This window comes from Phyllobates terribilis, unplaced genomic scaffold, assembly GCF_046119375.1.
Source record: "Phyllobates terribilis strain yellow unplaced genomic scaffold, ASM4611937v1 Scaffold_11__3_contigs__length_659146591, whole genome shotgun sequence".
Lineage (NCBI taxonomy): Eukaryota > Metazoa > Chordata > Amphibia > Anura > Dendrobatidae > Phyllobates > Phyllobates terribilis.
Genome location: NW_027362771.1, coordinates 576,063,702 through 576,203,425, shown reverse-complemented (window position 1 = coordinate 576,203,425; position 139,724 = coordinate 576,063,702). Strand labels below are relative to the sequence as shown.

Below are 139,724 nucleotides of genomic sequence, written 5' to 3'. Positions count from 1 at the left end.
ACCCCCTTTATGTGGTTGGAAATGGGAAATGTCCCTTCTGACACCCATTGACCACGCGTAACATCATTGCAGGGTGCCAATGGCCCAAGGCCTGGTGAAGGTCCCTGTCACCTTCATATCGAGCATAGGAGCATGGCTTTGCTATGAATTGTGAATCAGGGCCATGGAAAGAAGAGTTGACAAGCTGTCCCTTCTATTTGCTCAATGGCCCTCGCTGAGCATAGGGTCTGTGATGCAGCCAAATCCTTTGATGTGGTCAGTATGAATATGAAACAACAGGTTTGTGTGATGACACTTTTCTGACCATTTGTAGTTATACTCTTCCTGACTTCAAAGCAACAGTATGGCCAATGTCCCACACTTTGCGGGGCCACGTTACCAGATATGAATATTGAGTTTTTGGTGACAGGTGTAGCCTAGGTTCCATACATATAGGAGACATATTTCCAGCATCGTGGTGAAGTACATTCACTTGTATTGCTGTGCGGACTGTGCATTAGCCCAGAATTAATATCGGCCAGGTGGATAACTACATATATGCCATGTGTTATATCTATAGAAAGCTAAAATCATGATGGGAAATATGGCATTAATATCTCCCACCTAGGACCTGTGGGGGGGAGGCAGATATCCTTAAGATCAGGGATCTCATAATTTTTGCTCTCTGAAACTGCTTCTTATTTACCGGCCCCCATCTGAGTTCCCCAGGGGAGGTAGGTGGGAGCGGCTGGTACCTTATAAAAGCAGGTTCTGACCTAGAACCCATGTTCAGTGCTGGGAGATGCAGCGTGCTGTAAGGACTGCGCCATTTTCTAAATGAAGTGCTCCCCGTCACAAGATCTGCGCCATTCCTATGACATCAGGTCTAGTAATTTACAAAATGTGAAAAACTAAAATCTCAGTATTGAAATTACAACACCAAGTCGTCTTTTGACAGTATCGAACATGACAAACTGTGGATGTGTCTGGAAGAAATGGGGACATCGCTGCACCTTGTCCGTCTTAGGTCATGTTCACACATTCAGTATTTGGTCATTATTTTACATAAGTATTTATAAGCCAAATCCAGAAGAAGAACAATCAAAGGAAAAGTATAATAGAAACATGTCACCAATTCTGCATTTTTTACCCACTCTTGGTTTTGGCCTTCAAATACTGATGTAAAATACTGACCAAATACTGAACGGCATATGGAGACACGGACTGGTTCGAGATTGGTAAAGGCACCTGACAAGGATGCATTCTGTCAACAGCAGTCTTCAATTTATATGCAGGTGGAGCTCAGGGTTGGATGAGATCAATATCAGAGTGAAGATCGGTGGTAGAAACATCTACAATCTAGGATATGCAGATGACATGACCCTACTTTCAGGGAACAATAAGGATTTGGAGAAATTTATTTTGCGGGTTACGGAAGAGAGTGAGAAATTCGGGTTGGATCTGAATGTCAAAAAAACAAAAATCATGACAACAGCGTAAACTTCTAACATCAAGATCAATGTCGACAGCGAGGAGATCGAAGTGGTCAACGATTACCTATTCCTGGGCTCCATGATCAACTGCGATGGCGACTGCACACCTGCAGTAAAACGACACATAGCACTTGTACGGGATGCAATGGTCGGTATGTACAAGGTCTGGAAGAGCAGAGACATCACCCTCGCTACCAAATGCAGATTGGTCAACGCAATTGACTTACGGAAAGCAACATACGGATTCGATACCTGGACACTCAAGATGGCTGACCGGTAGAAAATTGATGCATTTGAACTTTGGTGCGGGAGGAGACTTCTATGCATTCCATGGACAGCGAGGATCACCAACGGAGTCGTCTTGGACCAAGTCAAGACAAAACTGTCTCTGGTAGCTAAGATAGCCAAACAAATATTTGCTTATTTTGGCCACATTATGCAGTCAGTCGTTGGAGAAAGATGTCATGCTTGGATGGGTCAGTGGCAGAAGAAGAAGAGGATGGCCAAGAATCCGCTGGTTCTACACCATCAAGAGTGACATGGCAATGGCCATTGGCAAAACGAAAGAAGCAACGAGGGATAGAGCTGCCTGGCGAACGATGACCAATAGAATGATCGAGAGTCGTACTTGACTGAGCGGATGAGAGAGATATACAGTATATGTACATATAATGTAGTGTGTGTGTATTAAGTGCTCACCTACCGCCACTCTCCCCGGTGTCCAGCACCGTTCCTCTCCTCTTCTCAGTGACGTCACTGCTCTGTAGACTCTCCAGGTCACACTGCACTCTGCATGATCCTGAAGTGGTTTATACAATGTAAGCCTATAGAGATTCAGAACGAGTCCCGATAGACTTACATTGTAAAAGAGACTTCCGACTCGGAGCGTCTTAAGTGCGGTGATGTCACTGAGAAGAGTAGAAGACCGGCGCTGGATACCGGAGAGAGCAGCCGTAGGTGAGTATATTATTACACTCACACTACATTACATGTACATATGCACACATTTAAGAAAAAATATATAGATGGGATTATTCGGGCATTATTGACAGACAGAAAACAAGGGAGCAAAGTTTTCGTATATTACAAAACACTTTCCTTTCCATTCTGAAGACTGTGCTTGCTATCAGTGAATGCAAACAATTTTGCTTATATTCAGAGGCTGAAAACACACCGTAGCCTCGCCCCGATCAAGGCTAGAAACATAAAGCATGATGGAGGGCGGCAGAGCAATCAGCCTCATGGACACAATACAGGACAGAACACACGGAAGGTGAGAGATTCCGCATTCAAGATGTTGCCATGACAACCAGGCAGATCCGAGAAATGTCACCTCTAACAAGAGGCCGGGGCCGGTGTGGGGGGCGACATTTCCACTTTTCCATTGTACTTGTTTTTATGTCTATGGATGTATCAGGCAGCACCCCGAGTCCCTTCCACCAGTTCAGGACAGAACCTTTTATTCACCAAGCACACTTATCAAATAATCATAGTTTGCCATTTGATCCTCTAGTTTTTTTTTTCATGCTTTTTGCTGAAATTCAATATGACATTTTAAAAATAAAGCTATACTTTTTTTTACTTTTTATTTTATTTAACTATTTTATTACAACTCTATCCCTAACCCTAGCGCTACACCTATAATAACCCTATCCTTACACCTAACCTAACCCTAATCTTAGCCCCAACCCTAAATCTAGTTCTAACCTAAACCTTCTCCTCAGACCTAACCCTATGACTAGCCTTAACCCTATCCTCACACCTAACCCTATCCCTAACCTTAGTCCTAAACCTATGCGTAAATTTAACCCTATCCTCATACCTAAACCTATCTCAAAGGCTATGTTCACACATCATGTTTTTTTTAGTGTTCATTTTCTGCAACAAAACCTGATCTCTTGCCAGGAGGTTGTTCAGGATTTTTGTTGCTGTTTTCTTGCTCTTTTTGGTGCATTTTTGGTGAGTTTTTTCAGAGTTTTTTTTTTCACTGTCCTTTTGTCTCTGTTATGCATGTACACAAGGTTCAGTGAAACAAAAAAACTCATTCAGGTATAGGCACAAAAAACGCTTAAAAATGCTGAAAACTTGACACCTGCGTTTGTGTGAACATAGCCTTAATCAAGCATTCCGCATGGTTTATTTGACAGTAATGGCAGGGCAAACTTTTCACCCCCATTGAATTTGGCGCCTTGGGTAAGGGTGTCAGGGCAGAATGGGTGGGGGGATAGTGAATAAGGCCCACCAGTGGGGACTACCCAGGAGATCGCTTCTCTTTACTGCATTCATGTACATAGCATGCCGATACACTTGAACTCTGCGGTAGAGCAGAGAGCAAGAGGAGTAACTACAATAGGGGTCGTGTGAAGACCCGGGATCTTCCGTGGGCGAAAAGCTACTCAGACAACGCAGGGTGAGGGTAAAACAGAGTGGCAATACTTTATTGAACCACAAAGTGGACAATAAACACACAGAACAGTCCCAGCAAATACCCAAGATGATACAACATTACACAGTCTCACCCTTCCTTCTCCGCCCACCTGGAGAACAGATAGAACAGCTGCGACTTTGGAGACTTCCAGGGCCGAATACCTCAACCAGTGGCCTCCCCGCTTCTCAGAGAGAGAGGGTAGCGGCAAACTTAGGAAGCTAGCAGTCCATCGAGGTACAAGGCCAAGAGACCCGAGGGTCCCAACCTGGCCTCTCCGAGAATTTTCATGGAGCCAGATGATGGTCCCAATCTGGCTTCTCCGAATGTCTCCGTGGGTTGCAGGCGACCGGTGGGTCCCTCCTGGCAACCCCAAACAAAATATCCATGGTCTCTCTGATGGTCAAATGGAGCAAATTTGTATCTTTCCAGTAAGGGCCGATACCCTTAGACTAGAATCATGTAGAATACAAATCTGTGTCTCTTTGGGTGCCATGCAATCCATCTACTTTCCTGAAGGATGTCTCTCATTCTCCTTGTAAAGTCTTTCTGATGCTCCTTGATTCTCTGTCCCAAGTCTGACTGCTACAAAAACACATGTCCCTTCTGCTTCTCTGGGCTCAGCCCCCTGAATGGCAGAACTGCTCTTACCCTCCCCCCAAAGCTAAGTGTGCATTAGTGGAGGTATCTTTCTCAGGTGACTTCATCACCTGGGTCTACATGTGAGACTCCCTGTGGTTCTTTCAACACTTACACAATGGGCCTAGATGATTTTGAACAATGGTTAGAGGCTCCTGAGATACTAATGAGATTAGTGGAATGCTGAACACCTTACAAGTTAAATTAGGTACATACAGTGGGTATGGAAAGTATTCAGACCCCTTTAAATTTTTCACTCTTCTTTTCATTGCAGCCATTTGGTAAATTCTAAAAAGTTCATTTTTTTCTCATTAATGTACACTCTGTACCCCATCTTAACTGAAAAAAAACAGAAATGCAGAAATTTTTGCAAATTTATTAAAAAAGAAAAACTGAAATATCACATGGTCATAAGTACTCAGACCCTTTGCTCAGACACTCATATGTAAGTCACATGCTGTCCATTTCCTTGTGATCCTTCTTGAGATGGCTCTACTCCTTCATTGGAGTCCAGCTGTGTTTAATTAAACTGATCGGACTTGATTTGGAAAGGCACACATCTGTCTATATAATACCTCACAGCTCACAGTGCATGTCAGACCAAATGAGAATCATGAGCGCAAAGGAACTGCCCAAGGAGCTCAGAGACAGAATTGTGGCAAGGCACAGATCTGGCCAAGGTTACAAAAGAATTTCTGCAGTACTCAAGGTTCGTTAGAGCACAGTGGCCTCCATAATCCTGAAATGGAAGAAGTTTGGGACCACCAGACGTCTTCCTAGACCTTGCCGTCCAGCCAAACTGAGCAATCATTGGAGAAGAACCTTGGTGAGAGAAGTAAAGAACCCCAAGATCACTGTGGCTGAGCTCCAGAGATGCAGTTGGGAGATGGGAGAAAGTTCCACAAAGTCAACTATCACTGCAGCCCTCCACCAGTCGGGCCTTTATGGCAGAGTGGCCCGACGGAAGCCTCTCCTCAGTGCAAGACATATGAAAGCCCGCATAGAGTTTGCTCAAAAACACATGAAGGACTCTCAGACTCTCAGACTATGAGAAATAAGATTCTCTGGTCTGATGAGATGAAGATAGAACTTTTTGGTGATAATTCTAAGCGGTATGTGTGGAGAAAACCAGGCACTGCTCATCACCTGCCCAATACAATCCCAACAGTGAAACATGGTGGTGGCAGCATCATGCTATGGGGGTGTTTTTCAGCTACAGGAACAGGGCGACTGGTTGCAATTGAAGGAAACATGAATGCGGCCAAGTACAGAGATATCCTGGATTAAAATCTCTTCTAGAGTGCTTCTGGACCTCAGACTTGGCCGCAGGTTCACCCTAAGCACACAGCTAAAATAACAAAGGAGTGGCTTCAGAACAACTCTGTGACCATTCTTGACTGGCCCAACCAGAGCCCAGACCTAAATCCAATTGAGCATCTCTGGAGAGACCTGAAAATGGCAGCCACCAATGTTCACCATCCAACCTGATGGAACTGGAGAGGATCTGCAAGGAAGAATGGCAGAGGATCCCCAAATCCAGGTGTGAAAAACTTGTTGCGTCATTCCCAAGAAGACTCATGGATGCACTAGCTCAAAAGGTGCTTCTCCTCAATACTGAGCAAAGGGTATGAATACTTATGACCATGTGATATTTCAGTTTTTCTTTTTTAATAAATTTGCAAATATTTCAACATTTCTGATTTTTTTTCAGTCAAGATGGGGTGCAGAGTGTACTTTAAGGCTGCGTGCCCACGTAGCATTTTTCAAGCGTATATGCTGCGGAATTTCCGCAGCGTAAACGCTTGAAAAACGCATGTATATCCGCACCCCATGGTCCCCAATGGGATTCCGCAAGTTCTATGCACATGCTGCGTATTTTTCCGCAGCGTTTATGCCGCGTTCAAAAATCCGCAGCATGTCATTTAATTTTGCGTTTCCGCAAGCGGAATTGCCTTTGTCCAATGCATAAAAAACGCAAGGCAATTCCGCATGTGGAAAACGCGTGATAAACGCGCGAAAAATGCGCGATAAATGCGTGCGGAATTCCGCATGCGTTTTTCCGGAAGAGGACTTGCATTTATGCAGCAGAAATTTTCTGCTTCATAAATGCAACGTGGGCACATAGCCTAATGAGAAAAAAAATGAACTTTTTAGAATTTACCAAATGGCTACAATGAAACAAAGAGTGAAAAATGTAAAGGGGTCTGAATACTTTCCGTACCCACTGTAAACTGACAAGCAAGCAGAACATTAATAAAACACAGCCAGCAATCTCTAATAAAACACAATTAGATTTTAAGCTGTATCGTCACAGGTTGCACCAGGGCTCTTTAGCCTAAGGAGCCCCAAAAGTCTATTTGGCCTGTATGAAAAGACCATTACTATTAATGACTTACAATAATTTGGGGACTGTTGGAGCTTTTGCATTGGGGCCCATGAGCTTCAAGTTACGCCACTGCAGAGAGCCCTGGAGTCCCTGTGCTACTGATCTCCATTCTGTAGGCTACAGGTCCCTTTAGCCAGGGACCCCAGGAGGCATTCGTTTGTTGAAGCACTCAAAGCATTATTAATTGGTAAGGGAAAACCCAGGGGACATTATTACTTTTCTAGGGGCAAAATGCGAGCACTTTCAGGGGTAGTCACAGATGTCAGAGGCCATTAATATTTTATTGGGGGTGATTTTTTTTTCATATATAAGGCACAAAGGGGCATTTTACTGTGTAAGGGCTCAATAATGGGCATTATCATGTGGGGCAGTGAGAGGAGCGCTGTTGTGCCATACAGCAGGTTCAGTAATATTGACACATACGGCAGCAGCGGCTCAGCATTGGGGTATCAGCAAGATGAGTTTCTGCAGGTTGGGAATAGATGGGGACAGTGCTGGAAATATGAGAAGTTATGGTATATGTGTCTTTGTTGTAATCTCTGCGGATGAGTCATGGGTGGAGAAGACGTAATGGCAGTCTGGGCCAGATGGATAAGATGGGAAAAGTGAAAGAATGTAAGCTGTGAGTCATTACCTATATTTGTACTGTAATCGACTATTTGAGCGGCATATGGTGGTAATATCGATCTTGGTCTTTGTATAGTGATTTTTTTCAGTAACAGCATGTTCATCTGTTGAGTTTCCCATATACCCACTATGATTAGGGTGTGCCACTGTAGTTGTAAACATGGTCGCCTATGTTTGTTCCATCTGTGCTGAACCTCTATGCCTCTGCACCTGGGGAAACTTTCCACTCCCACATGCTTTAAATGACTGAGTCAGGTGATTGTGAAGGCCACTCCAGAATCTTCCATTGTGTTAGTTCAGTGATGTCTACAGTGAAGCAAGGCAGTGGCTCGGTGATGCCTACAATGAAGCATGGCAGGGCTCGGTCATGCCTGCAATGAAGCATGGCGGTAGCTCGGTCATGCCTACAATGAAGCATGGCGGTGGCTTGGTCATACCAAAAGTGATGCATGGCTGTGGCTTAGTGATGACTTTAGTGAAGCATGGCAATGTCTTGGTGATGTCTACAATGAAGCATGGCGGTGGCTTGGTCATACCTACAATGATGCATGCCGTGGCTTACGGATTACTTTAGTGAAGCATGGTAATGGCTGTAACGGGTCTGGGAGGCGGAACCTCTGAGCTACTATACAAGGGGGCGGTCCTTGTAAGGGAGCGGGTGGCGACCAGGGAAGACGGGCAGGCAGTCACAGCAGGTGACCGGGACAGTCTCTGAGTGAACGGGCTGGAGGTCACGGCAAGTGACCGGGGCAGTCTCTGGATGAACGGGCAGGAGATCACGGCAAGTGACCGGGGCAGTCTCTGGATGAACGGGCAGGAGGTCACGGCAAGTGACCGGGGCAGTCTCTGGATGAACGGGCAGGAGGTCACGGCAAGTGACCGGGGCAGTCTCTGGATGAACGGGCAGATGGTCACGGCAAGTGACCGGGGCAGTCTCTGGGTAAAGGGTTGGTACGACCTGTGGCGGCTGATGGTAGACGTGAGCTCCCAGGTGAGCAGGCGAGAGTCTCTGGATAAACGGGTGGTCACAGCATGTGACGGCGGAGCCTCCAGGAAGACCAACAGACAGGCGGCAGATGAGCGCTCCCAGGTGAGCGGGCAGGAGTCACTGGACAGGCAGGTGGTCACTGCACGTGACGGCGGAGCCTCCAGGTAGGCTAGCAGGCAGGTAGCAGATGTGCGTTCCCAGGTGACCGGGCAAGCTGGTCCATAGACAGACTGTCAGGAGTTGTAAGGCAGACCGTCGGACCTCAGGCAAGCAGGCAGGTAGCTGATGTGCGCTCCCAGGTGAGCGGGCAAGCTGGTCCTTAGACAGACTGACAGGAGTTGTAAGGCAGACCGTCGGACCTCAGGCTAGCAGGCAGGTAGCAGAATATCAGGCAGGAATAAGACAGCAAGCTGGCAGGAATCTGGCAGGTATCTGGCAGGTAACTGGCAACGGGACCTGAGGGCTGAAGCAGAGTAGTGAACAGTGCAACAACATTGCTCGGGCACCTCCATTTTGGAGGAGGTGCCTTATATATGGTGAAGTCCTCCGGCCATTGGCCGGGGACTCCTTAGGACAGCGCGCGCGGCCCCTTTAAGAGGGAGGGAGAGCGCGCGCGCGCGCCCTAAGCACAGTGGCCGGGAAGGAGCGCGCGCTGCCAGCAGAGCGGGAGGAGGACGCCGGGCACGGAGCAGAGCGGTGAGGGGAACAGCGTCCCTGCCTAGCAGAGGGCAGGGACGCCGGCGCTACAGTACCCCCCCCTTTAGGCCCCCCCTTTTTTAGGCCAGACAGAAATTTAGCAAGGATAAGAGGGGCATGGATGTTCTCCCGGGGCTCCCACGTTCTCTCCTCAGGACCAAACCCCTTCCAATCTACTAGAAAAAAGGTCTTTCCTCTTACCCTTTTGGTGGCAAGAATGTTTTCTACCTCAAACTCATCCTCAGCAGAAACCGGAGCAGGAGGCGTACCTGTAGACTTGGAAAAAGAGTTAAGTACCACAGGTTTGAGGAGAGATACATGGAAGGAGTTAGGGATCCGTAAGTTGGCCGGGAGTTTCAATTTATAGGCCACCGGGTTGATCTGACTGATGACCTCCAGAGGACCGATGAACCGAGGCCCTAACTTGTAAGAAGGTATCTTGAGTCGGACATATTTAGATGAGAGCCAGACTTTATCTCCAGGACGAAATTGTGCAGGATCCAGGCGTTTTTTGTCAGCGTGTCTTTTCATCCGTTCGGACGACTGAAGGAGTGCGGATCGGGTACTCTCCCAAATGGAGGAAAATTTGCTAACGAGAGATTCCGCAGCCGGGTTGTCCACAGAGGTGGAGACAGGAAAAGGAATCCGAGGATGCTGACCGAAGACTACAAAAAACGGGGATTTGGAGGAGGATTCGCTCTCGTGATTGTTATAAGAGAACTCGGCCCATGGTAGGAGATCCACCCAGTCTGAATGATGGGCATTAACGAAGTGCCGGAGGTAACTGGTCAGGTTCTGATTGATCCGCTCCACTTGACCATTGGACTGTGGGTGGTAAGCGGAAGAGAAGTCCAGGGTGACGTCTAGCAGTTTACAAGTGGCTCTCCAGAAGCGTGAGGTGAACTGTACCCCACGATCCGACACGATGTGGAGGGGCAGGCCATGAAGACGAAAGATGTGACGAATAAAGTCTTTAGCTAGCTCGGGTGCAGACGGGAGGCCTGGCAGGGAAACGAAATGAGCCATCTTGGAGAAGCGGTCAGCGACCACCCAAATGACCGTACAACCGGCAGAGACTGGGAGGTCAGTTATAAAGTCCATTGCTATATGCTGCCAGGGGGCAGCAGGTACAGAAAGCGGAAGGAGGCGACCGGCTGGCAGATGTCTCGGAACCTTGTTGCGGGCGCAGGACACACAGGCAGAAACAAAGTCTATTACGTCCTTGTGCAGGGTAGGCCACCAGTAGTGCCGGGTAATAAGCTGGAGGGTCTTTTTCTGACCGGCATGGCCAGCCAGTTTAGACGAGTGACCCCAGTGAAGGATCTTCTCCCGATCAGGTACTGATACGAACGTCTTTCCGGGAGGGAGACGATTTAGACTCACGGGAGCCACCTGCATTACTCTGGCGGGATCGATGATGTGTTTCGGATCTTCCTCGAGATCAGACACCAGAAAGGATCGAGACAAGGCGTCCGCCTTGACGTTTTTGTCAGCCGGGCGAAAATGAAGAACAAAATCAAAGCGAGCAAAAAACAAGGACCACCGGGCTTGGCGCGGGTTAAGTCTCTGGGCATGCTGGAGGTAAGCCAAGTTCTTGTGGTCAGTGTAAATTATTACCGGGTGAAGAGCCCCCTCGAGCAGGTAACGCCACTCCTCCAATGCCAGTTTGATGGCCAATAACTCTCGGTCTCCTATGGAATAATTGCGCTCTGAGGAGGAGAAGAGTTTAGAGAAGAAGCCGCAAGTTACCATCCTCCCGGAAGATGATTTTTGAGTAAGTACCGCTCCGGCTCCAGAGGAGGAGGCGTCAACTTCCAGGAAGAACTGCTTGTTGCCGTCCGGGCGATGCAGCACCGGGGTGGAAGAGAAGGCCTGTTTTAAGGAAAGAAAGGCCTCCTCTGCTTCGGGCGGCCACTCTTTGAGATTAGTACCCTTACGGGTGAGCGCGGAAATTGGGGCAGTCCGGGAAGAGAAGTGTGGTATGAAGAGGCGGTAGTAGTTGGCGAAGCCCAGGAACCGCTGAATGGCCTTCAACCCCTCTGGTCGAGGCCATTTCTCGATGGCAGACAGTTTCTCTGGATCCATTTGTAGGCCGGTCTGAGAAATAATGTAGCCCAAAAACGGAAGCGAGGTCTGCTCAAAGAGGCACTTCTCGTATTTAGCGAAGAGGTGATTCTGCCTGAGCCTGAGCAGGACCTGACAAACGTCCCTCCGGTGAGTCTGGAGATCCGGAGAGAAGACCAAGATGTCGTCCAGGTACACCACTACGCAGAAGTAGAGAAGGTCCCGGAAGATGTCATTGACCAACTCTTGAAAGACGGCAGGAGCGTTACAGAGACCAAAGGGCATTACCAGATATTCATAGTGGCCGTCCCGGGTGTTGAATGCCGTCTTCCATTCATCCCCCTGACGGATACGAACCAGGTTGTACGCCCCACGGAGGTCCAGTTTGGTGAAGATTCTAGCCCCCCTCAGACGATCAAATAACTCCGGAATGAGCGGAAGGGGGTACTTATTCTTCACCGTGATCTGGTTAAGGCCTCTATAGTCTATACAGGGACGGAGAGAATCGTCCTTCTTTTTGACGAAAAAGAAGCCTGCTCCCGCCGGGGAGGTAGATTTCCGGATGAATCCCCTGGCCAGATTCTCCTCAATATATTCGGACATCGACCGGGTCTCAGCAGCGGATAATGGATAAATACGCCCACGGGGAGGAGTAGTACCGGGTAACAGGTCGATAGGGCAGTCGTATGGTCTATGAGGGGGTAGTGTCTCTGCCTCCTTTTTATTAAAGACATCAGCATAAGACCAATAAGGAATCGGAAGTCCAGGTAGATTAGCTGGGGTAGGAGAAGGACGGACGGGATGGACGGGAACCAGACAGGTCTTATGGCAGTCCTGTCCCCAGCGAAGGACCTCTCCGGTCTGCCAGTCAAGCACGGGTGCATGTCTCTGGAGCCAAGGTAGACCTAGCAAGAGGGCGTGAGAGAGTCCAGGCAGAACATGAAAGGAGATACTCTCAGAATGCAGCATTCCCACCTGCAGAGTAATGGATTCGGTGATGAGTTGGATGGGGCGTGGTAAGAGACCCCCATCCACGGCAGCAACAGACAAGGGTACAGCCAGAGGTTTGGTGGGGATGCGGTATTTCTCTACCAGGGACTGTGAAATAAGATTCCCGGCTGCTCCAGAGTCAAGTTGGGCTAGTTCGAAATAACGGTTCTCCCCGCAGACGATTGAGACTGACAGCAGCAGAGATGGAGAGGATTTATTCTTGTCTAGGTCGACCTCTCTGAGCGAACCTAGACACAGGCGTTTCCCGACCTCTCCGGGCAGGCACGGATCCGGTGCTCCTTACTGCCACAGTAGAAGCAGCTCCCCTCGGCACGGCGTAAGTCCTGACGGGTTTTGACCATCTTGGTCTGGTCGACCTGCATAGGCTCAGGAGAGTGTACCTGGGGAGAGACGGAGGGAGTGACGGGTTTCTGAAAAGTAGGAGCTAGACGTGGAAACCTCCTCTCACGGGTGACCTCTTTGGCACGCTCCTGGAACCGTAGGTCAATCCGGGTGGCAAGAGTTATTAGGTCATCGAGAGTGGTAGGAATGTCCCGACCGGCAAGTTCATCTTTAATACGGCCTGACAGGCCCTCCCAGAAGACGGATACCAGAGCGTCGTTATCCCAGGCCAGCTCCGAGGCAAGGGTACGGAACCGTATGGCATATTCGCCCACGGTGAGACCTCCCTGACGGAGGCGTAGCAGTGATGATGCGGATGAGGTCTTCCGTCCGGGTTCATCGAAGACTTTCCGGAAAGCCGTGAGAAAGGCAGGCAAGTCGGACACCAGGGGGTCTCCTCTCTCCCATAGAGGATTTAGCCAGGCCAGGGCCTCCCCGGTGAGATGGGACATGATGAAGGCAATTTTGGCCCGGTCGGAGTTAAACTGGTGAGACAGGAGTTCAAAGTGCAGGGTGCACTGATTTATGAAGCCCCGAGCCTGGGCGGAGTCGCCTCCGAAGCGAGGAGGTGCAGAAAGCCGGGGTCCGGGGTAGGATACCATGGTATTAGTGGGCAGTGGAGCTGCCGGATTGCGAGTCATGGCACTGGCGGAGGTTGCTGGCGGAGCAGTTGACGCGCCCCCTGGGCCATGTTGTTAGGGATACCCGGAGCCGGATCAGATGGGGGTTGTAGTCTCCGAGTGGCTGTGACCCGGTCCGTGCCCAGGGTGTCAAACTCAGTGTGCGGCAGTCCTTGCAGATGTTCTCAGTGTCGACTACGCCACCCGTTGATTTGCGGTCAAAAGGCCGCCGCTGCAGGATGGTCCGCTGAGGCTGGTGGTGTGTGTGCAGCTGTGGTAGTATAACCCCCAACGGGAGGGGTATAGCCTCAGGGGGTCAGACGTGGAGGATGGTGGTTGTGAAGGTGCAGCAAGGAGACTCAGAGGCATGAAATGCAGTTTCAGGGTTTTTACTCACTGGTGTTGCTCGGGTCACTCTGTACAGCAGTGACCACCCAAGCCGTGCTGCGTCCACCAGGTGCGGGACTCGGTCAACTCCCGGGCAATTCTGGAGCGTGGTCCTGAGCTCCTTTCTGACTCTCCCTTCCTCTGGCCGTTCCCACCAGGGATCCACTTATGTCCGGCTCCCTCGGGTCTCTTGTTGGTCAAGCCTCCTCTGGGCTCCCTGACCCTATGCTTGGTGTGCCTTTCTAGTGGATTTGGTGAGGGTCGTGGCAGATCCTGCCCACGACCTCCGGTTCCTGGCTAAGGTTTGCTTTGGCCTCCGCCAGCTTGGGATCCGGTACCCTTTTGCCGACCCTTCACCCTTTTGTCCTTATTCTGGGATCTTGGGGTCCCCTCTCGTCCTGCGCCTCTGGGTCCCTCTTCCTTCTCCTCTCCTGGAGTTACTGCTGACTCACAGACTGACTGACTGACTGACCCTGTCCTAAGATGGTGCCCACCTTATATACTCCCTCTATGTGTGAGCTCAGGTGACCAGCACCCAATGAGCTCCTACATTTACCCAGACTACTCCCCCTATCTGCCCCTACACTACTGGGATGTTCCATCCCCCTCCCACTCCAGCCAGGGACAGACGCTGTCGTACCTGCACATATACTGGTGGGAGTACCGTCGTTCTGTCCCCCGGAAATGGGATGTATGTAGTGCATGCAGCCTACTGAGCTCAGTTCCACACTCCATCCTTACCCGGGAGTGGAATACCACACCTCTGGCTTGAGGCGTAATACCCCTGTAGCAGCCGAGTCCTCAGGGTGCTACACAGTCAGAGTGTCCAGGCGAGAATTGACATTCCGCAGGTGACCCAGGATGGACTCCTGTTGGGACCTCTGACGGGACAGTTCATGACACAGGTCCGAGAGCGAGGGAGCTTGGGTGCCACCGGGTTCCATGGCCCGAGCAAACTGTAACTGGTCTGGGAGGCGGAACCTCTGAGCTACTATACAAGGGGGCGGTCCTTGTAAGGGAGAGGGTGGCGACCAGGGAAGACGGGCAGGCAGTCACAGCAGGTGACCGGGACAGTCTCTGAGTGAACGGGCTGGAGGTCACGGCAAGTGACCGGGGCAGTCTCTGGATGAACGGGCAGGAGATCACGGCAAGTGACCGGGGCAGTCTCTGGATGAACGGGCAGGAGGTCACGGCAAGTGACCGGGGCAGTCTCTGGATGAACGGGCAGGAGGTCACGGCAAGTGACCGGGGCAGTCTCTGGATGAACGGGCAGATGGTCACGGCAAGTGACCGGGGCAGTCTCTGGGTAAAGGGTTGGTGGTGAGCAGGCGAGAGTCTCTGGATAAACGGGTGGTCACAGCATGTGACGGCGGAGCCTCCAGGAAGACCAACAGACAGGCGGCAGATGAGCGCTCCCAGGTGAGCGGGCAGAAGTCACTGGACAGGCGGGTGGTCACAGCACGTGACAGCAGAGCCTCCAGGTAGGCTAGCAGACAGGCAGCAGATGAGCGCTCCCAGGTGAGCGGGCAGGAGTCACTGGACAGGCAGGTGGTCACTGCACGTGACGGCGGAGCCTCCAGGTAGGCTAGCAGGCAGGTAGCAGATGTGCGCTCCCAGGTGAGCGGGCAAGCTGGTCCATAGACAGACTGTCAGGAGTTGGAAGGCAGACCGTCGGACCTCAGGCAAGCAGGCAGGTAGCTGATGTGCGCTCCCAGGTGAGCGGGCAAGCTGGTCCTTAGACAGACTGACAGGAGTTGTAAGGCAGACCGTCGGACCTCAGGCTAGCAGGCAGGTAGCAGAATATCAGGCAGGAATAAGACAGCAAGCTGGCAGGAATCTGGCAGGTATCTGGCAGGTAACTGGCAACGGGACCTGAGGGCTGAAGCAGAGTAGTGAACAGTGCAACAACATTGCTCGGGCACCTCCATTTTGGAGGAGGTGCCTTATATATGGTGAAGTCCTCCGGCCATTGGCCGGGGACTCCTTAGGACGGCGCGCGCTGCCCCTTTAAGAGGGAGGGAGAGCGCGCGCGCGCGCCCTAAGCACAGTGGCCGGGAAGGAGCGCGCGCTGCCAGCAGAGCGGGAGGAGGACGCCGGGCACGGAGCAGAGCGGTGAGGGGAACAGCGTCCCTGCCTAGCAGAGGGCAGGGACGCCGGCGCTACAATGGCTCAGTGATGTCTACTGTGAAGCATAGCTGCTAGATCATGCCTACAGTCAGGCATTGCAGTTGGCTCAGTGATGCTTACAGTGAAGCATGGCAATTGCTCTGTGATGTCTACTGGGACTCATGGCAGTGGCTTGATCATGTCTACAGTGAAGCATGGCAGTGGCTCGATGATGCCTACAGTGAAACATGGGAATGGCTCAGTGATGCCTACAATGAAGCATGGTGGTGGCTCGGTCGTGCCTACAGTGATGCATGGCAGTGGCTCAGTCATCCCTACAGTTAAGTATGGCAATGGCTCAGTGATGTCTACAGTAAAGCATGGATGCCTCTTGGTCATGACTACAGTGAAGAATGGTGGTGACTCGGTGATGTTCAGGATCTGCTTTACTTTCTCTGGCACTGGAAACTTGCAGGAGAACAAGATAGATTCAATCAAGTATCAGGAAATCTTAGGAGAAAGCATCATATCTTCTGTGAGGAAGCTTGAGCCTCATTTGACTTTCCAGCAAGACAATGATCTCAAAGTCCACTAAGGCTTCGGTTTCAGATAAAGTCCTGACTTTACCCCCCATAGAGTTTTTTTGTGGGGATCTGCAACTGCAAACCCAAGAATATTAGTGACCTGGAGGCCTTTGTCCATTATGAACGGGCTAAGATTCTTCAGGAACTCTGCCAGAAGTTTTTTACAGTACAGACCAAAAGTTTGGACACACCTTCTCATTTGAAGATTTTTCTGTATTTTCATGACTTTGAAAATTGTACATTCACACTGAAGGCATCAAAACTATGAATTAACACATGTGGAATTATATACTTAACAAAAAAGTGTGAAACAACTGAAAAGATATGTCTTATATTCTAGGTTCTTCAAAGTAGCCACCTTTTGCTTTGATGACTGCTTTGCACACTCTTGGCATTCTCTTGATGAGCTTCAAGAGGTAGTCACCGGAAATTGTTTTCACTTCACAGGTGTGCCCTGTCAGGTTTAACAAGTGGGATTTATTGCCTTATAAATGGGGTTGGGACCATCAGTTGTGTTGTGCAGAAGTCTGGTGTATACACAGCTGATAGTCCTACTGAATAGACTGTTAGAATTTGTATTATGGCAAGAAAAAAGCAGCTAAGTAAAGAAAAACGAGTGGCCATCATTACTTTAAGAAATGAAGGTCAGTCAGTCCGAAAAATTGGGCAAACTTTGAAAGTGTCCCCAAGTGCAGTTGCAAAAACCATCAAGCGCTACAAAGAAACTGGCTCACCTGAGGACCACCCCAGGAAAGGAAGACCAAGAGTCACCTCTGCTTCTGAGGATAAGTTTATCCGAGTCACCAGCCTCAGAAATCGCAGGTTAACAGCAGCTCAGATTAGAGACCAGGTCTATGCCACACAGAGTTCTAGCAGCAGACACATCTCTTCAACAACTGTTAAGAGGAGACTTTGTGCAGCAGGCCTTCATGGTAAAATAGCTGCTAGGAAACCACTGCTAAGGACAGGCAACAAGCAGAAGAGACTTGTTTGGGCTAAAGAACACAAGGAATGGACATTAGACCAGTGGAAATCTGTGCTTTGGTCTGATGAGTCCAAATTTGAGATCTTTGGTTCCAACCACCGTGTCTTTGTGCGACGCAGAAAAGGTGAACGGATGGACTCTACATGCCTGGTTCCCACCGTGAAGCATGGAGGAGGAGGTGTGATAGTGTGGGGGGGCTTTGCTGGTGACACTGATGGGGATTTATTCAAAATTGAAGGCATACTGAACCAGCATGACTACCACAGCATCTTGCAGCGGCATGCTATTCCATCCGGTTTGCGTTTAGTTGGACCATCATTTATTTTTCAACAGGACAATAACCCCAAACACACCTCCAGGCTGTGTAAGGGCTATTTGACCAAGAGGGAGAGTGATGGGGTGCTACGCCAGATGACCTGGCCTCCACAGTCACCAGACCTGAACCCAATCGAGATGGTTTGAGGTGAGCTGGACCGCAGAGTGAAGGCAAAAGGGCCAACAAGTGCTAAGCATCTCTGGGAACTCCTTCAAGATTGTTGGAAGACCATTTCCGGTGACTACCACTTGAAGCTCATCAAGAGAATGCCAAGAGTGTGCAAAGCAGTCATCAAAGCAAAAGGTGGCTACTTTGAAGAACCTAGAATATAAGACATATTTTCAGTTGCTTCACACTTTTTTGTTAAGTATATAATTCCACATGTGTTAATTCATAGTTTTGGTGCCTTCAGTGTGAATGTACAATTTTCAAAGTCATGAAAATACAGAAAAATCTTTAAATGAGGTGTGTCCAAACTTTTGGTCTGTACTGTATATGTCTACGCAATCATATTAACCTCAGGTCATAACAACAAGAGGGGCTTCACTAAGCTCTAAAGGCACAGGTAATAAAGGGGTAAATAATTCTAGAAGTAAGTCAGTAAAAGTGGCACTTTGTGGCGTATTTGTTATATTAGTTGTGTGTTGAGCTATTTACATCGTTCTTTTTGATAGTTTTTTTGCAAACAACAGAAAGTTTACAAATATTCCTACTAAATCTAATTGGCATGGGTGGGGGGGATCATTTTGATCGCAGCAGTGCGGTGGCACTTATGAGGACAACTGCAGTTTATTTAGGAAATTTGGAGCTGGTACATTGTTATTGAGTCATTTCTATGTATCATCCTAAGTGAATAGGTCATCAATATAAATTCAATGGGGGATCAACGTGGGGATCCCCACCTCCCACAATGGTTGGAAGTATACAGTATATATATACTGGGACACCACAGATCTGTACACTGCGTAGTGGCTGTTCCCTTTCCACGGAGGACAATTTTTCATTTTTTTTGTGCTGTCGTTTTGTTCTTCCCTTCTGCTAATAGTCAGAAGATTTGTATGTTTCTGCTGACATCGCCATATGAAGGTATGTTTTTTTCCGTGACATTTTGTCGTTTTGAATGATACTTCTCATTTTATCATATACTATACTGGAAAATGGGAGAAAAAAAAATCCAAGTGCAATGAAACGGTTTTATTTGCAGTAAAAAAAAAATCACATGGAAACGTGAATAATAATAAACTCACATTTTATTTTTTTATTTTTTTTAATTTAAGTCGTTGAAAAAGTTTGGAAATTTGTAAAAAGTAAATAAATTATTGGTTTGTGTCACTATTTTCTGAGACCCGTCACGGGGGCATAACGATCTCGGGTCACAAAGTGTGTGACCGCCACAGAACCTGTGGAGTCAGGGGACCCGGCAACGCCAGTGCTGATTTCAACTGAATGTGCGTCCTTGGAAAAAAAAATGGTGCAGAGAACCAACGGCTCCCTGCACTGCAATAGCTATATAAGCTGCTGGCCAAACATACAGGTGCATCTCACTAAATTAGAATATCATCAAAAAGTTAATTTAGTTCAGTTCTTCAATACAAAAAGTGAAACTCGTATATTATATAGAGTCATTACAGAGTGATCTATTTCAAGTGTTTATTTCTGTTAATGTTGATGATTATGGCTTACAGCCAATGAAAACACAAATGTCATTATCTCAGTAAATTAGAATACTTTATAACAACAGCTTGAAAAATGATTTTAAAATCCGAAATGTCCTACTGAAATGTCTGTTCAGTAAATGCCTCAATACTTGGTCGGGGCTCCTTTTGCATCAATTACTGCATCAATGCGGCAATGTGGCATGGAGGCGATCAGCCTGTGGCACTGCTGAGGTGTTATGGAAGCCCAGGTGGCTTTGATAGCAGCCTTCAGCTCGTCTGCATTGTTGGGTCTGGAGTCTCATCTTCCTCTTGACAATACCCCATAGATTCTCTATAATAGATTCTCTATGGGGTTAAGGTCAGGCGAGTTTGCTGCCGGTCAAGCACAGTGATACTGCTGTGTGTAAACCAGGTATTGGTACTTTTGGCCGTGTGGACAGGGGCCAAGTCCTGCTGGAGAATGACATTTCCATCTCCAAAAAGCTTGTCAGCAGATGGAAGCATGAAGTGCTCCAAAATGTTGTCCTGGTAGACGGCTGTGCTGACTTTGGTCTTGACACAGTGGACCTAGACCAGCAGATGACATGGCTCCCCAGACCATCACTGATTGTGGAAACTGCACACTAGACCTCAAGCAGCTTGGATTGTGGCCTCTCCACTCTTCCTCCAGACTCTGGGACCTTGTGGAGTGTGTCAATGACTGCCTTCTGGACATCTGTCAAGTCAGCAGTCTTCCCCATGATTGTGGAGCCTACTGAAACAGACTAAGGGGCCTTTTAAATGCTTAGAAAGCCTTTGCAGGTGTTTTTTCTTAATTATTCTAATTTACTGAGATAATGACTTTTGTGTTTTCATTGGCTGTAAGCCAATATCATCAACATTAACAGAAATAAACACTTGAAATAGATCACTCTGTAATGACTCTATATAATATATGAGTTTTACTTTTTGTATTGAAGAACTGAAATCAATTAACTTTTTGATGATATTCTAATTTAGTGAGATGCACCTGTATGTTGGGAGCCGCTGCTGCCGTATGTAACCCTATTACTGCAACTACTGTGTGGTACAAAAACAGCGCTCCTCTTACTGCTCCCCATAATAATGCCACCACCGTGTCCCTTACATAATAATACTGTATAACGGGAGTAGTGGAACCACTGTGCTGTGACCCGAGGAGAGTCGGGACGGGTGTGGCTAGGAGCTACACCAAGACTGACATGGCAGCTGACCCCCAAGGAACAGGGGCTGGAACGGCCATGAAGGGAAAGTTCAGCTGGTACAGGGAGGCACGGCAGGAACCCAGGAGTGGCAGGTGCTGGCGGACACAGCTTGTAGACAGGCAGGTACTGGGTGATGCAGGCAGGTGCGGCTGGTATACAGGTGGGCACAGGCAGGTGCAGGCTGGTACTGCTGGTATACAGGAGGGCACAGGCAGCTACAGGTAGGGACGAATGATACAGGCGGGTATGGCTGATATACAGGTGGGCACAGGCAGGTGCAGACAGGTACTGCTGGTATACAGGAGGGCACAGGCAGCTACAGGCAGGGATGACTGATACATGAAGGAATGGCTGGTATGCAGGTGGGCACAGGCAGGAACAGCTGGTATGCAGCTGGGCACAGGCAGGTGCAGGCAGGAACGGCTGGTATACAGGTGGGCACAGGCAGGTGCAGCTGGAAGGCACAAGCAAGGACAGGCAGGAACGAGACAAGGACAAGCATGTATGGGCAAGGAATAACCAAAAGGGGATCTGACGACTAGCAAGCATGCAGGGAGCAGACTAACAACATTGCTTAGGCACGTCCCAACAGGTGGAGGTGCCTAACATAAAAAGTGTCTCCCAGCCATTGGTTGGGGACACTTTAGGAAGGCGCACACTGTCTATATAAGAGGGGAGGAGCATGCGCACGCACCATAAGCACAGTGCCCGGGGATCTGTGAGCCGTGTGCAGACCCCGAGCAGCAGCAGGAGGAGGACGAGCGGGACGGAGGCCGTGGCAGTGAGTAAGTCGGCGTCTCTGCTGGGGACGTGAAGGAACGTGCAGAGACTTGGGCACTACATAATGCCTCCCTTGTGCCCTCTAAATGGTAAATCTAAATACTATTTATACTATATGAAGGCCCTCCACAGTAGCCCCCCCCACTGTACAAGGTCCCCCCACAGTAGCCCCCACACTGTATGAGGGCCCCTTACAGTAAACCCTACAATGTATGAAGGGCCCTCATACTTTATGATGCCCCCACAGTCACACCACATGTTTTAATTAAAATAAGAAAGCATCATATAGTCACATAATCCAGGATCCTGATGAGTCCACTTAAAAATTTTTGTGCATGCTGATACAGTTAAGGGCAGGGGTAGCACTGGGTGGCCCCTCTGTGCACGGCGCCCGGGGCAACGTCCCCTATGTCTCCCTCGGTAGCTTAGCTACTGTGTTCTGGTGATGTATTCATGTACTTGTGGTGGTTCTGGTGCCTTATTCATGTATTGGTTGTTGTGCACATGTTCTGGCTGAGCCAGGCTCCGCTACCAACCTCTATGGCCACATCCCTTTGCTGTTCTCCACGTCGGGTTTTACAAGCTGCCTGGCGTGTCTCATCTCACTAGTCTTCTTATGGCCCAGTTAGACACACATCTGTAGTGGAGAGTGGAAGACACAAGTGGTAGGGACTATCCATATTAAAGGCACATCTTGATGTGATTGGATGGCATTTGCACTTTTTAATCAAAAAATGTTAACTAAATGTCTTACGTTTTTAACGTCTAAAGCAAGATTGGAGTTCATATATTCATTACTTGCAGTGTGCTGACGCATCGTGTATGAGAATTGGCCACATAGCATATTTGTGCATTAACTAAGTACCTTATCTTTTTAACGTTTACAGCAATAGTGGAGTCTATGAATTCATTACTTGCAGTGTACTGACAATATTGTGTATGTATAGACACACACCTGTGTCTTAGTATTGAGACTTATGTGCTCTGTTGCTGTTTAGAGTGCTTGACAATCCGTTCACATTGTGCATTCATCTTTGCAAAACTCTAGTGATCTACTGGTTAACCCCTTGTGTGCAACCTCCTGGTTAAGCCATTGGTTCAACTAAGAATCGCAAACTATTGTTGAACTGTGTTCATACTGTGCATTCATATCTGCAAAACTTCAAGGTTTCTTTACCTTTCTCTGTGAGCTGCTTTGGACTTGCTGTTTCCATTTTCATCTGCTCTCCTGGTTCTATGGCTTCCAGTGTGTCCAGGTGCCTGCTGATCCACGTGACCTCCAGGCTGTTGTGCCAATGCCCTGGGTCCGTGTGTCCCCCTTGACCTGCGGCTTCATGAATCCACCTCACTAGGTGTGCCTAACACTGATGTTGGTTCTGGTATTGCATTTATGCACTGATGATACTTCTTGTTATATATTCTTGTATTGATGATTGTTCTGGTACTTTATTCATGCACTGATTATGGTTCTGGTGATATAATAATGTACTAATGTTGGTTCTGGTATTGTATTTATGTCCTGAGGATAGTTTTGGTAATGTTTTCATGTACTGATGATGGTTCTGGTGGTGTATTCATGTAGTGATGGTGGTTATGATATTATATTCATGTTTTGGTGATGTTTTCATGTACTGATGATGGTTCTGGTGATGTATTAATGTACTCATGTTAGTTCTGGTGTTGTATTTATGTACTGATGCTAGTTCTGGTTATGTATTCATGTACTGATGATTCTTCTGATGCTGTATTCATGTACTGATGATGTACATCATGTATTCATGTACTGACGATGGTTCTGGTGATGTATTCATGTACTACTGTGGTTATGGTATTGTGTTCATTTACTGATCATAGTGCTAGTGATGTATTCATGTACTGATTGTGGTTCTGGTGCTGTATTCATGTGCTGATGATGGTTCTGGTGATGTATTAATGTACTGATAAAACCTAAGATAGAAACAAAATGAACATATACCCCGCTGTAAGTAAGTGAAAAACAATATTGCATATAAATAACATAGGGTACTTAGTAAACACTGTTTTTGATTAAAAAAAAGTGTAAAAGCCTTCCCGCCAGCGCTAAGGTGTACCCAATCGGGACAGTCCTAGCCTCTAGTATTAAAGCCTTACCATGTGTCAAAAATTACCTCACTGTGAATTAGGGCTGTGCAGGACCAGGACCCAACTATGGATACCCAGCAATGGAAAGCTATATAGACGTAATGACCAGCTCAAAAAAGGGAGGCCACACTGAGTGCAAGACCCTAAAGCAAAACCTAAAGCAATGAACTGGAATATAAGGTGATATACATGAAATGTGTAGGAACATGTTCACACTGGCCACCATACAGACAAAATGTAAGATAGAAACAGATTGAACATATACCCTGCTGTAAGTAAGAAAAAGCAATAGTGCATATAAATAACATAGGGTACTTATTAAACACTGTTTAAAAAAAAGTGTAAAACCCATCCCACCAGTGCCAAGGTGTACCCAATGACCTATAGTATTAGTATTAAACATTGGTTCTGGTATTGTATTTATGTACTGATGATAGTTCTGGTTATGTATTTATGCACTAATGATTGTTCTGGTGCTGTATTCATGTACTGATGATGGTTCTGGTCATGTATTCATGTACTGATGATGTGTGACAATGAGTCACTTCTCACAAACAAGCCTTGAGTCGGGATAATTGAGGAGTCCGAGGTCAATAGCCAGGAAGGTATGTCATAAACAGAGGGAAGAGACAAAGTCGTGGTCAGGTAACGGTCCAAGGTCAAAATACCAGGAGGATAGCAGATAAAAGCAAAGGAGTTAAACAGACGGATGGTCAGAATGAGGTCCAGGGTCAGGCAGCGATAAATCAATGAGCAAAATACAAGGCACAGAGTAAACCAACCACACTTAGCTGAAGCTACGGCTGATAGCTATCTGGAACTGCCAGCTCAGTTAAATAGCTGAGCAGTTATGGGAACTCAGAGCACCTGATGAGCGCTCAGCACCTCCCGGTCCCAGATTGGACGACCGAGCTGTCAATCACAACACAGACAGCTCAGCACTCCCTGCACCAAACTGGACAACCAAGCTGTCAATCACTGCACAGAAAGCTCATCACTGAGGGGTGGAATTGTTACAGATGGTTCTGGTGATGTATTCATGTACTGATGTTGGCTATGGTATTGTATTCATGTACTGATGATAGTTCTGATGATGTTTTCATGTATTGATTGTGGTTTTGGTGCTGTATTCATGTAGTGATGAATGTACTTCAGATACAAAAACCTTTGTATTTGAAGGCCCCTGTAACTGCCATTATGGCTTTCATGTGATTCTTAACCACATGAGACTATGGTTTGTCATACATACTGCAATAAAGTGGTGTAGTGATCAGAAAGTTGCAGACTCAAGTTTCATGAAGAAACTAAGAAAATAAAATACAAAATTATGAAACGGGTTTAAAAAAATGAAACAAAAAATGTTGAAAATGTTTATAAAAAGAAAGAAATTAAAAAAATAAACATATTTGGTATGGCCGCATGCGTAAAAGTTCAGACTATCAAAATTATCAATGAATAAAATTATCAAAATATATTTAGTTAATCTGAACAGTAAAGAGAAAAATATCGAAATGCCAGAATTGCGATTTTTTGGCTCCTCACCTCCATAAAAATATGCAACAAAATGTGATGAAAATGTTGTATGTATTACAAAACAGTACTGTTAAAAACGTCAGCTCACCACACAACAAAATAAGCCTCACGGAGCTGCATGGACAGAATAATAAAAATGGGGTGGATCTCAAAATTTCCAACTTAAACCAACAAACCAAATAAAAAAATAATGAAAGTTTGGCATCGCTATAATCGTACTGACCTGGATAATCAGGTTCAGAGGTTGTGAATCCTGTGAAAGTAAAACCCATGAAGGAATTGCTTTTATTCACTGCGGGTTTATATCAAAATCAGCCCTGAATGCTGGATAAAAGTCAAATAATGGACAGAAACGTTGTTATTCCTCATGTGCACACAAGACAGCTTATTCTGAGCACTCACCTGATTCACTTGAAGCCCAGAAATGTCATAGTCTGAAGTTACAGAAAATGCGTTTTTTTTCCTTTCTTTTCTTTTCAGATAAAAGAGTGAAAATTGATCATCCAGACAGCAAGTATCACGATCACTATTGTAAAGGCAATACCAATAATGGCCACAAGATGTCCCTAGAGTCTCTGCAAAGTGACACTGCAAATCTCAGCAAGTGCAGACTGAATTCTTTTAGTTTAGACCAGACATTGACCGGTCACATTGGGGTTTTTACACAATGAAAATCTGCAAAGTGCAGCACCTTAAGGATTAAAAGTTCATAGACCCCCTAAAAATGGCCTCTACTGTATGACCTGTTAGAAGAAGATGAATTTAGGTGGCATTTCCCTTTAAGAAGAAATTCTATTCATGGAATTAAACTTGCATTCTAATGCTTAGTCAGTACTTGTGTCCATTTATGTGGTGGAGGGCCATTTAGCCCCCCATAGGCACCAGAGCAACGTATGACTACTATCTCTGCACCCATACGTTTACACCCCTATATGTACACTCCTCTATGTACACCCCTATATGTACACCCTTTTTGTACACCCATATATGTACACCCCTATATGAACACCCCTATATGTTCACCCTTTATGTACACTCCTATATGTACCCCCTTTATGTACACCCCTATATGTACACTCCTATATGTACCCCCTTTATGTACACTCCTATATGTACCCCCTTTATGTACACTCCTATATGTACCCCCTTTATGTACACTCCTATATGTACACCCCTTTATGTACGCTCCTATATGTACACCCTTTATGTACACCCCTATATGTACACCCCTTTATGTACACCCCTATATGTACAGTACACCCTTTATGTACACTCCTATATGTACCCCCTTTATGTACACCCCTATATGTACACCCCTTTATGTACGCTCCTATATGTACACTCCTATATGTACCCCCTTTATGTACACTCCTATATGTACCCCCTTTATGTACACTCCTATATGTACCCCCTTTATGTACACTCCTATATGTACACCCCTTTATGTACGCTCCTATATGTACACCCTTTATGTACACCCCTATATGTACACCCCTTTATGTACACCCCTATATGTACACCCTTTATGTACACTCCTATATGTACCCCCTTTATGTACACCCCTATATGTACACCCCTTTATGTACGCTCCTATATGTACACCCCTAAATGTACACCCCCATATGTTCACCCTTTATGTACACTCCTATATGTACACCCTTTATGTACAGTCCTATATGTACCCCTATATGTACACCCCTATATGTACACCCATTTATGTACACTCCTATATGTACACCCCTAAATGTACACTCCTATATGTACACCCTATATGTGCACTCCTATATGTACACCCTTTATGTACACCCCTAAATGTACACTCCTATATGTACACCCTATATGTACACCCCTAAATGTACACTCCTATATGTACACCCTATATGTACACCCCTATATGTACACTCCTATATGTACACCCTATATGTACACCCCTAAATGTACACTCCTATATGTACACTCCTATATGTACACCCCTAAATGTACACTCCTATATGTACACCCTATATGTACACCCTTTATGTACACCCCTAAATGTACACCCCTCTATGTACACCCCCTATATGTACACCCCTATATGAACACACTTATATGTACACCCCTAAATGTACACCCCTCTATGTACACCCCCTATATGTACACCCTTTATGTACACACCCTTTATGTACACCCCTATATGTACACCCCTTTATGTACACTCCTTTATGTACACTCCTTTATGTACACTCCTATATGTACCCCCCTATATGTACACCCCTTTATGTGCACTCCTATATATTCACCCTTTATGTACACCCCTATATGTACACCCCTTTATGTACACCCCTATATGTACACCCTTTATGTACACTCCTATATGTACCCCCTTTATGTACACCCCTATATGTACACCCCTTTATGTACGCTCCTATATGTACACCCCTAAATGTACACCCCCATATGTTCACCCTTTATGTACACTCCTATATGTACACTCCTATATGTACACCCTTTATGTACAGTCCTATATGTACCCCTATATGTACACCCCTATATGTACACCTATTTATGTACACTCCTATATGTACACCCCTAAATGTACACTCCTATATGTACACCCTATATGTGCACTCCTATATGTACACCCTTTATGTACACCCCTAAATGTACACTCCTATATGTACACCCTATATGTACACCCCTAAATGTACACTCCTATATGTACACCCTATATGTACACCCCTATATGTACACTCCTATATGTACACCCTATATGTACACCCCTAAATGTACACTCCTATATGTACACTCCTATATGTACACCCTTTATGTACACACCCTTTATGTACACCCCTATATGAACACGCCTATATGTTCACCCTTTATGTACACTCCTATATGTACACCCCTTTATGTACACTCCTTTATGTACACTCCTTTATGTACACTCCTATATGTACCCCCCTATATGTACACCCCTTTATGTACACTCCTATATGTTCACCCTTTATGTACACTCCTATATGTACACCCCTTTATGTACACTCCTATATGTACACTCCTTTATGTACACTCCTTTATGTACACTCCTATATGTACCCCCCTATATGTACACCCCTTTATGTACACTCCTATATGTACACCTCTTTATGTGCACTCCTATATGTACACCCCTTTATGTACACTCCTATATATTCACCCTTTATGTACACCTCTATATGCACACTCCTATATGTACACCCCTATATGTACCCCCTACATGTACACCCCTATATGTACACCCTATATGTGCACTCCTATATGTACACCCTTTATGTACACTCCTATATATTCACCCTTTATGTACACCCCTATATGTACACCCCTTTATGTACACTCCTAAATATTCACCCTTTATGTACACCCCTATATGTTCACCCTTTATGTACACCCCTATATATTCACCCTTTATGTACACCCCTATATGTTCACCCTTTATGTACACTCCTATATGTACACCCCTAAATGTACACCCCTTTATGTACACTCATATATGTACACCCTTTATGTACACTCCTATATATTCACCCTTTATGTACACCCCTATATGTACACCCCTAAATGTACACTCCTATATGTACACCCTATATGTGCACTCCTATATGTACACCCCTTTATGTACACTCCTATATATTCACCCTTTATGTACACTCCTATATGTCCACCCCTAAATGTACACTCCTATATGTACACCCTATATGTGCACTCCTATATGTACACCCTATATGTGCACTCCTATATGTACACCCTATATGTGCACTCCTATATGTACACCCTATATGTGCACTCCTATATGTACACCCCTTTATGTACACTCCTATATGTACACCCTATATGTGCACTCCTATATGTACACCCCTAAATGTACACTCCTATATGTACACCCTATATGTGCACTCCTATATGTACACCCTATATGTGCACTCCTATATGTACACCCCTTTATGTACACTCCTATATGTACACCCTATATGTGCACTCCTATATGTACACCCCTAAATGTACACTCCTATATGTACACCCTATATGTGCACTCCTATATGTACACCCCTTTATGTACATTCCTATGTGTACACCCTTTATGTACACCCCTATATATTCACCCTTTATGTACACCCCTATATATTCACCCTTTATGTACACCCCTATATGTACACCCCTATATATTCACCCTTTATGTACACCCCTATATGTACACCCCTTTATGTACACTCCTATATATTCACCCTTTATGTACACTCCTATATGTACACCCTATATGTGCACTCCTATATGTACACCCTATATGTGCACTCCTATATGTACACCCCTTTATGTACACTCCTATATATTCACCCTTTATGTACACTCCTATATGTCCACCCCTAAATGTACACTCCTATATGTACACCCTATATGTGCACTCCTATATGTACACCCCTTTATGTACACTCCTATATGTACACCCTATATGTGCACTCCTATATGTACAACCCTAAATGTACACTCCTATATGTACACCCTATATATGCACTCCTATATGTACACCCTATATGTGCACTCCTATATGTACACCCCTTTATGTACACTCCTATATGTACACCCTATATGTGCACTCCTATATGTACACCCCTAAATGTACACTCCTATATGTACACCCTATATGTGCACTCCTATATGTACACCCTATATGTGCACTCCTATATGTACACCCCTTTATGTACACTCCTATATGTACACCCTATATGTGCACTCCTATATGTACACCCTTAAATGTACACTCCTATATGTACACCCCTATATGTACACCCCTTTATGTACACTCCTATATGTACACCCTTTATGTACACCCCTATATATTCACCCTTTATGTACACCCCTATATATTCACCCTTTATGTACACCCCTATATGTACACCCCTTTATGTACACTCCTATATATTCACCCTTTATGTACACCCCTATATGTACACCCCTTTATGTACACCCCTATATGTTCACTCCTTTATGTACACTCCTATATGTACACTCCTATATGTTCACTCCTTTATGTACACCCTTTATGTACACCCTTTATGTACACTCCTATATGTACACTACTATATGTACACTCCTATATGTACACCCTTTATGTGCACTCCTATATATTCACCCTTTATGTACACCCCTATATGTACACCCCTTTATGTACACTCCTATATGTACACCCTTTATGTACACCCTTTATGTACAGTCCTATATATTCACCCTTTATGTACACTCCTATATATTCACCCTTTATGTACACTCCTATATGTTCACCCCTAAATGTACACCCCATATGTACACCCTTTATGTGTACTCCTCTATGTACACTACTATATGTACACTCCTATATGTACACCCTTTATGTACACTCCTATATCTTCACCCTTTATGTACACCCCTATATGTACACCCCTTTATGTACACCCCTATATGTTCACTCCTTTATGTACACTCCTATATGTACACTCCTATATGTTCACTCCTTTATGTACACCCCTTTATGTACACTCCGATATGTACACCCTTTATGTACACCCCTATATGTACACTCCTATATGTACACCCATTATGTGCACTCCTATATATTCACCCTTTATGTACACTCCTATATGTACACCCTTTATGTACACTCCTATATATTCACCCTTTATGTACACTCCTATATATTCACCCTTTATGTACACTCCTATATGTACACCCTTTATGTACACTCCTATATATTCACCCTTTATGTACACTCCTATATATTCACCCTTTATGTACACTCCTATATGTTCACCCCTAAATGTACACCCTCATATGTACACCCTTTATGTGTACTCCTCTATGTACACTCCTCTATGTACACTCCTATATGTTCACTCCTTTATGTACACCCCTTTATGTACACTCCTATATGTACACCCTTTATGTACACCCCTATATGTACACTCCTATATGTACACCCATTATGTGCACTCCAATATATTCACCCTTTATGTACACTCCTATATGTACACCCTTTATGTACACTCCTATATATTCACCCTTTATGTACACTCCTATATGTTCACCCCTAAATGTACACCCTCATATGTACACCCTTTATGTGTACTCCTCTATGTACACTCCTCTATGTACACTCCTATATGTTCACTCCTTTATGTACACCCCTTTATGTACACTCCTATATGTACACCCTTTATGTACACCCCTATATGTACACTCCTATATGTACACCCATTATGTGCACTCCAATATATTCACCCTTTATGTACACTCCTATATGTACACCCTTTATGTACACTCCTATATATTCACCCTTTATGTACACTCCTATATATTCACCCTTTATGTACACTCCTATATGTTCACCCTTAAATGTACACCCTTTATGTGTACTCCTCTATGTACACTACTATATGTACACTCCTATATGTACACCCCTATATGTACACCCCTAAATGTACACTCCTATATGTACACCCTTTATGTGCACCCTTTATGTGCACTCCTATATATTCACCCTTTATGTACACCCCTATATGTACACCCCTTTATGTACACTCCTATATGTTCACTCCTTTATGTACACCCCTATATGTACACCCCTTTATGTACACTCCTATATGTACACTCCTTTATGTACACCCCTATATGTACACCCCTTTATGTACACTCCTATATGTACACTCCTTTATGTACACTCCTATATGTACACCCTTTATGTACACCCCTATATGTACACCCATATATGTACACCCATTATGTACACTCCTATATATTCACCCTTTATGTACACTCCTATATATACACCCTTTATGTACACTCCTATATATTAACCCTTTATGTACACTCCTATATATTCACCCTTTATGTACACTCCTATATGTACACCCTTTATGTACACTCCTATATATTCACCCTTTATGTACACTCCTATATGTTCACCCCTAAATGTACACTCCTATATGTACACCCTTTATGTGCACTCCTATATATTCACCCTTTATGTACACTCCTATATGTACACCCTTTATGTACACTCCTATATATTCACCCTTTATGTACACTCCTATATGTACACCCCTAAATGTTCACTCCTTTATGTACATCCCTATATGTACACCCTTTATGTACACTCCTATATGTACCCCCTATATGTACACTCCTATATGTACACCCATGTACAGGACAGTGTCACTGGGGGAATCTTGCCAATGACAGGAGATGTCTCACCATTACCGTCTGCACCTGGCAGGAAGTCGTTAGTATAAAGGAAATGGCACTTACTTATTTCTGTCTCCTTCTAGGCCGATCACACTATGTGCAGTTTCCTACTGAGCCAAGAGGATGTGATATATTTTACGTGACCACATGAAAGTCACAAGCGTGATGGTGTCTACACTTTGGTGTTGAGCACATTATATTTTAGATTTGGGGGTTATTTGTTTTTTTTTTTTTTAGAGAAAAATAAGGGTTGTCTTATCATAAATGAGGCTCCTTCTCCTGAACAAAAAACTCATGAACCAAGAGCACCAAACACCACAAAACAAGAAAGTGACTTCAAAAAAGGCAAATGATGAATCAGGCACCGAGTGTAAATAAAGGACAAGTAGGAGGATCAAGGTAAAACAACTCAAATTCTCTATTCAGTCCCAATGGTTTGTAATGGAACGCCTCTTATAATAATAATCTTTTTATTTATATAGCCTCTTTTCTGCTGAACCCCGCATGCTCCCATCCATATACTTATCTCAGATATAGTGCGTACCACATTGCCCGTATTCAGTACATGTACGCAGAAATTTTGGCACACACTGCACCAATTTTGGTGCTCCATTCTTCTATTTCAAGGAGAAATGTCACCAAGTGAAAAGTGTCCAGTTTTCGCTCTTATCTTACTCCTGCTTTTCTCCTGAGTATTCTGCTTTTTTCTTTTTTTTAAATACGCCACACGGTTCTGGAGATATGGGCCTTTTTATTTACTGCTAGTTTTTATGGTCTTTACAAGAGGGGTGTGGCTGACAGGCTCGTTATGCAGAACAGCCTAAAGACACACCCCCAAGAGAATCCTGTGACCACGCCCTCTTTGTAAAGACCGTAAAAATGAACACTAAATAAAAAAGCCCATATCTCTGGAACCGTATGACGGATTTTAAAAAAGAAAAAAGCGGAATACCCATTGGATCAGCAAGAATAAAACTGAAAACAAAAACTGGACACTTTTGATCTGGTGACAGATCCCCTTTAAGTTACCCTGCATGCATAGCAAATGGCACAGACCCGTCACTCTACTTTCTATGCCCGCTGGCATTCTATACTTTCTTGCTCCATCACAGCCTGATCCCTTCACCTTACCATGGAATATGAGATGATTGATTAACTTACTTTAGTAAGAGTGTTTTTTCACACTAATTGCTAAGCTTATTATGGTATAAGTGTATGCTTATTTAACAGATGTGATGACTTGCTTGACAAGATTACCACATGGTAATTCCTTAGTAGCCCTCTGAGAGGTCTCCACCATAGACTTTCTCTTATTTCAGTAGTTACTTCAAACTTGAGATCAGATCAATTCCTTACACCTCCTTTCTGCTCATTCTCCTGGATTTCATCCTCTTTAGCTCTGGGCTCCTTAATTCGAAGAGGACCTGAGTCAGGATCTAGTAGGGTAAGGAAGAGTCCATCAACTGTTCTGAAGGTGAAGGTTCCCTCGGCCAGAGCTTTTAGGACATCTCTTGTTTGCATGGAGGTCTTTGTGGCAGATTTTACACCTAGTACGTTGGTTTTGTTGTCTTTTAGTTTTTTTGGGGTTTTTTTGTTTATGGTTTTTGAGGGTTTGTTTTAGGGGGGGTCGTATTTCTCTTCCATATTGCTGGGTATATAAGATGCTATCAATGTCTGCTTGGTAGGGGTCTGTGAGTTTTGAGAACGAAGGGGCAACAGTAGCGGGAGAGCTAAAGAGAGCTCACATCAGGATTCATAAAATGTCTATACTCCAATATTGGCTATGGAGGAAGTTGTGCGACTGTGACTTTCACTTCTTGGTTCTATTTGTTGACAGGACACCCTGAAATATGAGCGACTGTGAACCCAATAATGCAGCTGTGACGTCCTCCCATTAAAGTGACTAATACAATTAGCCAATGATATAATAATATAATGCTCCTTCTTAGTTGTTACTGTCCGCAGCAACTTGCTGATGGTTTCCAAGTATATTGTAAAAACAAGGACTTCTTACGGCCTTCTTGCCTCGTGTCTGCTCTCTGCCTTCTGATTGTGTGCTTGTCTTTGGCGGCCACATGGTTTCGCTCTGAGTTTTCATGTCCTCTTTTCCTTACGTCATAGGAGAGTACACAAGTTCGCCTTCCTCCGAATATTCTCCCTCAGGTCATTCCTCTGGAGCTGCTTTCCTGCTAAGACCCCTGTGAGGCAGTGACCGGGCTCGTATACGAGGGACGTTATATATCCCCCAGAATGTGTACAGAGACCTATTAAATCCATTGGAGTGCATTGCAGTCACAGACACAGCTGCGGCTGCAATGCAGGAATGAAGGTGAGCATTGACCTGGTCAGGCTATCTGGCTAAGGCAGATTAAGTAAAACCCGGCAGGGCCTTTATTTCTTGGAGGAGGCTACAGGAAGGCAGTGGGGCGGCCTCCTCCCTCCAACCCGGGTTTTCCAGTGGCTCTTGCCACAGGTCCTTTAAAAACCCTGCACTAAGGATTAGTGTTGGTCAGTGTTGGAACCTGCTAGAAGCATAGCAGGGAAGCTCAGCAGGATTGAGTGTGGCTGAACCCACGCCTGGGAAGACTCTGCACCCGTCAGGCTCTGCACCCGTCAGGCTCTGCACCCGTCAGGCTCTGCGCCACCCGGTGTGGCCATTGCCCATGGCAACCGTTGTTTAAGGACTCACGTTAACCCGGCTGCGAACCGGAGGACTTTTCTGTTTACCCGTGAGTTGCTGAATAAAGCTGTTTATGTTGGACTTGCTTGGGTCACTGCCTCAGTTACTGCACGGTGTGAACACCGCCGCCTTACACCCCCTATACGGTGAAGGCCAGATTCCCTTCCATGGACTCTATTTTAAAGGAAATGTATCTACAGAAAATGACCCATTTTTTAAATCTGTTTTTTATGTTACAAATATTTTTTATTTCATTTTTTTTCTTCAAATTTACAGATTATTTTCCATATGAAAAAAATCAGATACCTTGCAATTTTTAAAGTGGACATTAGGATTTAGAATAGAATATAATAGGAGGAGAGGTCCAGCTCCACAGACATAAAAATCTTCCTTATTGGGACATGTTAAAATTCCAAATAACATCCACATCGGCTTATTGTTCCAAGCCGATCTGGATGTTATTTGGAATGTTAACATTTACCAAAAAAGATTTTTATTTCCGTGGATCTGGATGTCTCCACCTTGCTTTCGTAATTTTTGAAAGGTTTGTTAAAAAGCCATTGCTTCTTCACGTTCCAAAAAAACAAAGCTGTTGCTACTCCTAAAACAATGGAATTATTTGGATGGTTTGTTAAAAGGCATTGCTTCTTCATTTTCCCAAAAAAAAAAAAGTTGTTGCTATTCCCAAAAAAAGGGCATTTTTTGGATTGTTTGTTAAAAAGCCATTGCTTCTTCACTTTTCAAAAAAGAAAGCTGTTGCTACTCCCCAAAAAAGGGCAATTTTTTGGATGGTTTGTTGAAAGGCATTGCTTTTTCATTGGACATACTGTCCTTGTGCAGTGAGCAAAAAAAATTCCATTTTCTGTTTTAAAAGTTATTGCTGCCTCCAAAAAAATGTACAAGTTTGTTCTCACAGCTGAAATAAGCCATGCTTTCTTTATCATCTTGTTTCACCCACCAAAACTGAAACACAAGTTTTCTTTCACATTTTTTAGCAAACCTTAGTGCTGCAAAAAAATTAAAAATTGTCACAAATGCTATCTGTGCCCTGGACTAGAGCTTCATGTTGCTTCTTCATTAGCCGTACTGTCTGGGACATGTTGCTTCCCCATTGCTTATTCACTTTACGAATAAACACCAATAAAAGATGCAAAGCCATTGCTTCTTCCATTTCCAAACCTGTTCTGGCACCGCAAAAAGGGATAATTATTGGACCACCGCTTCTTAAAAAGCCATGGCTTCTTCCAAATACACTGCATGCATGTAAACACTGGCACAGCAGGTATTCTTAGTTTGCAAAATTTAAAAAGTCCAACAGTTACACGTATCATTAAACACGCTGGTGATTACTACTAATTACCATACTTTTAGCCAGAGCTAGATTTGCTGAGATCACTTTGACAATACTAAAGCTGTGTTTGCCTTAAAGAGGTTAAAAAGGTATTAGATACGGTCCTAGGAGACCTCCGAGTGTTACACTCATCTTTTTAGGGCAGTTGGAGGCTTCGGAGTAGTTTTGAGTCCCGTTAAATAGATTCACCAAAAATTCAGTTCCTTCACTGTGATAGTGACCACGTCCCCTCCACTGTGATAGTGACCACGTCCCCCTCCACTGTGATAGTGACCACGTCCCCCTCCACTGTGATAGTGACCACGTCCCCCTCCACTGTGATAGTGACCACGTCCCCCTCCACTGTGATAGTGACCACGTCTCTTATAGAAGGAAAGGATGACACTATTGTGAATTACATGGAGGTGACCCCCCCCCCCCACATTCCAGGACTTAGACCCCTCGCTTATAGCTTCTGTCTTCATTACGATGACCATCCCCCAGGCCTGCACCTTTCCCCCTTTGGTTTTGGGGTGACTGAGGATTTGTGATTTTGAGCCATGCTCTCCCGTCTTCCATGTGGATGACTTGGCCACTATTGCCCTCACCAAATGTCCTCCCCCTGTACACTATATACAGGCACGGGACGGCACTTAACATCAGCACCCTAGAAAAATGTGAATCTTTGACTTTTTCAGGCGCTTTGTTTCCCTGGCAGATTGAACTTTGATGTGATCTGTGGTCATAAATCAGCTGAGAAGAGATAAAAAAAGACAGAGATACAAGCTTTCCTTGTATGCTGTCAGAATGAGCTCACTGACGGATTCTCGGCTAACTCATTCTACAGTCAGCAATAGACAGCCCGGACCACAGATCAGATGAAGGTGCTTGTGACACGCCCCCTGGGCTGTGTGTGGGGGAATACCCGGAGCCGGGTCTCTGTGTAATGCTAGGGGTTGTAGTCTCCGTGGCGACGACCCGGTCCCGTGGCTCAGGGTGGTCGAACCAGTGGCGGATCTGTTTATTTGTTTTTTAATGTTTAAATGTCCGACTACGCCACCCGTGGATTGCGGTCACTGAGAACCGCCGCTGCGGGGCAGACCACTGAGGCTGATGTTGTGTGCGCAGCAGAGGGTAGTATAACTCCCCATGGGAGGAGTATAGCCTCAGGGCAGTGAGTGCAGATGGTGGGGGTGATGGTGCGCGGGAGCAACAGTAATGACTCAGAGTCCAGTGATGCAGTCCAGGGTCTTTACTCACAAGCCACTTCTGCAGGTAATGGCTGCCCATATCGTACTGTGCTCACCAGATGAGGGACTCGGCCAACTCCCAGGTACCTTTGGAATGCTTTTCAGGACCCCCTTCGTGTGTCCTTTCTCTGGCCTGTCGTACCCCACAATTGACCACATTTCTGTCCAGCTGCCTCGGGCCTTGGCGGGCAAACGTATGTTCCGTTTCCCTGGGCCCTATATGGTGCCTTCCTAACAGGTGTAGTGAGGGGCCGTAACACGTGCAATGCCACGGCCTCCGGTTACTAGCTGAGGGTAGTTGCTCTCCTCCACTAGATGAGGGATCCGGTTCCCTTTCTTGGCCTGACCCCCCTACTCTGGTAGCAGCGGGCGTACAGTGGCGACTGGCCGGTCCGCACCCCTGGGGTCCCTTCACTCCACTCCTGGAGCCTCCTCCGTTCCTCTCCTCTCTGACTGAACTCAGCAGCTCTTCCCTTCTCTAGGCTCAGGCCTTGAGACTTGGCCTCCCTGCGGAGCAGAGCTCGTACAGAGCCCCTGCTCCCAGTCTTCTTCTCTCTCTTTTCTCTCTTCTCTCCGACTCCAAGATGGTGCCCACCTTATATACTCCTCCTTCCAAAGCACCCTGGATCTACTCTCCCCACCCACACACTACCGGGTTCCCCCTTTCTAGGTGTTCCCTCCCCCTACTCCAGCCAGGGACAGGGGCAGTTGTGCTCACACTTGGGAGCATTGTCGCCCTGCCCCCTGGAAATGTGGTGTAGTGCATGCAGGTGTTAGGGTCCTGAGCCACACTCCATCCTTACCTGGAAGTGAGATATCACACCTCTGGGTGAGATGCAATACCTCTGTAGCAACCGAACCCTTGGGGCACTACACTTGGTTTCCTGCTCACCTCTTGGATGGGTCACCTCTATGATAAGTCATATCTGGCACCGCTGATCTCTTGTGAATCCTTGGATGGCCGAGAAGAGAGAATGATTATTTATGTGACCATGATCCCCCGAAGCCGTGGCCTTGTATACACCAGTCATGGAGATGAGCGGTGTCAGGCAGCTGCTTATCTCTGACAGTGAGGAACGTACAGGATCACACAGAGGGCGGCTGAGCGAAAATTTACATTGCAAATATCTGCAATTTTATCTGCTGCAAATATGGAGAAATATGAGCGAAACTGCAAACGTGCGAGTCCAGTGATCTGACAGGACCAGACATGACAGAAATGGGAAATATGTGACGGGGGCGACAAGGAGAGGAGGAGAGCAGAGTCAGGGAGGAGCGCGCGTCACAGCATGGAGGACGGCTACATGTCACAAAGGGCAGATCTACCATATATACTGCGGAGAGGAGCTCTGTGACCTGGGGTCTGAGAGTCAGGAGGGAGGAGCTCTGTGACATTGGGTCTGAGTGTCAGGAGGGAGGAACTCTGTGACATGGGGTCTGAGAGTCAGGAAGGAGGAGCTGTGTGACATGAGGTCTGAGAGTCAGGAGGGAGGAGCTGTGTGACATGGTCTGAGAGTCAGGAGGGAGGAGCTCTGTGACATGAGGTCTGAGAGTCAGGAGGGAGGAGCTCTGTGACCTGGGGTCTGAGTGTCAGTAGGGAGGAGCTCTGTGACATGGGGTCTGAGTGTCAGGAGGGAGGAACTCTGTGACATGGGGTCTGAGAGTCAGGAGGGAGGAGCTGTGTGACATGAGGTCTGAGAGTCAGGAGGGAGGAGCTGTGTGACATGAGGTCTGAGAGTCAGGAGGGAGGAGCTGTGTGACATGAGATCTGAGAGTCAGGAGGGAGGAGCTGTGTGACATGGGGTCTGAGAGTCAGGAGGGAGGAGCTCTGTGACATGGGGTCTGAGTGTCAGGAGGGAGGAACTCTGTGAGATGGGGTCTGAGAGTCAGGAGGGAGGAGCTGTGTGACATGAGGTCTGAGAGTCAGGAGGGAGGAGCTGTGTGACATGAGGTCTGAGAGTCAGGAGGGAGGAGCTGTGTGACATGAGATCTGAGAGTCAGGAGGGAGGAGCTGTGTGACATGGGGTCTGAGAGTCAGGAGGGAGGAGCTCTGTGACATGAGGTCTGAGAGTCAGGAGGGAGGAGCTCTGTGACCTAGGGTCTGAGAGTCAGGAGGGAGGATCTGTGTGACATGAGGTCTGAGAGTCAGGAGGGAGGAGCTGTGTGACATGAGGTCTGAGAGACAGGAGGGAGGAGCTATGTTACATGGGGTCTAAGAGTCAGGAGGGAGGAGCTCTGTGACCTGGGGTCTGAGAGTCAGGAGGGAGGAGCTCTGTGACATGGGGTCTGAGAGTCAGGAGGGAGGAGCTGTGTGACCTGGGGTCTGAGAGTCAGGAGGGAGGAGCTCTGTGACCTGGGGTCTGAGAGTCAGGAGGGAGGAGCTGTGTGACATGGGGTCTGAGAGTAAGGAGGGAGGAGCTCTATGATCTAGGGTCTGAGAGTCAGGAGGGGGGAGCTAATCGACATGGGGTCTGAGAGTCAGGAGGGAGGAGCTATGTGACATGGGGTCTGAGAGTAAGGAGGGAGGAGCTCTATGATCTAGGGTCTGAGAGTCAGGAGGGGGGAGCTAATCGACATGGGGTCTGAGAGTCAGGAGGGAGGAGCTATGTGACCTGGGGTCTGAGAGTCAGGAGGGGGGAAGCTAATCGACATGGGGTCTGAGAGTCAGGAGGGAGGAGCTATGTGACATGAGGTCTGAGAGTCAGGAGGGAGGAGCTCTGTGACATGAGGTCTGAGTTAGGAGGGAGGAGCTATGTGAAATGAGGTCTGAGAGTCAGGGGGGAGGAGCTCTGTGACCTGTGGTCTGAGAGTCAGGAGGGAGGAGCTATGTTACATGGGGTCTGTGAGTCAGGAGGGAGGAGCTATGTGACCTGGGGTCTGAGAGTCAGGAGGGGGGGAGCTAATCGACATGGGGTCTGAGAGTCAGGAGGGAGGAGCTATGTGGCATGGGGTCTGAGAGTCAGGAGGGAGGAGCTATGTGACATGAGGTCTGAGTTAGGAGGGAGGAGCTATGTGACATGAGGTCTGAGAGTCAGGGGGGAGGAGCTCTGTGACCTGTGGTCTGAGAGTCAGGAGGGAGGAGCTATGTTACATGGGGTCTGAGAGTCAGGAGGGAGGACCTATGTGACATGGGGTCTGAGAGTCCGGAGGGAGGAGCTGTGTGACATAGGGTCTGAGAGTCAGGAGGGAGGAGCTATGTTACGCGGTCTGGGAGTCAGGAGGGAGGAGCTGTGTGACATGAGGTCTGAGAGTCAGGAGGGAGGAGCTGTGTGACATGAGGTCTGAGTCAGGAGGGAGGAGCTCTATGACATGGGGTCTGAGAGTCAGGAGGGAGGAGCTCTGTGACATGAGGTCTGAGAGTCAGGAGGGAGGAGCTCTGTGACCTAGGCTCTGAGAGTCAGGAGGGAGGAGCTATGTGACCTGGGGTCTGAGAGTCAGGAGGGGGGAGCTAATCGACATGGGGTCTGAGAGTGAGGAGGGAGGAGCTCTGTGACCTGGGGTCTGAGAGTCAGGAGGGAGGAGCTCTGTGACCTGGGGTTTGAGAGTCAGGAGGGAGGAGCTCTATGATCTGGCGTCTGAGAGTCAGGAGGGGGGAGCTAATCGACATGGGGTCTGAGAGTCAGGAGGGAGGACCTATGTGACATGGGGTCTGAGAGTCCGGAGGGAGGAACTGTGTGACATAGGGTCTGAGAGTCAGGAGGGAGGAGCTATGTGACGGGGTCTGGGAGTCAGGAGGGAGGAGCTATGTAACATGGGGTCTGAGAGTCAGGAGGGAGGAGCTGTGTGACATGGGGTCTGAGAGTCAGGAGGGAGGAGCTCTGTGACATGAGGTCTGAGAGTCAGGAGGGAGGAGCTCTGTGACCTGGGGTCTGAGAGTCAGGAGGGAGGAGCTCTGTGACATGGGGTCTGAGTGTCAGGAGGGAGGAACTCTGTGACATGGGGTCTGAGAGTCAGGAGGGAGGAGCTCTGTGACCTGGGGTCTGAGAGTCAGGAGGGAGGAGCTGTGTGACATGAGGTCTGAGAGTCAGGAGGGAGGAGCTGTGTGACATGAGGTCTGAGAGTCAGGAGGGAGGAACTCTGTGACATGGGGTCTGAGAGTCAGGAGGGAGGAGCTCTGTGACATGAGGTCTGAGAGTCAGGAGGGAGGAGCTCTGTGACCTAGGGTCTGAGAGTCAGGAGGGAGGAGCTGTGTGACATTAGGTCTGAGAGTCAGGAGGGGGGAGCTGTGTGACCTGGGGTCTGAGAGTCAGGAGGGAGGAGCTGTGTGACATGAGGTCTGAGAGTCAGGAGGGAGGAGCTGTGTGACATGAGGTCTGAGAGTCAGGAGGGAGGAGCTGTGTGACATGAGGTCTGAGAGACAGGAGGGAGGAGCTATGTTACATGGGGTCTGAGAGTCAGGAGGGAGGAGCTCTGTGACCTGGGGTCTGAGTGTCAGGAGGGAGGAGCTATGTTACATGGGGTCTGAGAGTCAGGAGGGAGGAGCTCTGTGACATGGGGTCTGAGAGTCAGGAGGGAGGAGCTCTGTGACCTGGGGTCTGAGAGTCAGGAGGGAGGAGCTCTGTGACCTGGGGTCTGAGAGTCAGGAGGGAGGAGCTGTGTGACATGGGGTCTGGGAGTCAGGAGGGAGGAGCTCTGTGACCTGGGGTCTGAGAGTCAGGAGGGAGGAGCTCTATGATCAGGGGTCTGAGAGTCAGGAGGGGGGAGCTAATCGACATGGGGTCTGAGAGTCAGGAGGGAGGAGCTGTGTGACCTGGGTTCTGAGAGTCAGGAGGGAGGAGCTGTGTGACATGGGGTCTGAGAGTCAGGAGGGAGGAGCTGTGTGACATGGGATCTGAGAGTCAGGAGGGAGGAGCTGTATGACATGGGGTCTGAGAGTCAGGAGGGAGGAGCTCTGTGACCTGGGGTCTGAGAGTCAGGAGGGAGGAGCTGTGTGACATGGGGTCTGGGAGTCAGGAGGGAGGAGCTCTGTGACCTGGGGTCTGAGAGTAAGGAGGGAGGAGCTCTGTGATCTAGGGTCTGAGAGTCAGGAGGGGGGAGCTAATCGACATGGGGTCTGAGAGTCAGGAGGGAGGAGCTATGTGACATGGGGTCTGAGAGTAAGGAGGGAGGAGCTCTATGATCTAGGGTCTGAGAGTCAGGAGGGGGGGAGCTAATCGACATGGGGTCTGAGAGTCAGGAGGGAGGAGCTATGTGACCTGGGGTCTGAGAGTCAGGAGGGGGGGAGCTAATCGACATGGGGTCTGAGAGTGAGGAGGGAGGAGCTCTGTGACCTTGGGTCTGAGAGTCAGGAGGGAGGAGCTCTGTGACCTGAGGTCTGAGAGTCAGGAGGGAGGATCTCTATGATCAGGGGTCTGAGAGTCAGGAGGGGGGAGCTAATCGACATTGGGTCTGAGAGTCAGGAGAGAGGAGCTATGTGACCTGGGGTCTGAGAGTCAGGAGGGGGGAGCTAATCGACATGGGGTCTGAGAGTCAGGAGGGAGGAGCTATGTGACATGAGGTCTGAGAGTCAGGAGGGAGGAGCTATGTGACATGGCGTCTGAGAGTCAGGAGGGAGGAGCTGTGTGACATAGGGTCTGAGAGTCAGGAGGGAGGAGCTATGTGACATGGGGTTTGAGAGTCAGGAGGGAGGAGCTGTGTGACATGGGGTCTGAGAGTCAGGAGGGAGGAGCTCTGTGACATGAGGTCTGAGAGTCAGGAGGGAGGAGCTCTGTGACCTGGGGTCTGAGAGTCAGGAGGGAGGAGCTCTGTGACATGGGGTCTGAGTGTCAGGAGGGAGGAACTCTGTGACATGGGGTCTGAGAGTCAGGAGGGAGGAGCTCTGTGACATGAGGTCTGAGAGTCAGGAGGGAGGAGCTCTGTGACCTGGGGTCTGAGAGTCAGGAGGGAGGAGCTCTGTGACATGGGGTCTGAGTGTCAGGAGGGAGGAACTCTGTGACATGAGGTCTGAGTCAGGAGGGAGGAGCTGTGTGACATGGGGTCTGAGAGTCCGGAGGGAGGAGCTCTGTGACCTGGGGTCTGAGAGTCCGGAGGGAGGAGCTGTGTGACATGGGGTCTGAGAGTCAGGAGGGAGGAGCTGTGTGACATGGGGTCTGAGAGTCCGGAGGGAGGAGCTCTGTGACATGGTGTCTGAGAGTCCGGAGGGAGGAGCTATTGTATGTGACAGTTCTATGTGGATGGCTCCTCCCTTCCCCCCATGAGTACAGAGCACATTATTAGGACCTGTGTGTAACCACATAACCCATATACAGGGGTCTTATAATTTCCCACAATGCCCCTGTAGATAAAATCCCTGTGAGAATCCGCGGGGCCGCACCCAGAGGATCGTGTGATCTCCTACACATCCAGCATTAACTATACATGAGGCCGTGACACCGCCTGAGCTCTGCCTGTAATAGTATCCATCCGCCACCCTACCTGTATGTGACCGCTGACTTACCATACATAACTATAAGCCCCATACATGGTGACCAGATAACAGTGCCAGCCCTCCTCTGCCATACACCAGGGGGCATGGTTTATATAGTTATCACATTTCTAATTTCAAGCCCCCTGTATACATCTCCCGCCCCTCTAACCAGCCACCGCTCCAGACAGAGCTCCGCTAACTGTAAGCAAGCGTCAAGATGCTGCACTCACAGGAGGCACCAGTCTCCGCCCCTTCATTCCTATTGGTGAAGGTCTGCAGGGTGTGGTCAGTGTACAGAATGTGGGCGTGGCCGTCTGCAGCAGGACTGACATCTGGAGGAGCAGAGCAGAGGGGCTGAGGGACCCACCAGTGCCGGGAGCAGGGGGTGCAGCTCCTGTATGGGGGCAGGGGGAGACCGAGCACCGACTGCACATACTGATATACGGGGGGATACAGGAGCCCAGACACCAGGATAGCCATGGAGGATGACACGGAGAAGACCCCGCCTGATGGAGCGTATGGTAAGAGGCGAAGGATTACCTCCAACTACACAGCAGGGATGTACGGAGAAGTGATAATGATGGGTATTGTACTCCATATATCTCCTATTACTCCATATATCTCCTATTACTCCATATATCCTCCCTATATCTCCTCCTATTACTCCATATATCCTCCCTATATCTCCCCCTATTACTCCATATATCCTCCCTATATCTCCTTCTATTACTCCATATATCCTCCCTATATCTCCTCCTATTATTCCATATATCCCCCTATATCTCCTCCTATTACTCCATATATCCTCCCTATATCTCCTCCTATTACTCCATATATCCTCCCTATATCTCCCCCTATTATTCCATATATCCTCCTATATCTCCTCCTATTACTCCATATATCCTCCCTATATCTCCTCCTATTACTCCATATATCCTCCCTATATCTCCCCCTATTACTCCATATATCCTCCCTATATCTCCTCCTATTACTCCATATATCCTCCCTATATCTCCTCCTATTATTCCATATATCCCCCTATATCTCCTCCTATTACTCCATATATCCTCCCTATATCTCCTCCTATTACTCCATATATCCTCCCTATATCTCCCCCTATTATTCCATATATCCTCCTATATCTCCTCCTATTACTCCATATATCCTCCCTATATCTCCTCCTATTACTCCATATATCCTCCCTATATCTCCTCCTATTACTCCATATATCCTCCCTATATCTCCTCCTATTACTCCATATATCCTCCCTATATCTCCTCCTATTACTCCATATATCCTCCCTATATCTCCTCCTATTACTCCATATATCCTCCCTATATCTCCCCCTATTATTCCATATATCCTCCCTATATCTCCTCCTATTACTCCATATATCCTCCCTATATCTCCTCCTATTACTCCATATATCCTCCCTATATCTCCTCCTATTACTCCATATATCCTCCCTATATCTCCTCCTATTACTCTGTATATCCTCCATATATCTCCTCCTATTACTCCATATATCCTCCCTATATCTCCTCCTATTACTCCATATATCCTCCCTATATCTCCTCCTATTACTCCATATATCCTCCCTATATCTCCTCCTATTTCTCCATATATCCCCCTATATCTCCTCCTATTACTCCATATATCCCCCTATATCTCCTCCTATTACTCCATATATCCTCCCTATATCTCCCCCTATTACTCCATATATCCTCCCTATATCTCCTCCTATTACTCCATATATCCTCCTATATCTCCTCCTATTACTCCATATATCCTCCCTATATCTCCTCCTATTACTCTGTATATCCTCCATATATCTCCTCCTATTACTCCATATATCCTCCCTATATCTTCTCCTATTACTCCATATATCCTCCCTATATCTCCTCCTATTACTCCATATATCCTCCCTATATCTCCTCCTATTACTCCATATATCATCCCTATATCTCCTCCTATTACTCCATATATCCCCTATATCTCCGCCTATTACTCCATATATCTTCCCTATATGTCCTCCTATTACTCCATATATCCTCCCCTATATCTCCTCCTATTACTCCATATATCTCCTATTACTCCATATATCCTCCCTATATCTCATCCTATAACTCCATATATCTCCTATTACTCCATATATCTCCTATTACTCCATATATCCTCCCTATATCTCCTCCTATTACTCCATATATCCTCCCTATGTCTCCTCCTATTACTCCATATATCCTCCCTATATCTCCTCCTATTACTCCATATATCCTCCCTATATCTCCCCCTATATCTCCTCCTATTACTCCATATATCTCCTATTACTCCATATATCCTCCCTATATCTCCTCCTATAACTCCATATATCTCCTATTACTCCATATATCCTCCCTATATCTCCTCCTATTGCTCCATATATCCTCCCTATATCTCCTCCTATTACTCCATATATCCTCCCTATATCTCCTCCTATTACTCCATATATCCTCCCTATATCTCCCCCTATTACTCCATATATCCTCCCTATATCTCCCCCTATTACTCCATATATCCTCCCTATATCTCCTCCTATTACTCCATATATCCTCCCTATATCTCCCCCTATTACTCCATATATCCTCCCTATATCTCCTCCTATTACTCCATATATCCTCCCTATATCTCCTCCTATTACTCCATATATCCTCCCTATATCTCCTCCTATTACTCCATATATCCTCCCTATATCTCCCCCTATTACTCCATATATCCTCCCTATATCTCCCCCTATTACTCCATATATCCTCCCTATATCTCCTCCTATTACTCCATATATCCTCCCTATATCTCCTCCTATTACTCCATATATCCTCCCTATATCTCCTCCTATTACTCCATATATCCTCCTTATATCTCCCCCTATTACTCCATATATCCTCCCTATATCTCCTCCTATTACTCCATATATCCTCCTATATCTCCTCCTATTACTCCATATATCCCCCTATATCTTCTCCTATTACTCCATATATCCTCCTATATCTCCTCCTATTACTCCATATATCCTCCTATATCTCCTCCTATTACTCCATATATCCTCCTATATCTCCTCCTATTACTCCATATATCCTCCCCTATATCTCCCCCTATTACTCCATATATCCTTCCTATATCTCCTCCTATTACTCCACATATCCTCCCTATATCTCCTCCTATTACTCCATATATCTCCTATTACTCCATATATCCTCCCTATATCTCCTCCTATTACTCCAAATATCCTCCCTATATCTCCTCCTATTACTCCATAAATCTCCTATTACTCCATATATCCTCCCCTATATCTCCCCCTATTACTCCATATATCCTTCCTATATCTCCTCCTATTACTCCATATATCTCCTATTACTCCATATATCCCCCTATATCTCCTCCTATTACTCCATATATCCTCCCTATATCTCCTCCTATTACTCCATAAATCCTCCCTATATCTCCTCCTATTACTCCATATATCTCCTATTACTCCATATATCCTCCCTATATCTCCTCCTATTACTCCATATATCCTCCCTATATCTCCTCCTATTACTCCATATATCCTCCCTATATCTCCTCCTATTACTCCATATATCCTCCCTATATCTCCCCCTATTACTCCATATATCCTCCCTATATCTCCCCCTATTACTCCATATATCCTCCCTATATCTCCTCCTATTACTCCATATATCCTCCCTATATCTCCCCCTATTACTCCATATATCCTCCCTATATCTCCTCCTATTACTCCATATATCCTCCCTATATCTCCTCCTATTACTCCATATATCCTCCCTATATCTCCTCCTATTACTCCATATATCCTCCCTATATCTCCCCCTATTACTCCATATATCCTCCCTATATCTCCCCCTATTACTCCATATATCCTCCCTATATCTCCTCCTATTACTCCATATATCCTCCCTATATCTCCTCCTATTACTCCATATATCCTCCCTATATCTCCTCCTATTACTCCATATATCCTCCTTATATCTCCCCCTATTACTCCATATATCCTCCCTATATCTCCTCCTATTACTCCATATATCCTCCTATATCTCCTCCTATTACTCCATATATCCCCCTATATCTTCTCCTATTACTCCATATATCCTCCTATATCTCCTCCTATTACTCCATATATCCTCCTATATCTCCTCCTATTACTCCATATATCCTCCTATATCTCCTCCTATTACTCCATATATCCTCCCCTATATCTCCCCCTATTACTCCATATATCCTTCCTATATCTCCTCCTATTACTCCACATATCCTCCCTATATCTCCTCCTATTACTCCATATATCTCCTATTACTCCATATATCCTCCCTATATCTCCTCCTATTACTCCAAATATCCTCCCTATATCTCCTCCTATTACTCCATAAATCTCCTATTACTCCATATATCCTCCCCTATATCTCCCCCTATTACTCCATATATCCTTCCTATATCTCCTCCTATTACTCCATATATCTCCTATTACTCCATATATCCCCCTATATCTCCTCCTATTACTCCATATATCCTCCCTATATCTCCTCCTATTACTCCATAAATCCTCCCTATATCTCCTCCTATTACTCCATATATCTCCTATTACTCCATATATCCTCCCTATATCTCCTCCTATTACTCCATATATCCTCCCTATATCTCCTCCTATTACTCCATATATCCTCTCTAATCTCCTCCTATTACTCCATATATCCTCTCTATATCTCCTCCTATTACTCCATATATCCTCCCTATATCTCCTCCTATTACTCCATATATCCTCCCTATATCTCGTCCTATTACTCCATATATCCTCCCCTATATCTCCCCCTATTACTCCATATATCCTTCCTATATCTCCTCCTATTACTCCACATATCCTCCCTATATCTCCTCCTATTACTCCATATATCTCCTATTACTCCATATATCCTCCCTATATCTCCTCCTATTACTCCATATATCCTCCCTATATCTCCTCCTATTACTCCATAAATCTCCTATTACTCCATATATCCTCCCCTATATCTCCCCCTATTACTCCATATATCCTTCCTATATCTCCTCCTATTACTCCATATATCTCCTATTCCCATATATCCTCCTATATCTCTCCTTACTCCATATATCCTCCCTATATCTCCTCCTAATACTCCATATATCTCCTATTACTCCATATATCCTCCCTATATCTCCTCCTATTACTCCATATATCCTCCCCTATATCTCCTCCTATTACTCCATATATCCTCCCTATATCTCCTCCTATTACTCCATATATCCTCCCTATATCTCCTCCTATTACTCCATATATCCTCCCTATATCTCCTCCTATTACTCCATATATCCCCCTATATCTCCTCCTATTACTCCATATATCCTCCCTATATCTCCTCCTATTACTCCATATAATCCTCCCTATATCTCCTCCTATTACTCCATATATCCTCCTAATCTCTTCCTCCTATTACTCCATATATCCTCCCCTATATCTCCTCCTATTACTCCATATATCCTCCCTATATCTCCTCCTATTACTCCATATATCCTCCCTATATCTCCTCCTATTACTCCATATAGCATCCCTATATCTCCTCCTATTACTCCATATATCCTCCCTATATCTCCTCCTATTACTCCATATATCATCCTATATCTCCTCCTATTACTCCATATATCCCCTATATCTGCCTCCTATTACTCCATATATCCTCCCTATACTTCTCCTATTCTCCATAGATCCTCCCCTATGTCTCCTCCTATTACTCCATATATCCTCCCTATTACTCCATATATCCTCCCTATATCTCCTCCTATTACTCCATATATCCTCCCTATATCTCCTCCTATTACTCCATATATCCTCCCTATATCTCCTCCTATTACTCCATATATCCTCCCTATATTCCTCCTATTACTCCATATATCCCCTATATCTCCTCCTATTACTCCATATATCCTCCCTATATCTCCTCCTATTACTCCATATATCCTCCCCTATATCTCCTCCTATTACTCCATATATCCTCCCCTATATCTCCTCCTATTACTCCATATATCCTCCCTATATCTCCTCCTATTACTCCATATATCCTCCCTATATCTCCTCCTATTACTCCATATATCCTCCCTATATCTCCTCCTATTACTCCATATATCCTCCCTATATCTCCTCCTATTACTCCATATATCCTCCCTATATCTCCTCCTATTACTCCATATATCCTCCCTCTATCTCCTCCTATTACTCCATATATCCTCCCTATATCTCCTCCTATTAATCCATATATCCTCCCTATATCTCCCCCTATTACTCCATATATCCTCCTATATCTCCTCCTATTACTCCATAGATCCTGTCCTATATCTCCCCCTATTGCTCCATATATCCTCCCTATATCTCCCCCTATTACTCCATATATCCTCCCTATATCTCCCTCTATTACTCCATATATCCTCCACAATATCTCCTCCTATTACTCCATATATCTTCCCCTATATCTCCTCCTATTACTCCATATATCCTCCCTATATCTCCTCCTATTACTCCATATATCCTCCCTATATCTCCTCCTATTACTCCTTATATCCTCCCTATATCTCCTCCTATTACTCCATATATCTTCCCTATATCTCCTCCTATTACTCCATATATCCTCCTTATATCTCCTCCTATTACTCCATATATCTTCCCCTATATCTCCTCCTATTACTCCATATATCCTCCCCTATATCTCCTCCTATTACTCCATATATCCTCCCTATATCTCCTCCTATTGCTCCATAGATCCTCCCTATATCTCCTCCTATTACTCCATATATCCTCCCTATATCTTGTCCTATTACTCCATATATCTTCCCTATATCTCCTCCTATTACTCTATATATCCTCCCCTATATCTCCTCCTATTGCTCCATAGATCCTCCCCTATATCTCCTCCTATTGCTCCATAGATCCTCCCTATATCTCCTCCTATTGCTCCATATATCCTCCCCTATATCTCCTCCTATTACTCCATATATCCTCCTATAGCTCCTCCTATTACTCCATATATGCTCCCTATATCTCCTCCTATTACTCCATATATCCTCCCCTATATCTCCTCCTATTACTCCATATATCCCCCCTATATCTCCTCCTATTACTCCATATATCCCCCTATATCTCCTCCTATTACTCTGGGAACCTCCACAACTATCTTCATCTGACTAAGGATCCTATTTCTATTTTTTGACTCCCTTATTGAATTCCTCACTTATTCCTCACTTTACAACACTGACTTCTCCAGGACAACCTTTTCTACATCTTCGATCCTGGTTCTTCTAGCTATGGCCATGCAAAATGAAATAAAATGCCGCCTTATGGTGCTGACTCATGACCCACATGTTCCAACCATCCTTAATGGTTCGCCCTATAGAAGAACTGATGTCTCTTTCATCAACCATGGATGTCCATAGTTGTGGGTTCGTTATTTGCACCCAACATCTGCTCCCGATGAGGTCAATGAAGTCTTCACAGGGAGTGTTTCCTCACGTTGGTTGTCTACATCTTCAGGGTCATTATATGTGTAGAGAGACCAGAAGAAAAGGGAACTTGAGGGGATGACAGATGGTGACTGGTTCTTATACTCGAAAATCATGTGCCATTTCCTCAGTCTTTTCTCACAAAATGACAAAATATAGGTGTCCAGACTTGTGGGTTGTAGGCCCTTATGGCTGTCTTCTGTATGTCTGTAGGTCTCACATTAGAGATGTCCAGAGTTGTAGGTTGTGGGCCTATGCGGGCTGACATCTGTAGGCTCACACTATATATGTCCAAAGTTGTGGGCTTTTGGCCCATGCAACAGTTATCTGTAGGTCTCACATAATAGATGTCCAGACTTATGGGCCTGTAAGGGAATGTCATCTGTATGTCTGTAGGTCTCACATTATAGATTTGGGGCCCATACGGTCCAACATTTGTAGGTCTCACACTATAGTTGTCCAGAGTTGTGGGTTCTGGGCTTATACGGTCCGTCATCTGTAGGTCTCATATTTTAGATGTCCCTAATTGTGGGTCCGTACTGGAATGTCTTCTGCAGTGTCTGTAGGTCTCTCACTATACATATCCAAAATTGTTCGTTGAGGGCCCATGCGGGCTGTCATCTATAGGTCTCGCAATACAGATGTCCAGAGTTATGGGTTGTGGGCTCATATGGTCCATCATTTGTAGGTCTCACATTATAGATGTTCAGAGCTGTGGGCCTGTAAGGGCATGTCATCTGTATGTCTAGATCTCACTCTACACCGCGTGCAGAATTATTAGGCAAATGAGTATTTTGATCACATGATCCTTTTTATACATGTTGTCCTACTCCAAGCTGCAGAGGCTTGAGAGCCAACTACCAATTAAGTAAATCTGGTGATGTGCATCTCTGTAATGAGGAGGGGTGTTGACTAATGACATCAACCCCCTATATAAGGTGTGCATAATTATTAGGCAACTTCCTTTCCTTTGGCAAAATGGGTCAGAAGAGAGATTTGACGGGCTCTGAAAAGTCCAAAATTGTGAGATGTCTTGCAGAGGGATGCAGCTGTCTTGAAATTTCCAAACTTTTGAAGTGTGATCACCGAACAATCAAGCGTTTCATGGCAAACGGGGTCGCAAGAAGCGTGTTGGCCAAAAAAGGCGCAAAATAACTGCCCATGAATTGAGGAAAATCAAGCGTGAAGCTGCCAAGATGCCATTCGCCACCAGTTTTGCCATATTTCAGAGCTGCAACGTTACTGAGTATCAAAAAGCACAAGGTGTGCGATACTCAGGGACATGGCCAAGGTAAGGAAGGCTGAAAAATGACCACCTTTGAACAAGAAACATAAAATAAAATGTCAAGAATGGGCCAAGAAATATCTTAAGACTGATTTTTCAAAGGTTTTATGGACTGATGAAATGAGAGTGACTCTTGATGGGCCAGATGGATGGGCCAGAGGCTGGATCAGTAAAGGGCAGAGAGCTCCACTCCGACTCAGACGCCAGCAAGGTGGAGGTGGGGTACTGGTATGGGCTGGTATCATCAAAGATGAACTTGTGGGACCTTTTCTGGTTGAGGATGGAGTGAAGCTCAACTCCCAGACCTACTGCCAGTTTCTGGAAGACAACTTCTTCAAGCAGTGGTACAGGAAGAAGTCGGTATCGTTCAAGAAAAAGATGATTTTCATGCAGAACAATGCTCCATCACATGCATCCAACTACTCCACAGCGTGGCTGGCCAGTAAAGGTCTAAAAGAAGAAAAAATAATGACATGGTCCCCTTGTTCACCTGATCTGAACCCCATAGAGAACCTGTGGTCCATCATAAAATGTGAGATCTACAGGGAGGGAAAACAGTACACCTCTCGGAACAGTGTCTGGGAGGCTGTGGTGGCTGCTGCACGCAATGTTGATCGAAAACAGATCAAGCAACTGACAGAATCTATGGATGGAAGGCTGCTGAGTGTCATCATAAAGAAAGGTGGCTATATTCATCACTAATTTTTTTGGTTTTTGTTTTTTCATGTCAGAAATGTTTATTTCTAAATTTTGTGCACTGATATTGGTTTACCTGGTGAAAATAAACAAGTGAGATGGGATTATATTTGTTTTTTATTAAGTTGCCTAATAATTCGGCACAGTAATAGTTACCTGCACAAACAGATATCCTCCTAAGATAGCCAAATCTAAAAAAAAAAACCCACTCCAACTTCCAAAAATATTAAGCTTGGATATTTATGAGTCTTTTGGGTTGATTGAGAACATAGTTGTTGATCAATAATAAAAATAATCCTCTAAAATACAACTTGGCTAATAATTCTGCACACAGTGTATAGATGTTTAGAATTGTAGGTTGTAGGCCCATACGGACCTTCATCTGTTGGTCTCACACTATGAATGTCCAGAGTTTAGGTTGTGGTCTCTTACAGTCCCCCCTCTGTAGGTCTCACGCAGTCTCACACTATAGATGTCCTGTGTTGTGGGCCAATATGGGCATGTCATCTATACGTCACACAATAGATGTCCAGATTTGTGGGTTGTGGATCCGTACGGGCCGTCGTCTGTAGTTCTCACATTTTACAGCCTTGAACCTACAGGTCTCTGAACTTCTATGATATCCCAGGGGTATATTGAATTCACTCTGTTATTTACCAATATTGGGATCTATAGATCCCTTTCCATGATGTACAGAATCTAAAGGAGCATCCGGGAATATATTACAATATGCCTCATCTCCACCCATATCTATTACACCGTAGTATATGTTTCTCTGCAATGCCAGGGCTCAACGCCCATATGGTCTTCTCTTCCGCTCCCGTGTGTCGATGATGTCTTGATAAAGCATAGACATCCCTTTTCGAAAACAACAAATAAGGCGTCATTAGGGCTAGGCGGTCCTCACTACTACTCCCACCCTCCCAGCTTGTTTGTTCATCGTTCCGCTGGTTACGAGTGCCGCGGTGGCAGGATATGGGTTAACACCTCGGCATGGCACATTATTTACATCGATGATGTCATTCTTGATACAGGAGCCGGGGGCCGGTGCGATTGTGCTGCCACGTAGTGGACGCAGCGGGTAGTGCTCTCCAGCTGTAGTATGAGCATAGTCATCAATGGATATATAAAGACCCATGGGGTCAGCTTACCCAAACTTAATGCTCTTCTCAGCTATTCTCCCCGTAATAAGTTCCGCCACTCGAGAGAGAAGAATAAGCCACTGATTCTGACAGCCGGTTCTTTCCCCATGAACAAATGTCTCATCCTTCTTTCTCCTCCACGTTATTTTCCTTAAAGGGGTTGATCCGAATACTGATCAAATACTGATAGTAGGGCCATGGCCTGACATTCTAAAAGGGTTTACGGAGGATTGGAAAAACATGCTTTCCTCTGTTTGTAGGTTTTGTTCAGTATTACAACGTCGTTGAACTTTTTACTTTGTCAAGAAGGATAAAGCGTTCCGCGCCATTGCTCGTCACAAGTGTCGCCCACTCCTTGGCCAGCTCCTCAAAGAGTTAAACATGGGTCTTTAAGATTTATGTAGAGCGTATTGGAAGAAAACAGCGGGTGGGACAACTTTCCTGTTTCCTTTCAGGAGAAAACTGAACCTTAAGACGACTGAGACTGATCTTGCTCATTCTGTAGGAAACAGATGTCCGCGGATTAAGTTCTAGAATGAAGAGAAAAAAAAAACATTTCCTGTCTGAGCGGAATCTTGTGTCGTCTGAGACATTTTCAGATCACCCACCTGCCCATAGATCTAAACCACCAGAGATGTCAGCTCCTGGGCCCCAGTGCAAAATCTGAGTCACCAACCGTGTGTCTTTTTATTTTATTTTTTTTCCATTTTTTTTAAAACATCAGTGTGTTCTTAAATAGCAAAACTGCCCTTGTGCCCCTCTGGCCGTAGGGGCGGTGCACCTCCGAAACTAACGAGATCCATTGACAATGCCCTGCCTCATCAATGACCCGGCCATGGGACCTTCCACTGGTCTCAATTTCAGGCAGGGTCTGGTGTCTAGAAAAATATATGGGGTGTCCAGATAAAAATAAGTGGGAGGCTCTTATGGTACCCTGTCAGGTTGATGACCCTACCTTGGAGGGTTGGACCGCTAGAGGGTGTGAAAGGCTCTGCCGGCGGTGATGTCCGAGACCTCAGGCGAGGTTAGCAGGCCGACATATGAAGGTCTCACACTATAGTTGTCCAGAGTTGTAGGTTGTGGGCTCATACGGTCCGTCATCCGTAGGTCTCACACTGTAGATGTCTAGAATTGTGGGTTGTGGGCCCACGCTTGCCATAATCTGTAAGACTCACACTATAATTGTCCAGAGTTGTAGGTTGTGGGCCCATACGGCAAATCATCTGTAGGTCTCACACTATAGTTGTCCAGAGTTGTAGGTTGTTGGCCCATACTGTCCATCAACTGTAGGTCTCACACTATAGATGTCTAGAATTGTGGGTTGTGGGCCCACGCGGGCCATAATCTGTAAGTCTCACAGTATAACTGTCCAGAGTTGTAGGTTGTGGGCCCATACGGCAAATCATCTGTAGGTCTCACACTATAGTTGTCCAGAGATGTAGGTTGTTGGCCCATAATGTCCATCAACTGTAGGTCTCACACTATAGATGTCTAGAATTGTGGGTTGTGGGCCCACGCGGGCCATAATCTGTAAATCTCACACTATAATTGTCCAGAGTTGCAGGTTGTGGGCCCATACGGTCCGAAAGCTGTAGGTCTCACTCTCTAGATGTACAGAATAATGGGCCCGTACTGGCATGTCATTTGTATGTCTTTACATCTTGTTACGGATCCGGGTGGTGGAACCTCTGTGCTGAGATGCAAGGAGGGACCAGAGGGGCGTAACTAAGTGCCAACTCCGACCGACTCTGGTCACATGGCGGCTTAGTCTACTCCGTGAACCAGGGAGGGACCAAGCAGGTGGACCTGTTGTCACTCTGGGACTGACCTTGTGTGAGAACAGGCGACTCCCACGGGTCAGATGGCTGAAGCTGACAGGTACAGCGGATGAGCACGGCAGGTAGCCTGAAGGGTGATCCGGGTAGGCAAGCAGGCGGGTATGGCGGGAAGGCAGACAGGTGATCCGGGTAGACAAGCAGGCGGGCACAGCAGGTAGCCAGACAGGTGATCCAGGTAGACAAGTAGGCGGGCCCAGGTAGCCAGACAGGTGATCCGGGTAGGCAAGCAGGCGGGCACAGCAGGTAACCTGACAGGTGGTCCGGGTAGGCAAGCCGGCAGGCAGACAGGCTTGCGGGCACAGCTGATAGACAGGCAGGCGGGCACTGGAACCTGAGGGCTGAGGAGAGTGCTAGCACACAAACAACAACCTTGCACAGGCACCTCCATTTTGGAGGAGGTGCTTTAAATAGGAGTGGTCCTCCGTCCTCTTTAGGACGGCGCGCATGGCCCCAAAGCACAGTGCCCGGGAAGCTGCGCGCAACAGCATTTGGGCAGCTGGAGGACGCCGAACCAGGACCGCGGCGGTGAGGGGAACGGCGTCTCTGCCCGGCAGGAGGCAGAGACGCCGGTGCTACACATCTCACACTATAGATGTCTAGAATGGTGGGTTGTGGGCCCACGTTGGCCTTTATCTGTATGTCTTCGCACTATAGATGTTTATCATCTGTAAGTCTCACACTATAATTGTCCAGAGTTGTAGGTTGTGGTCCCATACGGTCTGACAGCTGTAGGTCTCACCATCTAGATGTCCAGAATAATGGGCCCGTACTGGCATGTCATCTGTATGTCTTTACATCTCACACTTTAGATGTCCAGAACTGTGGGCTGTGAGTCCATGCGGGCCATGATCTGTAGATGTCCCCAGTTGTGGGCTCATATGGTCCATCATCTGTAGGTCTCACATTATCCATGTCCAGAATTGTAGATTGTGGACCATCATCTGTAGGTCTTCGCACTATAGATGTCCATATTTGTGGTCCTATGAGGGCCATCATCTGTAGGTCCTAGCACTATAGATGTCCATATTTGTGGTCCTATGAGGGCCATCATCTGTAGGTCCTAGCACTATAGATGTCCATATTTGTGGTCCTATGAGGGCCATCATCTGTAGGTCCTAGCACTATAGATGTCCATATTTGTGGTCCTATGAGGGCCATCATCTGTAGGTCCTAGCACTATAGATGTCTATATTTGTGGTCCTATGAGGGCCATCATCTGTAGGTCCTAGCACTATAGATGTCCATATTTGTGGTCCTATGAGGGCCATCATCTGTAGGTCCTAGCACTATAGATGTCCATATTTGTGGTCCTATGAGGGCCATCATCTGTAGGTCCTAGCACTATAGATGTCCATATTTGTGGTCCTATGAGGGCCATCATCTGTAGGTCCTAGCACTATAGATGTCCATATTTGTGGTCCTATGAGGACCATCATCTGTAGGTCCTCGCACTATAGATGTCCATATTTGTGGGTTGTGGTCCTATGAGGGCCATCATCTGTAAGTCTCACACTATAGATATCCAGGGTTAAAAGGGTCAGCTGGCGGTAATGTCCAGACCCTGAGGTGGGGGTCCGCTGTCAGTTCCATAGGCTTCAATATACTTTACAGAAGGCATCTTTTTCGATATATTCTAGTCAGGCCTATGTGTCGCCATGGTAACAGTGCAACTAAACCACGTGTAGTCTGACCTCACTGTCATTCGCTCTTTCAACCAACCTCTACTTCTTATATAAATTGAGTTGGTTAACAAGTAGTAGGGATCAGACTACGCAGTGTTTGTGTAGTCTGTTACCATGGAGACACATGGGTCTAGAATGGAACTCATCCCTCTATAGAACCCCATTCCTTCTGTATTTCATTGGTGGTTCTTGATGATCGGCCATCTTCTCCTCATATGTATCTGCCATATATCTGGCTATCATTCTGACTGGACTTCTGCTTCCCCCTTTGTCATGCTTTCATAGGCTCCATCATGCTATTTAAAGGGGTGTTCCACTTAAAGGATATCTGATCTTAAATTGTCCTGCTTCAAAGGGGGGGGGGGACCTGGTAGCAAGTGTTCAGTTCCCTGCAGCGCCTCCATAGGGAAAATGAAGTATTACATGATGCCAATTGAGAACAAGAAGCTGTACAGTACATGGAAACTGCTGGGTCCTCCGGAGGGCGCTCCTCGCTGGCTGCTCTTGCTGAGATCAGTGACTCCAGCTTAATGAGGCTTTTTCCCCCCCATGCTTTATACTGCAGCTCTGCTTGTTCAGGCTGGCTCAGCTCCCCCTAGTGTAGAGCAGCCGTATATAATGTGCAGTGTGCAGTATTCTTCATATGTGACGCATACATATTGGATGTGGTCAGATAGAGCTAGTCATGGCGGAATAAGACGGAGCCTGGGGGCGATGAAATGGGATGCCATGACGGGAGGGGGATGGGTGAGAATAAAGGTAGGGCGAGGCCAAGGGGTAATATCTAGTGTTACCTCCATTCATTCTGCTGCCTTCTCTCACATATCTACATGGTACTGTGTGATACTGTCTGCTGAGATGTGTATCTAAGTCTGTTATGTGTGATACTGTCTGCTGAGATGTGCATCTAAGCCTGTTATGTGTGATACTGCCTGCTGAGATGTGCATCTAAGCCTGTTATGTGTGATACTGTCTGCTGAGATGTGCATCTAAGCCTGTTATGTGTGATACTGTCTGCTGAGATGTGCATCTAAGCCTGTTATGTGTGATACTGTCTGCTGAGATGTGCATCTAAGCCTGTTATGTGTGATACTGCCTGCTGAGATGTGCATCTAAGCCTGTTATGTGTGATACTGCCTTCTGAGATGTGCATCTAAGCCTGTTATGTGTGATACTGTCTGCTGAGATGTGCATCTAAGCCTGTTATGTATGATACTGCCTGCTGAGATGTGCATCTAAGCCTGTTATGTGTGATACTGTCTGCTGAGATGTGTATCTAAGTCTGTTATGTGTGATACTGCCTGCTGAGATGTGTATCTAAGCCTGTTATGTGTGATACTGCCTGCTGAGATGTGTATCTAAGCCTGTTATGTGTGATACTGCCTGCTGAGATGTGTATCTAAGCCTGTTATGTGTGATACTGTCTGCTGAGATGTGCATCTAAGCCTGTTATGTGTGATACTGCCTGCTGAGATGTGCATCTAAGCCTGTTATGTGTTATACGGTTTGCTGAGATATGTATCTAAACCAGTTATGTGTGATACTGTCTGTTCAGAGGTGTATCTAAGTCTGTTATGTGTGATACTGTCTGCTGAGATGTGCATCTAAGCCTGTTATGTGTGATAGATGCACATCTCAGCAGGCAGTATCACACATAACAGGCTTAGATGCACATCTCAGCAGACAGTATCACACATAACAGGCTTAGATGCACATCTCAGCAGGCAGTAAGCCTGTTATGTGTGATACTGCCTGCTGAGATGTGTATCTAAGCCTGTTATGTGTGATACTGCCTGCTGAGATGTGTAGCTAAGCCTGTTATGTGTGATACTGCCTGCTGAGATGTGTATCTAAGCCTGTTATGTGTGATACTGCCTGCTGAGATGTGTATCTAAGTCTGTTATGTGTGATACTGTCTGCTGAGATGTGCATCTAAGCCTGTTATGTGTGATACTGTCTGCTGAGATGTGCATCTAAGCCTGTTATGTGTGATACTGCCTGCTGAGATGTGCATCTAAGCCTGTTATGTGTGATACTGCCTGCTGAGATGTGTATCTAAGCCTGTTATGTGTGATACTGCCTGCTGAGATGTGTATCTAAGCCTGTTATGTGTGATACTGTCTGCTGAGATGTGCATCTAAGCCTGTTATGTGTTATACGGTTTGCTGAGATATGTATCTAAACCAGTTATGTGTGATACTGTCAGTTTAGCGGTGTATCTAAGTCTGTTATGTGTGATACTGTCTGTTTAGCGGTGTATCTAAGTCTGTTATGTGTGATACTGTCTGTTTAGCGGTGTATCTAAGTCTGTTATGTGTGATACTGTCTGCTGAGATGTGTATCTAAGTCTGTTATGTGTGATACTGTCTGTTTAGCGGTGTATCTAAGTCTGTTATGTGTGATACTGTCTGTTTAGCGGTGTATCTAAGTCTGTTATGTGTGATACTGTCTGTTTAGCGGTGTATCTAAGCCTGTTATGTGTGATACTGTCTGCTGAGATGTGCATCTAAGCCTGTTATGTGTGATACTGCCTGCTGAGATGTGTATCTAAGTCTGTTATGTGTGATACTGTCTGCTGAGATGTGCATCTAAGCCTGTTATGTGTGATACTGCCTGCTGAGATGTGTATCTAAGCCTGTTATGTGTGATACTGCCTGCTGAGATGTGCATCTAAGCCTGTTATGTGTTAAACGGTTTGCTGAGATGTGTATCTAAACCAGTTATGTGTGATACTGTCTGCTGAGATGTGCATCTAAGTCTGTTATGTGTGATACTGTCTGTTTAGCGGTGTATCTAAGCCTGTTATGTGTGATACTGTCTGTTTAGCGGTGTATCTAAGCCTGTTATGTGTGATACTGTCTGTTTAGCGGTGTATCTAAGCCTGTTATGTGTGATACTGTCTGTTTAGCGGTGCATCTAAGCCTGTTATGTGTGATACTGTCTGTTTAGCGGTGTATCTAAGTCTGTTATGTGTGATACTGTCTGTTTAGCGGTGTATCTAAGCCTGTTATGTGTGATACTGTCTGTTTAGCGGTGCATCTAAGCCTGTTATGTGTGATACAGTCTGTTTAGCGGTGTATCTAAGTCTGTTATGTGTGATACTGTCTGTTTAGCGGTGTATCTAAGCCTGTTATGTGTGATACTGTCTGTTTAGCGGTGTATCTAAGTCTGTTATGTGTGATACTGTCTGTTTAGCGGTGTATCTAAGCCTGTTATGTGTGATACTGCCTGCTGAGATGTGCATCTAAGCCTGTTATGTGTGATACTGTCTGCTGAGATGTGCATCTAAGCCTGTTATGTGTGATACTGTCTGTTTAGCGGTGTATCTAAGTCTGTTATGTGTGATACTGTCTGTTTAGCGGTGTATCTAAGTCTGTTATGTGTGATACTGTCTGTTTAGCGGTGTATCTAAGTCTGTTATGTGTGATACTGTCTGTTTAGCGGTTTATCTAAGTCTGTTATGTGTGATACTGTCTGTTTAGCGGTGTATCTAAGTCTGTTATGTGTGATACTGTCTGTTTAGCGGTGTATCTAAGTCTGTTATGTGTGATACTGTCTGCTGAGATGTGCATCTAAGCCTGTTATGTGTGATACTGTCTGCTGAGATGTGTATCTAAGTCTGTTATGTGTGATACTGCCTGCTGAGATGTGTATCTAAGCCTGTTATGTGTGATACTGCCTGCTGAGATGTGCATCTAAGCCTGTTATGTGTGATACTGTCTGCTGAGATGTGCATCTAAGCCTGTTATGTGTGATACTGTCTGCTGAGATGTGTATCTAAGCCTGTTATGTGTGATACTGCCTGCTGAGATGTGTATCTAAGCCTGTTATGTGTGATACTGCCTGCTGAGATGTGCATCTAAGCCTGTTATGTGTGATACTGTCTGCTGAGATATGTATCTAAGCCTGTTATGTATGATACTGCCTGCTGAGATGTGTATCTAAGCCTGTTATGTGTGATACTGCCTGCTGAGATGTGCATCTAAGCCTGTTATGTGTGATACTGTCTGCTGAGATGTGCATCTAAGCCTGTTATGTGTGATACTGTCTGCTGAGATGTGTATCTAAGCCTGTTATGTGTGATACTGCCTGCTGAGATGTGTATCTAAGTCTGTTATGTGTGATACTGTCTGCTGAGATGTGCATCTAAGCCTGTTATGTGTGATACTGTCTGCTGAGATATGTATCTAAGCCTGTTATGTATGATACTGCCTGCTGAGATGTGTATCTAAGCCTGTTATGTGTGATACTGCCTGCTGAGATGTGCATCTAAGCCTGTTATGTGTGATACTGCCTGCTGAGATGTGCATCTAAGTCTGTTATGTGTGATACTGTCTGCTGAGATGTGCATCTAAGCCTGTTATGTGTTATACGGTTTGCTGAGATATGTATCTAAGCCTGTTATGTGTGATACTGTCTGCTGAGATGTGTATCTAAGCCTGTTATGTGTGATACTGTCTGCTGAGATGTGCATCTAAGCCTGTTATGTGTTATACGGTTTGCTGAGATATGTATCTAAACCAGTTATGTGTGATACTGTCTGTTTAGCGGTGTATCTAAGTCTGTTATGTGTGATACTGTCTGTTTAGCGGTGTATCTAAGTCTGTTATGTGTGATACTGTCTGTTTAGCGGTGTATCTAAGTCTGTTATGTGTGATACTGTCTGTTTAGCGGTGTATCTAAGCCTGTTATGTGTGATACTGTCTGCTGAGATGTGTATCTAAGTCTGTTATGTGTGATACTGTCTGCTGAGATGTGCATCTAAGCCTGTTATGTGTGATACTGTCTGTTTAGCGGTGTATCTAAGCCTGTTATGTGTGATACTGTCTGTTTAGCGGTGTATCTAAGTCCTTTATGTGTGATACTGTCTGCTGAGATGTGCATCTAAGCCTGTTATGTGTGATACTGTCTGCTGAAATGTGTATCTAAGCCTGTTATGTGTGATACTGTCTGCTGAGATGTGTATCTAAGCCTGTTATGTGTGATACTGCCTGCTGAGATGTGTATCTAAGTCTGTTATGTGTGATACTGTCTGCTGAGATGTGCATCTAATCCTGTTATGTGTGATACTGCCTGCTGAGATGTGCATCTAAGCCTGTTATGTGTGATACTGTCTGCTGAGATGTGCATCTAAGTCTGTTATGTGTGATACTGTCTGCTGAGATGTGCATCTAAGCCTGTTATGTGTGATACTGCCTGCTGAGATGTGTATCTAAGTCTGTTATGTGTGATACTGTCTCCTGAGATGTGCATCTAAGCCTGTTATGTGTGATACTGTCTGTTTAGCGGTGTATCTAAGCCTGTTATGTGTGATACTGTCTGTTTAGCGGTGTATCTAAGTCTGTTATGTGTGATACTGTCTGTTTAGCGGTGTATCTAAGCCTGTTATGTGTGATACTGTCTCCTGAGATGTGCATCTAAGCCTGTTATGTGTGATACTGTCTGTTTAGCGGTGTATCTAAGTCTGTTATGTGTGATACTGTCTGTTTAGCGGTGTATCTAAGCCTGTTATGTGTGATACTGTCTGTTTAGCGGTGTATCTAAGCCTGTTATGTATGATACTGTCTGCTGAGATGTGCATCTAAGCCTGTTATGTGTGATACTGTCTGTTTAGCGGTGTATCTAAGCCTGTTATGTGTGATACTGTCTGTTTAGCGGTGTATCTAAGCCTGTTATGTGTGATACTGTCTGTTTAGCGGTGTATCTAAGCCTGTTATGTGTGATACTGTCTGCTGAGATGTGCATCTAAGCCTGTTATGTGTGATACTGTCTGCTGAAATGTGTATCTAAGCCTGTTATGTGTGATACTGTCTGCTGAGATGTGTATCTAAGTCTGTTATGTGTGATACTGCCTGCTGAGATGTGCATCTAAGCCTGTTATGTGTGATACTGCCTGCTGAGATGTGCATCTAAGTCTGTTATGTGTGATACTGTCTGCTGAGATGTGCATCTAAGCCTGTTATGTGTGATACTGCCTGCTGAGATGTGCATCTAAGCCTGTTATGTGTGATACTGCCTGCTGAGATGTGCATCTAAGCCTGTTATGTGTAATACTGCCTGCTGAGATGTGTATCTAAGCCTGTTATGTATGATACTGCCTGCTGAGATGTGTATCTAAGTCTGTTATGTGTGATACTGCCTGCTGAGATGTGCATCTAAGCCTGTTATGTGTGATACTGTCTGTTTAGCGGTGTATCTAAGCCTGTTATGTGTGATACTGTCTGTTTAGCGGTGTATCTAAGTCTGTTATGTGTGATACTGTCTGTTTAGCGGTGTATCTAAGCCTGTTATGTGTGATACTGTCTGTTTAGCGGTGTATCTAAGCCTGTTATGTGTGATACTGTCTGTTTAGCGGTGTATCTAAGTCTGTTATGTGTGATACTGTCTGTTTAGCGGTGTATCTAAGCCTGTTATGTGTGATACTGTCTGTTTAGCGGTGTATCTAAGCCTGTTATGTGTGATACTGTCTACTGAGATGTGCATCTAAGCCTGTTATGTGTGATACTGTCTGTTTAGCGGTGTATCTAAGTCTGTTATGTGTGATACTGTCTGTTTAGCGGTGTATCTAAGCCTGTTATGTGTGATACTGTCTGCTGAGATGTGCATCTAAGCCTGTTATGTGTGATACTGTCTGTTTAGCGGTGTATCTAAGTCTGTTATGTGTGATACTGTCTGTTTAGCGGTGTATCTAAGTCTGTTATGTGTGATACTGTCTGTTTAGCGGTGTATCTAAGTCTGTTATGTGTGATACTGTCTGTTTAGCGGTGTATCTAAGCCTGTTATGTGTGATACTGTCTGTTTAGCGGTGTATCTAAGCCTGTTATGTATGATACTGTCTGCTGAGATGTGCATCTAAGCCTGTTATGTGTGATACTGTCTGTTTAGCGGTGTATCTAAGTCTGTTATGTGTGATACTGTCTGTTTAGCGGTGTATCTAAGTCTGTTATGTGTGATACTGTCTGTTTAGCGGTGTATCTCAGTCTGTTATGTGTGATACTGTCTGTTTAGCGGTGTATCTAAGTCAGTTATGTGTGATACTGTCTGCGGAGCTATGTATCTCAGCCTATCCTTTGTTATACTCTTTTCTAAGCTGTGTATCTCAGCCTGTTATGTGTGATACTGTCTGCTGAGCTGTGTATCTCAGCCGGTCATGTGTGGTGTAACCTTCAGACGTCCGTACAGATCACTTTCCGAGCACTGACTGGTGGACGGAGCGGCCTCAGCACCAGACCTGCGCCAGTACTCGGAAAGTCATACACGGGTGTCTGAACTCGGCCTTCACTGGTGTATCCAAGCTTTTCCATGTGCTACAGTCACTGCTGTGTATCTAATTCTCTTACATGTGATACTGACTGCAGGGCAGGTGTATCTAAGCCTTTCATGTCTGCATATCCACTGTATTCATGTGTGATACTGTCTGCTGAGCACCTGTATCCAAGCTCATCAAGTGTGATACTGTCTGCTGAGCACCTGTATCCAAGCTCATCATGTGTGATACTGTCTGCTGAGCACCTGTATCCAAGCTCATCAAGTGTGATACTGTCTGCTGAGCACCTGTATCCAAGCTCATCATGTGTGATACTGTCTGCTGAGCACCTGTATCCAAGCTCATCAAGTGTGATACTGTCTGCTGAGCACCTGTATCCAAGCTCATCATGTGTGATACTGTCTGCTGAGCACCTGTATCCAAGCTCATCAAGTGTGATACTGTCTGCTGAGCACCTGTATCCAAGCTCATCATGTGTGATACTGTCTTCTGAGCATCTGTATCCAAGCCCCTTCAGCCAATCCTTTCATGATACTGTCTGTGGAGCCCCCCGTATCTAAGCCTTTCATGAGTAATTCTGTCTGTTGAGCAGCTGTATCTAAGCCAATCATGTGTGCTACTGTCTATTTTTTTATTTTACTCACTTAGGGAATGTAGATTGTGAGCCCCAAGTGAGTAAAATAAAAAAATAGAATGTACCACATATTATAGGCTTAGATACAGCATCAAAGCAGACTGTACCACACATTATAGGCTTAGATACAGCATCAAAGCAGACAAGCAGTTTGTATGGGTTTCCTCCGGGTTCTCCGGATTCCTCTCACGCTCCATAGACTGATGGGACTCACAATCTACATCCCCTATCAGTCTATGGAGTGTGAGAGGAATCCGGAGAACCCGGAGGAAACCCATACAAACTGCTTGTCTGCTTTGATGCTGTATCTAAGCCTATAATGTGTGGTACAGTTTGCTTTGATGCTGTATCTAAGCCTATAATGTGTGGTACAGTCTGCTTTGATGCTGTATCTAAGCCTATAATTTGTGGTACAGTCTGCTGATCTGTATCTAAGCCTTTAATGTGTGGTACAGTCTGCTTTGATGCTGTATCTAAGCCTATAATTTGTGGTACAGTCTGCTGATCTGTATCTAAGCCTTTATAATGTGTGGCACCGTCTGCTGAGCAGTCTACCTAACCCTATCATGTGTGGTACAGTCTGCTGATCCACTGTATCTAAGCTGATAATGTGTGGCACCGTCTGCTGAGCAGTGTATCTAAGCCGGTACATGTCCATAGTGTAGATGGCGTATCCCCTTGCTGTGCGCTCCCTGTTGTTGCCCCCCTGTCAATGCCCCTGATACCACCCAGCAGCTGTGCGCTCCCTATTGTTGCCCCCTGTCAATGCCCCTGATACCACCCAGCAGCTGTGCGCTCCCTATTGTTGCCCCCGTCAATGCCCCCGATACCACCCAGCAGCTGTGCGCTCCCTATTGTTGCCCCCGTCAATGCCCCCGATACCACCCAGCAGCTGTGCGCTCCCTATTGTTGCCCCCGTCAATGCCCCCGATACCACCCAGCAGCTGTGCGCTCCCTATTGTTGCCCCCGATACCACCCAGCTGCTGTGCGCTCCTTATTGTTGCCTCCGTTACTGCCCCTGATACCACACAGCAGCTGTGCTTTTCTTATTGTTGCCCCCTGTCACTGCCCCTGATACCACCCAGCAGCTGTGCGCTCCTTGTTGTTGCCCCCCTGATACCACCCAGCAGCTGTGCGCTCCTTATTGTTGCCCCCCTGATACCACCCAGCAGCTGTGCGCTCCTTATTGTTGCCCCCCTGATACCACCCAGCAGCTGTGCTCTCCTTGTTGTTGTCCCCCTGATACCACCCAGCAGCTGTGCGCGCCTTATTGTTGCCCCCCTGGACCACCCCTGCCTCAGATTTGGGCCCCCGCCTGCCCCCTTCCTCTGCTATGAACCTGACACCAGTTGGACCAGTTTGGAGGAGATTGAGAGGTGTAATTGGGTGACTGGGAGCAGCTGACATGGGTGGGGGAGCCGACAGGCTGAGAACATAGAGGAGGCGGGGGAGGTGAGGGCAGCAGGAGACTCTGCAGCATGGGGGACCAGGAGAACTACTATGGGAAGCACGGTAAGTGATGGCTGCTCTGCCTCATCTGGGGGTGGGCACATGGTGGCTCGGGGTGCTGAGGTGGGGTGGGTGCGTGGCGTACTCACTCGTGCTACAAAAATACCAGCGCTGCCCCCAGCCCCGTCCCTCCTCCTGGGATGTAGGGTGTTCTGCTACCAACTACTGTGTACACATGTAGCAGAGCTGACTATTTGGCACAGCTCCTGGGACTGCTTTATCTTACCTCACAGAGGCATGGCGGGGCACAATGTAAGGGGTAATTACACCCTGACTGTCATGAGCAGGCTATGTACCGAGCCAGTGGTCAGTGTGTGACTAGTAACCTAGGACTGACTAACCTATGTGCTGTAACTAGCGCAGGGGGAGAGAACCTGTCTGCTGTATAACTGGCGCTGGGGGGGGAGAGAACCCACCTGCTGTATAACCGGCGCTAGGGGGGGAGAGAACCCACCTGCTGTATAACCGGCGCTAGGGGGGGAGAGAACCCACCTGTTGTATAACCGGCGCTAGGGGGGGAGAGAACCCACCTGCTGTATAACCGGCGCTAGGGGGGGAGAGAACCCACCTGCTGTATAACCGGCGCTAGGGGGGGAGAGAACCCACCTGCTGTATAACCGGCGCTAGGGGGGGGAGAGAACCCACCTGCTGTATAACCGGCACAGGGGAGGGGGAGAGGGGACCCGCCTGCTGTATAACCGGGGAGGGGGAGAGGGGACCCGCTTGCTGTATAACCGGCGCAGGGGAGAGGGAAGCCGCCTGCTGTATAACCGGCGCAGGGGAGCGGGAGAGGGGACCCGCCTGCTGTATAACCGACGCAGGGGAGAGGGAAGCCGCCTGCTGTATAACCGGGGCTAGGGGGGGAGAGAACCCACCTGCTGTATAACCGGGGCTAGGGGGGGAGAGAACCCACCTGCTGTATAACCGGCGCTAGGGGGGGAGAGAACCCACCTGCTGTATAACCGGCGCTAGGGGGGAGAGAACCTGCCTGCTGTATAACTGGCGCATAGGGCGGAGAGAGAACACGCCTGCTGTATAACCGGCGCTGGGGAGGGGGAGAGAGAACACGCCTGCTGTATAACCGGCGCTGGGGAGGGGGAGAGAGAACACGCCTGCTGTATAACTGGCGCTGGGGAGGGGGAGAGGGGACCCGCCTGCTGTATAACCGGGGAGGGGGAGAGGGGACCCGCCTGCTGTATAACCGGCACAGGGGAGGGGGAGAGGGGACCCGCCTGCTGTATAACCGGCACAGGGGAGGGGGAGAGGGGATCCGCCTGCTGTATAACTGGCACAGGGGAGGGGGAGAGGGGACCCGCCTGCTGTATAACCGGCACAGGGGAGGGGGAGAGGGGACCCGCCTGCTGTATAACCGGGGAGGGGGAGAGGGGACCCGCTTGCTGTATAACCGGCGCAGGGGAGAGGGAAGCCGCCTGCTGTATAACCGGCGCGGGAGAGGGGACCCGCCTGCTGTATAACCGACGCAGGGGAGAGGGAAGCCGCCTGCTGTATAACCGGGGAGGGGGAGAGGGGATCCGCCTGCTGTATAACCGACGCAGGGGAGAGGGAAGCCGCCTGCTGTATAACCGGCGGAGGGGGAGAGGGGACCCGCCTGCTGTATAGCCGGCACTAGGGGGGGAGAGAACCCACCTGCTGTATAACCGGCGCTAGGGGGGAGAGAACCTGCCTGCTGTATAACTGGCGCATAGGGCGGAGAGAGAACACGCCTGCTGTATAACCGGCGCTGGGGAGGGGGAGAGAGAACACGCCTGCTGTATAACCGGCGCTGGGGAGGGGGAGAGAGAACACGCCTGCTGTATAACCGGGGAGGGGGAGAGGGGACCCGCCTGCTGTATAACCGGGGAGGGGGAGAGGGGACCCGCCTGCTGTATAACCGGCACAGGGGAGGGGGAGAGGGGACCCGCCTGCTGTATAACCGGCACAGGGGAGGGGGAGAGGGGACCCGCCTGCTGTATAACCGGCACAGGGGAGGGGGAGAGGGGACCCGCCTGCTGTATAACCGGCACAGGGGAGGGGGAGAGGGGACCCGCCTGCTGTATAACCGGCACAGGGGAGGGGGAGAGGGGACCCGCCTGCTGTATAACCGGCACAGGGGAGGGGGAGAGGGGACCCGCCTGCTGTATAACCGGCACAGGGGAGGGGGAGAGGGGACCCGCCTGCTGTATAACCGGGGAGGGGGAGAGGGGACCCGCCTGCTGTATAACCGGGGAGGGGGAGAGGGGACCCGCTTGCTGTATAACCGGCGCAGGGGAGAGGGAAGCCGCCTGCTGTATAACCGGCGCAGGGGAGCGGAGAGGGGACCCGCCTGCTGTATAACCGACGCAGGGGAGAGGGAAGCCGCCTGCTGTATAACCGGGGAGGGGGAGAGGGGATCCACCTGCTGTATAACCGACGCAGGGGAGAGGGAAGCCGCCTGCTGTATAACCGGGGAGGGGGAGAGGGGATCCGCCTGCTGTATAACCGACGCAGGGGAGAGGGAAGCCGCCTGCTGTATAACCGGCAGAGGGGAGGGGGAGAGGGGACCCGCCTGCTGTATAACCGGCGCAGGGGAGGGGGAGAGGGGACCCGCCTGCTGTATAACTGGGGAGAGGGAAGCCGCCTGCTGTATAACCGGTGCAGGGGAGAGGGAAGCCGCCTGCTGTATAACCGGCGCAGGGGAGAGGGAAGCCGCCTGCTGTATAACCGGCGCAGGGGAGGGGGAGAGGGGACCCGCCTTCTGTATAACCGGCGCAGGGGAGGGGGAGAGGGAAACCGCCTGCTGTATAACCGGGGAGAGGGGACTCGCCTGCTGTATAACCGGCGCAGGGGAGGGGGAGAGGGGACCCGCCTGCTGTATAACCGGCGCAGGGGAGGGGGAGAGGGGACCCGCCTGCTGTATAACCGGCGCAGGGGAGGGGGAGAGGGGACCCGCTAGCTGTATAACCGGCGCAGGGGAGGGGGAGAGGGAAACCGCCTGCTGTATAACCGGGGAGAGGGGACCCGCTTGCTGTATAACCGGCGCAGGGGAGAGGGGACCCGCTTGCTGTATAACCGGCGCAGGGGAGAGGGGACCCGCTTGCTGTATAACCGGCGCAGGGGAGAGGGAAGCCGCCTGCTGTATAACCTGCGCAGGGGAGGGGGAGAGGGGACCCGCTTGCTGTATAACCTGCGCAGGGGAGAGGGAAGCCGCCTGCTGTATAACCGGCGCAGGGGAGGGGGAGAGGGGACCCGCCTGCTGTATAACCGGCGCAGGGGAGGGGGAGAGGGGACCCGCCTGCTGTATAACCGGCGCAGGGGAGGGGGAGAGGGGACCCGCCTGCTGTATAACCGGCGCAGGGGAGGGGGAGAGGGGACCCGCCTCCTGTATAACCGGCGCAGGGGAGGGGGAGAGAACTGCTCCGTTCCCAATCCTTGGGTGACACTCTGATCTTGATGGATCACCCCGAGCCGACCAAAGCCCCTTTTGCTCTCCCAGGGGATAAGCATCTGGCAGGTGAATGCCTGTTACTGCGATGGTTCGGGCAGAACAAGCCAAGCGCAGCAGCCGGAGTAATGAAAGGGGCTCTTCATCAGTAGTAAATAAGGCTAAACCAACAGTGGCCGTCCGGGGCTTCACAACATAAACTGTGCAGGAATTCGGTACCGAAAAGGTGACTCGGGGAGGAGGATCGGTTATATGCCACATCCATAGAGTTACTATATGGACCGTATATAATGATTATAGATGTATAGAGCGTGGCACAGACCTGTGTAAACCAAACAGTGCCCCCTAAAGATCATCTCCTCCAGTACATGTCCAGGTGGTGCACAACAACTCCATTCCCCCAACTTTGCATTTAAAGGGTTTGTCCACATGGAACAAATAGAGTAGAAAATATTCTAACCTTTAATAGTCACCAGTCCAGTACCCTCCTGATGCAGCCCCATATCATAGGCAGGGCAAGTATGCCTGTTATTTCTATAGGAGGAGATAAGTGGCTGTCAGATCCTTCTAATGCCGCTTATCCTTTGGGGAAAAAAATAAGGGTATGTTCACACGTTGCGTTTTTGATGTGTGAATGATGGCAGGAAAACACTGTAAACTTTTGGGAAAGTACAACGCTCAACATGTAGCACCACAGGTTGAAGATGTAAGGTAGAAGCTCTCCTTAAAAGGACCTATCATTGAATTTTTCTTTTCTTAATCAGAGTCCCTCCTCCAGTTGCCGCTGCTCCGCTGAATCTGGATCAGTTTTTCTTTTTCTTCTGTGCCCCTCCGTTCCAAAGTTATTCCCCTTGGAAATAATGGTGCAGATCTTTCCGTCAGCTAACTGGGCGTGTACCACAAATTCTTTGGGGGTGTTTGCTTGTTCTCCTCTATTGTTCCTGACCAATCAAATCACGGCCACGCCCACAGGAGTTCTAAGGTATACGCCTAGTTGGGGGGGGAGGGAAAATTTACACCATTATTACTGGGGGGAATAACTTGGGAACGGAGGGGCACAGAAGAAAAAGAGAAACTGTTCCAGAATCGGCGGAGTAGTGGCAATTAGGGGAAGAATATGGGTTAAATTAAATAATCCTATGAAATGTCCCCTTTAACAGTTTGTTTGACCCATTTATGGCTACTAGCAGGTAGATTATCCTTCATTAATCCACAAACCAGTTCTCACGTAACCCTGAAGTCGGAAGATTATCTTGGCATTATAACTTGTACAAGTCAGGCCATTGCCCTCATAAGAAGATTACTCCTGGCATGGATCTCTGTAAAAAAAAATAAGCCTGTAAAAAGGTGCAGTCCACCAAAAATAACAGGTTGTCTCTGATCCCTAGCAGACAGCTTGAATCTGACATGTTCAATCTCCCCACAGTGCCCCTAAAGGTGAAGTAAAGTATTACATGGTCATAGTCCTCCCAAAATAAGAGATGATATTTGTAGTCGTCTTTTAATCTATGAGGATCCGGGATTCCCAAGCCAGACGTCTTTGATGGAACATTTCTGATCCCTGCCCTAAACAGATTACACAACCACTAATGGAAACTCTAACACTATGTGTGATAGCGAGCCCAACATCCTAGCGCTTGTCTGCTGGCATCTGATAAGAGGGAAGAGGCCGAGACCTCGGAGATTTGCAATTAAGAAGTGTTTCCAGATGTTTTATTGGAAAACTCCTCTGCAGGGAAGGAAGATTGAATATTATGCGGCGCCCGCGATCATTGCCGGAAAGCCGAAAGATCGAGCCAGTGGGCACCTGAATATTTAGGCATACTAAACCCTCCTGATTAATAGGGGGCTTATTGTGCTCCTCTTCTGGGTAGGCTACAGCTGGAGGACTTCTTAATATGCCAGTCATTTGGCCATTAGGAGCATTGTTTTTATGGTAGCACCACATGCTGAAAACTCTATACTTGCCAACCCTCCTGGAAAAAGGGGAGACCTCTTAAATTTCTAGAAAGGAATGGAATTGGCAAATCTACCGGGCACCATTGGATCCTCACAAAAAGTCCCGTCAAGCAGGTTTCAGGAGGTGCCCAAGTGCTTTTTGGAAAAAGGAGTAGTAATAGAAAAAAATATTGGTGACCCCTTTAGCGGGTGTCTATATTTCCCCCCTTTTGAAAGTCATTCTAAAAAGTTTGCAAATATGGGAAAAATCCATCCTGATGTTTGGGGGAAGGGGCAAGGTGTTTAGGACTAGAAAGGTTGTCCGCCATTCTGGCCGGAAGGGGGCTGTCCGCCAGACTGGCCGGAAGGGGGCTGTCCGCCAGACTGGCCGGAAGGGGGCTGTCCACCACTTGGACAACCCCTTCTTAAATAAAACCCAGGGAAAAAACAAAAATGAGTAATATACCTTACACCAAGTAAATCCGTAAATGGCAATGGTACATATAAGTGATACAGGGTACTTAATGCCTTTTTGATAAAAAAAGAGTAAAAGCCATCCCACCATGTCAAGGTGTACCTATTGGGACGGTCGTGGCTTCCCTTTCTGAGCTTAGTATTCCATCTGGATAGCTTCCCATGGATGGGGGTTTCCCTCTGACCCTGTCCTGCTCGGCCCTTATTCACATTGATGTCGTTTGACACATGGTAAGGTTTTAATACTAGAGACAGGTTAGGACCGTCCCGATGGGTACACCTTGTCGCGGTGGGATGGCTTTTATGCTTTTTTTTATCAAAATAGCATTAACTAAGTACCTTATGTTATTTACATGTTTCACAGTGTGAACATGCTCTTACACTCTGCATGTATACCAGCTTATAGTCCAGCTCGGTTTTTTTTTTTTTTTGCTTTTAACCCCTTCTTAAATGCCTGTGTCAAATAAGAAAAGCTTTATATTCTTTCCTTACTTGCGTTGTCAGAACCGATGCTCTTGTGATGTTCTTATGACACGTGTCAGGAGAGCCGACCATAAGCTTTTGGTGTGTTACTCTGGGGACTCGGTAGTGGACAATCCCTTGAAGGAGGACCATTTGTAAAAGGGCTTCCCATAGACGCATACATTTTGGATTAAGGTTTATGCCAAAACTAAAAATTATCCTCTACCCATCAGGAATGTCTTTCCAACCGCTCAGCCTTTTTTTGGTACTGGAGCAGAGAGGAGGGTGTGCCCTCAACATATGCTTCATTCAGACAGGGCTCTGGATCTGTGGGGGTCCCAGCAGTAAGACCCCTATTGCTCAGAAAGTTATCTTCAATCCTATGGATTCGGAATATATTCACACCTTGGTTCAGGTGCTTTAATGAAATCAAAAAAATAAAAACCGGTTGCTTATCGACTGCTTGTCTCCAGGTGTGAGTGACCACCGTTGCTATACATGAACTGATGGGGTCACAGGAAGTTCTATCTGTTCTGCAAAACAGCAGAAGACCCTCAGACTTGACACATACATCTACTGGAGATGCCCTAGTATTTGTGGGAACATCCCAGTAAGATCTGAGCTGGTGTTTCTCTGAATCCAGTAGGTAACGCATGTGAGGGTTGGTTGTTCTGGGGCTCTCCGGCCTTGAGAACAGTGACTCAGACTTGAAGAACGTCAATGAGTCACTTGGAGCAGGTTATATTGGGATTAGGCCTCATTTATCCTGGTATGAAGGCTCTTGATATGTGAACAAGGTTCTACACAGTGACCTGAAATAGATATTTTCATAAAATCAATAGTACATGAAAGCAACTTCTGTAACATATTTTATCAGAGAAATGTGCTTCTTTCTCCTCTTGGACTGATCATTCACTAAATACAAGTATTACCTATGAAGATAACTTCCCATTACTGAGATCAGATATGAGTTGGTGCTTTTAAAATTCTATGGAGGGGGGAGGAGCTATAGGCAGAGGCTGACATGGAGGGGGAGGGAGGCGTTGTATGCGGACATGGGGGGGCTTTGTAGGCGGACATGGGGTGGGGGGGAGGCGTTGCTGGCAGACATAGGGTGGGGGGGAGGCGTTGCAGGAGGACATGGGGTGGGTGGGAGGCGTTGCAGGCGGACATGGGGTGGGTGGGAGGCGTTGCAGGCGGACATGGGGTGGGTGGGAGGCGTTGCAGGCGGACATGGGGTGGGTGGGAGGCGTTGCAGGCGGACATGGGGTGGGTGGGAGGCGTTGCAGGCGGACATGGGGTGGGGGGAGGCGTTGCAGGCGGACATGGGGTGGGGGGGAGGCGTTGCAGGCGAACATGGGGTGGGGGGGAAGCGTTGTAGGCACAGATGTTCTGCTGAAACGACGACAGTTATGTGTTCTACAGAGATCTGTAACTTTCAGGAGAACTTGCAGAAGAATGTCTGTGTCGGCCTCTACCTCCTCCTCTCTCCTCCCCTCTCCATAGAGTTTTAAAAGCACCAACTGTCATCCTCTATCTCAGTTATGGGAAAATCTGTTTTTACTGAATAGATAGTACATGTGAAAGATCAGTCCGGGTGGAAAAAGAAGCAGATTTCTCTGATAAGATAAATTAAAAAGTTGCTTATTTTTTATGGGGAAAACTATTTAAAATGATGGTTACTCTTTAACCTCTTTGCACACATGAACGTCACGATGTCAGAGCTGGGGTGACCGTGTGTGAACAAGGCCCATGAGTCTGCTTCTGTTCTTAGCAGTTAACCATTTACATGTCGCTGTTAGTCTTTGACTGCAACATTTAAATGATATCACAGCATCAGCTGCCAACGGTGCCCCGGGACGCCGATGGGTTACTGTGACAGTCAGAGGCTTGCTGATACCCCACCACCACTGCCACCTTGGTCAGCATCTGAAGCTTGGATAGATGCTGAGCTTCAAAGGAGACCGCAATTTTCACTATATACCGCAATACTATAGGCGATCGGACAAACGTAGGTTCCAGTCCCCTAAGGGCACTAGAAAATAAAGCTTAAAAAAAAAAAAAAAAAAAAAAATCTTGCAGTTTTCACTATGACTACATATGCTGACACCTACTTTTCTGTAGAGATCAGTTATTAGCAGTCAATTTAATCCTGCTTGGAGTAATAGTGAGATGACTGATAACACCTCTATATACAGCTGATAACACAGGATCCACCATTCACAATAGGTGATGTCACAGCTCACCTCCTCCCCCTCCTGTGCAATGTCTGATAACACCTCTATATACAGTAGATAACAGGATCCACCATTCGCAATAGGTGATGTCACAGCTCACCTCCTCCTCCTGTACAATGACTGATAAACCTCTATATACAGTAGATAACAGGATCCACCATTCACAATAGGTGATGTCACAGCTCACCTCCTCCTCCTGTACAATGACTGATAAACCTCTATATACAGTAGATAACAGGATCCACCATTCACAATAGGTGATGTCACAGCTCACCTCCTCCTCCTGTACAATGACTGATAAACCTCTATATACAGTAGATAACAGGATCCACCATTCACAATAGGTGATGTCACAGCTCACCTCCTCCATCCTCTGCACAGGTCACAGAGCATGCCCACAACACTCTCCCATAGAAGTCAATGAACATCTCCAGACTACAGACTTCTACGGTCCATGTGGCTACGATAAAGCAATTTTCTGAATGTTTTTACCATCGCAGACAAGATGGCTGCCCCATATAGGAAAAATGAATCTACAAACGGGTTAGAAAAAATATTGCATCACTATCTCTAAATTTTTATTTTTATATCAAAAGTACAAGGTGATTTGTTTACAAAGAACACTGTGACTCCTGGTTACCCATGGCGACCAATCACTGCACTGCTTTCATTTCTGAAACTGCTGTGGTAAAATAAAAGCTGCACTCTGATTGGTTCTTGCGTCACGCATGGCGTGTTGTGAATCCTTCTGTCTGGATCTTGTCTTTGGGCCGAGCCCAGAGTCGGCGTTGTCCATTATGACTGGTGCCGAATAACTCTCATTGTTCTGAGACATTCCCTGTGGCCGCGTGAAAAAGTGCTGTCAAAGAGGCGTCTAAAATGCCAAATTCCTTATGGGTGGGGGGGAGGGGCTTTTAAATATGGATTAAAGCCTTGAAGGGGTTATCCATCACCTCTCATCTCCACATTTGGAGCTGACGAGGCGTGTCGTGCTGGATCGGCCATGTTTGCACTAATGAGCTTTCTTATCCGCTCCAAAAAAGTGATGGTGTATTACAAGGCCAGAGATCACTTTTGACACCTTAAAGGGTTATTCCTATCTTTATAGATGGATAGTGCTTGTAAGTACAAGTAACTTAGCAATTTACTGTTAGGTAAAATTTTCAGCCGTTCTTGAGATATAGACATTTTTCTTTTTGTTTATCGCTCGTTGCCTTGGAAACCGACCCCTGCTGCTAGATAGCAGAACACGCGCAGCGCTTACAAGCTATTTTCTGTTGAGCTTGTAACCTCTGCTGTTGTTGACCAGGATCGCTGGAGCGCGCCGTAACCGCCTAATCCCGGCCAGCTTCAGAGCGGTGGTTATAAACTAGATAACAGAGGTGGTCGGTCTCCAAGGCAACGAGCTGTAAATAACAGAAAAGTGTTTATATCTCAAGAACTGCTGCAAATTTTAAAATAACGTAAATTACAAAACTGCTTGTTTTTACGAGGGCTATCCGACAATATCCATTGATGAATGAAGTGGGGAATGGCCCTTTAAATGCGAGGACTGGAAGTGTAAAAAGGATTACTGAAGCCGGAGTCTGGTTTGTCACCGGGTAAATATTAGTTTTCTCAGCTGGTTTTTGGGGTTTGTGCTTTTCCTACAGAAAATCTTGTACATGGATTCTGCTCTATAATCTCTTAAGTAAGAGCTGGCATTGGGCAGGTGTTTTATGTTTGTTTTTAATAGTCTGAGATAAGCGGCAAAAAAAAAAAATCACATTTTTGCCGCTTATCTCCTTTTGTAGAAATAACCCTGCCCATTTGGCTATGTTAATTTTGGATGTTTATGTGATGGTGGGTGTTTGGGCAAAAATCACTTTTCACCCAACCATCCTTTAGGCTGACTGCCATCTTTGCATCTGTCTTATTATTATTATTGGTGCCACAGAGTCACTATGGGTTATAGGAGGGGTAAAAACTAGTAAAACTACTCAGATCCTCTTTCGTCAGCTTTCTATGGGCTTTGTCGTCTCTCCTTTTTATGCTGCACGGAGCCGACGAAACTGAGAGAAATAACTACTATAATACTGCTCCCTATGTACAAGAATATAACTACTAGAATACTGCCCCCTATGTACAAGAATATAACTACTAGAATACTGCCCCCTATGTACAAGAATATAACTACTAGAATACTGCCCCCTATGTACAAGAATATAACTACTATAACACTGCCCCTATGTACAAGAATATAACTACTATATTACTGGCTCCTATGTACAAGAATATAACTACTATATTACTGGCTCCTATGTACAAGAATATAACTACTATAATACTGCTCCTATGTACAAGAATATAACTACTATAATACTGCTCCTATGTACAAGAATATAACTACTATAATACTGCTCCTATGTACAAGAATATAACTACTATAACACTGCCCCCTATGTACAAGAATATAACTACTATAACACTGCCCCTATGTACAAGAATATAACTACTATAACACTGCCCCCTATGTACAAGAATATAACTACTATAACACTGCCCCCTATGTACAAGAATATAACTACTATAATACTGCCCCCTATATGCAGGAATATAACTACTATAATACTGCCTCCTATGTACAAGAATATAACTACTATAATACTGCCTCCTATGTACAAGAATATAACTACTATAATACTGCCCCCTATGTACAAGACTATAACTACTATAATACTGCCTCCTATGTACAAGAATATAACTACTATAATACTGCTCCCTATGTACAAGAATATAACTACTATAATACTGCTCCCTATGTACAAGAATATAACTACTATAATACTACCCCTATGTACAAGAATATAACTACTATAATACTGTTCCTATGTACAAGAATATAACTACTATAATACTGCCCCTATGTACAAGAATATAGCTACTATAATACTGCCCCATATGTACAAGAATATAACTACTATAACACTGCCCCCTATGTACAAGAATATAACTACTATAACACTGCCCCTATGTACAAGAATATAACTACTATAACACTGCCCCCTATGTACAAGAATATAACTACTATAATACTGCCCGTATGTACAAGAATATAGCTACTATAATACTGCCCGTATGTACAAGAATATAAATACTATAATACTGCCCCCTATATGCAGGAATATAACTACTATAATACTGCTCCTATGTACAAGAATATAACTACTATAATACTGCCTCCTATGTACAAGAATATAACTACTATAATACTGCTCCTATGTACAAGAATATAACTACTATAATACTGCCCCTATATACAAGAATATAACTACTATAATACTACCCCTATGTACAAGAATATAACTACTATAATATTGCTCCTATGTACAAGAATATAACTACTATAATACTGCCCCCTATGTACAAGAATATAACTACTATAATACTGCTCCTATGTACAAGAATATAACTACTATAATACTGCCCCCTATGTACAAGAATATAACTACTATAATACTGCCCCCTATGTACAAGAATATAACTACTATAATACTGCCCCCTATGTACAAGAATATAACTACTATAATACAGCCCCTATGTACAAGAATATAACAACTATAATACTGCCCCTATGTACAAGAATATAACTACTATAATACTGCCCCTATGTACAAGAATATAACTACTATAATACTGCTCCTATGTACAAGAATATAACTACTATAATACTGCTCCCTATGTACAAGAATATAACTACTATAATACTGCCCCTATGTACAAGAATATAACTACTATAATACTGCCCCCTATGTACAAGAATATAACTACTATAATACTGCCCCCTATGTACAAGAATATAACTACTATAATACTGTCCACTATGTGCAAGAATATAACTACTATAATACTGCTCCCTATGTACAAGAATATAACTACTATAATACTGCCCCCTATGTACAAGAATATAACTACTATAATATTGCTCCTATGTACAAGAATATAACTACTATAATACTGCCCCTATGTACAAGAATATAACTACTATAATACTGCCCCTATGTACAAGAATATAACTACTATAATACTGCCCCTATGTACAAGAATATAACTACTATAATACTGCCCCTATGTACAAGAATATAACTACTATAATACTGCCCCCTATGTACAAGAATATAACTACTATAATACTGTCCACTATGTGCAAGAATATAACTACTATAATACTGCCCCTATGTACAAGAATATAACTACTATAATACTGCTCCCTGTGTACAAGAATATAACTACTATAATACTGCTCCCTATGTACAAGAATATAACTACTATAATACTGCCCCTATGTACAAGAATATAACTACTATAATACTGCCCCTATGTACAAGAATATAACTACTATAATACTGCTCCTATGTACAAGAATATAACTACTATAATACTGCCCCTATGTACAAGAATATAACTACTATAATACTGCTCCTATGTACAAGAATATAACTACTATAATACTGCCCCTATGTACAAGAATATAACTACTATAATACTGCTCCCTATGTACAAGAATATAACTACTATAATACTGCTCCCTGTGTACAAGAATATAACTACTATAATACTGCCCCTATGTACAAGAATATAACTACTATAATACTGCTCCCTATGTACAAGAATATAACTACTATAATACTGCTCCCTGTGTACAAGAATATAACTACTATAATACTGCTCCTATGTACAAGAATATAACTACTATAATACTGCCCCTATGTACAAGAATATAACTACTATAATACTGCTCCTATGTACAAGAATATAACTACTATAATACTGCCCCTATGTACAAGAATATAACTACTATAATACTGCTCCTATGTACAAGAATATAACTACTATAATACTGCCCCTATGTACAAGAATATAACTACTATAATACTGCTCCTATGTACAAGAATATAACTACTATAATACTGCCCCTATGTACAAGAATATAACTACTATAATACTGCTCCTATGTACAAGAATATAACTACTATAATACTGCCCCTATGTACAAGAATATAACTACTATAATACTGCTCCTATGTACAAGAATATAACTACTATAATACTGCCCCCTATGTACAGGAATATAATTACTATAATACATCCCCTATGTACAGGAATATACCTAGTGAATGTGCTGTGGGCAGTGTTGGTCATACTGTGTTGCGGTATGTCTGCAGGCCGCCAGCAGGACCGTGTTCTTCATTTCTCTATAATTATTGTCTTGTACTGACCATAGTGACAATAGTAGAACAAGATTATAGCGTTGTCTTGTACACAGCCGGTTTATATATAGGTGGGCAGCAGCTGGAAAAAATCGCCAATGCAGAAAACCTGTGGAAACCATAAAAAAACAACATGGTATTGACAGGAAAAAATGCCGCTACATTACGCGCATGTGAATGAGATTCTAAAAATGTCATTTATTTTGCTGCTACTGAAAGAAATGCTATTGCTGCTGTCAGCCTCCACTAGAGGGCGCTATCCTCAAATGCCCTTTTTGCTTTTTCTTTTCTGCTCCTATGATACAGTTCAGTGCCGTTTGCATAGGATTTTGGAATATTTAAAGGGTCATCCAGCGGGGGAGGGGGCTTAGTCCTCACATGTCTCTGTGTATTGGGTAATATATAATTTTATGGCTATTCCTGGTGTTTTCCCCCGCCCCCCGGCTCTGCGCTTCCTCATTTAGCCAAAATTATAGAGTAGAGGGAAGAATTCCTGGTCTGGAATATGCAGCCAGCGATCACAGCACATATGTAGCGGGAAGGAGGGACGGACGGACGGAAAATGGGTTCTCTTGGCAAACGCTAAACTATAATACAGTAAATTTAAAGGGCCATACACCCCAAAATGGAAATGAATAGAAGTGTAAATTCTACTGTCATCCATCTTTCCCATACTCCTGAATGGTAATTATGTTGTGATATATGTAATTCTGTCATGCTGCTTCTAGGCACTCTTTTCTGGTGCTTTTGTAAAAAAAAAAAAGTCTTACATTTTTATTTTATTTTTAGGAGAACCAAGGAAATATGATCCAAGTTTCAAAGGCCCCATACATAACAGGTAATTTATTCATACAGATTGCCATGGTCGGTTCATGAGCTTTTAAGTTTGCCTTTAATTAATTAGGACTCACTAAAAGCTCATCTGGTCCAGCTGGGCTGGAGGACGGAGCTGCTGTACAGTCATAGCTACTGGATCCTGACCTCTACCCATATTGCTGCCATAGATCACTAGGGATCCTGATATTGCCCATTTCATTGATCACTGCCCTGGACCACCAGGGATCTAAGCATTTACCCCTTCTCGCTACTCTAGACCACCAGGGATCCTGGCATTTACCCCCTCTCGCTTCCCTAGACCACCAGGGATCCTGGCATTTACCCCCTCTCGCTACCCTAGACCACCAGGGATCCTGGCATTTACCCCCTCTCGCTACCCTAGACCACCAGGGATCCTGGCATTTACCCCCTCTCGCTACCCTAGACCACCAGGGATCCTGGCATTTACCCCCTCTCGCTACCCTAGACCACCAGGGATCCTGGCATTTACCCCCTCTCGCTACCCTAGACCACCAGGGATCCTGGCATTTACCCCCTCTCGCTACCCTAGACCACCAGGGATCCTGGCATTTACCCCCTCTCGCTACCCTAGACCACCAGGGATCCTGGCATTTACCCCCTCTCGTTACCCGAGACTACCAGGGGTCCTGGTATTTACCCCCTTTCGTTACCTGAGACCACCAGGGGTCCTAACATGAAAACTCTGATGATGATGGTGAATGAATGATGATGATCTCCTTCCAGACTAACCCAGAGAAAATAATCCATACTGAGCTTCCTAATGCGGCGGTCCGTTTTCTGCGGCTAGCCGTCATAAGGAGCCTTAAGTGCCTTAAATCTTTGATACTTTCCTAGGAAGCCTTTGTTTGTTTCCATCATCCCCTCCCCCCAATCATTACAATATGCTACTCTGTATCTGCTTCTATGTGCACTGTATGGACAGGATGAGGAGGCAGCCGGCTGTGATTCTGTCCTGTAGCCCAGGCGTGGTGTGTGATGAGCCAGGCGTGGCTCGCTGCGTGTATGGCAGTGATAACGGGGGTGACTCATGGCCTCCTGTCATATAGAAATGTGATCTGCCTCATATCCTCTTCCACACCGCGAAAAGACGAAATATAAGAATCTTCTCCATTCACATCCAAAGCGCCTGGTGAAATTCAGCTGCCGCCTATATACAGGAGAGCAGTGCATTGTGGGAGCTCTGACGCTTTTGCTTTGACTGTGAATGGAGAATTCTACAATCTGATGGGACGGAGCGATTAATATGGGGTTACACTGGGGGGGGGGGGGTGTCCCTCTGTGGTATATTCGGTACATTGGTTTGGTACTTGATCTTTAACCCTTCTCCGTGTGTTGCAGAGGCTGTACGGACATCCTGTGCTGTATACTCATCGTACTCGCTATTATTGCGTATGTGGCGGTGGGGATTGTCGGTGAGTATCCGCACACGTTCAGGCTTATGATGAAAAATCCTACAACTTTTCTAATACACTATTGGTTCTGATTCATGAAGACTAGCATTGTTCACAAGCTGGAGTCACCTATCCATCTTCATATACCTGCAGCGTCGCACGAGTGGTGGCTCCGTTGCAGAATGCGGCGACGGCGGGGCCGTTGCAGAATGCGGCGACGGCGGGGCCGTTGCAGAATGCGGCGACGGCGGGGCCGTTGCAGAATGCGGCGACGGCGGGGCCGTTGCAGAATGCGGCGAGGCGACGGCGGGGCCGTTGCAGAATGCGGCGAGGCGACGGCGGGGCCGTTGCAGAATGCGGCGAGGCGACACCGTGACCGAGGTATTCTCACCTCGCCGCTGGGTGTAAATGGGATTTACAGAAAGTCGGGATCTGGCCTAAAACAATACAACTAAATGTTATCAGCTATTGGCCGATAGGTTGGTGTCAGCACCACAATCTGATGTCGTCTGTGTCTCTTATGGTTGTATCTCTTCCGCAGCCTGGACTTATGGAGATCCACGGAAAGTCATCTACCCAACAGACAGCAAGGGCCAGTTCTGCGGACAAGCCGGGACCCCCTATGAGTAAGAGCTGCCGGCATCTAATATGGACTTCTACTTTCTATACATTGTCTCATAACGTCCGCATAACGTTTTAGAGGGGCCTAGGCTGGTCCCCCCCTCTATGAGCCAAAGTGAAAATTTGCAATGAAAATGTATAGTTGAGCATGTCTCCCCCTTTGATAACAGTTGAGGTGGGGGGGATCACCGGGAAACTAGACCTGGCGTTTTTTGAGGGACAACCCCCTTTAATGGTTATTGATGACCAAAGCTTTGAATCCCCTGGAGAGCTGGAGACTGGCATGATAATAATTGTAGCTGCCCGCATTGACCACTAGGAGCAGCGTACAGGTCGTGGGTTTATCATGGAGTTCAACGGGAGCTATACAAATCCTTCAGAGAGCTCCCCCTACTAGGGACTGCAGGAAGCCAAAGCTCATCACTTAAAGGGGATGTCCAGGACTGAGTTATTGATGAGCTATCCTTGTATCAGATCAGTGGAGATCTGACTCTCGGCATGCCCCGTTATCAGTATCTCGAGTGTCCGTTTATTCTGTTTTGTCAGGAAGAAGCCATTCTTATTCTACTTCAATATCATGAAATGCGCCAGTCCCCTCGTCCTGCTGGAATTCCAGTGTCCGACTACCCAGGTGAGTGAAACGTCAGGGTGTTGTCCTCCGTGGTGGAGGCCATGTTTCTCCTCTTCTGCTGGAACCCTGTAATCTGAGTGGGCGGGCTTAACTGGTGTGCTGTTTGTGCTCTGACCAATCAGATTAGCTGGTTCTCCTCTCCTTTTTCTACTGTTTCATTGAAGCACTGCAGCTGCATCTCCCTCCTCTCCCCTCCTTGTTTTCTCTTTACTGTTTTTTTTTCACTAGACTGATTTTTTGGGGGGATGAGGAGGTTTCTGAACATTCAGCGATTCTGTAAGATTTCTTCTTCAAGGCAATTCTTTGATAATCCAGAAAGTCTGAACATCCGACATACCACCGGAGAACATAGTTACTCGTGCGTTGAAGAGGAGGACTGAGTGTTTTTCTGGAGTTAACTCCTAACCCTTCAGAAAATCTGATAATCTGTCAGATTGATGGTATTGATGCCAGATTAAAGGGATATTACTTTAAATAGGGATATATAGAGAGTTCTGCTCGGTCAGAGTCGGAGGCATAACATTAAGCTCCTTGACCCATTTGGCCCCCTCCAGGCCCCAGTTGCACCCTAGGTGGCAGTACCGCACCCAGCTGTAGGAGGACAAGGTGGCACCTCGGTGCTAATGGCCTGTGTGTTCTCTGACAGATCTGTGTGGAGAAATGTCCGGACAGATTCCTCACGTATCTCAGCGTGGCCACGGCCCAGGAGAACTTTGACTACTACAAGCAGTTCTGCAGAGAAGGCTTCAACAACTTCACCAAGGTAACTTGGGAGCGCCGACCCCAGAAATCACACTGGACCCCCCCATCACCCGTTATGATGCTGAGATTTACCATCATAGACTGAAGGGTCTGGTGCTAGTGGGATCCTACAGCCCCCGCTCTGTGACACCGCTTCTCTGGAGGTGGATTCCTACCCCTAATTCTCACCAATGGTCTCAGGAAAGCAGCCATGTTTTCGAATCCTGTACGACCCCTTTAAGGCCCATGAGCATTGATGTTGCTGGTATGTGGTCTGCTGTAGGACACTAGATTAGATAAAATGGCGGTGGTGAGTAATGTACAGGAATTTATAGGGAGGAGGAAGAAGAGTTATTATATCTCACTAATCGCTGCCCTGTTTTATGTCCCAGAGTCCAGTGGAAGTTCTCAGAGACAGAGACTGTCCGGCTATGATCACACCAAGCAAACCATGTGAGTAGATGGAGGGGCAGCCTCCTTGTCACATAGCTTAGCTCCTCCCTCCTGTCACCCTGTGGTGGGAGGGGCAGCCTCCTTGTCACAGCTCTTCATTCATGACTGTGGTGGGAGGCGCATACTGAGTATCACATAGCTCCTCCTTCATGACTGGTGGGAAGGGCATGCTCCTCCTTCATGACTGTGGTGGGAGGGGAATACGGAGTGCCACATAGCTCCTCCTTCATGACTGTGGTGGGAGGGGAATACGGAGTGCCACATAGCTCCTCCTTCATTACTGTGGTGGGAGGGGAATACGGAGTGCCACATAGCTCCTCCTCCATTACTGTGGTGGGAGGGGAATACGGAGTGCCACATAGCTCCTCCTTCATGACTGTGGTGGGAGGGGAATACGGAGTGCCACATAGCTCCTCCTTCATGACTGTGGTGGGAGGGGAATACGGAGTGCCACATAGCTCCTCCTTCATGACTGTGGTGGGAGGGGAATACGGAGTGCCACATAGCTCCTCCTTCATGACTGTGGTGGTAGGGCATACACCATGTCACATAGCTCCTCCCTCCTGTCATCTTGTGGTAGGAGGGGCATAGTTCATGTCACATAGCTCCTCCTTCGTGACTGGTGGGAGGGACACACTCCATGTCACATAGCTCCTCCTTCATGACTGGTGGGAAGGGCATGCTCCTCCTTCATGACTGTGGTGGTAGGGCATACTCCATGTCACATAGCTCCTCCCTCCTGTCATCTTGTCGTAGGAGGGGTATAGTTCATGTCACATAGCTCCTTCTTTGTGACTAGTGGGAGGGGCATACTCATGTCACATAGCTCCTCCTTTGTGACTGGTGGGAGGGGCATACTCCATGTCACATAGCCCCTCCCTCGTGACTAGTGGGAGGGGCATACTCATGTCACATAGCTCCTCCCTGTTGAAAATCTACTGTAGGAGGGGCAGACATCTGATTTCACAATTTTTGTGATTGTTCAGTTACCAGAAGATGCTTCCCAGCTATTAACATAAAGAAGGGGGTGGTGATGGTCGGAAACTCCACGACCTTCGATGATGGAAGAGATCAAAGACAACGCAATGTGACTGACCTGGTGGAAGGAGCGAAGTGAGTCCTGACCGTGAGCCCTGCACCTGGCAGATCTGTTATGTACAAAGCCCTGACCCTGGTATTCCCCACAGGAAAGCCAACGTGGTGCTGGAGGCGCGGCAGGTGGCCATGAAGATATTCGAGGACTACACCGTGTCCTGGTACTGGATCATCCTGTAAGTCCCTGCAGTACCTTCACTCTGATGGCTCACATCCATGTGCTGAATCTAATCTGTACCCATCACTCGCAGCGGCCTGGTCATTGCCATGCTCATCAGCTTGATTTTCGTCGTCTTGCTGAGGTTTCTAGCTGGGATTATGGTCTGGGTGATGATTGTGTTGGTGATCGCGGTGATGGGATATGGTGAGTAATGACCACGTCTGGTGTCCTACACTCTTCTTGGTTTCCACCCTCACAACCTGCTGCATCTTCTTCTTCTACCACCTGCAGGAATCTTCCATTGTTACATGGAGTATGCCGGACTAAAGGGAACGGCGGGCTCAGACGTCAAGTTGACGGACATTGGATTTCAGAGCGATTTACGTGTCTATCTACACCTGCGGCAGACGTGGCTGGCATTCAGTAAGTCCTAAAATGTATACATTGGGTATGGGAACATTGAAACAAAATAAGCAGTGGGGTATCGGCACTGTAGTGGCTGAGCAGTACTACAACTGACTGATTAGATGCACCTGGGTGACTGCTTTAGACTTAAGCGCATATTTACTTAAAGGGGTTGTCCACCTCTGGAGACTTATCTTTTTTTCTTACCTGAATGCATGTATTTGGGGCTAAAAATCATTTTTGCAATTGGGTTTCATTAAACATTTTTCACCATTTGACTTTTATAGGATCTTTTTTTTCCTTTTCACTTAACTTTATTGATGTGGTTTGTAGTAATAAATCAGCAGAGACGAGCTGTAGAAGGAAAACCGTGCAATATTTTTTTTTATCAAACCCAATTATAAAAATGATTTTTAGTCAAAAATAAGCTCAGTTAAGAAAGAAAAAAAATTGGCCCCAAACCCCTTTTAAGACTGGTGTTACGCTAATTATATGCTGCCATAGGTTCATTCTATAATTACTGCAAGATTGTGGCTTTGTATCTTACATACTATTTACAAATTGCCGTAAGGCAAATAAACCCTAACTGAATATTCCTAAAATGTAACTTTTTATGACTATAGGGCTAAGTGCAATAATTAAAATCGCAGAAGTTTATGGATCATAGAGATCTAATAACTAGTAATGACTGATCTCTGCTGAGAGGATATTCAAACCTATAGATTATCAGTCATTCAAGAAGTCTCGGTCTCAATATACAGTGGATGATGTTCATGTGTTATCATCTTATATCCGTGACACGAAGAACATGGTTTTAAAGTTACGGGACCTCACTGTCTCAAAATCAACTATTCTCATAAGCCTTGATGTTGAGGCCTTACATACTAGCATTGACCACGAATTTCAAAATCACACTTTCTTTTCATCCAAGGCAAACCGTTTAGAGCACATAGTGATTTTCTAATTTCACTTTTGTGGTTTGTTTTGACACACACTTATTTTACCCCCAGCGGTACCTTTTACCATCAATTGAAGGGTACCGCTATGGGTACTTCTTGTCCTCCATATTTTGCTAATTTACGGCAATTTGTAAATGGTGAAAGTAATACCCTACGCTGATTGTCTAGAACAGTTTAGTGGCTTTATATCTTATATACTCACACAGTCTTCTCTCTGCAGTGATCATTCTGTGTATTATGGAAGTCATTATCATCCTGCTACTGATCTTCCTCCGGAAAAGGATCATGATTGCCATTGCTCTCATCAAAGAATCCAGCAGGTGAGGACCAGATTGCTGGGTGGTGTAGTCATATCCAGAAGGGTTAGGTACAATGGGGGAGGGGGGCGACACTATACAGTACTCTGTAGGCTGACGGCCGTATACTAGAGATGGTCATAAACTAATCCCCCTAATGCTGGGGTGGTGATGTCCAACACTCTGCATATCATGGCTCCAAATCTAGGGGCTCCGCTTTGATACAGGATGTAACTCAGAATAGCTGAAGTTTGTATTATACAGCAGAGCTGCACTCACTATTCTGCTGGTGCAGTCACTGTGTACATACATTACATTACTGATCCTGAGTTACATCCTGTATTATACTCCAGAGCTGCACTCACTATTCTGCTGGTGCAGTCACTGTGTACATACATTACATTACTGATCCTGAGTTATATCCTGTATTATACTCCAGAGCTGCACTCACTATTCTGCTGGTGCAGTCACTGTGTACATACATTACATTACTGATCCTGTACTGATCCTGAGTTACATCCTGTATTATACTCCAGAGCTGCACTCACTATTCTGCTGGTGCAGTCACTGTGTACATGTTGCTTATCCTTTTCTCCAGAGCTGCACTCACAATTCTTTTGGGATCTTTTAACAAGTTTATCATCAGACTTGCCTGGAAAATTTGTAGGGGGGGCAGAAAGTGTTTTCTCTACAATGGTATTCCTGTAGAGTGCTTTACACTGAACAAGCAGGGAAAGCTGGGAGATTTCAGCTCTGCAGCCTGCAGAATTAGGATCCATAGCATTCCAAGATTAGGTTAGTTTATCAGCTGGTGATTACTGTGCTATCTGTGGAGTTACATGGGACTGCAGGTAGATTTGCATCTCTGTGCAGTCTCAGTTGCTTGACTGATTCAGCTCTGCTACATCTGTGCGTGTGTCTTTGTACAGTGAGACATTATGGATTGTGTCTTTCTTTCCTCAGGGCGGTCGGACATGTCATGTGCTCCTTGGTGTTCCCCCTCTTCACCTTCTTGCTGGTGTGTCTCTGTATTGCGTATTGGGCCATCACCGCAGTGTATCCTTTTATATTCTCCTTCCACCATTAGGCTTGTTCTTGCCTTGTCCCCATGCTTTTTACTGCTGCTCTGCTTGTACACATTGGCTCCGGTTTCTTAGCACAAGCCCACCAGGACGTCGCTGCACGTGGAGATTAGATGATTGGCACGTTCCTATAGACCCGTATGTTTTGTCCTTGACCCGACCACATAGATTCCTCTCCACCTCTAATGAGGCCATCTATAAGGTGTTCAATGAGACACAATGCGACTACGCCGGCAAAACCTGTAACCCCGAGGTGAGTTTTGCGACCTAAATGATATTTCCAGGCTTTGTAACCCCTTCCTGCTGCTGCTGCCGCCAGTTTTTGTTATTGTGCTCCTTTTCTTTCAGGAGCTATAACTTTTTTCTTTACCCATTGACATAGTAATTTTGAATGACGCCATTAATTTCCAGGTATTGTAAAATATTAATAAATAAAAGTAAAAAAAAAAAAAAAGTTTAAACCGCGTTCATTGTGCAGTAAAAATTACAAAATGACCCGGTGACATAATCCTTCAAGTCAATACGATTATAGTGATACCGAACATGTTTTGATTTGCTTTTTATTGCAATTTTTAGGGAGGCGTGGAGCAATTTTTGTAATTTTTTTTTTATTATTATTTTCTCTTTATACCATTTACCCAACTGGTTAATTAAATGTCTATTTTAATACGACTTTTAGCCTTTTTTTTTTTTTTTTCCTTAGCTACGTTTTGTCTGAAATACTAGATAAATCTGAGCATTTTCCAGCTAGTACATAGGTTGTTAAGCCAGAAATAATCCTAGATCAAACTGAGCATTTTCCAGCTAGTACAAGGGTTGTTCAGCCAGAAATAATCCTAGATCAAACTGAGCATTTTCCAGCTAGTACAAGGGTTGTTCAGCCAGAAATAATCCTAGATCAAACTGAGCATTTTCCAGCTAGTACAAGGGTTGTTCAGCCAGAAATAATCCTAGATCAAACTGAGCATTTTCCAGCTAGTACAAGGGTTGTTCAGCCAGAAATAATCCTAGATCAAACTGAGCATTTTCCAGCTAGTACAAGGGTTGTTCACCCAGAAGTGATCCCAGATTGCAGTGACCATTTTCTAGCTAATACGCAGGCTGTTCATCCAGACGTGATTCTGGTTCACACTGAGCATTTTCCAGCTAGTACACCGGCTGCCTCAAATTCTGTGTCATTTCTTTTTCTCAGACTTTTAATACCACCAACATTTCCCGCATTTGCCCGGATGCCACCTGCCAGTTCGCTTTCTATGGCGGAGAGACCTACTACCACAAGTACCTGATCGTCTTCCAGATCTATAACGCCTTCATGTTCCTCTGGCTGGCGAACTTCGTCATTGCTCTGGGTCAGGTGACTCTGGCCGGGGCCTTTGCTTCTTATTACTGGGCCTTTAAGAAACCAGATGACATGCCCGCTTTCCCCATTTTCGCCTCCTTGGGCCGGGCTCTCAGGTAAGCAAATGGTATCTATTTTCGGCTTGGCACAGAACATTGGAGACCATCAGTTAGCCAAACTACCACACCCAGGATGCCGACACAGGCGAATGTTGCTGGGAGTTGTAGTGTCTATTCACCGGTACCCTCTTACTTCTCCCTTCAGATACCACACGGGTTCCCTGGCCTTCGGGTCTCTTATCCTTGCGATTGTGCAGCTGATCAGGATCCTGTTGGAATATCTGGATCACAAACTGAAAGGTGACTTATTGAGTTGGATTTTTTTCTATATTCTTAGGCCACTAGGTGGCGCCAACAAACCAGTCTGCTTTGACCAGTGCGCTTAACTATTGCTGCAAGATTTTTGTCCTCCCCATATAGTCCCATGTTTGTGATTGTCCGATGCCCCTAACATCTCTGTATATATCTTCAGCAACACCTGAGCTTTTTTTTTTTTTTTTTACCTAAAAGAAAAATTTGTGTTTGGAAACAGTCAACAAGTTGCTGTTGATGGATCTGTTTTTTTCCTTATTTCTTTATGCACGTTTGAAAGGCATAACATTGTGCCCAGGGATTGAATGGGCCACCTGGAGGGCATTTCTCATCCATGCATATAGTTCTATCAGCAACTGCTTGCTGACTGTTTCCACTGCAAAAAAGTAGTAGTTTACAAAAATTATACATTTTTGGCTCAATACGGAGTGCCAGTGTCTCCCACCATGTCTGAATGGTTTATTAATGGTGTTTTGTTTTGTTTTTCTTCCCCCTCTCGTCAGGAGCGGATAATAAGTGCGCCCGTTTCCTCCTTTGCTGCCTCAAGTGCTGTTTCTGGTGCCTCGAAAAATTCATCAAGTTCCTCAATCGAAATGCCTACATCATGGTGAGACAAGAGCGGAGATGATGCACTACTCCCATCATCCCAACTCCCTGTTAGGAGGAGTAGTCCCACCCGCCATATCTGTGCTGAACAGAAGAGCAGATCTGTAAGAATGGGACAGTTGCAATCTAGTGCCCTCTGGTGTCCGTTTCTGGTAGTACATTGTATGGATCTTTGCACCATGGGAGCAGATGATTAGATTTGACTACATTAGAGCATTAGTGTTCACCAAACTACAACTCCCAGCATGTCTGATCCTAACAATCCTCTCTCCTGACAGATCGCCATCTACGGCACCAACTTCTGCACGTCGGCTCGGAACGCCTTCTTCCTGCTCATGAGAAACATAGTCCGGTGAGTGACTTTCCTATCAGTGACCTATAGCACAGCAATCATTTATATACATATAGTGTACGACATGGTGAGCCAATGTCCTCTACTATCAGGATTATATTCACTATATGGAGGAAAATATGTGCCCCCTCCACATTACACAGCAGGAGCTTTCCCGACCTCCCTTTCTACGTTCATAGACATAATATGGAGTCGGCCCCTCTGCAGATTTAACGGCCCCCGCTCTTCTGGGAAGGATTTCTACAAGATTTTGGAGGCGTCGGTGCGCATATGTCAGGTCAGATCCTGATATTTTAGTTCATCCCAAAGCTTTTGGATGGGGCTGAGGTCCAGGCTCTGTGCGGCCGGTCATGTTCTTCCACCTCCATGTTTGTATGGACCTTGAGCACCAGGCACAGTCATGTGGAACCGAAAAGGGTCTTCCCCAAACTGTTCCCACAAAGCCAGAAGCTACAATTGTCCACAATGTCTTGTGCTGAAGAATTAAGATTTCACTTCACTGGAACTAAGGGCCCAATGCCGACCCCTGATAACAGCCCAGAGCATTATCCTCTCCACCCTCTGTACAACGGGCACAATGCATTCACCAAACCCCGACTCCTCCATCAGACACCAGATAAAGAAGTGTGATCACTGCACAGCACAGGTTTTCTCCAGAGTCCAGTGGTGGCAGCTTTACACCACTGCATCCGGCACTCTGCATTGTGCTTGGTGATGTAAGCCCAGAGGTTATATACCAGGGGTCAATTAAGATGTGTGTCCCAATACTTTTCTCATTATAGTGTATGCATGTAGTGAGATTTCGCTGTGCCCCCAAATCCTCGTGAGTCTGATACACCCCACCACTTCTCTTACTTAGTTTCTGATATCTGCCTGAACAATACTGCCCCCTGGTGGCTTAGCAGTGTAACTCCCCTCCTGCTTTTTTTCTCCCTGCAGTGTTGCCGTCCTTGATAAAGTCACCGACTTCCTGCTGTTCCTTGGAAAATTACTGGTGGTGGGCTGTGTGGGTAAGTATAGCAATACAGCGTGAGGTAGACTGCAAGTGACCTCACCACTGGGGGGCGCTGAAACCATGCAAAGGAGAGAAAAGCAAGAAATCTATGATGGATCATTCCATCCTTGAGGGGCAGGCCATAAGGTGGGCCTGTGTACTCCTTTAAGCCATGTTGGCCACTATGGCCCTGACTGTAAAATGAAGACGTTTGTCACTGGATTTGTGTTCTACTTGAGCTCCATTCATAATACTTAAGGCTTCAGAGCTGAAGTCCCACAGGGTTCCCAGCATGTTTTGGTGACTTGAAATCGAAACACCCAGCAATGTACCGTAATCCGATGTAAAGAAAATGAATCTATTGGAATTACAGGTCTTGTTAATTGTTTCCAATATCAACCAGCAGAATTGTGAATACAGCTCTGAAGTATAAAACAGGTTTAACTCAAAATTCTCTCCAAACTGTGCAGACACATCCCGTTGATGCTGCAAAAAGAGATTATTTTAACCAAATCCATTATTCTCTAATAAGAAAATAATTGTCCTATTATTTTGCAGGAATCCTGGCTTTCTTCTTTTTTACTCATCGCATCCAGGTCATACAGGACACGGCCCCCACCCTAAATTACTACTGGGTACCGATTCTGGTGAGTGCCCCCCAAAACCTGAGAGCATGACTGACTCCTGACATGAGCATCCGATGTTATGTCTGCAGTGAGCTCCCCCTAGTGGTGGCTGCCCAAAGTCAGAAGTTTACATGTGTGTCAATGCACGAGATTTGGAGCTGTGTATAAGGAAAAACAATCATTTTGGAACTTGTAGTTCCACAACAGCTGGAGACTCCCCTTCCCCAATATATTGGATGTCTATCGGACCCTAATGATTGCTCTTTCTCTCCGCAGACGGTGGTGATCGGCTCCTACCTTATTGCCCATGGCTTCTTCAGCGTGTACGGGATGTGTGTGGACACCCTGTTCCTATGTTTCTGTAAGTACTGCGGCTCTGATACTCTCCTAGGGATGGTGTGGTGGTGGACCTAAGAGCTTGCACTCTTCTGTTTCTGCCTGTGTCTATGGGTGTCCCCATCAGGACAGTCTTCATCTGTATTAGGGGCCACTGGTGTGTACAGAGACTGAGCGCAGGGGGAGAGCTGGAGGATTAACCCCTTCTTAGAGATGCCCTGATCGGGGCCGCTGATGAGATGACTCTGCTCTGACCAGGAGAGGCCGTCTACGACCAGCGCTGACAGCTCTGCCTCCGTGCAGCCGCCACACTAGGGCCCTGACTATAGCTGGGGGCTGTCCATGGATCCTGCACCCGCTAATGATACAAGGGTCTGTCCTGTACTAATCCGGGTCTCTCTTTTTTTCCATTTTTTTCCCCTTCTATCTAATCCTTCAAACTGCCTCCATTCCTCCACCCTGCACTGCTTGTCTCTGTAAATAATTCTTGTACTCCCTTCTCTGTCCCCTTCTGCTTTGCGCCTCCTCTTTCTGCCTCGCACCTCCCTTGTCTGACGCCTCCTCTTTCCGATTCGCGTCTGCCTCCTCCTCTTTCCTCCTCTTTCTCCTTTTTCTGCCGCCTCCTCCTTTTTCCGCCTCCCTCCTCTTCCTTTTTCCGCCTCCCTCCTCTTCCTTTTTCCGCCTCCCTCCTCTTCCTTTTTCCGTCTCCTCGCGCCTCCCTCGTCTGCCTCCCTTTTGCCTTTCTTCTATCTGTCTTGCTGCCGGGGCTGACGCTTTACAAGGTGAAGATCTGGAGAGGAATGATGGCTCCTTGGAGCGGCCATATTACATGTCTCCGGAACTCAGCCGGATCTTGCTGAAAAAAGATGCAGAGCTCCTAAAATCCAGCGAGAGTCAAAGCTGAGGGCGCGGGCGGTGCTGCCGTCCATCTCCTCTCTGCTGATACCACTAACCCTCCTCCTCCTTCCTCTGTACCTCATGCCTGGGAGCAACCGGGGCACCGGGCAGTGTCAGACGGGCCGTAGCTTTAATGAAGCTGGTGCGGAGGCCCGGGAAGGCCTCTAAGGGTTAATCTGTCTGTACCTTCATGTGTGCGCAAAATACATCATGTATGTGACTTGCCAACACCCAGTGCCTTGTACCCACTGCATGACCCGAGCTCATATCCGACATGTCCCCCCTCCGTGCCGCCATCTTCACGTCTCCATTCCCTCTCGCACAGTGGAAGATCTGGAAAGGAACGACGGCTCCTCGGAGAGACCCTATTACATGTCGAGCAACCTACAGAAACTGCTGAACAAAAAGAACAAAGATCAGGGCGAGAAATGACCATTGTGATGTCACCGCTGCATACAGTGACCTCCCGGGCCGGACACGTGTGCGTCATATCGACTCCATAATACAGAATGTACATACATAATACACGTCACAGAAGTCAACTGCTCCTGTCATATTTACGTCAACATTCTGCCATCTGAGCGCCTCTTTTCTCGCTGATAAATCCCCTGCGTAGCCATAGAATTAACGATAAAATTCCTGCAGCCACCACTAGAGGGAGCTCACTGCAATTTACTACTTTCAGTGTGCAGTAAACTCCTCTGCTCCCTCTAGTGGTGACTGCCGGTAATTAATTTTATGGCTCATTTTATATCTAGGCAGGAATTAATATAAAAATTTTGAAAAATTCCTGCAGCCACCACTAGAGGGAGAACTTAATGCATTTACTTTCCTCAGATTGTAGTGCACTCCCCTGCTCTCTAGTGGGGGCTGCAGGTAAATCATTTTATATCTGGGCAGGAATTTATGGTAAAATTCTGCAAAACTTCTCCAGCCAACACTAGAGGGAGCTCACTGAATTTATTTTACTCAGCTTGCAGTAAGCTCCTCTGCTCCCTCTGGTGGTGGCTGCAGGTAATTAATGTTATTGCTAATTTTATATCTAGGCAGGAAATTTGGAGCGATGTATCAGAAAAGCTGAGCTTTGACCCCCTATAAAGATTTGCTCAGTCCAGACTAATTGGGAAATATATCTTATAGGGTGGGGGAAGGATAATGTTTTGCTTTTTCTTTATGCACCACTCCAAATCCCTGGCATAGATATAAAACTATTTACCTGTGGCCACCACTAGAGGGAGCTCACTGCATTTAGTTCTCTGTCTATAGTAAACTCCTCTGCTTCCTCTAGTGGTGGCTGCAGGTAATTCATTTTATCACTAATTTTATATCTAGGCAGGAATGGTAAAATTCTGCAAAATTTCTGCACCCACCACTAGAGGGAGCTCACTGCATTGTTTCCTCTGTCTGCAGTACGCCTCTAGTGGTGGCTGCAGGTAAATTTTACTTTATCACTAATTTATTTCTAGGCAGGAGATTTGGAGCTGTGTATCTGGAAAACTCAATATTTAACCCCCCTATAAATATAAATGAATTTAAAACTAATTGTCTAATTTATATTTTATAATGGGGGAGGAGGGGATCAAAGTTCTGTTTTTCTTATACCCAACTCCAAATCTCTGACCTAGATATAAAATTATTTACCTGCAGCCACCACTAGAGGGAGCTCACTGCATTTATTTCTTTCAGTCTGCAGTAAACTCCTCTGCTCCCTCTAGTGGTGGCTGCAAATTAAATAGAATTTTATCATTAATTATATGTCCATGCAGGAAATTTTGGTGTGGTGTATCAAAAAAGTTGTTTTGCCCCCCACCCCTCTCCCTCCCCTTTCTATAAATATAGATTCAGTTCAGACTAATTGTCTAATATATCTTTTATAGAGGTGGGGGGAGTAAAGTTTTGCTTTTTGTTTAAATAAGTTGTCCACTACTTTTTCCATTGATGCCCCATCCGTAGGATAGGGCATCAATGTTTGATCCGCTGGGGTCCCGCACCTGGCACCGCCCGCCGATCAGCTGTTATCGGTGCCCAAGGCGGATGTGTAGTACTCCGCGACGCACAAGCACCGCAAGTAAGTACTGCCGGCCACCACTGCTCGCACCGGTACCAGCTGATCGGCAGGGGGGCCAGGTGCGGGACCCTGGACGATCAAACATTGATGCCCTATCCTACGGATGGGGCATCAATGGAAAAGTAGTGGACAACTTCTTTAAGCACCTCTCAAAATCCCTGGCCCGGATATAAAATTGTTTACCTGCAGCCACCACTAGAGGGAGCTCACTGCATTTACTTCCGTCTACAGTAAACTCTGCTCCCTCTAGTGGTGGCTGCAGATGAAATAGATTTCTATCATTAATTATGTGTCCATGCAGGAGATTTGGTGCAGTGTATCAGAAAAATGAAGCCCCGACCCCCTTTAAAGATATATTTAAGAAATGACAATAATCTGCACTGAAATATGGATTGGTTTAGAATTAAAAAAAAAAAAAAAAAGTGTCTTATGGGCACAGCTTTTTGGTGATCGCTTCTGGTAGAGCTGGGTTGGAGCGTCTCCCCAGCTTTTCTAGACTCCTGCATGTAACTGATCTTTGATTCCATATTCAGGAGTCTAGGAAAGATGGATGAGGCGCTGTAATAACCATATTGGTTGTCAGACAGATTTCCCAGAAGCAGATACTTATTACAGGAGGTGCAGCTCCCCCTACAGGCAGAGTCCTCCCTTACACTACTTTGCCCATCAGTCTTGTGGCCACAATTGGCGCCCAGTCACCATGTTTCTTCCTACTGTTAACTGGACTGTCAGTTGTTTTTTTCTTTTCTTTTTTTATAGTTTTTATATATATTTGCATGGAGAGTGTTTTATGTCTTTGTATTTATATAATCATGTCCACCATGGTTACGGAGATACCAAATGTCGTTGCTCCCTGCCGTTTGTATAAACTTGCGCCTTAAAAGCGTGTTCAGAAATGAACTCCGCAGATCGGTAATAATAAAGGTTTTGTATAGATCGTCATCTCCTCTGGTCTTTTATTTCCTAGCTGGGGTGAGACCAGGGTGCCATCATAACCAGCGGGAAGGGTCACGTGATACCCCTCCAAATAGGGGTGTCCATACTTGTCCAGCTTGAAAAAGACTGCAGGTTTCTGAATTCTCACAGCGCATGCACTGCACACTTTTAGGATTCCCCCATGACGGCGGCAAGAGTGGACGGTCATGTGAACGCGAGTATGCGGTTCCGGCCACATTCCAACTAGACGTGTCCGGCCTCGCTCAATTCATTTTCATTGAACGAGACGCATATCTAGTCGGCACGTGACCGCATGTATGTAAATTGCATACTTGTGGTTTGGTGACCTCCCGCTGGCACCAGTGAATCCAGACAGAGTGCAGTGCATGGGCTGTGAGAATTCAGAAGTCTGCAGTCACATAGAGTAACTGCAGACTTTCATCACAAACTTGGACAACCCCTTTAATGCTAATAAGATAAATAAAAACATAGTAATCCTTAACCTGTCAGACGACACAATTTATTAGCATAGACATGTATCACATAATCTTACAAGTTATGGATTGTTATAGGATCAGAACCAATAACCGCACAAGAATACATCACCAGAACCACCATCAGTACAGAAATACATCAGTAGAATCCCCATCAGTACAGAAACACAGCATCACAACCCTCATCAGTAAGGAAATACATCACTAGAACCACCAGCAGTACAGAAATGGATCAATAGAACCCCCATCAGTACATGGATACATCAGGACCACAATTAGTACATGAATTCAGCACCAGAACCACCACCGGTACAGAAATACATCACCAGAACCACCATCATTAAATGATTAAATCGCCTGAGCCATGATCAGTACATGAATGTATCACCAGAACCACCATCAGTTCATGGTACATTAATTTTAATCTCAGGTCAGACCCATATATTTATATCACATGAACATAAAACTCCCAGTATGTCCTTAAAAATGGTAAGGAGATGCTGGGAGTTATTAGTCATCATCAGACTGCGGACCATACAGGAACCACTGTGTTGATGACAATTAGTCAACATCACAAACAAACCTTTACATCTAGGTAACTTCCAGATGATGTCTCTGATTAGAGTCGTTCTTTCTTTTCTTCATCTTGTCCAGACTCCATGATGACTTCTCATCCACAGCTCGTCTCTCCGGTCTTCTGCAGCACATCCCCACATCATGCTCTTAAAAATAGCAGTGAGATTATAATGCTCCTGAATAAAAATATCTGCCCTACGCTGAGCCCCTGAATAAATAATTGCCCCTCACTATATTCCCTGCACAATATGACCCCACACTGTCCCTCTTATGGTACCTGCCCTCCACACTGCCCCCTTCTTTCCATACTTCTTCCCACACTACCTCCTCACCCCACCCCCTCTCTGTTGGAGTCCCTCAAGGCTCTGTCCTAGGACCCCTACTCTTCTCAATCCATACCGTTTTGGCCTGGGACAGCTCATAAAATCCCATGGCTTCCAGTACCATCTGTACGCTGATGACACCCAGATCTACCTCTCTGGCCCAGATGTCCCCTCTCTGCTGTCCAGAATCCCAGAGTGTCTATCAGCCATATCCTCCTTCTTCTCCAGCTACCTCAAGCTCAATGTGGACAAATCTGAACTCGTCCTCTTTCCTCCATCTTGCATATCTTCCCCACCTGATCTTTCTATCACAATAAATGTCATCACACTTTCCCCTGTACCGGCAATCCACTGCCCCGGAGTAACCCTTGACTCTGCCCTGTCTTTCAAACCCCTCATCCAAGCTCTCGCCACCTCCTGTCGCCTCCAGCTCAAAAACATTTCCAGAATCCGTCCCTTCCTCAACCCTCAATCTACTAAACTGCTTGCGCAAGCCCTCATCATCTCCCACCTCGACTACTGCAACATCCTCCTCTGTGGCCTACCTGCTAACACTCTCGCATCCTCTAGAACAGGGTTCCCCAACTCCAGTCCTCAAGGCCCACCAACAGGTCATGTTTTCAGGATTTCCTTAGTATTGCACAGGTGATAATTCCATCATCAGCACAGGCAATAGTTACATCACCTGTGCAATACTAAGGAAATCCTGAAAACATGACCTGTTGGTGGGCCTTGAGGACTGGAGTTGGGGAACCCTGCTCTAGAATTCTGTGCCTCAACACGTCCGATTATCCGCCACACCTGGATCCTTCAGACGGAACCTGAAAACCCATCTCTTCAAGAAAGCTACAGCCTGCCATGACCCCGCTGCCTCCTCATCACCATCGGAGCTACTGAAGTCCCCCAACCTACTGTCTCCTTCCCCACCATCCTGTAAGCCCGCAAGAGCAGGGTCCTCTTCCCTCTGTACCCTTCTATCATTGTTAGTTTACTCTAAGTGATATCTGTATTTAGTATGTAACCTCTTCTCATGTACACAGTATAGAGACTGGGCACAATAGGGGGGGGGGGCGCGTAATGTGAGAGGACAGTGTGAAGAGGGGGCCCAGTATTATTATTTATTTACATAGCACTATAGAATCACACTATGTCCCCCCTATTGTGCCCCTCTCTATACCGCCCCCCACCACACTACCCAGTCTCTATTCTGTGCCTTCACACTTTTCTCCCCTATACAGTCTCCTCACACTATTCCTCTCAATGGTCTCACACAGTTCCCCCATCCCTCAGTGTCTCCTCACATATCTCTCCCACCACTCCCCGCTAACCATATTGTCTCCTCACACATACCACCCTCCTCCCCCTGCACCCGCCCCTAACTTCCCCTAATGTTTTCAACACCCATCTCCCACATACTGCTTCCTCATACATCCCCCCCCCCTGCTCCCCATACTGTGTCCACACCCATTTTCCCCCTCGCTCACAATACTGTGTCTATACTTATTCCCCCCACCCAATATGGTGTTTGTACCCACCCCTCATTCACTCCCAATACTATGTCTGCACCCATCCTCCTCTCACTCCCAATACTGTCTGCACCGCCCCTTCCCTCACTCCCATACTATATCTGCACCCATGCCTTTACTCGCTCCCCATACTTTGTCCTCAAATCCTTCCCCTTCCTCTTAGAAAAAATCTTCGGTGTCTTCAGCTCCACTGGAGCAAAATGCAGCCGCTGGGGAGACGCCTCGGACCACCGCACCAGATGACCTGACAGTGCCCACCTAACAGCTGCGCCCGGAGCAAATGCCCCGCCTAGCCCCCCTCTCCCTCCCCAGATTCGCCCCTGGCTTTCCTTTGTCTTCTGCCCTGGAAATAATGCCCCCGTTAAAACACCAAATTTGGTGAATTTAAGCTCGAGGAATATCCGACAGCAGAACACACACTTTTGGGCGTGGTTATTCTGAGTCGCACTTTTCTGTATTTTTTGGGTGCTGCCTTCTGAGCTCCACAAGAGCCAGGGCCTGTCAGACAGCACTCTGGGGATGACGGCTCTCTATCTCTATAGTGGAGGGGGCAGTCTGGACTTGTTTCCTTGCCCCATCCATAAGGCTATGTGCACACGATGCAGAAATGCTCAGGATTTTTTCCTGAGCGTTTCTGCATCTCCCTGGCAGGAAAAAATGCATGCGGATTGTGCATGCGGATTGTACAGGTGGATTGTGCATGCGGATTGTACATGCGGATTGTACATGAGGATTGTACAGGCGGATTGTACATGAGGATTGTACAGGCGGATTGTACATGAGGATTGTACAGGCGGATTGTACATGTGGATTGTACATGTGTTTTTCCTGCCAGGGACATGCGGATGTGAAGCGTTCTTCACTGGCATTTCCGCATGCGGGTTGTCAAGCGCTTTTCCAAGCGATTTTAGCATCACTTGGAAAGTGCTTGTCAACTTCACACTATATAAATCCATGCAACCGGCAACCGGCATGGATTTATATAGTGTGTGAATGTCAAAAAATAAATATATACTACCCTCCGATGGCCCCCGGTGTCCTGCTTCGCTCGGTCCCGGCTACCGGCAGTGAAGACTGAAGGACCTGCCGACGTCAGCGTCACGTGACTCGTCACATGACTCTGACGTCAGCGAAGGTCCTTCTTCATTCAACCGCGAAGTGCAGGGAACCAAGCAGGAGCGCTGCGCGGGCCGTCAGAAGGTGAGTATATATATATTTTTTATTTTATTCTTTTTTTTTTAATGGTACCTGGGTCTGGATGAGAGTCCTCTCATCCACACCCGGGTACCATCCGCACATTAGACCGCATGAAAAGCGCATCAACATATACAGTGATGCGGATTCCATGTGGTCTAATGGAAGTCAATGGCGGCAAAAGAGCAGCGTTTCCGCAAAATTAATTGACATGCTGCGGAAAAATCCGCATCATGGGCACAGCACATGCGGATTTCCATTGGGGAACATTGCTGCCCTTCTACCATGCGTTTTTAATGCGTTTCCGCAACTGCAAAAACGCCGCGGAAACGCATTAAAAACGCATCGTGTGAACTCAGCCTTACACAGTGATTGGAGTATCATCAAGGCATCAGGAATTCTCTCACCTGTGTAATACTAAGGAGACCCTGAAAACATGACCTGTGGGGGGCCGTGAGGACTTGAGTTTGGGAAACACTGCACTAGATAGTTGTTGGCCGACAGTTTTCCAAACTTTTTTTTATTTTTTTAGCAGATCCTTTTTAAAAATCCTCTCGAAAATTAAAAAAAAGTTTGGAAAACTTTCTAATCATTTCTATGGGAAATCCACTTTACAGTATGTAGAATTATTATTTTTTTGTTCCTTGAGGCGGTTTTGAAAAATGTATGGGGGAAAAAAACTATTTACTAGTTGTTTTTTTTTTTGCAGTATTTGATTGGACAGGGCTTAGTTTGGAGCAGATTCCATCAGGATCGGCATTAAAGTAGTGACCTGCACTTGTTTTATTTTCTTCCTCCCCCATTTGCCTTTTATAATCTGTTGCATTGACTATTGTTGGCTGTAGAATGAGTTAACTGGGGATCCATCAGTGAGCTTATTCTAACTTTGCCTCCTATAGCCTCTGTGGTATAGTATACCGGCTGTAGAATGAGTTAACTGGGGATCCATCAGTGAGCTTATTCTAACTTTGTCTCCTATAGCCTCTGTGGTATAGTATACCGGCTGTAGAATGAGTTAACTGGGGATCCATCAGTGAGCTTATTCTAACTTTGTCTCCTATAGCCTCTGTGGTATAGTATACCGGCTGTAGAATGAGTTAACTGGGGATCCATCAGTGAGCGCATTCTAACTTTGCCTCCTATAGCCTCTGTGGTATAGTATACCGGCTGTAGAATGAGTTAACTGACAATCCATCAGTGAGCGCATTCTAACTTTGCCTTCTATAGCCTCTGTGGTATAGTATACCGGCTGTAGAATGAGTTAACTGACAATCCATCAGTGAGCGCATTCTAACTTTGCCTTCTATAGCCTCTGTGGTATACTATTACGGCTGTAGAATGTGTTAAGTGAGAACCCGGCAGCGAGCACATCGGATAAGGAGTTAGTATCTCTGTTATCTGTCTTTTTCTGAGCTGATTTATGACCGCAGACCACATCAAAGTCGAATGTGTTGGGAAGCAAAGAACCTGTAAAAGACAAACGGTGCAAAATCTTTAATGAAACCCAATTGCAAAAATAGGTTTTAGCCCCAAATACCTGCAATGAAGAGAAAAATAAGGTGGACTGTCCCTTTAAATATTGAGTGTCAGTTATAGGACCGGTGTCCACTCCCAGGACCGAGTACGGCCGCCACGTCTGCGCCCCTTGGCCCTTGCCCCAGTCACACCACTCTGTAGTGCTGTTGGTCTCCAGTAGGGGGCAGTGCTTCACTCATGCAATGTACACATATAGGATGCTAAGCACCATCCAGCAGGGGGCGCCACTCACAAGGGTCCTAATGATAGGACTGTTGTCTTTTGTGGATCATGGACCCCCACCACAGGGATCTTTTTTTTTTTTAAGGGGACATGCACCAAAAACACACAAAAATTTTTTCAGCTATTGATAGGGGTCACGTGACGTCCCCAGAAGTTTCTGGCAGTGGTCCCAACTTGTGGTCGATTTCTACCAACTGCGATGATGAGAAACTTGTCGAATCACATCCTGTACACATCCGTACATTTCTTTCTCAGTTTTACGGTATAAATTTTTTGCATAAAACGAAAGACCTTTATCAGCCACAGTTGAAAAACCTGAAAAGTCAGCCCTGTGCCTCCACCCCTGCCACTGCTCCTCTAATTTAAAGGGACCGCACCCCCTCCTGCTTGTGCCTGCAGCAGGTAAGAGAGGACAGGGGGCGGGCCCTTTAAGGAGTTCACACCTGGCTTGTACCTGAGCTGGTGACGTCAGACAGGTGCACACAGGAAGAGGAAGGTGGCAGCCATTGAGGAGCTGACACAGTGGCAGTCGCTTCTTATCAGCTCTGTCCCCTTCCTTCACATTGCACCCAGCAGTCACCATGTCCGCCTCCGCCGTCTTCATCCTGGACCTGAAGGGAAAGGTAAGTGCCCCGGCCCCAATGTGCCTGCGGAGCGCTCCTGCGGCTCAGGGACTACATTTCCCATGATGCTCTCCAGCCGGGCTAGTGGGTGGGGACGCTGGGAGATGTAGTTCAGCAGCTATAAACTCGGTGAATGTGCAGGGAACTTCTATATCATGAGAGGAAACAAAGTTTCTCCTGCAGCCTCGTGTTATAGACGCACAATGTGCACTGAGCTGTAATAAGACGTACTGAAGGGAACCTCCAATGTAGGAGAGACTAGGGGGTGTTTCAATAACTCGTCTCCTCCCTCATCACACAGGCTGTGTTATGCTGGGGCACTACAGCTGTCAGCATGCCTTATACAGAAAACTTTATTACCTCTTATAGGTGACTTTGGTCTGGCGACATCACTTTTAACCCCTTCCCGCTGTAGTTAATTTCTGTTTTTGCGCTCTTATTTTGTTAATATTTTTTCTCTATATTCATATGTGTGTGTATAATATATAATCCTTTTTTTTTTACAATAAAAATGTTTTATAAAATTTTATTAATGTGTAATATATTTTGTTTTTTTTACATATTAATAAAATATTTTACCTTTTGTATTAAAAAATATGTGTGTGTGTGTATAAAATTATATATATATATATATATATATATATATATATATAAAATATATATTACACTGCTCAAAAAAATAAAGGGAACACTGAAATAACACATCCTAGATCTGAATGAATGAAATATTCTCATTGAATACTTTGTTCTGTACAAAGTTGAATGTGCTGACAACAAAATCACACAAAAATCATCAATGGAAATCACATTTATTAACCAATGGAGGCCTGGATTTGGAGTCACCCCCAAAATTAAAGTGGAAAAACACACTACAGGCTGATCCAACTGTGATGTAATGTCCTTAAAACAAGTCAAACTGAGGCTCAGTATTGTGCGTGGCCTCCACGTGCCTGTATGACCTCCCTACAACGCCTGGGCATGCTCCTGATGAGGCTGAGTATTGTGTGTGGCCTCCACGTGCCTGTATGACCTCCCTACAACGCCTGGGCATGCTCCTGATGAGGCTCAGTATTGTGTGTGACCTCCACGTGCCTGTATGACCTCCCTACAACGCCTGGGCATGCTCCTGATGAGGCTGAGTATTGTGTGTGGCCTCCACGTGCCTGTATGACCTCCCTACAACGCCTGGACATGCTCCTGATGAGGTTGCGGATGGTCTCCTGTGGGATCTCCTCCCAGACCTGGACTAAAGCATCCGCCAACTCCTGGACAGTCTGTGGTGCAACGTGACGTTGGTGGATGGAGCGAGACATGATGTCCCAAATGTGCTCAATCGGATTCAGGTCTGGGGAACGGGCGGGCCAGTCCATAGCTTCAATGCCTTCATCTTGCAGGAGCTGCTGACACACTCCAGCCACATGAGGTCTGGCATTGTCCTGCATTAGGAGGAACCCAGGGCCAACCGCATCATCATATGGTCTCACAAGGGGTCTGAGGATCTCATCTCGGTACCTAATGGCAGTCAGGCTACCTCTGGCGAGCACATGGAGGGCTGTGAGACCCTCCAAAGAAATGCCACCCCACACCATTACTGACCCACTGCCAAACCGGTCATGCTGAAGGATGTTGCAGGCAGCAGATTGCTCTCCACGGCGTCTCCAGACTCTGTCACGTCTGTCACATGTGCTCAGTGTGAACCTGCTTTCATCTGTGAAGAGCACAGGGTGCCAGTGGCGACTTTGCCAATCCTGGTGTTCTGTGGCAAATGCCAAGCGTCCTGCACGGTGTTGGGCTGTGAGCAAAACCCCCATCTGTGGACGTCGGGCCCTCATACCACCCTCATGGAGTCGGTTTCTAACCGTTTGTGCAGACACATGCTCATTTGTGGCCTGCAGGGGTCATTTTGCAGGGCTCTGGCAGTGCTCCTCCTGTTCCTCCTTGCACAAAGGCGGAGGTAGCGGTCCTGCTGCTGGGTTGTTGCCCTCCTATGGCCCCTTCCATGTCTCCTGGTGTACTGGCCTGTCTCCTGGTAGCGCCTCCAGCCTCTGGACACTACGCTGGCAGACACAGCAAACCTTCTTGCCACTGCTCGCATTGATGTGCTATCCTGGATGAGCTGCACTACCTGAGCAACTTCTGTGGGTTGTAGAGTCCGTCTCATGCTACTACGAGTGTGAAAGCACAACCAACACTCAAAAGTGACCAAAAAACATTGGTACTGAGATGTGGTCTGTGGTCCCCACCTGCAGAACCACTCCTTTATTGAGGGTGTCTTGATAATTGCCAATAATTTCCATCTATTGTCTATTCCATTTGCACAACAGCATGTGAAATTGATTGTCAATCAGTGTTGCTTCCTAAGTGGACAGTTTGATTTCACAGTAGTTTGATTTAAGTGTTCCCTTTATTTTTTTGAGCAGTGTATATAATTAAACACTTTTATTAATTTCTAAAATATTATAAAAATATTGCTCATATGTAATTTTATATTTTAGAAATGATTAATACAAATGTGTGTGTACAGTACAGACCAAAAGTTTGGACACACCTTCTCATTTAAAGATTTTTCTGTATTTTCTTGACTATGAAAATTGTACTTTCACACTGAAGGCATCAAAACTATGAATTAACACATGTGGAATTATATACTTAACAAAAAAGTGTGAAACAACTGAAAATATGTCTTATATTCTAGGTTCTTCAAAGTAGCCACCTTTTGCTTTAATGACTGCTTTGCACACTCTTGGCATTCTCTTGATGAGCTTCAAGAGGTAGTCACCAGAAATGGTCTTCCAACAATCTTGCAGGAGTTCCCAGAGATGTTAAGCACTTATTGGCCCTTTTGCCTTCACTCTGCGGTCCAGCTCACCCCAAACCATCTCGATTGGGTTCAGGTCTGGTGACTGTGGAGGCCAGGTCATCTGGCGTAGCACCCCATCACTCTCCTTCTTGGTCAAATAGCCCTTACACAGCCTGGAGGTGTGTTTGGGGTTATTGTCCTGTTGAAAAATAAACGATGGTCCAACTAAACGCAAACCGGATGGAATAGCATGCCGCTGCAAGATGCTGTGGTAGCCATGCTGGTTCAGTATGCCTTCAATTTTGAATAAATCCCCAACAGTGTCACCACAAAGCACCCCCACACCATCACACCTGCTCCTCCATGCTTCACGGTGGGAACCAGGCATGTAGAGTCCATCCGTTCACCTTTTCTGCGTCGCACAAAGACACGGTGGTTGGAACCAAAGATCTCAAATTTGGACTCATCAGACCAAAGCACAGATTTCCACTGGTCTAATGTCCATTTCTTGTGTTCTTTAGCCCAAACAAGTCTCTTCTTCTTGTTGCCTGTCCTTAGCAGTGGTTTCCTAGCAGCTATTTTACCATGAAGGCCTGCTGCACAAAGTCTCCTCTTAACAGTTGTTGTAGAGATGTGTCTGCTGCTAGAACTCTGTGTGGCATTGACCTGGTCTCTAATCTGAGCTGCTATTAACCTGCGACTTCTGAGGCTGGTGACTCGGATAAACTTATCCTCAGAAGCAGAGGTGACTCTTGGTCTTCCTTTCCTGGGGCGGTCCTCATGTGAGCCAGTTTCTTTGCAGCGCTTGATGGTTTTTGCAATTGCACTTGGGGACACTTTCAAAGTTTGCCCAATTTTTCGCACTGACTGACCTTCATTTCTTAAAGTAATAATGGCCACTCGTTTTTCTTTACTTAGTTGCTTTTTTCTTGCCATAATACAAATTCTAACAGTCTATTCAGTAGGACTATCAGCTGTGTATCCACCCGACTTCTGCACAACACAACTGATGGTCCCAACCCCATTTATAAGGAAAGAAATCCCACTTATTAAACCTGACAGGGCACACCTGTGAAGTGAAAACCATTGCCGGTGACTACCTCTTGAAGCTCCTCAAGAGAATGGCAAGAGTGTGCAAAGCAGTCATCAAAGCAAAAGGTGGCTACTTTGAAGAACCTAGAATATAAGACATATTTTCAGTTGTTTCACACTTTTTTGTTAAGTATATAATTCCACATGTGTTAATTCATAGTTTTGATGCCTTCAGTGTGAATGTACAATTTCCATAGTCAAGAAAATACAGAAAAATCTTTAAATGAGAAGGTGTGTCCAAACTTTTGGTCTGTACTGTATATATTATATTATTACACACTTTAATATTTTCTAAAATACTATAAATATTACACCCATGTAATTTTTTTATAATTTAGAAATTACATAAGTTAGTACACAAATAATAAAAATATCATTTATAAAATATTTTTATTATAAGCATATTATGTGATACATTATATTTATATATAATGTATATCACACACGTGTGTGAGTAATATGCTTATAATAAAAATATTTTATAAATGATATATTTATATTTTTTCTAATAACTCTATACATAAAATATTCTAAAAATTACACATGTGTAATATTTTTAGAGTATTTTAGAAATTATTAATAATCTGTGTAATAACGATATATATTTGTGTACACATTAATAAAAAGAAATATTACTTATCAAATTTTCTTTGTATTGAAAAAAACCAATTTATTTTTCAATACAAAGAAAATGGTATGAAAAATATATATTTTTCCCCTCACCCATGACAGCACACCTTGAGAGAGGGATCCGCCCCATCAAGGACAGGAAACCGTCTGAAATAAAAGGGCGGTACCTCTCCCTCGCTTCAGTTGGTTTCCTGTCCTTGATGGGAACCTGTCTGGAAAAAGAAGACTTACCTGGGTCTGTTCCGGTGTGGAAGAGCAGGCACTGGCCTGTGCACCGGGTTCCAGCCTCCAGAAGTGCCAACCGCAGCTCCCCTGGGGTCCTGCGTCCGAGCTGGCGCACGCGGTGAGGCAGGCTCCGGCTTCTCGTAGACCGCTGCGCCGCCCTCCCCCTGCCGCTCCTGTCGGCCACGCTCCGGAGCGGCAGCTTCCGGGTATGACGCGCCTGACGTCACGGCGTGGGGCATGCTGGGAGATGGCGTGACGGGTGACGTTAGGGGGCGGCGCCCCATCCAAGGTCCCCTGAACCGGAAGAGGTTCTGGATGGCCCTATATTAGGGGGGGGGGGGGGTTATCCTGGGAGCATGTAACGCTTCTGAAACATGGCTGGCCAGGATAGCCAAGAGCAGCAGCAACCCCCCCACCCACCCATTCAGCAACGGACGGACGCCTCTTACACGGACAGCCGCTTGAGCAATCGCAGTGGCAGCCGCAGGAGCAAGGTGTCAAACACCTCTGGACCATCCAGAAAGGAATCATCGGTTCCTCTACAACCTCCGAAATGATCGTTCCCTATTTAGACTTTTTGGTAATGGGGAAATCAGAAGTCAGAGGTCCTTCAATGGGCGTTTAGAAAGCAAGTTTTCTCTCTCCCCAGAAGCTGTAGATTCCCTTTCATGGTGGACAGACAGGGGAAATCTGACCTCAGGCGTGCAGTGGTCCAGACCAGTAGATCGGGTGATTACGACCGATGCGAGCAGCTCCGGATGGGGGGGTCATCTAGCAGAGCTCTCAGTACAGGGTCACTGGACATACCACGAGATGGGGGCATCCTCAAACTTAAAAGAACTTTGGGCAGTGGAGAAATCCCTGATAGGCTTCCTTCCTCACATTCAGGGTCACCACGTCCAGGTCAGGTCCGACAACCGGACATCAATAGCCTATGTAAATCACCAGGGGGGAACAAGGTCACGCTCCCTGATGGCTGTGGCAGACAGAATCCTTCATCTGGCAGAGCAACACCTCCCATCCCTCAGTGCCCTTCACATAAGGGGGGTGGAAAACGTAAGGGCAGACTTTCTCAGACGCCACACCCTAAGACAGGGGGAATGGAGCTTAAACCCGGGGGTCTTCCGACAGATTGTCCAGTTATGGGGACAGCCAGACATAGATCTGTTCGCCACAAGAGCAAACAGGAAGGTAGACAGATTCTGTTCCTTAAACCCAGCAGAAAATCCCCATGCCGAGGATGCCCTCCAGATTCCTTGGAAGTTCAGGAAGGCCTATGCCTTTCCCCCGTTAGTAATGGTTCCAGCAGTGGTGAGGAAGATTCGGGAGGAAGGCGCAAGGGTAATTCTTATAGCCCCTTTTTGGCCCAAGAGGCCTTGGTTCTCCCTGCTTCGACTAATGTCGGTTTCAGATCCCTGGGTTCTACCAGAGAGGCCGGACCTTCTCATTCAGGGACCAGTATTCCACTCCCAAGCCAGAGGTTTCCATATTGTGGCGTGGAATTTGAGAGGTCACTACTAAGTAATAAGGGGTTTTCACCAGGGTTAGTCTCTACCTTGCTGGGTAGTAGGAAACCAATAACGACTAAAATTTATAACCGAGTCTGGAGGAAATTTCTAGAATTTATTGATGCCCCGTTATCAGACAAGCCACCAATCAAGGGAATCCTGGAGTTTCTGCAAAAGGGGCGTGACCTGGGTCTAGCCATGGGGACCCTTAAAGTTCAGGTGTCTGCCTTGGGGGCACTCTATAATTGTAACTTGGCTGGGAACAGGTGGGTCTCTAGATTTATCAAGTCCTGTGCCAGAGCCAGACCGGTTCGGTCCCTTAGAGTTCCTTCCTGGGACCTGAATTTGGTCTTGAACGCACTTACCAGTGACCCGTTCGAGCCCTTACAGGATGGCTCTCCAAAGATCCTCACCCTTAAGACCATCCTCTTAGTGGCCTTAACGTCTGCTCGTAGGGTGGGTGACCTGCAGGCCCTTTCGGTTGATCCTCCCTACACACAAATTTATGATGATAGGGTCACCTTGCGACCTGATTCAGCATACCTTCCCAAGGTGGTATCTAGATTTCACTGTAACCAGGAGATTGTACTACCCTCATTTTGCAGCAATCCAAAAAACCCAGGGGAAGTTAGGTTCCACAACCTAGATGTTAGAAGATCCCTACTACAGTACATTAACATGACTAGTGTATGGAGGAAGGACCATTCCTTGTTCCTGGCCTTTCAGGGGAATAGGAAAGGTCACGGGGTGTCCAAGGGTACCACTTCTAGGTGGCTTAGGGAGGCCATTTGTTTAGCATATACATCGACAGGAGTTCCGGCCCCGGACATTGTCAAGGCTCATTCCACCAGAGCCGTCGCAACCTCCTGGGCGGAGAGGGCAGACACCATCCACCTTCTATAAACACTATCGGTTGGATCTGTCCTCCTCTGACCTCACCTTTTGGGAGAAGGGTACTTCAGGCGGTGGTCCCTCCCTAGGGTGCTCATAATTCTCCAAAATTCTCTCAAGGTGTGCTGTCATGGGTGAGGGGACAACACCAAGGTTACTTACCGGTAGCCGGTTTTTCCTGAACCCATGACAGCACCCGTAGTCTCCCCCCCCCCCCCCCCCCTATTTTTCTGTTTCTCACACCCTGGTGTGCACTGTTTTGGGTGTTATATATATATATATATATTGTAGGTGTTGGTTATATGTCTAACCTTTTTGGGAGGTCCTCTCAATGCTCTGTTAACAACTGAAGCGAGGGAGAGGTACCACCCTTTTTATTTCAGATGGTTTCCTGTCCTTGATGGGGCGGATCCCTCTCTCAAGGTGTGCTGTCATGGGTTCAGGAAATTATATTATACAATATATAATTTTATAATAAAAATATATTTTATAAGTTATACTTTTATTATGTTCTATATAACACTCTAATAAAAATATATAATTTATAAGATGTTTTCTTTTTGCGATAGCCCTGAGTGACTTCATCCTGCGATCCTTTGATACTGATATACCATAATATTTCAGTGTATGATAAAACTACCAGTCTCCTATGTAGCGAGACGTCCAGACCAGAGTGTAAGTATGTGAACCCCTTCCTCAGCTTGTAACCCTATATACGTTCCTCTCTTTGTGCAGCCCCTCATCTGCCGGAATTATAAGGGGGACATTAACATGATGGAGATCGATCACTTTATGCCGCTGGTTGTCCAGAGGGAAGAAGAAGGAAACCTGACGCCGCTTCTCGTTCATGGGAAGGTCCACTTCTTGTGGATCAAACACAGCAACCTCTACCGTATCCTCCATGTGTAATGTACAGATTAATGTGAATATAATTGTCTTTCCAGACGCCGGGACGCTTTCTCCAGAGAAGTTATTGCAAAACCACAGCCTTTTGCTGTCACAGCATGCTGGGAGTTATAGTTGTGTAACTGCTGGAGGACTATGGATTGAAATCCATTATTCTACAACTGGGATTTTTTTTTTTTTTTTGTGGGACCTGCCCACTGGAAAAAAAAAATTGTGTACCGGCCCTTTTAAGATTATTGTTGACTGTTATTTAAGCCAATGTGACCAGTACCTAGCACTTATACCGGTAACCTAGCAAAAATAAGAACATCCCCATCCTTCAATTCTGACCTGCCGATGGTACCTGCCAATTTTAGGGGATCCCTAGGTATTTTTTGGGTAGAATCCTCGGTCGTGTTTTTTTTTTTTTATGTTCTGCCCTGGAACCTGTATAAGGAATGAGCCTCCAATATAATACTAGTTTCTAAACAGCTGGAGGGGGGAGTTTACCCAGAGTTGTGTATTACTTAAAGGGGAGTTCTTCCTAAAATTGTTTTCTCCTAGGGAAATCCCTCAGCAGCACTGAAGTGATTTTAGGGATCTACAAAATACCACAGTCCACTCATTTGTGGATTTTGGGGTTCAAAGCTGTTTGTATTCCACCAAAAGTTATTGTTAAATTTAAAAACTAAAAAAAAACATTTCAAGTGGAATTCACCTTTAAGAAGGAATGCTCCAGTAATAAGGGGGGAAAGAGGTTTGGGTATAAAATAATTACTTTTAATCTTTCAGGAATCTCTCCTTAAAATTGCTGTCCCATGAACACTGCGTATTGGCAGGTGATAAATGTATGATCGCTGGGAGTCCGACTCCTGGGACCCAATAATGAAGAATTAGTCCCCTATGTGAATCGAGCCGTAGTGCGCATGCGTGATCTCCGCCGTATACAGAAGTGATGGTCAAACATGTTCATCAACGCTACATTCACTTGGACTCTTTAAAGCAATTAAGATTTATATCCGGGGTGGATTTAAAGTGACCGGTCACCGGATCAAAAGTGTCCAGTTTTTATTTTATTCCCGCTGCTCCCCAGAGTTTTCAGCTTTTTTTTCTTTTTTGAATCCGCCATACGGTTCCAGAGTTATGGGCCTTTTTTTGGTGTTTACCAGGGGGAGTGGCTGATGGGATCCTCAGGGACGTGTCATAGAATCATAGAATGTAGAGTTGGAAGGGACCTCCTGGGTCATCTGGTCCAACCCCCTGCTCAAAGCAGGATTCACTAGATCATCTCAGACAGATGTCTGTCCAGCCTCTGTTTGAAGACGTCCAGTGAAGGGGAACTCACCACCTCTTGTGGCAGCCTGTTCCACTCATTAATCACCCTAACTGTCAAAAAGTTTTTTCTAATATCTAATCTGTGTCTCCTCCCATTTAGTTTCATCCCATTGCTTCTAGTCTTTCCTTGTGCAAATGAGAATAAAGATGATCCTTCTACAATGTGACAGCCCTTGACATATTTGTAGACAGCTATTAAGTCTCCTCTCAGTCTTCTTTTTTGCAAGCTAAACATTCCCAAATCCGGTAACCGTTCCTCATAGGACATGGTTTGCAGACCAGTCACCATTCTGGTCGCTCTTCTCTGAACTTGCTCCAGTTTGTCTATGTCTTTTTTAAAATGTGGTGCCCAAAACTGTACACAGTATTCCAGATGAGGTCTGACCAAAGAGGAGTAAAGACCGATAATGACTTCACGTGATCTAGACTGTATGCTTCTGTTAATACATCCCAGAATTGTATTTGCCTTTTTTGCTGCTGCATCACACTGTTGACTCATGTTCAGTCTATGATCTATTAGTATACCTAAGTCTTTTTCACATGTACTGTTGCTTAGCTCTATTCCTCCCATTCTGTATATGCTTTTTTCATTTTTATTGCCCAGATGTAGTACTTTGCATTTTTCCCTGTTAAAAACCATTCTGTTGGTTGCTGCCCACTGCTCCAGTTTATTTAGGTCTTTTTGAATCCTCTCTCTCTCTTCTCTAGTATTAGATATCCCTCCTAGCTTTGTGTCATCAGCAAATTTAATCAGTTTACCCTCAATTCCTTCATCTAAATCATTGATAAAGATGTTGAACAATACAGGTCCCATGATTACAGTGTCTACATGATTACCCTGTGAGCCACGCCCCCTTGTAAAGACCATTAGAAATCATAACTAAATAAAAAGGCCTGTATCTCTGGAACCGTATTGCAGATTTACAAAAGGCAAAAATCTGAATACTCAGGGGAGCCACGGGAATGTAATAAGGGCAAAAACTGCCCACTTTTGGCCCGGTGACAGGTTCCCCTTTAAGGGGTTTTCCAGCTTTTTAAAATATTAGGAAGCCATTTTTATAAAAGAAGTAAAATAAACTATGCTTCCCCTCCTCACCCCAACAGTCTCTTCTAGACTGGAAGTGATGACCTCACACTCACCAGTCTCTTGACCCTGCAGCAGTCTAGTGACTGCTGGTCGTGACGTCACTTCTAGTCCAGCAGAGACCATTGGGACGGGGAGTGAATTCTCGAGGCAAGTATAGCTTTTTTTTTTTTTTTTTTCCTCTTGGTTCCTGCTGTGAATTTTTTTAAAGAAAGGCCTCTTAACCATTTATTTAAGGAAAATATGGCTGCTTTTTTAAAAAAAAAAAAAAAAAACAGCCCCATACATGTCCTTAGTTTGTGTCTGGTATCACAGCTCAGTTTCTTTTGAAGTGAACTGGCCGAGTTGCAATACCGCACGCAACCTATGGTTGGACGGGGCGCTGTTTCTGGAAGAAAGCAGCCGTGTTTTTCTAACCTCTCTACAAGTTTATGCCGGCTACAGATGATAGATTTGTTGTCCTTAACTCATTGTCTTCAGTGGTCGCCTTAACCAATAAGAATGCAAATGCGGCTCTGGTCTACTCCTTCCTGTACAAAGTAGTGGAGGTAAGTGATCGTGTATAAGCCTCGGGACGGGATGAGGACAGAATAAGTGGTTTAGACCAGGAATTAGCTCCTCGCACACTCTTAGAGCTGCCTCACAACCTGTGTCCGTCCAGGCATACTGGGAGTTGTAGTTCCACAACAGCTATTGCATTATACCACAGGCACCAGTCATGTGGGATGCTCCAAGCAGAGAGCTAGGGTAGAGGTCGATCGTCTTGTACATGTAGCTTTTTTTCCACTAGGTTTTTACGGAGTACTTCAAGGAGTTGGAAGAAGAAAGCATCCGCGACAACTTTGTCATTGTCTATGAGCTGCTGGATGAGGTGATGGATTTTGGGTTCCCTCAGACCACAGAAAGCAAAATCCTGCAAGAGTAAGTGACCGACGTTCCCAGAACATAAAGACGTCTTCATCCACTGACTGAGTGGAAAAACGCAACCTTCTTCAGGTGTTTTTGGCCATGACCATATATTGTCTACTGTATGTGATAGAATTATCCATTGTCCATTATATGGTACATTACATGGCCAAAAGTATCTGACCCCCTTATTAATAATGAGCTCCAGTGTTTCAGCCTTGCTTATTCTAGACTGGGGCATAAAATCAAGCACACAGCCATGTCCTCTCCATAGTCAAATACTGGGAGTTTAGTGATGGTGAGGTGTCTGAACGGAGTTCAAACCTCTTTCAGAAGTGACATCGGCACAAAAATCGTCCACCTCGAGCTTTAAGGCATGGGTTTCCGTGTCCGAGTAGCTGCAGACAAGCCTTTGATCATTAGAGGGCGTCGGGGCTGGAAGGTTTGCGTGGGGCGCGCGTCGAGGCTGGAGGGTTTGCTTGTGGGGGGAGCGCGTCGGGGCTGGAGGGTTCGCGTGGGGCGCGCGTCGAGGCTGGAGGGTTTGCTTGTGGGGCGCGCGTTGGGGCTGGAGGGTTGTTAAACGTATTCTATGAAGTAATTAACAACTACCTGGCAGCCTTCTAGATGCATCTGTGTTTACAGGATGCCCAGATAGCATGACCCACTTGAATACATGGTGCCTAGTGTACAGTTTGGTGGAGGAAGGGTCATGGTCTGGACCTGTTTTCCAATGAAAGGTGATGTTACTATTCCAACTTGCACAGACATTTTACATGATTGACACATTCAGCTTTGTGATAATATTTGATCTTGTATGACTGTGCACACATCAATGTCCATAAAGGCATGCGGTGATGAGTTTGGGGTGGGTAAAACTCGAGTGTCTGCACAGTGCCATGACCACAACCCCTGTCTAACACCAAACCCCAGCATCAGGGTCTGACCTCACAAATAATCTTTAGGGTGAATGGTCACAAACTCCCACAGACACCTCCAAAACCTTATAGAAAGCATTCCCCGGAGAGCTGTCCAACTTCACAATAACAGCTGCTCCCAATGAGGTTATGGGGGTATGATGTCCGTACTTTTGGCCATGTGGGTGGAAGTAGCGGAAGGTGAGGTTCAAGGTGTCAAGGTCATGAAAGTCTTATAGAAGCATCAAGATCTGTGTGTTTTCTCACTCAGAACTATAAAAACCCATTTTGCTAATATCTGAGCCCAAGCTGGAAATGGTATCATTTTGTATTATCTGGTTTGAGGTTTAAAAATGTATCAGATAAAGTTGGGATATATAGGCAGGGGCGTAATGATCATGGTCACAGAAGACAGGGGACATTGTACCAGGACAGGGGACATAATTACAGAAAGGGGCCAGGGACGGGGGACATTATGCAAGGAAGGGGCCAGCACTGGGGACATTATACAAGGAAGGGACCCAGGATGGAGGACATTATTGCATGGAGGGTGAACACATATGTCTTTATAAGATCGAGAACACTACAAGGGCCCATACATCTCACCAACATGCAGGTGAGGGCCCAGGTACAAAATTTGGACTCTAGTTGTGCCACTGTATATAGGTGTGGCATATCCCTGGCAGACACAGTTAGGAGAGGACCCCTATGCAAGAGCACTATATGGGCTCATCATATTGCACAATTCCACCTGCTTCGGAGGTAGAATTGGGCCTCCTAACCTCTTGGGCCCCTGTGCAGCTGTGCCCCGAGGGATATATGTAAGCAGTGTCAGGCTGAAGAACCTTGGGCCCACCAGAGGACTTGGTGGTGGCCCACCTTTCATCTATAAAAAACAAATGCATTATCATTAGTGGTTGTTTTTTTTTTGGACCTAGACTAATTTTTCAGATACTGTTGAAATCCAGATGGTGGCGCTAGGTTCTCCCCCTATCAAGAGCCTCATAGCAGCTGCAAGGTTTGCACTATAAACTCTCCTGAAGGAAAAGCCAGGGCCCACCGGAGGATAACCAGTTCTCTGGTGGGCCAGTCCAACTTTGTATGCAAGGGCTTCACGTGACTGTCATCACAAGGTTGTCATCATCTTCATCCCTCATTTTATTTCTTCTGGTCTAGATACATCACACAACAAGGTAACAAACTGGAAACCGCCAAGTCTCGAGTCCCCACCACTGTGACCAATGCAGTGTCCTGGAGGTCTGAGGGACTCAAGTACAAGAAGAACGAGGTCTTTATTGATGTGATCGAGTCTGTTAACTTGCTGGTGAGCTTTTTCGAGACCTCATGCTATGGCGGGGAACCTAACGAAATGAGAAAAGTTATACGGCTATATTTCAGGTGAACACTAATGGCAGCGTTCTGCTAAGCGAGATTGTGGGAAGCGTGAAACTCAAAGTCTTCCTCTCCGGGATGCCAGAGCTGAGGCTTGGATTGAATGACCGAGTCCTCTTCGAGCTCACAGGACGTGAGTACATGTCTAGGGGCGTAAAGGGAAAGAGCAGGGGTGGGGTTGTCTGGAGCAAGGCGAAAGGAGACCCCCACTGTGGCCGTAGCAAATATATTTACTTTAGGAGATGTCAATATTCAAGTTGTGAAGACCTTCTCACAGGCCTAAAAGGGTATGGACACCTTCTGGGACTTATTCTTTTTTCTTAAATGTCTGTATTTTGGCCTAAAAAATAGTTTTTGCTATTGTGTTTCATTAAAAATTTTGCATGGTTTGGCTTCTATAGGCTCTTTGTTTTTCTGCTGGCTGCAGAATGAGTTAACTGAGAATCCATCAGTGAGCTCATTCTGATAGGGAGTTCATAACTCTTGTATCTGTCCTTTGCTGAACTCCCCTGTGTTGATTTATGACCACAGAAAATATAAAAGTTGACCGGAACTTTGGTGTGGTCATAAATATGCTGAGAATGGTAAAAAAAAAAAAAAGCTACAAACTCCCTATCAAAACGAGCTCACTGATGGGTTCTAAGTTAACTCCTTTTACAGCTAGCTATAGATAATGCAACACAGAGGAAGAAGAAGCCAAACAGGGCAAAATTGGCATTTTAGTAAAAGGAAAAAAAAAAAAAGGGATAGTGAGGACCTTTCATGGTATCTGTTACCAGCAAGAGTATCGAGCAAACCCTCAGAGGAAAGCTGGAGATGAGCAGCCTGACAACCCCATATTGGAAGTTTATCCATAGCAAATAGTCAGCCTCATAGCTGGATTGAGATAAGGGATAACGGGTCGGTAGCAATAAAATGTAAAAAAAAAAAAAATAATGTATGTGGGATCAGTATGTCGATCCTTTATAGTGCGTGTCAAAGCAGGTGCAAATTTACACAAATCTGACCCACAGAATGGTCCCATAGAAAAAAAGAAACTGTCAGCAAGCAGGCTTGTTTTGTTAATTGGAGGTAAATCTTAATGCAGCCGTCATATTTAGATTTTGCCGTGCTTGATGCCTAGGTAATAAGAATAAGACTGTGGAGCTTGAAGATGTGAAATTCCACCAGTGCGTCCGTCTTTCCCGTTTCGAGAATGATCGCACCATCTCGTTTATCCCTCCGGATGGTGATTTTGAGCTGATGTCTTACCGTCTGAATACACAGGTACCTGAGCATCTGTTACCATGAGTCTTCTCTGCTGCTGCTGTCCAGTGTGTAATCCTGCCTATCTAGTCTCCCGCAGGACAATTTTTTTTTTTTTCTTTCAAAAGCTGGTCTTACACATCAGATAGCTATCTCTCCCGACCCCAAGCACATGCACATAGACGTTTTGTCTTATTCCCTGCAGGTCAAACCTTTAATTTGGATTGAATCCGTCATAGAGAAGTTCAGTCACAGTCGGCTGGAAATCATGGTGAAGGTAAAGCTCAAGAAACTTAGAACCACAGTCAGGAGGGAGGAGATATGTGACATGGGGTCTGCCCCCTCCCACTGCAGTCATGAGGGAGGAGCTATGTGACATGGGGGTCTGCCCTTCCCACCGCAGTCATGAGGAGGGAGGAGCTATGTGACATGGGGGTCTGCCCTTCCCACCGCAGTCATGAGGGAGGAGCTATGTGACATGGGGATCTGCCCTTCCCACCGCAGTCATGAGGGAGGAGCTATGTGACATGGGAGGGTCTGCCCTGCTCACCGCAGTCATGAGGGAGGAGCTATGTGACATGGGGGTCTGCCCTGCCCACCGCAGTCATGAGGGAGGAGCTAGTGACATGGGGGTCTGCCCTGCCCACCACAGTCATGAGGGAGGAGCTATGTGACATGGGGTCTGCCCTGCCCACCACAGTCATGAGGAAGGAGCTATGTGACATGGGATCTGCCCTTCCCACCGCAGTCATGAGGGAGGAGCTATATGACATGGGATCTGCCCTTCCCACCGCAGTCATGAGGGAGGAGCTATGTGACATGGGGTATGCCCCCTCCCACCGCAGTCATGAGGGAGGAGCTATGTGACATGGGGTCTGCCCTTCCCACCGCAGTCATGAGGGAGGAGCTATGTGACATGGGGGTCTGCCCTTCCCACCGCAGTCATGAGGGAGGAGCTATGTGACATGGGGGTCTGCCCTTCCCACCGCAGTCATGAGGGAGGAGCTATGTGACATGGGGGTCTGCCCTGCCCACCACAGTCATGAGGGAGGAGCTATGTGACATGGGGTCTGCCCTGCCCACCACAGTCATGAGGAAGGAGCTATGTGACATGGGATCTGCCCTTCCCACCGCAGTCATGAGGAGGGAGGAGCTATGTGACATGGGGGTCTGCCCTTCCCACCGCAGTCATGAGGGAGGAGCTATGTGACATGGGGATCTGCCCTTCCCACTGCAGTCATGAGGGAGGAGCTATGTGACATGGGAGGGTCTGCCCTGCTCACCGCAGTCATGAGGGAGGAGCTATGTGACATGGGGGTCTGCCCTGCCCACCGCAGTCATGAGGGAGGAGCTAGTGACATGGGGGTCTGCCCTGCCCACCGCAGTCATGAGGGAGGAGCTATGTGACATGTCATGTGATATTGCGATAACCTTGCGGTTCCTCCTGTTTCTATTTTTGGGATGCCATGTACAATCGTTAATTTCTCTTCTGTCAGGCAAAGGGTCAGTTTAAGAAACAGTCAGTGGCAAACAACGTGGAGATTTCAGTTCCTGTTCCAAGTGATGCGGATTCTCCGAAATTCAAGACTAGTGTGGGGAGTGCGAAATATGTTCCCGAGAAAAATGTGGTTGTGTGGACGATCAAGTCGTTTCCGGTGAGCGAGACAAAGAAAAGTGACTCATTCTTGTCTGATATTCCGGCTGGTTTATATCTGTGGCATCCTAAAGGGTGAGGCCTACGCTGTCCAGGTCTCTTCTTCTGATCCCTGGTGCACCTTTGTCCAAAGTCCAATATTATTGGATATGATGCTACTCTAGTAGATGTCGCCATGCTGGGGCTGGGGCCACTGTGCCTCCAGGGCTGGGGCCAGAGCCACCAAGCCCGTTTTTTTTGTTTGTTTTTTTTTTTGGTTCATCACGATTAATTCTAACATCTTGTCATTAATCTGCAGGGCGGGAAGGAGTATTTGATGAGGGCGCACTTCGGGCTACCTAGTGTGGAGACAGAAGAGTTAGAAGGAAAACCCCCAATCAGCGTCAAGTTTGAAATTCCTTATTTCACAGTATCTGGAATCCAGGTAAGTGGCGTCTGACAACTTATTGTTGAAATGGAGAGGATAAGTGTTCAGGGACGGGACACGGATCAGATCAGAGGAAGGATGACACCATCACATCAGTCATTGACCCACCAGAGATGTAGCACGGTCCACTGAGCTGCCAGGGCTATATGTGTGTCTGCTATGGTTAGATTAGAGGAGCGTGCCGAGGGTTGAGGTGGACTAGTGTTAAGTCCTCCAGAGGACGTAACTGGGGCCCACCGTCCAGGTGCACGTTCCCCTTAAATTACATGGTAAGGTGAACCTTATGGACAATTGTTTATTCCTGTGGGCCAGTCCAATTGGGGGTCAGCCTTCCACATTCATTGGGGTTGGGGAAAGTCACCTATTATATAAGTGTCTGTATGACAGTAATGAATACAATATTTGTCCTTTTTTAGGTTCGATACATGAAAATTATTGAAAAAAGTGGATACCAAGCGCTTCCATGGGTCAGATACATAACCCAAAGCGGAGGTATGTGAATAATGTGGAAGGACGGTGAAATGACAAGGTCGCTGTATAATGCCACCATAGGCTGCCGTATAATGCCTCCGTATAATGTCGCCTTAGGCTGCGATAGTAACCAAAGAATCGTATCGCCTTGTATACAAACCACTCAAGTGTTACCCAAAACCAAATATTTATACCCTCACAATATCTGACCCTAAGGGTGTCTGTCGACCTCTAGCTCCCCCATCCATAGAATTTTACAATCACCAATTGCCATCTCCTATTAACCTCTTAAATGATGCTGTCATTCACAGTGTATGTCCCAGGGGGCACTCTGTTCTAACCTCTTATCAGTGCCCCCCGTGACGAGATCACTGGGTGCTGATGGTTTATCATGATGTCTGGGGGTCTGCTGTAGACCCCTGTGCCTGTCATGACTGTACTCCTGGGAACGCCGGCTCCTGGCTGGCGTTCATAGGAGACCGTGCTTTGGGCTATATACAGCAGTACTGCATCTGCAAGACAGCGTGGCAAATCAGGGGTGTTCGTAGGCGGAACCGATTTTTTTTTTTTTTGGCCCGAACATGTCGGAACCCTGAACACTAATTTGAAATGCAGAACAAATTCGCTCCACACTAGTATATAATACCGTAAGTCTGGTCACTGAAAATATAAGTGTAAATAACCTGATTGGTAAACGCTGCAAAATGTGGGGGGGGGGGGAGCACTTTGCAGGGTTCTTGTGTTTTTTTTTGGGTCGTCTCAACCCCTCAAAAAAGTCTAAAAGTCGTATCCACCGCAAAGTAGAATCAATAAAAAAAAATAAAAAAAATTTTTTTTTAAATAATTGGGCCGCATGGCAAGAAAAACAAGAGCTCGATCAACTGCAAAATAAAAACTTTACGGTTGTCAAAAAATGACGGCACGTATGAAATTTTTTTTAGTTTTTTCAAGGGGGAGGGATTTTCTTTTTTACCACTTAAAAAAAAAGAAAAATAATAATAAACTAGTGGTGTAATCCTACAAACCTGGAGAATCCTATTTCCAGGTATTTTTTTTTACACCATCAAAATTAAACCTCAAAAAAAAAACTACCGTAATTTGGAATTTTTTTTTTGTTTTTTTTGCATTTTCACCTTACTTGGATTTTTTCCCTACTTTCCAGTATATTATATAGTAATATGAATAGTGTCATGCAAAAATACAACTTTTCTTGAGGAACAAGACAACCAGTTCTAAGAAGCGATGTCTCGTTACTGTTAAATTTATGAGGAATTCAAACATTTTGGAAAAGTAACGGATCTCATTAAAGGAATTGTCCAAAAGCAGGAAACAGCGCCACCTTTGGCCCATCTGGTATTGCAGCTAAGCCCCACTAATGTTTTTTTTCTTTTGTAGATTACCAGCTCCGCACAAACTGATCGTTACCAAGAATCTCCCCTTGTGCGTGTGTGAGGTGCTCCTGTCTACGGCCTGTATTACACTTTTCATTTGAAGAACAGGGAAAAAAACTAAATATTTTTGTAGTCTTTTTTTATTTTGGAAAACAAGCATCGAAAAATAAGATTGTGGCAAGGACGGTCGTGATCTGGTGGGGGCAATAGATTGTATCCCGAGAAATGTTCCCCCGATCGGATCCTCTCTGTAGGAAAAATCCTATCACTGGTCGTAACGGGGGCAAACCTGTGCCCTGCTGAGGATACTAATGACGGTGCCCCCGTCAGGTCTTAAAAGAAAAAAAAAAAAATTCCAAAGTTTCCGTTCATATGTTAATTTTTTTTTTTTTTACTTTTTTTTTTTATTATTAAATCTAAGTTAAAAATAAATATTTGCTCTTTTTAAAGTTAAAATTATATAATTATTTTTAAGAATTATTTAGATTTGGGTAAATGATGGGAAAAGATGTTGTATCTGCAGTGTGGAAAAAGTGTCCTTAGTTTGGGATCCTTGGGAAGGGGACGTGTGAACTAGAGGTAAACATCCCCTGTGTGGTCGTATCGGACCACTCTATACGGGAATGTTGGGATCTGCCGACAGCAATCAGATGGTATTTAAGAAATAAAAATTAATTAAATCCGTTTCCCTGATTCAAATTCAACACTTTCCTTGATGGGATTCCATACTTTAGTGTTTGGACGACCTCCTCCTGTGAGAGAAATCTATGTACATAGTCAAGTTTTATCTATATGATTTCCTACATCTACTATATGACTTCTGTGTAAAAATAAACGGTACTGCTGAGTAAACTGTGTCCAGACTGATTATTAGCTTGTAGCCGTCAGGTCACATGTTACTTACAAAGTGAAAAATTACATTAGCCCCATGAGCCAGAAGTGTAAGTTTTTCATTAAAAAAAAAAATGCAGTACCACTTCTGACCACTGAAATGCCTTACATTTTCCATAGACTCCAATGCAACATCGCCCCCAGTTCCAAACGGACTATGTTGATATTTTTTATGCTTTTAGGCATCTGAAAACTTTAATAATCCATGGTGTGTGTGGGTGGGTTTTGGGAGTATAGACTATTCTAGAAGGATAATTAACAGTGACGCCTATGAGGGAGGGTGAGTCCTTCCTTTTCAGTAGTCAGCAATGTCTTATAAAAACCAGCTCTTGCTTAGAAATGTGCCCCTCCCAAGACCTTAGACCCCCTCACCAGGCTTGACAAAATAAGTCCACCATTTGAGGTTTGCAACCAGTTGGCTTGTTATGGTGCTTCTACGGGGCATGATAGCGCCCAATTCTGTGTTCAATGGTGACCCCCCCCCCCCGCCCCCTAAAACAGTGGTCAGAGACCATTTTCCATCATGGATCTGTATCACTGCTGGTTTATGGTAAATTTTACCCCATCCATGGTGAGTAGAACACGAGTCAAAGATTGATTTGCAGAAGTTTTCATGGTTACACAGCAGAATGTAGGTACAAGTCTTGCTGGTTACACGTCATCATGGAGGCATTGAGCTTGGTGGTTGTAGTATGAGTATCTAATGGAAAAAGCAGACAGTCTCGCTGCTGACAACTTCTTCCCACCGACAGGCGATGATCACGGCACAGCTTGTACGCTCACTGATGAAAAGCAAAACTTGTTTCGAAAGTGCGCTCTCTGAACCAGGTTAAATTTTTTTTTTCCTGAAGTCCCATTTCTTTTCTTTTTTCTTATATTTGTTTGTTTTTGGCAGTAAATTCTTCAAATTTTCAACCGTGGTTTATACTTTTTGCACAAAATCTTTTTTTTTTTTTTTTAACCTTTTCTGGATACTTTTTAGAGAAAAAAAATCACATGTTCTGTTAAACTGTAAAAAAAAAAAAATTAGCTGATCATATAATCACTCTGGAGGACTGGAGTATATTTGTTCTTTTAACTCACAAATAATGAATCAGCTGAAAAAAAAAAAAAAAAAACATCTGGAAATCCCTAATCCCACCACAATAGCGAATAGAACTAAAAAAAGTGCAAAAGAAGAATAGACTGTAAATGAAAAACAAAGGAAAGCCGACAAAAAAACTAAAAAGGCTTAAATGCAATAATGACTCAAGTCCTCGGTCTTTTCTTGTGCTCTCTTGGCTACGGAAAGTTCATTCTTCACACCACAACTCGCTTCAGCTCCCAGACGACATTCCCAGCAGCCCTCCTGTCGCTCTCTCTTTACAGGGGGTCTCGAAGCAGACAGGTTGGTGCAGTCACTTGAGGTCCTCCTAACCCAAGGTTCTCTTTAGGTCAGGGCGCTCCACCAAGCTGTTGCCCACCGGTAAACATCAGAGTGATCTGTGACCAATTTTTTTTTTATCTAGCTATGCCTTCACTACACTCTTCAACCCTCCATGGGCGGCCCAATTATAGCAATGGGAGGGCAAAAACCTGTGCTGACCATCCGACAAGCTGCGCCAAGAATGATGACCTGGGACATCATCCAAGACTGCACACAGTCATATTTCATAGTTATTAGGAGGTTGTTTGGCCCTCAAGCCACAGTTAGACATTTTACCCAAGGTTCTTATATCGGAAAGGGGCAAATGCCCATAATGGGGTTGTAGTAACCAGATGCGCGAAGACCCCATGACGTATTATGGATAGGTTTCCCATCAGTGATGGTGATGCTCCTCGGGACTCCCTGTTACATACCTCCCATCTTCTTTTCAGAGGACCGACCATTTACAAGACTTTATGCTTCACTGTACAAAGACTCTCGTCTTCCAGTCTGCACTGAGCACACTACTGCCTCTAACTGTTTAGAAGCCCTGGTTGGTTTTGACAACTGCATCTAAATGGTTCAACAACCAGGATTGGAGCTGGTTGTCAGCTGTAGGTCACTGTAGGCCCATACCCAGAGCATAAATATAGGATTCAGACTCAAACGTTTATGCTCAAAGCAGAAAGGTGCTGCCTAGGAGTATAAATACATGGCGACCGTCTCGCAGAAAGAGCGCCACCACACCTGACTACAGTTAGTGTCTGGTATTGCAGCTCCATTGACGTGAATGGAGCTAAACTGCAATACTGGACACAACCTGGTGTGGCGCTGTTTTGGGGGGAGAAAGCGGTCATGCTTTGGAGAAATTTAAGGCATAGTGTAAACTACAGGGACAACTCACCCATTAGAACTTTATGGGCTCAATTTGGTTCCCATACCCCAAAGCAGTCATGTGACCACTCAGTCAGCTGATGGCCATATTGTGTAGACAAAAATAAAATCTAGCAAAAGTTTAGTTACCAACTGTGGCAGCCATTGACCTCCCCCTCCTCCCTGCAGGGAGCCGACGGGCTGGCACAGTACTCGGGGGGGGTGGTGGTTTACTGAATGTCCCTAGGTCTAGTAATTTCGCTATATGCAGTATATGCCATGAAAGATCACATAACTAAAAAAAATAATAATTCAAAAATAAATAAAAACGTTAAAATAAAAATTAAATCAACCCCTTTCTTTCAGGATAAAAGAAAATATAAAAATTGAAATATCTGGTATAAATTCAACCTGCAGGATAAATGCTAAAAAGCAATAAAAAAAAAAATATTAAAAAAAAAAATAAAAATTACAAGGCAATCAAAATCTTTTGTAGCCCAAAACAGTAACAATACAACCTACAGCTTTTATTATTTCTGTTAAAAAATTCAGAAAACATTTTTTTTGTGTGTTTTTCTGATATCCAGAATTATTTTTATTTTTCTATGATGTGACTGCTCCGTTCATGGCAAAATAAAATAAAAAAAAATAATGATTTTATTTTGCCATGAACGGAGCCGTCACATCATGGAAAAATAAAAATAATTCTGGATATCAGAAAAACACACAAAAAAAAGTCTGAATTTTTTTAATGGAAATAATAAAAGAATATTTCTTTGGGATCGCTGTTGCCGTAGCGACCTGTACCATGGCGGAATTGCATTTCACCACATTTAGATTTTTGTTACTCTTTCTGTACATAAAATGAATAGGGATAAGTCAAGGGAAAAATAAAATATGACTCCTGGAACAAAGCACAGGCCAGTAGGGAAGGAGAGCGGCCATTGCCAGTGTCCCTCCTGGACTCCTCACCACAGGAGCTGAGGTTACAGGGAGGTGAGCAGCGTCCTGACACCGACCTGACCCTTTACCTCAGCACTAACGCAAAACCCGCCCTCTCTGCGTTTAAAAAACATCACACGCCCCGCCCACATGAAGCTAAATCCTCTGATTGGCGCCTCGCTAACCAGTGATGTCCTCTGTCGCAGTCCTTCCCTAGGTTACTTCATAGCAACGGCGAGCCCTCTCTTCTAACCTCTCCTCATTGGTGGAGTGTGCTGGGGATGGGCGTGGCTAGAGGTGACGGTCCGGTCAGACTCTGCCTTCCTCCCTCTGACTTGCGGATACACAGTTGCAATTTTTAAAAAAAACACTCTCGTACCACGTGGGGCGGTGACGTCAGAGACACAGAACGAAACAGAGCCGGCGGGTGAGCGCTCGGCTGCCGCTGCGTCCGTTGGTCGCCTCCGTTCTGACGGGATCACACGGTGGTCAAGGAGGGAACGCAGACTGTGAGAGGAGGTGAGGCGGCGGCTGTTGTGTGTGCGGAGGCTGGGGGCTACCTGTCACTGTACAGACTTATCCTCTTGTTACACCTATGGGCAGGGTCATCTGCGGACAGGGTGTGTTACTATGGTGACGTCACCAGCATCTGGGGAAAACAACAACCGCCGGCTGGTGTACACAGCTCTCATGCTGACTTATGTGTCGCCATGGTTACAGCCTGCGCTGCTCTGAGTGCCTGATCATAACGTGTATGACCCTGCAGACCGGCGCAGGTCCCAGACAGGGGGCCACGGGGGCCACCAGCATCAGCCGCGGCCACTATCCCTCTATAGATGCTCCATCACCCGGGACTTCCTATAGGACTGGACGTATAATACCGCCAGATACCAGCGCCGTAGAGTAAGGGCCCGATAGTAGGTGTGAGCACAATGGGGCCATGCACTGGTCATAGTAGTGCCCGTATATAATACCGCCAGATACCAGCGCCGTATAGTAAGGGCCCTATAGCAGGGTGTGAGCACAACAGGGCCATGCACTGGTCATAGTAGTGCCCGTATATAATAGTGCCCGGTAGTGCCAGTATATACAGTTAGGTCCATATATATTTGGACACAGACAACATTTTTCTAATTTTGGTTCTAGACATTACCACAATGAATTTTAAACAAAACAATTCAGATGCAGTTGAAGTTCAGACTTTCAGCTTTCATTTGAGGATATCCACATTAAAATTGGATGGAGGGTTTAGGGGTTTCAGCTCCTTAACATGTGCCACCCTGTTTTTAAAGGGACCAAAAGTAATTGGACAGATTAAATAATTGTAAATAAAATGGTCATTTCTAGTACTTGGTTGAAAACCCTTTGTTGGCAATGACTGCCTGAAGTCTTGAACTCATGGACATCACCAGACGCTGTGTTTCCTCCTTTTTGATGCTCTGCCAGGCCTTCACTGCGGTGGTTTTCAGTTGCTGTTTGTTTGTGGGCCTTTCTGTCTGAAGTTTAGTCTTTAACAAGTGAAATGCATGCTCAATTGGGTTGAGATCAGGTGACTGACTTGGCCATTCAAGAATATTCCACTTCTTTGCTTTAATAAACTCCTGGGTTGCTTTGGCTTTATGTTTTGGGTCATTGTCCATCTGTAGTATGAAACGACGACCAATCAGTTTGGCTGCATTTGGCTGGATCTGAGCACACAGCATGGCTCTGAATACATCAGAATTCATTCTGTCCTGTGTCACATCATCAATAAACACTAGTGACCCAGTGCCACTGGCAGCCATGCATGCCCAAGCCATCACACTGCCTCCGCCGTGTTTTACAGATGATGTGGTATGCTTTGGATCATGAGCTGTACAACGCCTTCGCCATACTTTTCTCTTTCCATCATTCTGGTAGAGGTTGATCTTGGTTTCATCTGTCCGTTCTTCCAGAACTGTGCTGGCTTTTTTAGATGTTTTTTAGCAAAGTCCAGTCTAGCCTTTTTATTCTCGATGCTTATGAGTGGCTTGCACCGTGCAGTGAACCCTCTGTATTTACTTTCATGCAGTCTTCTCTTTATGGTAGATTTGGATATTGATACTCCTACCTCCTGGAGAGTGTTGTTCACTTGGTTGGCTGTTGTGAAGGGGTTTCTCTTCACCATGGAGATTATTCTGCGATCATCCACCACTGTTGTCTTCCGTGGGCGCCCAGGTCTTTTTGCATTGAGTTCACCAGTGCTTTCTTTCTTTCTCAGGATGTACCAAACTGTAGATTTTGCCACTCCTAATATTGTAGCAATTTCTCAGATGTTTTTTTTCTGTTTTTGCAGCTTAAGGATGGCTTGTTTCACCTGCATGGAGAGCTCCTTTGACCACATGTTTACTTCACAGCAAAACCTTCCAAATGCAAGCACCACACCTCAAATCAACTCCAGGCCTTTTATCTGCTTAATTGAGAATGACATAAAGAAGGGATTGCCCACACCTGTCCATGAAATAGCCTTGGAGCCAATTGTCCAATTACTTTTGGTCCCTTTAAAAACAGGGTGGCACATGTTAAGGAGCTGAAACTCCTAAACCCTTCATCCAATTTTAATGTGGATACCCTCAAATGAAAGCTGAAAGTCTGAACTTCAACTGCATCTGAATTGTTTTGTTTAAAATTCATTGTGGTAATGTCTAGAACCAAAATTAGAAAAATGTTGTCTCTGTCCAAATATATATGGACCTAACTGTAATAGTGCCACGTAGTGCCAGTATATAATAGTGCCACGTAGTGCCAGTATATGATAGTGCCACGTAGTGCCAGTATATAATGGTGCCACGTAGTGCCCGTATATAATAGTGCCACGTACTGCCTGTATATAGTAGTCCCATGTAGTGCCTGTATATAATAGTGCCAGGTAGTGCCCGTATATAATAGTGCCATGTAGTGTCTGTATATAATAGTGTCCCCGTATATAATAGTGCCACGTAGTGCCTGTATATAGTAGTGCCCGTATGTAATAGTGCCACGTAGTGCCTGTATATAGTAGTGCCATGTAGTGCCTGTATATAATAGTGCCAGGTAGTGCCGATATATAATAGTGCCACGTAATGCCTGTATATAGTAGTGTCCGCATATAGTAGTGCCCATGTATAATAGTGCCACATAATGCCTGTATATAGTAGTGTCCGTATATAGTAGTGCTCATATATAATAATGCCCATATATAGTAGTGTCCCCGTATATAGTAGTTCCACGTAGTGCCCGTATATAATAGTGCCCGTATATAGTAGTGCCACATAGTGCCTGTATATAATAGTGCCACGTAGTGCCCATATATAGTAGTGCCCATATATAATTTTGCCCGTGTATAGTAGTGCCCGTATATAATAGTGCCAGATACCAGTGCCATATAGTAAGGGCCCTATAGCAGAGTGTGAGCACAATGGGGCCATGCAGTGGTCATAGTATTGCCCGTATATAATAGTGCCACGTAGTGCCCGTATATAGTAGTGCACGTATATGATAGTGCCAGCTACCAGTGGCGCTGTTATGTGGGCAGTGCATGGTGCTAATATGAAAGCACTGTATGGCATTATTATATGTGCACTGTGTGGCACTAATTTGAACACAATGTTTGTCAGTAATAGGCATTAAATTCCACTAATAATGGTGTGCAGAGTGCATTCATAATACTGCCATCTAGTGACCATATTATGTGGGCAGTAGCTTGCTCTTTTATGTGCGCACAGTAAGTCGTATCTTCACTCTATAGCACTACTGTAGATGCCATATGGTGGGATAATGCAGATATTATGTGGCCATCTCAGAGCTTCACTGTGTCATTATTATAAATGCAAATGAATTCTATATATTCGGTTTACTATACAGGACCACTGTGATTGTACTGTATGGTGGTATAATGTGACCAGTATATGGCAATAATATGAACACATCATGTGGCACTATTATGTGTGCACTGTATTGTTCTCAGTATATGGTATTTTTATAAACACACGGTGTGGACACTATTAGATGGCACATTGTAGAACTAATTCTAATGCACTGTATGTTAGTATTATACGGGTATGAAATGCCACGACTATTGTCATATAGTGCATTTATAATAGTGCCATTTACTACCCACATAATAGTGTCCATACAATACTGATAGTGTGTTCTTAATAGAACCACTCAGTGGCAATATAATAGTGCCATGCACTGCTGTCGTTGTAGTGCCATTTACCTCCTCATGTAATAGTGCCACATAGTGTGTTCATATTAGTGCCGCACAGTATACTGAATACAGCGCTCTCATAATAGTCCCACATAGAGCAGAGTGGAAACATCCCGGCATCTATGCAGCATCTCCACAAAACTGCTAAGCAGCCACTGTGGATGCAATGTTGCATTGCGCCATGTGCAGGCAGTGTATAGCGGTGTGTGTGTATATATATATATGTGCAGTATGATGGCACTGTATGGACAGTATGTATATGTATATATGTAATGTGTGCTGCGCTGTGGTAGTCTGTACGGTAATGATATGTGTTTTCGTAATTTGCGCTCTGCTGCGTCGGTCTGGGCTGCGTCGGTCTGGGCTGCGTCGGTCTGGGCTGCGCCGGTCTGGGCTGTAATGATGGGCGCAGCGCTGTGATCATGTGATCTGCATGACCAGGGGACAGACAGGGAGACCTGTGTGACAATCAGAGAACACGCGACCCCCACATCACACATGCCGCAGGGAAGAGCTTGTGGCCGCCAGTAGCGGGGGCCAATGTGTGCGCAGCTCCTAGTCACATCAGTGCACTCACATGGAACTTCCCCCTTCCTATTATAAAGAGGTTCTGCAGCGGCAGAGTACAATACGGCATGTGCGCTCAGTGCTGTACAGGACGGGCAGCTGTCCCATATGTAATCCTCGTGGTGAGACAGGCGGTCCAGGACAGCTGTGCGCTATTCTGACTGCATGACAACTGCTCCTCGCCCAGATCCCCGGCACTGCTGGTAGAGTTTCCAGGGAGGAGCCATTGAACAACATGCAGTGCATAAGCAGAGTGCCCCCATAATCAGTGCAGTATCACGTATTGCCATGTCTATGGGGCCGTGTGCAGTAATGTGAATGACGGTGCCACCCCAGTAGTCTTGTGGTTCTGTAGCATTGTTAGTGCTGACCTTCCTCCTCTTCTCCTCACAGATCCCCCTCATCCTCACCCCTCATGTTGGTGCACGAGACCAGCGCCGGAGACCTCCTGACACGAGCCGCAGCTCAGGGAGACCTGGAGGAGGTGAAGAGGCTGCTGTACCAGGAGCGGATCCATCCGGACTGCCTGAACCGCTTTGGGAAGACCGCCCTGCAGGTGTGTACTGCCACACCGTGCACTCACCTGATATATGGCTGCATTCATACCCTAAGGCAGAGGTCCCCAACCGCCGGTCCGCGGACCAGGACCGGGCCGTTGGGGTTTTTCAGCCGGTCCGCGGGGAGAGGGGGCCCCTCCAGCCTCCAGCAGGGCCGCCATCAGGGCATGACTGCCCTGACTCCAGTATGGGGCCCGGCCGGTAGGAGCCCCCTCGGAGCCCCCCTCTTGTGCGTCTCTCTCCTCATGGGGCCCCCGGCCGCATGCTAAGCGCCGGGTCCGGGACATCTTAGCGCTGCGCTGCTGCGGCAGCACCTTCATGATTCCCCTGACTTCCAGTCATGTGACGGCGCCGTCACATGGCCGGAAGTCAGGAGAACCTGGTGTCAGCGATTTGGACGAGCGCCAGGATTCTGCAGGGATCGCATGGGGGTAAGTATAACAAGTTTTATTTTTTTTTAAATACAATTAACTAGGAGTGGGGGGAATGGGAGATGCACATGGGGGGAGGGGAGAGATGAGAGATCCACATGGGGGGGAGGGGAGAGATGAGAGATGCACATGGGGGGGAGGGGAGAGATGAGAGATGCACATGGGGGAGGGGAGAGATGAGAGATCCACATGGGGGGGAGGGGAGAGATGAGAGATGCACATGGGGGAGGGGAGAGATGAGAGATGCACATGGGGGGAGGGGAGAGATGAGAGATGCACATGGGAGGGAGGGGAGAGATGAGAGATGCACATGGGGGGAGGGGAGAGATGAGAGATGCACATGGGGGGGAGGGGAGAGATGAGAGATGCACATGGGAGGGAGGGGAGAGATGAGAGATGCACATGGGGGGAGGGGAGAGATGAGAGATGCACATGGGAGGGAGGGGAGAGATGAGAGATGCACATGGGAGGGAGGGGAGAGATGAGAGATGCACGGGGGGTGGATGAGAGATGCACGGGGGGTGGATGAGAGATGCACGGGGGGGTGAGAGATGCACGGGGGGGGGTGAGAGATGCACGGGGGGTGGATGAGAGATGCACGGGGGGGTGAGAGATGCACGGGGGGGGATGAGAGATGCACGGGGGGGATGAGAGATGCACGGGGGGGGATGAGAGATGCACGGGGGGGCATGAGAGATGCACGGGGGGGATGAGAGATGCACGGGGGGTGGATGAGAGATGCACGGGGGGGTGAGAGATGCACGGGGGGGGATGAGAGATGCACGGGGGGGGATGAGAGATGCACGGGGGGGATGAGAGATGCACGGGGGGGGATGAGAGATGCACGGGGGGGGATGAGAGATGCACGGGGGGGGATGAGAGATGCACGGGGGGGGATGAGAGATGCACGGGGGGGGATGAGAGATGCACGGGGGGGGATGAGAGATGCACGGGGGGGGATGAGAGATGCACGGGGGGGATGAGAGATGCACGGGGGGGGCATGAGAGATGCACGGGGGGGGCATGAGAGATGCACGGGGGGGATGAGAGATGCACGGGGGGTGGATGAGAGATGCACGGGGGGGTGAGAGATGCACGGGGGGTGGATGAGAGATGCACGGGGGGGTGAGAGATGCACGGGGGGTGGATGAGAGATGCACGGGGGGGTGAGAGATGCACGGGGGGTGGATGAGAGATGCAAGGGGGGGATGAGAGATGCACGGGGGGGGATGAGAGATGCACGGGGGGTGGATGAGAGATGCACGGGGGGTGGATGAGAGATGCACGGGGGGGTGAGAGATGCACGGGGGGGTGAGAGATGCACGGGGGGGATGAGAGATGCACGGAGGGTGGATGAGAGATGCACGGGGGGGTGAGAGATGCACGGGGGGTGAGAGATGCACGGGGGGGTGAGAGATGCACGGGGGGTGGATGAGAGATGCACGGGGGGGTGAGAGATGCACGGGGGGGATGAGAGATGCACGGGGGGTGGATGAGAGATGCACGGAGGGGGATGAGAGATGCACGGGGGGGGATGAGAGATGCACATGGGGGGGTTATGTTTACATAACTTTGTTGCCTTATGAAGGGCGGGGGGGGGCCCCAAAAATTTCTTGCACAGGGGCCCACTACAGTCTGTGTCCGCCCCTGGGATCAAGTAAATGCAGCTGAACAGCAGCTGTCAGGACAGCTGCCCTGTCCTGCTGCAGGGCGTGATGGGGCCTCAGTGATGCGGCTCCTGGCACAGCACATTATGTGGGGCTCCTGGCATAGCTCCTGGCGGGGACCTGGTCTACACTATATGATAAGTATGCACTAAACTCCAAATCCCTCCATTACCCCGCCCCCATATGACCAAAGCCCCGCCCACCCCACCCCCTCCTTGCTGGGCCATGGAAAAATGATCTTGCTTCAAGCCGGTCCCTGGTGCAAAAAAGGTTGGGGACCACTGCCCTAAGGCATACATGTCACACTCTGGCCCATGGACCAAATCTGGCCCGCAGGATGGCTTTATTTGGCCCGCGACGCCTGTATTCAGTATGGAGGACTATGTGGGGCCCATTATTCTGTATGGAGGACTATGTGAGGCCCATTATACTGTATGGAGGACTATGTGGGGCTCATTATTCTGTATGGAGGACTATGTGGGGCCCATTATTCTGTATGGAGGACTATGTGGGGCCCATTATTCTGTATGGAGGACTATGTGGGGCCCATTATACTGTATGGAGGACTATGTGGGGCCCATTATTCTGTATGGAGGACTATGTGGGGCCCACTGTTCTGTATGTGGGGCCCACTGTTCTGTATGTGGGGCCCACTGTTCTGTATGGGGGACTATGTGGGGCCCACTGTTCTATATGTGGGGCCCACTGTTCTGTATGGGGGACTATGTGGGGCCCACTGTTCTGTATGGGGGACTATGTGGGGCCATTATACTGTATGGAGGACTGTGGGGTCCACTGTTCTGTATGGGGGACTATGTGGGGCCCACTGTTCTGTATGGGGGACTATGTGGGGCCCACTGTTCTGTATGGAGGACTATGTGGGGCCATTATACTGTATGGAGGACTATGTGGGGCCCACTGTTCTGTATGGGGGACTATGTGGGCCCATTATTCTTTATGGAGGACTATGTGGGGCCCACTGTTCTGTATGGGGGACTATGTGGGCCCATTATTCATTATGGAGGACTATGTGGGGCCCACTGTTCTGTATGGGGGACTATGTGGGCCCATTATTCTGTATGGGGGACTATGTGGGCCCATTATTCTTTATGGAGGACTATGTGGGGCCCACTGTTCTGTATGGGGGACTATGTGGGGCCCACTGTTCTGTATGTGGGGCCCACTGTTCTGTATGGGGGACTATGTGGGGCCCACTGTTCTGTATGGGAGACTATGTGGGGCCCACTGTTCTGTACGGGGGACTATGTGGGGCCCATTATACTCTATACTGATTGGCCTGTGTCTTTGTCTCTGTCCTAAGGCAAAGCAGCCTGGATTATCTAGAAGTGTTCTGAGTACTCCCACTAGAGGGCACTAGTGGGCTATGTATTGATACTGCTTCCATTGACTTCTATAGGAGCTGTATGTATTGTGCCCTTCCCCGCTTGTTCTTTCTGTGACTCCCTCTCCCTTTGTCTGTCCAGGTGATGATGTTCGGCAGCACATCGGTGGCATCCGAGCTTCTGAAGCAGGGCGCCTGCCCGAATACCCAGGACTCGTACGGCAGCTCCCCGGCTCATGATGCCGCCCGGACTGGCTTTCTGGACACCCTGCAGGTCTTGGTTCAATACGGAGCCGACGTCAACACTCCTGACGCCTCTGGCTCTCTCCCGGTCCACCTGGCCCTCCGAGAGGGCCACCTCCCCGTCATCGCCTACCTCGCCTCACGCTCCAACTTAGAGCACCGGGACCGGCAGGGCAGAACACCCCTGCAGCTCGCGTCCATGCTGGACCCCAACCTGGAGGCCATATTAGAATTACATAGGTAGAGATGGCGCCGTGTGGGTATGAGACGAAGAGCGAAGCCTCCTCCCTGCACGGCGCCTCGCGGTGCCCACCGCCCACTATCCATCAGCTGCCATTTCTATTGGGTTCCACTCGTAGGGGCGGCACTAAATAAATGAGGAGACGCGGCGGCGGCTGACGTCCGGTGCGTTCAGACACGTCCTATATCCACATACTTGCTTTTATAAACTGTACTTATTGGAGCCCCTGCGCCCAATTACATGCGGGGGTGATGTAAGGGGGGCATTGCCCTATGAAAAGTGTATATACTATATGCATGTATGGCCGGTTATGTGCAGTTTGTTTTTGTTTTTTTTAATACTCAGGTGATTTTTTTTTTTTTGTTATTATTGTTATTTTATTTTGTTTAATTTTTCATTTTATTTCTTTATTTTTAATTTTTTATTTTTTTTATATTTTGTCTAATTTTAATTTTTTTTATTTATGTTTTACATTATTTATTTTTTTTCTGACTTTTCCCTATGCAAATGCATTAATTAAAGGTACAGTACCACTAGACCTCCATCCCAGAGCACAGGTTGTATCAGCAGTTCTGTATCCTAATGCCACCTTGTAGCCGCCGCGGCGGCGGAGCGGTCACCGGATTAGAATTTGAGGTAGGCGGACACGAGCAGAAGGAATGTTTTTTTTTTCTAATCCTCCTACAACATGCCATTCTGAGATTTGCTTCTTCCTATGAATGACTAAGGTCCCGGCGCCAGCGTAGGAGAGCGCCACGCAGGAATTCGGGATAGCCGTGTCCCATCCGGCTTAACCCCTCGTGTTCCCCGGACGCGGCACAACAGCTCATTCTATTGTCATCCCCGTCCACAATTTTACTGTAATTTTTACACCGTTTACAACAGTATACAGCATCAAACGACGAACAATAGCAAGAGCGTCTTAAAGGGCCATGACACCCACTTAATTCCCAAAATCTCTACCATTAAAATGAATTTAAGTGCGCATTTAAAAAAATAAAAATAAATAAATAAAAATAATAAATAAATATATATATATATATAATTGTTTTTGTATGCAAATGAGCAAAACATAAACTTTTTCCGTGTTCATAAATGTGAAAAAAAAAATGAACAATTTTTTTTTTTACCGCCATAATGTAAAAAAATAAACTACTTTCTTATCGTAATATATTCGCGCAAACATTGAGGTTACACGGTGCAATATTCTTCTTTTTTTTTTTTTTTTGCAGTACTAATATAAGAGGATTGTCAGTCTGTGGTATCATTTCCTACTGGGTATGCATCCGTTTATGTTGTATTTTTTTTTATTTATTTACCTCATATTTCTGTGGCTTCTTTTTATTTTGGAAAAAAAAAAACATTACAAAAAAAATCGCGCGTTTTTTTTTAAAGTTTGTGTCCCGTTCGTGCACATTATAAAACTGTATTTAATGGCTTTTTTAAAATATTAATTTAAGTAATGATATGAATTGTTTTGTGTGTTTAATCTGTAGCATTGGATGAAATATGAATTTCTGTATTTATTAAACCCGTGAAGGACTTTTTGGATGATTTTATGTTTTTAACTATTAAATTAATATTTGTGGACTTGAAGGTTTTTTTTTTTTCTTTAATCCTTGTTACATTCGGGTGGTTTTAACTCTGGATGTCGGTGTCGGCATCGCTTGCTGTTTTGAGATCTGAATACAATAAATATAAAATGTGAAATACTCAGGTCCTGGCCTGCGGAGTCTCATTTTTTTCGGGGGGGGGGGGGGGGGGTGGGATCTGATATGAGGATGTAGAAAAGTATTGTACATAGTGATGTCATCTCCTCCTACAGGTTGTGATTGGTCCACTGGAGATGACATCATGGAAGGAGGCGTGAGAAGACTGACAGGGAGGGGCATGTGGCTGATCTGCAATACCAAACATTGCCTGTTGGCTAAGGTGGTGCTATTACTGAAAGATTTCACCTGTGGTCAATCCTTTGAGTTCAATACATCAACAGCAGAAATCTCTCTCCCGTCCTAATTTCTTTCTTGTAGTGTATTGGTGCAGTCCTGGAAGCTGACGGAAGATTTTCTTAAGATTCAAGTTCACACTTCCATCATGGCGTCTGTTTATTACAGATTCCTGCAGCTTCCAACTTAAAAGAAAAAAAGGAAAGAGGGACATGTATAGAATGTGTTATTCTTTTTCCTGTAAGTCACATCTCTGACCCTACAGACGTGTTTATGCTCCCTTGAAGAAATGGTTCCCCTAGTGAAGCCTTTTCATGTTCACACACATGGTCCTCACTGTATGACAAGCCAATGATCCTCATCCAAGCAACCAAAGATTGCCCCCACATGCAGTATGATACCCCCTCAGTACTCCACAGACGCACAGTATGATGCCCCCACACGCAGTATGATACCCCCTCAGTACTCCACAGACGCACAGTATGATGCCCCCACACGCAGTATGATGCCCCCTCAGTACTCCACAGACGCACAGTATGATGCCCCCACACGCAGTATGATGCC

The 139,724-nt window shown here is 46.2% G+C and overlaps 3 protein-coding genes and 1 long non-coding RNA gene across 6 annotated transcripts; all 4 read left to right on the top strand.

Annotated features, from left to right (window-relative positions):
- The first annotated feature begins 21,266 nt into the window (after window positions 1-21,266).
- On the top strand, window positions 21,267-32,626 carry LOC141165342 (uncharacterized). Its single transcript, XR_012251146.1, has 3 exons — window positions 21,267-21,437; window positions 25,483-25,512; window positions 32,470-32,626. It is a non-coding gene; the product is annotated as an uncharacterized lncRNA (long non-coding RNA).
- Window positions 32,627-44,183: 11,557 nt separating this feature from the next.
- On the top strand, window positions 44,184-98,505 carry SLC44A2 (solute carrier family 44 member 2 (CTL2 blood group)). 3 transcript variants are annotated; one of them, XM_073654186.1, is made up of 22 exons: window positions 44,184-44,419; window positions 82,077-82,125; window positions 83,484-83,557; window positions 84,078-84,162; window positions 84,704-84,788; window positions 85,435-85,551; window positions 85,922-85,982; window positions 86,969-87,095; window positions 87,170-87,253; window positions 87,329-87,441; window positions 87,529-87,660; window positions 88,822-88,921; window positions 89,861-89,953; window positions 90,148-90,232; window positions 91,172-91,434; window positions 91,583-91,677; window positions 92,193-92,296; window positions 92,574-92,647; window positions 93,587-93,657; window positions 94,200-94,288; window positions 94,544-94,628; window positions 95,386-98,505. In XM_073654186.1, exons 1-22 carry the CDS (start codon window positions 44,377-44,379, stop codon window positions 95,505-95,507), a joined length of 2,151 nt encoding a protein of 716 aa, XP_073510287.1. In that variant the 5' UTR covers window positions 44,184-44,376; the 3' UTR covers window positions 95,508-98,505. The 3 variants fall into 3 exon arrangements, with proteins under 3 accessions (XP_073510287.1, XP_073510289.1, XP_073510288.1); XM_073654188.1 differs by having other exon boundaries at window positions 44,186-44,419; window positions 95,826-98,505; XM_073654187.1 differs by lacking the exon at window positions 44,184-44,419 and adding an exon at window positions 67,375-67,509.
- Window positions 98,506-104,820: 6,315 nt separating this feature from the next.
- On the top strand, window positions 104,821-124,700 carry AP1M2 (adaptor related protein complex 1 subunit mu 2). The gene is made up of 12 exons (XM_073654185.1): window positions 104,821-104,998; window positions 112,880-113,036; window positions 115,929-115,996; window positions 116,239-116,369; window positions 118,445-118,592; window positions 118,667-118,793; window positions 119,784-119,926; window positions 120,111-120,182; window positions 121,402-121,560; window positions 121,858-121,983; window positions 122,403-122,478; window positions 123,853-124,700. The coding sequence occupies exons 1-12, from the start codon at window positions 104,957-104,959 to the stop codon at window positions 123,873-123,875; spliced, it is 1,272 nt and encodes a 423-aa protein (XP_073510286.1). The 5' UTR covers window positions 104,821-104,956; the 3' UTR covers window positions 123,876-124,700.
- A 3,532-nt stretch (window positions 124,701-128,232) lies between these two features.
- Window positions 128,233-138,926, top strand: CDKN2D (cyclin dependent kinase inhibitor 2D). The gene is made up of 3 exons (XM_073650940.1): window positions 128,233-128,478; window positions 133,127-133,289; window positions 136,873-138,926. The coding sequence occupies exons 2-3, from the start codon at window positions 133,149-133,151 to the stop codon at window positions 137,215-137,217; spliced, it is 486 nt and encodes a 161-aa protein (XP_073507041.1). The 5' UTR covers window positions 128,233-128,478; window positions 133,127-133,148; the 3' UTR covers window positions 137,218-138,926.
- Window positions 138,927-139,724: the final 798 nt, after the last annotated feature.

What these genes read in the sequence shown, in the direction of transcription:
- SLC44A2 (XM_073654186.1), top strand. Translation starts at nt 44,377, where the DNA reads ATGGAGGATGACACGGAGAAGACCCCGCCTGATGGAGCGTATG. An exon ending in AAAGGCCCCATACATAACAG is followed by an intron (nt 82,126 to 83,483) that starts GTAATTTATTCA and finishes CGTGTGTTGCAG; the next exon opens with AGGCTGTACGGACATCCTGT. An exon ending in ACTGGTGGTGGGCTGTGTGG is followed by an intron (nt 93,658 to 94,199) that starts GTAAGTATAGCA and finishes ATTATTTTGCAG; the next exon opens with GAATCCTGGCTTTCTTCTTT.
- CDKN2D (XM_073650940.1), top strand. Translation starts at nt 133,149, where the DNA reads ATGTTGGTGCACGAGACCAGCGCCGGAGACCTCCTGACACGAGCCGCA. An exon ending in TTGGGAAGACCGCCCTGCAG is followed by an intron (nt 133,290 to 136,872) that starts GTGTGTACTGCC and finishes TTGTCTGTCCAG; the next exon opens with GTGATGATGTTCGGCAGCAC.
- AP1M2 (XM_073654185.1), top strand. Translation starts at nt 104,957, where the DNA reads ATGTCCGCCTCCGCCGTCTTCATCCTGGACCTGAAGGGAAAG. An exon ending in GGACGATCAAGTCGTTTCCG is followed by an intron (nt 121,561 to 121,857) that starts GTGAGCGAGACA and finishes ATTAATCTGCAG; the next exon opens with GGCGGGAAGGAGTATTTGAT. An exon ending in ATACATAACCCAAAGCGGAG is followed by an intron (nt 122,479 to 123,852) that starts GTATGTGAATAA and finishes TTTCTTTTGTAG; the next exon opens with ATTACCAGCTCCGCACAAAC.